This window comes from Anoplopoma fimbria, chromosome 8 (genome assembly GCF_027596085.1).
Source record: "Anoplopoma fimbria isolate UVic2021 breed Golden Eagle Sablefish chromosome 8, Afim_UVic_2022, whole genome shotgun sequence".
Lineage (NCBI taxonomy): Eukaryota > Metazoa > Chordata > Actinopteri > Perciformes > Anoplopomatidae > Anoplopoma > Anoplopoma fimbria.
The window spans coordinates 18918437-19032636 of record NC_072456.1 but is presented as its reverse complement, the minus strand read 5'-3'; the positions used below and the strand labels follow the sequence as shown (position 1 = coordinate 19032636).

The following is a 114200-nucleotide window of genomic DNA, read 5'->3' as shown; positions in this document are numbered from 1 at the left end:
CAATATTAATACACTGTGCAATACAATAGTTATAATAGTTTCTGTCTGTATATATAATATTTCAGATACTGTGGATTCTTTACTGTTTTTTACTGTTTTTTTATTGCTCATTTGCTTATTTATAATTCTAATCACTTATTTTTGTTTTTTTGTCTCTTGTTTGCACTACCCTCTTTGCTGCTGTAATCCTGTAAATTTCCCCGCTGCGGGACTAATAAAGGATTATCTTGTTTTATGAACAGAAAATCTTTTGGGGCGTTTGTTGTTTTTTTGTGTGTGCGTGTGTGTGTGTGTGTGTGTGTGTGTGTGTGTGTGTGTGTGTGTGTGTGTGTGTGTGTGTGTGTGTGTGCTAATCATTCGGTTGACATGACAACAGCTGACATACACGTTAATTAATTGGTGTCAATTAACGTCAACTTCTGACGTCACTTCATAAGTTAGTTAAGTAGCTTGGAGTATGTCAATTGGTTCTTAGGACGGATCAAATTTATTATTTATTATTTAAGTATTTTTAAACATAAACTATTTGCATTGTATCTCATACATTTGTCATTGTGGTAATTATTTAGTGTGTTCCGTGTGCGGCAGTTCTGTCAGTGTTTAATTAACGTTAATATTTCATTTCAGTTACTGTTTTTTATTGCTCATCTGCTTATTTATAATACTTATTTTGATCTTGTGTTTTTTTTATTTACTATGTCTCTTGTTTGCACTATCCTCTTTGCTGCTGTAATCCTGTAAATTTCCCCGCTGCGGGACTAATAAAGGATTATTTTATTTTATCTCTTATCTTATCTCTAACGTTATTATAAAGGAATATAATAATAATATCTACATGGTTGCTAGGTGATAGTCTTGATCTACAGCCTAGTAGTGCAGGTTGTAGTCGCCTCTGTTTACGGCCAACAGCCCGAGTCTAATTTCAGTTTCAATACTCAGGTCGGTTTCCTATCCTCTACTGCAGCAACTTTCAGTTTTGTTGACACCTTTAATGAGGGAAATATATCTATTTATACCCATTGGGGGCAAAATGCATTAGCGCAATTGGTCCAGCAGGTGCTGCTGTTGGCATAATGATGAAGTTTCACCTGCAACAGGCACTCAGCAGTTGTCCCAAACCAGATCAACTCAAAACCAGTGTAAATGTGTACTTTAAAAGCACACCGAATAGCCTATGAGACTTTATTTTAGGATGTTTGTAGTCTCTCTGTCATTTCCTTTTCATTGCCTTTGCCATATATGTAGGGAGATTTGAGTTTGGACAGCATAATGAGATCCTTTTAAATATCCCATGAGTATCCTTATGGTAGCCTATTATCCTGTTCTCTTAAAAACTCTGCTTTTCCACAGCACAGACACAATCTTCTGTAGGCCTTTTAAACTGTGCATCCAAATAGCCTATCAGTAATTCACTGTCCCATTCCATTTCACTCTGCTTAACCATAACTCGAATAGGATTGTTAATCAGAAATGCGAGCAGAAGAGAGACAAAGTAATGAGGACAGTCAATCGGGATTTTAAAAAGTAGACTTGCAATCATTATGTGATCCTGAAATGGAGTTTGCATTATTATCTGGTCGGACACAAAAGACAAAATGTCTAAGTTGCAGATAATGTACAGTACCAGTCAAAAGTTTGGACACACCTTCTCATTCAACTACTTTGAAGAATGTAAAACATATTCTGGTTTGTTGAGCATTTGTTTGTTTACCACATAATTCCATATGTGTTCCTTCATAGTTTGGATGTCTTCAATATTAATCTACAATGTAGAAAAACATAAAAATAAAGAAAAACCATTGAATGAGAAGGTGTGCCCAAACTTTTGACTGGTACTGTACTTATATCATGAAGTTTAACTCTATCCCCTCTTTCATTGCAGACACAACAATAGCAACAGCAGGATTGTCAGACGGTGTGTGATTCATATGTTTTGGAAGGCGAGGGGTTCCCTGTCCGCACTGCCAACTAGTTTCACTGGAGGTCCCAACACCGCCCGGTGCTGCTGCGCGCTCTGCTGACGCAACCACGTCGCTGTGGCTCAATGCGATGGCGGACCGCAATGTCCCCAGACCTGCCCAGGGAGGGACGGAGCAAAGTCACTGAGCCACTCTCACCGGCTTCGTTACACTGACCACCTGTTCAAAAATTAAAAAAGACAGACGCCGCATGCCATCGCCGTCCCTCCCGTAGAAATAGTATGTGGGACGGGATCTGCCTGGAGAGCACTGACCGGGACGAGACAGAAGTGGAGTGAAGAGCAGCGGAGTGCGCCGCGGCTGACGCACCGCATGTTGAGACGGCAAGTTGACTGAAATATCAAAAGTCGCGTCGACGGGAGAAGGGGACAGTCGCTCTTGGATTTAACGGAGGTTTGAGAGGACGGTGGTTCCGACAAAATGAAGTTCGCGGAGCATCTTTCGTCCCACATCACTCCGGAGTGGAGGAAACAGTATCTTCAATATGAGGTAAAGTGACATTTATCTTGTATTAGAAATAAACTCCTTGTAATTATTGGCATGGCCGAAACTCCCCCAAATATATATATATATTTTTTTTTGGGTGGAGAGTTGAAGATTATAGGCAATAGGTTTTTAAACCTATTTTAAACTTTTTATACCCTTTATTCAGTTTCGATTTAGCCTGCTCCTGAGAGCAATTAAACGACGAGAAAACCAGGGATGTCCTATTGTTTATGGTCGAGAAATTGACTGCGGTTGTTCAGCCAGAGGCAGCATTCATTGCTTATTATGGCTGTTTGCTAAGTTTTGACACTTAACAATAAACAATTTGAACAATATAATGCCTTTCATGGATCAAATAACAAACAATTATTTTATTTATTTTTTACAATACATAGATAGTATAGATATTTCACAATATTCTATACATGTTCATTTATTTAGGTTTTTGTAGGTTTATTATTCTTTGCAAAACGAAATATGATCATCACCATAGATTTCAAATAGCCTGCATATTTTTTTTGTTCCAAGCCTTCATTGCTTTTTTTTAAGTTTCTCTATCATGTAACTGGGGGCTATATTGGTATATAAAAAAGGGGAAATGGTGTTCATTGTCAATTACTCTGATAATTCTGTTCAATAAATTCATTTTTTTTTTTTTTAATTTTCGTTATATTTTTTATTATTTGCAACAATCTAACTGAACACCAGGGACATTTCCCAGGCATTAATTATGCATTGTTGTAAAATTACAAATATTCTTCTGTAATTATTCCATATTTTTGAGCAGAGTTATATATCATTTTTTGGTATATCCCGATGTAGTTGTTATCAATATATTGCACATTTAAACAGGCACGGTTGTCTTTATGAATCAACCTGCTAGACTTCATCCAACAGGATATTCTCTCTGGTTTCTGATGTCTGAGAATTTATGGAGACCTTTGTGTGCACACATGGTCTTTGTTGGTTGGTGTACAGTACTTGAGCAGTATTTCATATTCACACCCCACCTCCCGCTGGCTCAACATTAAGAGCTTTAGTGCAGACATGTAGTGACAGGGCAGGCTGCTCCATTCCATTTAGCTCTATGAATTATAGACAAAGACCCTGTTCTCTTCAACCTCAGCAGCCTACATCCCAGACTCAACAGAGGCTCACTGCGCTGGTTTTATTTTGGAAACATCCCTTGAATAGTATTATCAAGTTGGATCATTGCTATTGCTTGACATGAATGATAAGCTGTCATTATATTGTCATAAAAACATCTTCGGACAACACGATTAAAGTGGGAAAAAAAAGATTTTTCAGATATGTAGTGGACAAACTAAAGAGTGGGCAACTCTACAGTCGAATGTAATTTTAATTGATTATTAACATACATTCACGTCCTGTGTGCAGTCTTTGTGAACAGACTGACACACAGTGAGCCCAGGGACAGATGCATGGCCATACCAGCCATTTTACACCTCCAGTCTTCGGCTCGGCACTCACTGACCTGAGATGGATGATGATAGATTTTCTCTGTCAACAACGTTTTGTGTTGGTATTCAGATAAATCAGATATAATTATCTTAAATGACAATAAAGTTTTAATATTATAGTATTTCATCCATATATTTATGCCAGTATCTATTAATAGAGACTTTTTGATTCCATTTTTTTATTTTATTGCAGATGATTGCATGTTTTTAACTGGAATCATGCATGTCAAAAGATATTTCATCACTTTATTACAGGAATAACTGATTTCTATGAGCATGAAAGATTGATTGACTTCATCAGTTTATGTTTAGAACTTCTTACTTCTATGAGATTTAAATTTAAAGCAAAACAACAAATCTGACGTGAAGACAACTGTTATGGACAATTGGTATGAGACGCACATGGAGCACAGGCCTTTGTTTTTGTTTCTTTTTTTTAACCACCCAAAACCCAGTTTTTACCATCATTGTTGTCACATTTGTAGCTATTGGTGAATTATGTATAACAACAGGGCTTGTCCCCTATTCATACAATTTGTATTCTTCCTCAAATCTGAATTATACATAGGGTTTGCATGAAGGATGGGTTTGTGTGTATTTGTGTTACTGCGGCTGCCTTATGTCTTTGTCTGGCCTCTGTAAACACCACCACACCACCTGTCGGAGGGATGGGGAGAGAGCTTTCACCTACAGATGATGGACATATTTTTCAAGGTTTTTACGCCCTCTAAAACAAATGAAGAGACAAGGACAAACATAAACCTCAGTCTACTTTGGTGAAGTGGGTCACTAATAAAACAAGTCTTTAGAAGGAAATGTAATGTCGGTACTAAAAATGCAAAGCCGTGATACGCTGCTGTGGTGCAACAGAAGCAGCGTCAATCTATGGATTCGGTCAGTGAAGGGAACATTTTTAGAAAGCTGGAGAAATGAATAAAAAACATTAAGTCATTACACACAGTGGTAGCCAACCGTCCCTCGTATGTTTATTCTACATTCTGTGTTGCATTGGCCACTGCAGCCAACACATCAGTTGTTGTGTAATGCAGCTGTCTGTCTATTTAATCACTTATGGACACATTATTCCAGCAACACAGGTAAGTTCTACCCGTAGTCCATGCAGTAAAATATGACAGTTCCACACTGGCTGTATCTGTGGCGTGCCCACATCTAAATTGACTGTGGTTTGAAGTGATATTCTTGCCTTTGTGTGCTAGTTGGGTTAATTAACCTGCTGCCCACTTTTCACTCTCCTCCTTTTTTTAGAGCACACCATTGTGTGGAAAGCTGTGCGCTGTCTATCTAGATTGGTCAGCCAGTTTCTATGCAGATGAGGAGGATGCGGCAAAGTGGCTGTTTCTAGCAAATACACTCTTCAGCTAGTAAGGCACTTCATTCCAACATGGAGGCTTTGACAGGGCGATCGAGTGATGGAGCAATTAGGTGTCCGCTTTATCCTGTGGGATCTTAGTTATAAACCTATATGCTAAACAGATGTTTGGTATGGAGGTGTGCATGTCCTGCTTCTGACAAAGGGCAGGAGATGAAGTTGATAGATCGGATGAGGGTTTGCCTTTAAATGTAATAGTTATTAAATTCAAACATTTAAAAAAAAAAAAAAGCTGTTTTTATGAGTCTACTGTCTGCTTTTCAAGTCAATTTCTTTACATGCCCATGGGTTTCCACGCAAAATCAAACTCTTTGTAATCCAACATGTATGCAGATGATAATTAGGCGTGGCAACTGTTGAATTCAGATTTATGTTAAGTAACTAATGTGTATTGAACATTAGAGGCATATAGAAAGAGTGAGAATTAGAGATGCAGGTGTGTGTGCGTGTGTGTGTGGCGAGAGAACAAGGCCACTTATGCATTTACCTCTGCAGTCTAATCACTTGTGTAACCGTAGATGGGGAGGGGGAGGAGGAGAGTGCTACCCGAGACTCACATTTACAATTCAAACTAGTAGAGTGACATTATGGTGACGAAAAAGCAGGTGCTTGTGTGATTTCAGTGAGTGATTGCAATTCGTTCAAAGGTGAAGCGTCGTCTTTCCCTAATTAATCTGAGTGATGTAGTTTAGATGTCAAAACCAGCTCAACAAGCTTTGAATTGTGACAGACATAATGGAAACGGAACATAAACTATACAGCGTTCCTCTCATCATCTGCATTTTGTGTAATGAATGTGTGATTTATCAGCATGTCCCACAATATGAACATTATGTATACAACAGGCATGGCGGGGCAACTGCTGAGAACACCCCCCCCCCCCCTTTTTTTATACCTCCCTCCTTCCTCCCATCCTCACCTCATAGTTCCTCCCCCACTGGGAGGACATCTGGTCCCCGACCAGACCTGCCCTCTTCTCCCCTCCCTCCATCCACTCCTCCTATCCTCTCTGCTCCTGCTTCTCCATGCAGGGATCCACTCAGACACAGATCCAGGGATTTAATTGATCCATCATTGACTTTAGTTGAGCCAGAGAAACTAATAATGGACACTGAGATCGTCTCAAGCACAGGGATACCGATCTCAAGCATCGTAGAAAAGGACTTGATCATCTAGCACTCGTAATATTTTGCTTAGTGTCCACTCAACTTGTCAATGCTATGAAAGGATTGAACTCCATTGACAACAGCCTCGGTCCGACAAATAAGAGTGCTACTTGTGTTACACACATGTTTGGTTTAGTGAGTATGGATCATCAACACGTTAATGCATGGTCATTCCATCTGAGGCCCCATTAGGCTTGGCTTAGATATTGGCGTCTACAGGTTTCCCCACTGATTGCTGCCAAGCCCCCAGGTTTATCCCAGATCCCAAAAGAGCCCCCCCCCCTCCTTTCCCATCATTGCCATCACCATGGCAATGCCTCCCTGTCTGGATCTGAATATCTATTTCCCACCTTTTAGTCAAGGGAGGCCCTTTTTTGCTCACCAGAGATTAGCCAGGACCGTGTGTGTGTGTGTGTGTGTGTGTGTGTGTGTGTGTGTGTGTGTGTGTGTGTGTGTGTGTGTGTGTGTGTGTGTGTGTGTGTGTGTGTGTGTGTGTGTGTGTGTGTGTGTGTGTGTGTGTGCGTGTGCGCATGTGTGTACACAGTTGGTGTTCTGTGATCTTCATCAGACGACAGTATAGAGACATCATGCTGCAGACAAATGAGATGTGTACCTCTTGGATTAGACTCCAGTGTCAGTCTCGTTGTGCAGGTAATTCACAGAGGAATTTAAGTTATAACAATCCAGGTTGCTTTCTGATGCACAGCAGTCTCTGAGTGGCTCCCACCCACACACAGGATTACTCACACCGCTCTCTCATGTCATGTTACGAAAGCAGAAGGTTATATAGAAACATGGACAGAGAGAGTGAATGGATATGATCAGTGGATAAGAGAGAAAGACATACAGTTTGTCACATTTGGATGACAGAATGTTTTTCTCCTTCAACTCTAAATCATATTTGAACATTTTATTTACTGGCAGTATGCTGAACACTACTTTATTTATTAAGTTAAATGAGATTTTCTTTTCTATTTTGCTGGGGCAGTTTAGTCAGTTTCAGTTTGAGTCTTTTTTCTCTGATTACCACTGATATGTTCAGATGAGCCAGCGTGCAATTATCTGTCAGTTGCCATTATCTTCGAGATCAATCTTATTGCAGAGAAACAGCCTCACATGATGTCTCTCTCTCTCTCTCTTGTTTCTGCCAGTTGGTCTATCTGCCTGTCTCTCTCTACGTCCCAATCTGCTATTTTAATTAGAAAGTTGTACACTGGGTCAATCTCTTCATTAGTTAAATAACAATTTTATTTCATCTGTAATTTATGCTATGATTTTTAATTTTGTAACATCTTGTGTAGTCAGGCCGCCTTGCTTCCTTACTTGTTTCACTGTTTTAGATCAACTGAAACAGAACAATAACACAGCAGCACTGTCATTCTAAAATCACCACAGGATAATTAATATACATTAATGCAGGTAGATTATTCTTTCTCAGTTCTATAAATATCTGTGTAACTTGTTTAACTTGAAGTAAATTAGTTAATTTAAATTCCAGAGTTTGTGCCTTGTTCATTATGTGAACAGCTGTGTGGCAGTTGCTGTAATCTCCCCATATGGAGAACAATAGTTTAGTTAATGGCTCTTAAATGGCTTTAGATGGTTTAAATGCTACTCTAAAAGCAGATGGTGCTAATAATTGTGTAATGCATGGTCTGCTGTAATCCTTTCTCGCTTGTACTGGTGTATGTACTGTAAATACACCGACTTTATTTGATCTGATGTGGAACAGTCTAATCTTTTAAATGACCCCACAGTTACTCCATACATGTATGTATACATTAATCCTCTGTATCTATGGATTATATGGACTCTAATGACTTGGCATATAGTTAAACATCCCGGCAAAAGTACATCTGTGTACAATCTTTTGTGTCGTAATTTAGTTTTCTGCTTTTTTTCTCATCAGGCATTCAAGGACATGCTGTATGCTGCCCAGGACCAAGCCCCGTCCATAGAAGGTAAGGAGACCCCCTGTTCGTGCACGCACACACACACACACACACACACACACACACACACACACACACACACACACACACACACACACACACACACACACACACACACACACACACACACACACACACACACACACACACACACTTGTGTACAACAGTTTGCCTGGGGCCTGTTTGGGCATCCCTAGAATAACAGCCATTCATCTGCTAAAAATAGTCGGAAATCATCACTAACATGCTGCCACTCACTCCGCAAAGAATAATAGAGCAAATTACAAAATCATTACCTTCCAGCTTACTATCTTAGCTTTTGAACTTTGAAAAAAAATGCCATGAAAGAAACAAGTTGAAAGTTTTGTTAAGGGAAAACATTTTTATGTTGTACACTTGCTGATGTATCATGCTCGATAACCTGTCTTCAGTAACTCTCCGTGGTTTAAAACAACAGTGTACCGGTAGTCAACATGGCAGATAAGATGTGGAGTTCAGGGGCCGGCAGTGCTGAGTGCTACTCAACACAGCAAAGATAAGGAAGGCCATTGGCTATAATTAATCTTTGGCATTAGACTGCAAATGATGTGTTATGAGGGAAAGAATGTAAACCATTTCATTTTATTTTGGACACCAGTTTGTAAACAACTTTCTTTAGTTGCAGGCTCGAGACATGGCCTACTTTACGATGGGCTGAGCATGTCTGGAAAAAAATGGGCTTGTTCTGAAATCTGGCTACACAAAACATATCTCTACCATGCTTGCACATCTGTACTGTGATAGGAAAAGCAACTGTGCTCCAAACTTGTGCGTGTGTGTCTGTGTAGAGATAGATTATTTGGTGTGTGCAGCATGAGCTCAGTTCCAGCTCAGTTCCAGCTGAACAGTCTCGATATGGATGGGAGTATGATATGACTCTATCCATGATCAACAAGAACATAGTCATAGGGTGTGGATGACATCGCTCTGTCTCTGTATGTGAGTCAGCTTCAGGCAGAAAGACAGACAGTAGGCGTGAAAGGGAATGGAGACCCTCAGGATTTATTACGTAAAGAAATCCTATGAAATGTGCTTTAAGTGTAAAAAAAGCTCATTTGATTTATGTGTGTATGTTTGTGTTGCTATTGCTATTGTTTGTTCATAAATATCAAATAAAACACTACTGTTGAACACGTCTTGTTCAATGAAAATTATGTTCTCACATTTGAGCGCCGTCTCCAGAGGTTGTTAGCCATGTTAGACGAGATGGCGTGGATGATAAATGGTTTCCTTTCTCAGGTCTGAGCTTAACCCATGGGTCACTGCTCTGCCTCTGTCACTTTGACACAAGATAGATTTGGCCTTTTTATGAATCATAACAGGATCAATCAATCAGTAGAAAATCCTTCTGTGTCATAAACATGGTATCGTTGTGAGGTTTCAGCAGTCTCCACTAAATTATAGTGATTTGTGTTCTTTTCTATATATTTCTTTTTACATACCAAAACACTGAAGCAGGCAAGTTCAAAAAAAGGTGTGTCAGCGATGTCATTTGTTTTATAGCAGAGTAGACTTCTTTGAATGTATCAGACCATGTTTTTCATGGGAGAGCCAGAGGCTGTAATGAAAACAGAAGTAGAAGGAGACAAACGGTGTTATTGAGCCCTGTCTAGAAATCTCTCCTGAGGCTGAGATTCTGTTGACTTTTCATAAGAGAAATAAGATTAGCAGGTGTCATAAACTTCAAGCTTACTGTAGCACTTTCTCTACACACTCTACTAGACCCAATCTGTCAAATCTGATTTAATTTAAACTGTGGCAGAGCGATATTGGAAAAATAAACTGAACTTATATGGCATTTTTTTTATCAGTTAGTGGACAAAGTGCAATTTGCCTCTTATTCACCCATTCACACAAACACTATACACTGAATCCAGCTGTTCAAGACACTGGAGCATTAGGAGCAGTTTTTGGTTTATGGTTTTGCTCAAGGACATGTCACCACATATCATATAGACACAGGGAAGAGTCGGGGATCAAACCCCTAACACTGCGATTAACCCACTCATCTCCTGAGCTACATTGCCTCTGTTGTTTCACATCATTCTTATGTTTGTATTTTTTTCCTTTAGAAACATTGAGTGCTTGAATTCATATTCAACACTTGTTAGCTTATTTATTTTTTTATGTCTTTTTTGGGTTGTTTTTGTCATGCAGATTTGAGACCAGTAGAGCAACCAACAATTATTGTCATTCTTTATTTAATATGCCAAATATTTTCTAAAGTTATTTATTTGAATCACAATTTCCTCAACTCCAAGGTGATGGCTTTGTGTTGCTTGATTTGTCCAACTAACAGTCCAAAACACAGATATATTAATTTTACATTCACATAAAATGGCTAGAAAGCAGCAAATCCTTGAGCTAGGGATTGTTTTGCGGCTCAATAAACCAGAAACCCAAAAAGTCATTAAATGCACCTAAATTGGGCATTGTGCAAGTTTTATGTCACCATTGCACATGCGTCTGATATGGATTGTGAAACAATATATTTAAATCCAATTTTAAACCTTGATTATTTTATTAAATCTGCTTCCTGAGTGGAAGACTAATTATGCGATTTGATTCTCACTCCTTCTCCCTCTCCCTCTCCCTCTCCCTCCTCCCTTAGTCATTACAAAAAGGAGGATTTTTGGTATTCAGAAGATGTTTCCCTTGCCTCAGGGAGACAGTTTACTGGGTTATAACTACTTGCTCACCCACTCTGCTTTCATACTGAACACCCTGCAGTACCTGATAGGGCTGTGTAGATAGAAACAACACTGAACAGGCAGCACTTCAAAGCCTCTGTCAGGGCCTCTGTATTTGTGTCATTGTGAGACTGTCACTTCAAATGGCCAACAACATTAAAAAATATGTGCAATGTTAATGATTTGATCTTTCTATGAGGGCACATTGTCTCTCCTGCTGTGTTATGTGTTGCAGTGATAGCAGGGCTTTTGTTTAAAATACATTACACACTACAGAGAGCCTTTGTAGGAACATACCCCATAATATGCACTTCTTTTAGCACCATATTTAGTCTAATTAATCATTCAGTTTCAACAAGATGAATGTACAGTAATTAAGAGAGCTTGTTGCAAACAGACACAAAAACCCATGCACATTATGGTTTGCGCTGCCGCTGCACATGACCCTTCACCCCTCATTAAGATCCTTTGTTCTCATTCCCTCTGCCCCTCCATTGGTCCTTATGTAATTGTAATTAAAACACGCCTGTCCCTGTACCGTGGAGAGCCAGAGGAAGACAACAGAGAGAACAGCTGGCTGGGTTTCTGGTTCCCCCTGTCCCAACCATTAGAATGAGTTATGCCACAATTTAATTCAATTAGTCTGCTGATTATCAGCAATCAGAGAACAATGGCCGCAGATAATAAACACACAGCTTTAACACTAATCTCAGTGTTTTGTGTCATACTATTTCCAGCAATGTTTGCATGCGTCACATACATGCCATACATGCTTATATTTGTATTGAAGCATTTTTCTAATCCCACAGCGGGGGAGATGGTTTCACACTGCGAGTCATTCAGTTGTCGTCTCAGTCATTCCTTCATTCATTCATTGTGTCCTTCATTCTGCTACTCTGTAAATGGTCAGTCTTCTACTGTGATGGTATCTGTACTGGGTGGGAGTAATGGGAGCTGTGGGGAAGTGGCAGTGATGGCACTGGGAGAAAGGGTGGGGCTCCTTTGTAGCACCATGAACACACACACACACACACACACACACACACACACACACACACACACACACACACACACACACACACACACACACACACACACACACACACACACACACACAAACACACTGTGTCCGAGAAGGAGAATGGGGTGCTACGTTATTGTCTTACAGCACAGGGGACCAGAGAATGGATTTCTTTTTCTCTGAATCACAAGGCTTAGATGTCAGTTATGAATGAATCAGACCCCCCCCCCAAAAAAAAAAAGATATGATGAATGGATATTTCTCATGCATCTCATATTATTTACTTTTTTTAGCTTATATAGTAAAGGTACTTTTTTAGGAAATGTCCACCTTATTGTCACTACTGACTTGTGGCCTAATCCATTTAAGGCTTTTCGTGTTTCATGAAGACAAATCAATATGAGTGTAAAAGCAGCTGCCTGTAAATAGGATGCGTGCAGTGCTTCTTTGTGTGGCAATTAATTCCTGTTCCATTTCCATCATAAATAAATGTGAAAGTAGGCTGTTTACCAAAAAGTTGACGTAGCCGCCAGTATTTTTGATTAACCTTATCAGTTATTTGTTTTATAGTTTTAAAATAAGACGTCCACTTTTATTTAAGGAGTCCTAACCTATCCCCTTTAAAGAACGAGATAAGAATGTTAATGAAACTTTTAACCTTGTAAGACGTTTACACATGTTTGAGTTGATGCAGGAGGCTTGATCTCAGAATGTGTTCTGTCACTAGCCATTACCACAGCCATGTTTCATTCAGCTCAGAGAATGACAATCCCATTATTCTGCACACTGATATGAAAATACATAAATAAATTTGATGTCAGTATTTTGCTGCGCATGAAACTATTTTGCTGATAGTGAAGTTTAGGAATCTGTGCACTGTGTTTGAATGCCCATATGTTTGCATGTCTGTATGTATGTGCATGTGTGCAGGTTTGTTTCTGTGCCATGTGGCTATTGGGCATGCAGACTTCCCATTGGTACAGATAGTTAGTGTGCTTAAACACAAAGTGGTGTGTCTGGCTTGGGGTCCTAGCCAGTCCCAGGCCAGACTGTATTTGAGTTTAAGTGGTCCAGGGGTGTTGGGCTGCTATCAGAGAGAACAGAGCCCCTCATTTTTTTTCAAGAGCAATATGAAACCACCACTTACTTTACCGTTATGTGGTTGCGGCAAAAGTGGAATGAAATAAATCAGAATACAAATAATACCTCTCCATAAAGCTAGATGGATGTATACCTGAATGAAATTCATGTTTCACTCAGTTTCCCATTGAGTCATACAAGGCACCTACAAAGCCAGATGTACATTTTTCCATCCTAAACACCTGCACCATCACTGCCTTGTCTCTACTATGCGGCTTCCGAGGCCTTTGTTCCCACGCTTCCTTTTGGACAACAATGTGTCGCTCTCATTTGGCTTTGATTACTGGATAATAACGAGAACAGTAAACCTGCTCGCTGTTATATCTATTTCAGCTCTACAAGCACCCCTCTTCCAAATGAATATGTTTGTGTCTGTGTCTGAGCCAGCAGACCAAATCTGCTTAATGAAAGCAGCAACATGGATCACAGCTACCAATCACCTCAACTACACCTTTCAGCCAGCACTTATTCTGCTATTTTCTATTGTTGTCCATGCCGTTTGCTCGCCCGCTATTTCGTCTGCTGTTGTCGAACGTGATTAGAGGTTAGTTGGAGCCTGCCAGCCTGAGTGGTACAGGGCTGATTATTATTCTGCTGGTGTATATGATGGAACAGCAGCTGTTATTACTGTTGTTGATCCCCCTTGGAGTTTGTCGTGTGTGGAATAGCATTCTGATTTCTGTCTTTTGCTTGCTTTGGCACGTTGATAATTAAAGTTTTTTTTATTCAAGCAGTCTTGCAAAAATATCTATTTATTTCTCTTTTTTATTTTTTAAAACAATGCTTTTTACCTTGCCTGGGTCTAAGCCACTGGATCAGTTTGTGGCCTTTTGGGATTTCTTTGTTATTGCTCATCAAGTATACAAGTGATAAACAGTGATACATATTTTGTCCTCACTAGAATGTTGTATCAATTATGGAAAACCATGGATGCATCTATATACTAGATGGATAAATGACTACATGCGTGTATATAGATTGAGTCCCCCCAGCCACAGCGGCTCAGTGATACATGCACAACAGGCAGCCAGACTGAAAAACACATACAACTCTTTGTTTAGTGAAAAAAAAAGGAAAGGCAGATGCTGGCAGCATGGCAGGAGGTCAGGCAGGCACTCAGAAGGTGAGAGAAGCAAAGGACGGAAGTGAGACAGATTGAAAGGCAGACAGACAGGTAGACAGTCAGGAGGGTTCAGAAGGACAGTAGTGTGGCAGGCCGGGTCCCCCACCAGCCTGCATTATTGATGGGCTCCTTGACAAGCTGCTGCTCTTGCTCGCTTCCAAGCCCTAATTGTGGGTTTTTGTGGGGGTTGATTTTTTTTTTTGTCCTAAATCTTGGACCTAGAAGGTCGACATAGAAAAAAAATCAAAGCCAAGCTAAATAAAGTGAAGCAATACTGAAACACGACAACTACAAGTGAATAGGAAGGACCTAATGACCAAAACTGAGTGAGATCTTTTAGAGGACAAATTCTATTGTTGCTGCTTTTAGACAAAACCTTATTTATTGTCCCAAAAAATTAGAGGTGAGACGCCTGAGGTTCTTCATCCAGTGGAGATTATTAGTCCACAATAGACTCCCACAGCAAAATCTTTTCAAAATTATACACCTATGCCATGCCGTTAAAACAGGACATTTCTTGAGTAGTTAGGCCTACATCTGTAATCAAACATACATAATGGGGTTCTCTAAGCAGCCTCAATCCTACAGAGCAGTTAAGGAGGGGAGGTGGCAGTGGATTGTGAGATTGGTCCTTTGATGGGGCTTCTAAGGGTATTAAAGGGGGAGGGAAGCAGGGGGGGTCAGGGTCAATAGAAACCTAGGATCGCTATCCCAAGGTCAGGGATCTAATCGAACAGCAGTAATGAACGATTGAAAAGGTGATAGATAATTGGATGAAGACGGCGATGAATAAAGATGGCCAGCAATCTTTGCTTTTATGTTTGACATGATGATTATGGAGAAAAAGAAAAAGGTTGGAAAACATTGATAAATAGATATAGAAATAGAATAGGATTGCCAATGACCAGTCTGGATCAGAAATAGATAGAAACGGAGAGCTAGAGATCCTTCAGGCAGCAGACAGACAAACAGACTGAGTAGGAGGTCCCTGGGCTCATCTCCAATGCATGTTGCCCTGCATTAGCACTACAGCCATCCCACAAGAGGAAGACACGGAGAGAAAGAGAACCTTGATAGATGAAAGTCTTCTATCCATCCATCCCTTCCATCCATTATTCATCGGTGAATTAGATCTCGCCTGAATGAAGTAGAGGAAAGAGGAGAAGGAGGAGAGTGGGAGAGAGAGGGAAAGGTATGGGTTGGTTTAGAGGAAGATGGATCTGGATTGCAATGTTTGTGGTGTAAGAAAAGGGTGAGGAGTTCAGATGAGGCTGAGGCTCCAGCACGGAGGGTATTTTTAGATTTGGGGCATTTTACAGTCTGAGTGTTGGAGGATAAGATTTCAACTGGTGCAAATGTTGTGTGGGCAAAATTGGAAGAAGGGGTTTGAGTTGTAGAGGCAGAGGGCAAAGAAAGAGCAGAGGTAGAAGGGGCTGAAAATATATGAAAAAATGATGATATGTCTGTGTGTTTTTGGGAGGGGATGGATCAGGGAGGGGTAAAAGGTGCTCAGAGGAGTCGAGGTAATCATGGAGCCCCCTCAGCTCTCTAATTTAGTTAGGAAGGCCTTTAAGGGTTATGGATCCTCTAGTCAATAACTTGTCATTACTGAGCCTCAGTCTCTATGCCTGTATTTTGTGGCTATTTACATGAGGGTGCACATCTGTTCTGGTCATGGCAATGATCTCCTGATCTCCATGCCCTATTAACATACTGCCACTTGAAAGAGGATTAAAGGAACTGGCTATGATCTCTACATCTTCAAAGATGGACAGAAGCTTTACACCTATGTTTAAGATACACATTATATAGTTTGTCTCAGACATCTCATCTTTAGTTCAATGAGAATGCAATCCTGCAAAGGTTAAACAAACAGAAAGCATAACTCATATGATCTGGCTGTTTGCCAGGTGCACAAGGGGAGATCATATACATAGAGCACCAGGAGAGATTTCAAGCATGTGAGGCATGTGGATGTAATGAGATCTGACTCATGTTGATTAGAAATCAGCTGTCAAGGTCTCAAGGGTTTGGTGTATTTGTGTAGCATTAGCAGGGCTTCCAAACCCTAATCTAACCTCTGTTATGAGGCAAGTTATTGTTTTCAATCGTCAATGAGAAGCCCTTATCAACAGCTTTGGATGTTTGCCAGCAGATCAGCCAGGCTCTGCTGACTGTGGCCAGTCAGTCAAAGCTGACCGCATGGCGCTTATCTAGTAAGGATTCACACAAGGCTGCTTTGATGGCTCAATTTAAATAGTTTCTGTATTGACTGACTGCATTGATTGGCTGGAATTGAAGACAATCAGTCACTGAGTGGTGAATTGAAATGTGCAGCTCATATGGCTTCTGTCCTTTGTTCAAAGATTCAAATAACTAAACAGTCTAAATAACAGAAAGCATCAATACAAAGCAGGGAGGTGATGATGGAAGGATGGAGAGAAGTCTACAGCCATGCGACCTTGTCTCTGCCATGTGTGCTTTGATGCCTTTGTCCTCTCACATTGCCGCTCTCTGCCGCACTTGAATACAACTGACAGTAGTAGCGGAGACACCCACACATTTTACTGCATGCAGAGAGACGCTAACAAACAGGCACACTCAGGCACATAAGGAGCTGTGTGCTACAGGCGGTGTGGGTGTGATTGTGAGCTATAGGTGATGACAGCGGGGCCATATGCTGATTTTTTTCAGTATTTCTTTTTTGGCACTGCAATTAGAGTGCAACCAATGAGATCATTACACAGTGTCCGTACTGCTGCAATTCTTAATTTTTGTATAAATGTTATGGGGAAATAATTAAAACCTTCATTTCTTTAAAAAAGCTTGATTACGCAAACAGCTATTTTCATTGTGTCACTCTCTGATGGGAGATCTTTAATTCTGATGTCTAAATTATTCTCAGCACTAGGACTGGGAAGCTGTTATTGGTGTTATTTTCAATTCAATCGATATATTTGTCATGGATGTGAGTTCAGTTTTTAGAGGACATTTGCATGTTCGAGTGATGCATGATGGTTGTATGTGGGTGGGTTTGTACTGTAGGTGTTAGTGTGTAGGGCATTGCAGAAGACACAGTGTCCTTCACTGCGCCAGCTTGCTGCATCGCATCTCTGGAGAAACGGCCAGAACCTGGCTTAGATTGGCTCACGGGCACAAAAACTTGGTGGAAATGTACCAATCACATGTGAGACGACTCCTCATCTCTATATTGCCGTATTGACTTTCAGGTTCTTGTCAACACAATCACAGGCTACAGCACTACATCTGGCAGGAAAGGGATCTATTTCAGAGCTGATATTTGATGGAAAAATGTCTTGGGCAGGAAAGACTTTAAATTACTTCTTGTCCCGTGGGGGACAGCTGCAGTGTGTGTGATGTGCGTGATGTGCATGGTGTTTTTGTGTGTTACAAAATTGGCATTTATACTGTATTTGTGTTTGCTCTGGTCTCACTATATTTCATCCTCGACTGTTCGGCCCACTGGGCTGAATCAGAAAGACACACTCGGAAAAAAGACAAAGAAGTGGACAGGCAGACAGTGGGAATAGAGGGCTGAGAATGACAGATACTACGAGAGAGGAAGCATGAGAGAAAACGGAAAGGTGACATTGGTGGTAATTGGAGTAAAAAAAGCTAAATCCTCGGGGAGCCTCCTTCTCCAAACGTTACTATTACACATAAAAGACGTGTGAAAAGAAAACGAACTGGGGGCAGAAAGACATGAGCCTGGCTAAAGCTCTTTCATTTCAATAAATTTGGATTCAAAGCACATTTTGAGTGCTTTCCAAATATGGCAGTAATAACTCATCGTAATTTCAGTTTAATACATTTGAGGTCAGGGGGTTGTTCCTTAGGGGGCAGAAGAATATTGGACCAGATATAATTTCTCCTCTTATTTACACTACGTCAACTTCTTCTAATCCAGAGACAAGGAAAGAGAGAGAGATATATCAATAATTCACATCTATTGTTCTCTCCCGGACAGCCCGTCTGTCTTTATATTGAATGTTGAATTATTAACTGTGTGTGAGATTGGAAATATGGTGGATCTACCTCCTGATGCTCAAAAACTGTCCTGTCACTTAAGGGCAGCCACAAAGAGTGCCAAAAACAGGTAGTTGGTTAAGTGGAAGGTACATCAGAGGGTAACTTTGGCCTTTTTCAACCCCGGATCATATTTTAATACATTTTAGTCTAAGCGACTTATGAGGACAACAATGATTAAATTGATCCAGTACTGAGCAAGAACGCTGTAGTCAGCAGTTGCTTAACATGCAGCAATGTAATCATATCTGGCAATCATGCACAGTCAATTAACATCCACTAGAAGTGCTTGTTTTTGCCTCTGACAGGCTCAGATTATTCATTTCATATTAATTTATTTTTCTTTACCGTTCACTTCATCCGGGTTGTTTCTTATTTGCTAGTCTCGCTCTTAGAGGTGTATTTCTGAAATCTTGCGTCGCCTCCACATTGACAAAATCAGCAAAATATTCAGCCATGACATTGAAAGTCTTTTAGATAACACTAAACTACACTTTCTGTACAGAAAAACTGTACAGAAAAACAGCAACAATCCTCTCTCCAACTCTCACTCGCATATCCACCCTTCTCTTCTGGAAAAAAAGTCATATGACACAATTTCATGTGGAATAAGTGCTTTATAAGGTTTTATGATATATTAAAAAACAAGTGATCAATTTATCTCTAGTGTAGTCTAATTTAAAGTCACCATGTCTGGACCGTTAGTGTTTATCATTCTTAACAATTCTTCCTGACCATCCCTGTCACCGTATGCTGGCCTCAGGGAATATACATATTTTATGTTCTCCACAACATGTGACTAGTGTATTAATGATGTATGTTAATGATTGAAAATTGATTCAGTGCTTGCGGAGTTGGCTCACTGTTAGGGTTGAGTCTTGTGTGTACACTACATTTTTGCTGCACATTTGTACCTGATGGTATGTTCTTTGACTCCTCGTCATGACTGCCATCTAAAGTGGACTCTTGACTTCCAACCAGCTATATTATTAAAGAGAGACGCCCCTTAGTGGCTTTTCAGTAGAAACAACAGTTTGTCTCTGTTTTGCATTTTGTCCTCGGGGCAAACTGCACGGCTTCTTCTTGACAAGTGCCATCTGATAATTGGGCCTCATAATCAACCTATTAGTATGCAGCTCAATTGAGCAGAGAACATCTTATTGTTCCCCTGGCATGAGCAGCAGCCATTTGTAAGAGGATTATTGTAAATTTGTTGTTAGGATTTTTATGAGAATGAATCATATTTGTAATGAGTTAAATTGCAGTGTTGTTAATCTCGGAAGCATTCATTTTTAATTTAGCCAGGAACATGGGTTGCAATAGCAGTTGTAAAACCTCTATCAAGATGCTTTTTAATATTTCTGAAAGAAGAAAATCTGGTTGTATCACTGTGTTCCAAAGTTGGTTTCACAGTAGGATTGCAACCTTATTTTCTGTACCTTTCTGTGGACAAACAAAGCTGAGCTGAACTTTCTACAGTTACCATGGCACTGAAGAAAGAGACCAGAATCACTTGAGCCTTGTTTTGTTCCTGTGACTTTCAGGTCCCAAACACAATAACTGTTGAACATGTAGAACTAAGGGCCGGGGTGCTTGGTTGAATTTTAATACAGTCTTGTGAAAGCGCACTGCTACCTCTTGAGATCATTAGAAAAACAAATAGGGTAAAGATACTAAAAGGATTCTTGATACTCTATAATCACAATGGGAAGTGCTCCTACCTGAGGACCTGTGTGTAGTAGGACAACGGCATAGAGCAAATACAGTGCATTGTATATAGTATTTATGTGTATGATATTCATCATCATTTTCATGTGAAATTTTGTACAGATATATAAAGTAAAAAAGGTATTTATTTTACCTCTATAGTGCATATTGCTTCAACTTTCTGGTATAGTGATGTTGTGTGGTTGCTGTCCTTAATAACTTAATATTTTTACTACATTTTATCAATATACCAGCAATAATATGGGGAAATCTTTCGTTTTATTCAAAACTCTTTAATCTCAATTTTTTTAAATAATAATTCCTGCTTCACAGTGATAGTAAATAAACTGAATGGAAAAAATAAACATTTCTGTGAGTTTGACATGTTTTCAAAGCACTGCTGTCGTGGTGTAAATTATCATCAGGACAAAAACAATGTTGTTCGTTGACAATACTGAAAATGCTACAATTCATTAGTTTTAAAGGCATAAAAATGTCAGTTTGGATTTGTGTGTGTGTGTGTGTGTGTGTGTGTGTGTGTGTGTGTGTGTGTGTGTGTGTGTGTGTGTGTGTGTGTGTGTGTGTGTGTGTGTGTGTGTGTGTGTGTGTGTCTGTGTGTGTGTGTGTGTGTGTGTGCAACCCGGGTTAACAAGGAGCAGGTCAGATCTTCAAGGGTTGATTTTTGTCTGCCCTGAAAAATGACCAGGCATATACTGTTTGCTGCAGGGCTTAAGAACGCTCAGTCAGTATGGTTCATGCGCTGACACACACATGCACCCACACACACACATGTTCACCACTCTGAAACCACAGAAATCTCAGACTCTGATTTGGTGGTCTATTTGTACTGAGGCCATATGAAGGGGATGGATGGGAATTCAGAGCTCCAGTGCTGGCTGGTGGTTGACAGACATGCTGCTCTTTAAACTCAGCTGGTATCTACCCCATGTTGCTGAGTGACACACACAGCCTCTAACACGTACACACACTACACAAATGCCACTCACAACGGACGCTCTACAGTTTGTATGTCACCATACATATTCTACCCAGCATGCTTGCAAAAAAGCCACGAGCCCCATATGCTTCCCTAACACCCCCCCAAACAATCTATGTATACTTGTGAGGACTATCATTGACATAATTAATGACAAGTCATTTGAAATTACAACTGCATCAGGATTCCACTCCCTATATCTTTGCTCAAAATAACAAAACAGCTGAAAATGTATAAAGATTCAGATGAGGCTTAATAAATCTTTAGAGTGTGGCACATTTTGGCTCATGCTCTGCTATGTCGTCAGTCGTTAATCTGTCAGTTGTTAGCATCCGTGTCTGCATCTCGTCTTGTTGTGTTGCCTCTATGTTGATATGCGTATATCTGTTTGTTTTTGTGTGATAACGTGGACACAAATATCCCTCTGGGAAAATAAATGTAAATCTGGTTTGAAATCCGGCTGAAATAATAAAGTATTAAGAGTAATAATTTGGACTAAAGCCATCACAATGTGGCCACCTGCTTTTCCAAGGCTCATAATTGATGACTTAAATATACTAATTTGCTCATGAATGCTTTGTGAAAGAAAAAAAAAACCCACAACAGGCACTTCCTGCTCATGTAAATCATTTCACTAATATGATTCTCAAGCTCCAAGGTCAGTATGCTCCTAATCTCATTGAGTCAGGAAATTGCTCCTGATCTAATAATATCAAGTGTTGGATTCCTTCCTCTCCGCCTGGATGGCAAAGGTAGAATGGGCGGTATGATAGCTCATTCATAAGTTAGAGTTACACCATTACAATGAATGAATGGAAACGGAAGTACCACTGGGAAAGTTGAGCTGCAAAATAGTTTTCAACTTTAACCTGAAGTAACTTTGACTACAAAAACATCCAGTTTGGCCTCAATTTACAATTTAGCTTTATTTGTTTCCCAAAAATATTCATTCCAACTGTGAAAAATTAACCAGTGCTTTAGTTATGGTTGGGATAAATATAAGGCTTAGCATTGTGTTAAAATTGTGTTGCGTTATCCAAATACCAAGAATATATCCAAGAATACTTTAGTTACTCTGCAATCTTTCTTTTAATCCTCACTTTCTTTCTGTATAGTGTTTTTTTATTCCATGTTTTATCCTCTCTCTTTGATTCTACCTCTGATCTACTTCTTATGCTTTTTGAAACCCCAAATGCCTTTACTTCCTTCCTCTTTTATTCACTTTCTTTTTGAATCTCGTGCTAACTTCTCATCTTTTTATTCCCTCTGTGACCCAGTTTCGACCCTCTTTGCTTCTATTCCTTCTACTTCTCCTTTATTTGTCCTCTATTTTTCATCCATCTTCTACTCCCTCCTTTGCATTTGACCACATACTGTAAAATAAACATGTTATAAAAAGTTATTACACACAAAGAGCTATATTGAGTGGATCACGGATATCACTTCTGACATAATATTAATCTATACAGTTTATGAGATGCATTCAAGACGTCCATGGTTATAATTTCAGCTCTGCCTAAGTGCAATGTTTCCTGACACTGTGCAGAATTTATTCTCCCTCTCTGAGGAAAATGCCTTGTTTCATGTCTGCTTATCTGCTAGCTTCTAAATATACAGAAATATGTCTGTGCATGGTTTTGTGTATTTGTGTGTGTGTGACTGTGTCAGTGTCAGTGTGTTTTTCTGAATGTTCTTCTCCTAATATTTCAGTTCATTTTGTCCTCAAAGTGAAGCTGTTTGTGACTCTTATCGAGAGGCTGCAGCTGCTGTTGTGAGAATACCACGGCAGCCTGGAGGGACACCTTCACACAAATGCACACACACCTTGGTTTACCCAAGCTGACTAAGGCACACACCCCCAAACAAGCATGAATAACAGCATGTTGTTATATTAACCTGTAAAAGGATGTATGGGAATCTCTTGAGGATGAAAGAGCATCTCATTAATTGTACGCAAATTAGGTGGCTGGCTGCTCAAAGCATATTTTGTGAGCATGCGCTATTCATACAGTTGTTGCTATACCAATTTTATTTTTGTATCTAATGACACCCCAAACATAAAAGTAATAGTTATAGCAATGGTTGTTGAATTTTAAAAGAGGTGCTGTACTGGGCTACATATAAATGGCATGCAAAATAGCAATCTTTCACAAGTCTTTCCATGATATATGATGATGTATCTCAGGTAACATACTCAGTCTCATGGGGGATGATGTATTTCTAGTTATGGAAAACTTCATGCTGTCGAAGCGATAGTTATAATATTACCTCTCTGGCCCCCTCTGTTAATGTTGTGGCCACCCTGTAGGTTAATGGATGCTGAATATCATCCACCTCTACAGAGCAGCCTCGCTGCGTTGGCCATGGTTACAGTAGTGGAGCCTGGGCTCTTATTCTGTTTAGATTAATGGCCCCAGCTTGGACTATTGACACAACACTTATCTTGTTTTTATGAGTCCAGCGGCTTCTCTATATAAACCTTAGAGGCAGTGCACCACCACACACAGAGGAGCGCACACAGAAGACACTCGCCTAGCTGCGGCTCCTACATGTACAGTTCAGTTACAGTTCAGTTACAGTTTTAAATGCCCTTTACTCTTTGTAGCACAATGTGTGTTTGTAGCTCTGTCATAATGGCTCTAAGCTTAAAATAATATGAAGGGCTGAGTTTGCCTTTTACACAGTTCACCTGCTGCCATACTATCTGTTGGGAGGTTTACATAAAATTATCCTTTTTTTTCTTATTATTAACAGCCTAGCAATTGGGCAAATGCATTTTCCCTTTAAGTAACTACTCAACCTGAAAATGTAATTCAGTTACCCCTTTTGACCACAAGCTCTAAACTATCATCATCCACAACTATTATCTCAATGTTTTCTTTCTTCAAACCCGTGTCCAAGGGATCACTTCCATTTATATAATTATTTATTATCAATAAACCACCTTTCTTTTGAGGACAACTCAACAACTCAACTCTAGCAATACTTAAAAATACAACTATATAGGCGGAACCTTTTTTTATGTTTTTATTGGCTTTGTTTCAATTGTTGAAGTCTTAGTTGGAGGTGGACTCCTCTTCCCGCTTCTCCTTCTGCTCCTTCCTCAAGCTGAAGAAGTGGCGGGCTCTTTTCCAGAAATTTCCAGATCTGTTCTTTTTCTCTGGAGCCTTCTCATCAGAAATCTGGGCCTCTTCCAGGGGTTCAGGTACTGTATGAAGGGAGTCCTTGTCCTCATCATTGTCCTTGTCCTCCTGCACCACAGGGACCTGTTCTTTCCGCTCATCTATGAGTTGTGGCGTATCTGTGTGGAAGGCCTGACTGACCTCTTCCTCATCTTTTTTATAGGTCTCATTGTTGAGTAGGATTTCCAGGTCCCCCAACTCTCTGTAGAAGGTCCTATGCCTGGTATCCTGTTCAGTCTTTACACTCTTGATCTGCCTTTGGTACACTGACACCCTTTCAGCAAGATACTTCATTTCTGTCTCAATTTGGTGCCGAAGGGTGTCAAACTTTTGTTTGTTGGACCTGAGATAAGTTCCATACCTCTGGTGGATCTCCTTGCATGAAGCTCTCAGTGTCTCGAAGTCACTGCTAGTTTCCTTCTCCTCAATCACCAACATCTCTTCCTTGCTCTTCTGGTGATCCAACAGTTTTTTTGTTTCTTTTAGTTGTTGGTTTCCAAGTTTGATCCTCAGTGTTTGGTCCCCGAAACACTTAGTAGCTCTCTCTGTGCAGAAAAGGTTGCTCTGTCGCTGTGACCTGTGGAGCTCGTTGGTCAAAGACTTCACCTGGTTACGAAGAGTCTCATTTTCATTCACCTTTGTCTCCAGGTTGGTGGAAAGCTCTGTAACCTTTTGCTCCTGAAAGCGATTGTGTTCTTCTGCTGTTTGGAGCTGAGCCTTCAGATCTTCTACCTGTTTAAGTAGGTTATCAAATTCTGTCCCACTGAAAATGTCAAAAATCTGTTTCCTAGCCCAGTTATAGGTGCCCAGGGCTAATAGACTCAGTCTCAGAGTCATGTTGACTAGCTGCCTGAAGATGCACTTACAGCATGTCACCTGTTGAAAGGTAAAAAATTATTGAACTGGCTGTGAATTATTATTTTTTTAAATTTGTATTGCCTTGACGTTCCACAGTTCTGCAGTTCCTGTTGATTTGCATGTTTACATTCAGTTTACAAGAACCTTCACACAGGTCTTAGCACACCTCAAACCTGACAACCAGTATAAAAACAGATATTTTGAGATACTGCAATTACTGTGCCTGGTGGTGGTTGTTTAGGAAATAAACACCAAAGCCTCAAAAGTAATTTTTTTTTTACATTTCAATTGTTTCACAAATTTAATTAAACAAAATAGGAATTTACGAGTTAGAAGAAGGTTTTTGCTTTTACTTGACTAATTTGCACTAACTATTTTCCTCTGCCTAAAGTATTTGAGTTGAGCTAAACACATTGTGGATCACAATCTCTGTACTGGAAGATACAGTACACACATAGACAGCAAGGCCCATATTAGAAAATGTACTTTACCCCTGTTTATAACCAAATGCCTACAAAATAGTGACATCCCTTTCAGCCTCAGCTGTATTTGTGTTTAGTGCTAATAAGCAAATGTAAGCATGCTAACACTAAGTTGGTAAAAGGGTAGTTTGGCGAATGCCCTTTCAAACGACAGAAAGAAACTATTGCAGAGAGAGACACAAACTTGTTAAATACATTCACAGAGATGGTACGCCAAGCTCTGTGTATTAGTAGTGCTTGTATTGTTCTGCAGCTTTACAGCAGATCAGAGGGAATGAGAATGAGAATGAGCAGATGAGATGTCCCTGTAGGCTTCGCTTCCTCTGTACCTGGAGGATCAAACACAAAGACTGAACAAAACATCACAGGAGCCGTCAGCCACAGTTAGGCTAACAGATTGCCTTGCCTAAACTTATGTCTGTCAAAGTGCAGTGGGTGTGTGTGTGTGTGTGTGTGTGTGTGAAGAGGAAGAGAGAAGAAGGTTTGTGATACAAATGATTACTCCTAGACCACATGCAACTTATCTCTGGTATACTCACACACACACACACACACACACACACACACACACACACACACACACACACACACACACACACACACACACACACACACACACACACACACACACTGGCTCCAACCAGCAAATATAATTGGCAATAATATGCTCTAACAGAACTGTGTTTTCATCTGTCAGATCCAGATACGATGCTTCTGTGTCTCACCAGACCAAAGTGGAAATAGTCCAATATCTTTTTACGTTTTTAAAAATTGAATATGTTCGAAGTCATGCTCTTTCACACTTCACAGCATAGGAACCATGTTTTTTCCACAGGGAAGGTTTAGTTTAAATGATATTTTCCACAGTTTGAGGAAGAGGAGCAGGAGAAATTGAGGCAGTTAAGAAGAGCGTAAAGAGTCCTCTGTATACTGCAACACTAAGAAAATCTCTATATATAGATGATTTCATTTATTAAGAACAGTGAGTGTTTTACTGAGAAACTAATTGAGATCCAAATAAACAAAACAGAAAACAAAGTTCACTAATTTAATTTCTGTGACATGTAGTTTAGCTATTGAAATGACTGGCCCAGAGCTGGTATTAATAACGGCAGTATTCAAAAACAAGTGTTCCCATGCTCGCCGTATTCCCCCCAAACCTAAAGGTAGATATAATGTGCTGTAGGCTATTGGGTGAGTTTTAACCTCTTAGATCCACAGATGGCACCCAGACAATTGGGCACTCACTTAGCTGGTTGGCTGTGATAAAAGCTCCCTGCTGAACGGCAGCTGCTTTACATCAGTCACGATTGGCTAAGGTGGGAGTTGATGCTTGTGATTGGTTGATAGTGGTTAGATACAGGCTGCTGATGCTAGTCAAACGGTTGCCTGGATACAGCCATCCCTCACTGTGTTAGTGGCCTTGGCAAAGTGACGGACAGTATAAGTGCTCTGCAGAGGAATTTGTCAATCTGTTGATTCTGCTGCGCTCTTTATCCGTCTCTGTGATGGATCTGTATCTGTCTGACTGTAGCTCTTTTTCTCTTTTTCTCTGGTTCTCATTCTTTTTTCTCTTTATCCCTTAATGCATTTGTTATTATATTGACACATAAGTCTCAAATTTACAGTACAATATTGGCAAATACACAAGCAAGTATGGACAAAAAAGGCTACTGAAATTCTTATGATTTAATTTAAACACCAGTTTCCTATAATATCTATGGATCCGGGTAGTTTTGAAAACTAGGATAATGATGTGTGTCCGATTCTTTAATCCAGAGCAACATAACTTCAAATTGTCTTGCAATCTGGTGTGGATATTCATGGTCCTCAGAGAAAGATTCCTATTGTTTTTGACATCTCATGACCTTTAGTGTATAGTGCCACCATCAGCCTGACTCTTCAATAAATGTGCCATGGACATTCATGGTTCTCAGAGGATGAACCCACAGTTTAAATACCTTGGGGGGGCTTATTTTGCAGCGATGACCAACTTTATAACTCATGTGTAATACATTATCATTTTGTTTTGTTTGTCACTTGTATTTGTTAGGACCAAAAGCAATATGGTAGAAACCACTATATGGTTTCGTTTTCAGTACTTCATGCTCTGGCCACACTCCAGACCCTGAGCACAGCAGACCGCCTGCTAATTTGTTTTTCCTGCTGGACAGACAGTGGACTCCAGGACTGCACATTCTCCTGGACTCTTGTAGTCTCTCTGTGTGTTTGTGTGCAGTAGAAGCATAGAGAGTTAGTCGAAGGTGGCTGGTTTTCTTCCCTCTGGGAGCTTGGCCGCAGATCGCTGCCATCCCGTGAGCGACTTCTGCTGATGATTCATATTTCAGTGTTCGGTGTTTATCGTGCACACACACATATGCGCAGAAATACACACTGTATTTACTTTGAGAAATATAAGATAGCCTTCCAACCTTTGCAGCCATGTCTATCACTAGGAGAAAAGTGCATAGGCGGGAGGAGAATGTGAAAGTGAGATAAAGACATAAAAGGAGAAAATACAGAGAGGTAGACATTTGAGAATAACAGCAGTAAACAGAGAGAGAGAGATTTATGTCAGAGCTCTGCATTTATCTGTGGACACACAAAGTAGATTAACTCATTAAATTTAATGTGCTCAGTGGTCAGTTGAGTGGCCAGCAGAGCATAAACAGATGGTCCTCCTCCACAACTGGACTGTAGTTAAACTGGACCATTACGATGTCCCTTAACCTACTTTATCACCTCCTGTGATTCAGACATGTGCAGTTCACAGCAGCAGAGGAATCGAGGATCTGTGTCTAATATTTATCTGTCGGATTATGTAAACTGACCTCGCCTACCTGCACTGCAAAATACTCTTTACAAACATGACTAAATGACTTCCCGTCAACGCTCCGTGTTTACGTCACTTCAGCCACCTCAGCCCCTCCCTCCCTGATTGTCTATCAAGGCCAGTGACATGCTCCCGTTGAACCCTCGACTCAGTTGCCTTGACAACTGTTCTCACATTGGGCAGGGTACCTCTCACTTTCCCGGTGATGGTGCGATAAGTGCAACAATTATGTAAATTCTGTCCAACCAAAGTGATTTTTCCAGATTAAACATAGCTTTCTGAAAAGCTTCCAGCTCTTAAATTCTGTAGTTAACAATCCATTCTGCATTGTTGCTACACTGCACGCCTCTGAATCTATCATTTGTTCATCCGTTCTCTCTTTCACATAACATTTTTGGAGAAGGGAGATAGATGGAAGCAGGCAAAGTAGATACATGGATAAATGTACAGTATTGGATGTAGATTAGCACTTTCCTATGCTTAAGATATGGAGGGACGTAAAGGAATATTTAACCCATAAAAGTAATCTGACTTCTACTGGATGCTAAGAAATGTATACAGATTTTTTTAAAGGATATATAACATTTCGTCTGTCGATTCTCGTAAGTCACGCGAAACTTCAGGTGTACTTGCAGCGAATTGCCTATTCCGTCTTAGAGCAACAGAATTCTTGAATTTCTTGATGCATTGTCTGTTTACAACCAAACTGTTTTGTTGACATAATCCTGTTAGACACACTTTAGTTATGGCTCCCTGTTCATGTGTACATTTTGAGAGAACTCTCTCGTTCTCACTTTCAGTAACAACCCAGTCCCTAAGAGACAGACTCTCTGGGGCCTCCATAGTTATGCCAGTCCTGTTGCAGCAGAGTTTGTCTTTGAGGCGAGCTCCACTGCTGTTACGAGGCTTAAAGGCTCTCCCTGGAGAGATATGACTTGGATCCTGGCCTGCTAGTTTGTTGTCATTCTTCTCCCTGTTGTCTCTGTAGCTTCACCACTTTCTGAATCAAAACAAAGTTGAATTGTACAGTACGTAACGTACACCAACTACTACATTTTCTTGGATTAAAGCTAAATAAATGTTGTTGTTGTTGTTGAAGAGGACATAGTTGAGAGAGGAAGAGTTTCTGTCCCTGAGTGTGAGTGTGTATGTGTGTGTGTGTGTGTGTGTGTGTGTGTGTAAACTCTCAGAAGCAGATGTTGCTTATGTAGATGAAATGGAGTAGGGAATGTACATTAGAGTTGATTGTTCTCCACAGGAAGTGCTCCCGCAGCTAAGATCACAAAGCCGATGCCACCCGCTTAGCTCTGCTTCTTCAGCAGTAGTTATTTCAAAGCGAGTCTTGAGCTTTAATATTGGATTGTACAAATGTCTCTTTTTTTTGACTCAGCAGATTTCAGGCAAACTGGTCTGAAGGTCATTTTCATTCTCCAGTTTACCATGTAGGTTGTGTGTAACAACCGTATGTAATTATTGGATGACAATAATTGCTTTAAATATTGCCTTGACCCACAACTAAATTATAGAGTTGAAGAATACTTAAGTCCTCCTCTCAGACAAAGAGCTGGGAGGAATAGATAGTGACGATGTTTGCTTTTCTTTGTTTGTGTGTTGGAGCGCGAGTGTCTCTATGCATTAATGTGTGTATTATTGTGTGTGCGTGCCTCATTGAGAAAATGGCCTCTAGAGCCCTTGGATAGGAAGACCATCATTGAGCATGTGGCCATTTAGTTGGAGTGTCCCTGGATTACCCAATATAGAAGAATAATGGTAACAACTATTCATAAACAAACACAAACACATACTCAGTTAAATGTTATATGTTGAACTCCTTTTTATTGGGCAACTAAACCCACAAACAATGAGTGTAAATACAGTTCTACCGGTGGATAAAGGACGATTCAGTTGGGCCATGTTTGTTGCCGTATGCATGTGTGTTTGTATGCACATTGGTAGAAGCTGGGTTGAAAGGGCTTTTTTGAACTTTAGGGCAGCACCAACCTTTTGTTGTCTGTCTCTTAGTCGCCCACACTCTCCTCTCTACACCCCCTCTAACTCACCCAGCATCCACCCAACCACTCCAGCATCATCTCCCATCCTCCAACAACAGCTACATGCTCTTTCATCTACCCTCTGTTGGAAGAGGGGGGAGTGTGTGTGTGTGTGTGTGTGTGTGTGTGTGTGTGTGTGTGTGTGTGTGTGTGTGTGTGTGTGTGTGTGTGTGTGTGTGTTTGTGTGTGTATCTGTTTGTGTCTGTCTGAGTTGTTCTGTGTGCGTGTGTGCGTCTAGGTCCCCCGCAGTAGGTGTACAACGGCACAAATACGAACATTTCATCAGCAGCAATTTGACCTTTCACCTTGTGTTTCGTTACCATTCATTGTGTGACTGGCCCATCATGTTCACATTAGCATTCTGAACACCGGAGATGACTGCTGCCGCTGTTGCTGCTTGTAAATTGGTGATGCACATGTGCACACACACATCGAGGACAGACTCTGTAGCAAAGAGTAAGATCAATTTTGCCCCTTGTGTCTTTTTAAATGGCTTCAGAATGACATTTGAATACTAATTTAATAACCACAATATCAGCCACAGAGGTCCCAGTTGATAAAGGTCACTATAGACAGGACACTGCAGGAGCTTGCATTGTTCTGCAGCACATCCTAGGGTTTCCTGCAATTTTGTAATCGCAAAGTGAAGAAGCAGTTTTTGTGTTAAAAAATAATTTAAGTTTATTAGTTGAGCAACAGAAAAGTGATTGCCAACTCTTTCAATAATCAATTCATCGTTAAAGTAATTTAACAGGCACAAAATTCCAAGCAGTAGCTGATAAGTGAAGACTTGTTGCTTTTATCTGTTTAATGTTATTGTAAATTGAATATCTACAGTTTTTCTAAAGGTTTGTTGGACACACTGGCTTGGGCTATGGGTTTGAAGAACCAATCTCTTAATAATAATCACTAGAAATAATCGTTTGAATCATTGCTAGAAAGTAAGCTTACCAGTTAGGTCAAAGACTGAACATTCATAAATTACTAATAATGAGTGAGAGGATTGTGCTCTTGCTTTATCACCTGGGCATGTGCGTAATTAGACATGAAATCGGGCCAAGGTTTTCCTTGTTAAGGATTTTCCAGAGGGACAAATAGGACATAATAGGATTCTCTACATTGACATCCAGCTGTATCCATGGTAATACAATGAGGCGCCCATTAGCAGGCCGCTGCATTCAGTAATGTACACACACGTACGTGCCACACACACAGAGCCTCATTAGGAGTTGCAAAGGAGGGACCAAACACTCCTCCCCCATGAGCTGAACAGAGGAAAAATCAGATGAGAGATACAAGGAAGAGCATGTCACTTCAAAATCAAAAGTGCTGTGGTGCTCTGTTTGTTATTGCACATGAGAGAGATGCTTTTAGTTGTTAGCACATGTTAAAGGAGTTTGTGTAGTTGCTAAGTATCATAGCTAATACTTTATTATTTGATTGAAGAATGTCAGAGGTCATTTAACAGAGAAACGACCTTAATCTACCATTTTTAGTTGGTTGATAAATCGACTTGAATCTCCAGCTGTGTTTTTTCTTTCTCAGAGTTGTGTTGTCCTTCTCTCAGCAGATGCCTTGTTTGTCACTTGCTCTGTTTGCTGGCCTCTATTCAGCTCCTGCTGGCCCCGAGGCCAAAGTCCCCTCAGCTGTAATCACTCCTCTTTAGCCTGCCAACCCACACCAGACCTTTGCACTGTCACTACTGTTGATACCGAGGAAGGATTGCATCAGTTAGGGCTCCTTCGGACTAGACAGACAGCTGAGGGAAGTGTTGTATGTAGGAAATGTCTGGAAGGGAGACTAACATAATTCAGACTGAACTTGCCCTCAGATAAAGTTACAAGTACTCGATGTCTGAAGTCTGTGTTTGCCTGAAGCACCATAGAGGCAAAGATGTTGAATTGGATTAAAGTTTCCTGACTCTGATACATGAGCTGGGTGTGTGAACATTTGTCAATTTTAGAATAACCATGGTCTGTGTATATGTGAGGGCTCTGTGTCATTTTGATAGAACTGTTTTGCTTTAGTGTTTTCTACAAAGTACTATACATCATGTTGGGAAATACACTCAGAAGCTCAGAGCTAAAGGTACACACACACACAAGACAAAATACATTGTTCAATGAGCCAGTCCCCTCTAGAATGTATGTGTAAAAACACGAAAGCTATACAGTATAAAATCTATTTGATGATACTCATTTCACATGCAAATCCATCATCAGGCATGACAAGTAAAGGTTAAAATGACTTTGTCTACTGTCAAGATTAAAGTGGAAGGCAATACATTGCATGCCGTATTTTGTGTATTCAGTGTTTGCTTCAGTGTATTTTATTTTATTTCTTGCGTGATTTAGTAAAAAGTCACCAGTAACATAAGAATGCTATAACTACAGTATGGTGGGTAGAGCAATGGCACTAATGCTGACTAAAAGTACAGGTACACTCACAAGCCTTGGTCCAACTGTGTAATTAATTAACTAAGTGTAATTAATTGCATCCACCTGAAGGCTACATTTACAAAGGTCGGATTCTTTAACCCTGCTACACATTCAGCAGCAGGGTTACCTGAGGATCCAGCAGGGCTGCTCCTGCCTCATCCATCAAAGTAAAGGTGTTTGTGTTGAGCACAGCTCTGCTCGGTGGCATTTTAGGGTCCACAAAGGACAGTTGAGGCCTGTTGTAATGAATAAGCCATCAGCTAGGCTGGGGCTCCCAGCCGCCACAAGGGCCTTCCCTGTCACATCCATCATCTGCTGGGGGGCCGCCCGGCACATAAGGAGGGCCGCTTAGCCAAACAAGATGGGTACAGGTGTGTGTCCACGAATGGGGATGGTTTGTTTGAAGGTCTTTGGTCCAGCCATCAGGGTCAGTGGCATTATTGAGCTGCAGTGATTGAAACACGGTTTGACCCCTTTTTGCTACATCTTAAATCTAAATTTAGGATCAACAACTGAAGGAGAGAGAAGGGAGGAGAGATGAGAGAAATATGGGAATAGGAATGTCAGTAGGGGGTGGGGAGATTGAGGTGTGGGGGTGAGAGGGGGAGGTTGTCCTGGTCCAGAGGGGTTTGAGAGACACAAAGAGCTGCGATTCCCAGAGGACTCCTCCATCAGATCACCCTGTTTTTATTACTAGTCTGATTAAACTCACCCGCCAGCCAGTAATGTAACCATAATATATGATCTCTCTCTCTCCCCTTCTCTCCCCCAACCTCACACACACACTCACACACAAGCTTCTCAAAGGTATTCTTGGATCCATATGGACACACCCCTGTGGTTTGTCACATGACAAGCTCCCATGGTAACGGAGACAAAGAGTTATTAGCATACTTGATAAGTGCTGTATATTTTTCTCTTTATACATATCTACCCTGAAATAATGTGCTTTATATTGGTGAATCTTTCACCATTTAACCTTTGGCACATGGCGCATTACAATGCCCATATTCAAGGCATTTATTCATAAAAAAGTTGCATTCCTGTTGTATTGGAGGTTTCAGTCGATATTTGTGAGCAACAGCTACTCTACTTTAAAAATAGAGTCCCTTGAGTCTGATGTGTTAAGTCTTCAGAAGATATTTTATGGCATTTCCTTAAGGATAAAGTGTTTGTTCCCCCTTTTAACATCTTAATAAGGAGCATTGTATAGAAGTTCTACAAAGCTATGGAAATGTTAAATCAGCTGATGAAAACTAGTTCAATCTATTTTTTTCCACCCTTATCTGTGATATTTCCTCAAACACAGATAGAGATACAGGCCGACCGGGAAGGAGAGGAGTGTTTTTTATACACACACACTCCCAGCGGGGCCTTCAATATAAAAGGGTTTTCATGTTACTGTGCCAATGAGTGCCTGGAGTGTTGACTCCGCTATGTAAAGGGTCAGTGTCAGCCTGAAGGTTACAATGTTGCCAAAATCATTTCTGTCTGTGGAATTCTAGATGTTGGATGGGAGTCTTCATTCAGCTGTTTCTTAGTTGCTTTTGAGCAAAGCACCTCATTCCCCCCACTGTGTGATGGTTGTACTAGATAGCACAGATCTATTAATGTAAGTCCATTATAAAGACACATCATACTACCCAGTGCTGCTTATCTTGAAAATGAACAATTGTGCTGCACAAAGAGCAGCTCTGCTGACTTTTCCCCTTAGATGCTTTGAACCGGATGTAAACATAATGCCCATCTACAACTAAAACGCTTTCCTCTAAGGCCTTACATGCATTCAGCTTAATTTGTGTTCTGGGAAAATAGGCCTGCAATGTTGTTTTATTTGAACATCTATCATGGACTGGTGCTTTTTCAATCTCATTTCACAGGCAGTTTGTGTGTACTGCTCTTTCCTCTGCTCAAAGAGATATGTAGTGCTGCCTAATCAGAAATCAGAGTATTGATTTCTAGGCACACAGAAAAAGGGCTGTTGCTTTCCATGCAATACAAAGGTACTGAGTTGGCCTAATCAGCACCTATTGATTATTTTATGCTGACTGCTTCCTTCTGGTGTGCAGTTTTCTGTTCAGCATGCTTGGCATGAAATGTGTGTGAGTGTATCTCTATGTGTTCCCCCACTGTCATGGAACATTTGTCTTAGCACAGGAATAAATTGAGAATAAATGAGTAACAGTGAGGCTGCATTTTATCAAATAATCTCATATCATAGAGCCAAATCCAGACATGAGTGCATACACACACCAACGCAGAAGAACACCTGCTCATTCGCATGCATGCACACAGTCACACAGTGATGTGAAAGCAATTGGCTGCAGCAGAGGAGAGGCCAACTCCCGGAGTTGGTTGCTAATGGCTACAGGATCCAGGGGAGCGGAGAGAGATGTCGATAATGACAATGTCACTCCCAGCCAACCAGCTCTCAAAAATGGGACAGGACACACACACACTGACTTAAACACATGCAAGTTGGTGCATTTATAGCGCACAGAGGAGAACACACACACACACACACACACACACACACACACACACACACACACACACACACACACACACACACACACACACACACACTAGACGTGGAAATGGAAGAGCAATTTTCTTCCAACCAATTGGCTGTGTTATTATAGCCGTCAAAAAGCTGCTCCAGAGGGCCATTTTGACTCCAAGTCGAATGTTTGAATAAAGGATTTTCTTTTTCTATTTTACACTGCAGGCACTCTGATCAGCATATGATTTTCCAAAATATTCATTTAAATTTCAAGGTCATCCAGCAGTTACTTTTCTTTTTTTTTCTGTTTAATGACCAACTCTTTTATGTCAATCACTACTTTTGTCTTTAGCTTTTATTCCTATTGACGACATATTTTATTGGTCGTATTAGTGGGAAGAGTCTGCCCTTTTTATTAAGTGTGCCCTGGTCCTCCAGTGTATTATGGGGGCTTTAGTTGTGAGACAATTCATTTCCTTCTTCCATCCATCAGCTTTCCAAGATGCACAAGAAATCAGGTGTCAGCATCAGTCCGTTTTTCCCATATGTTTCTTTGTTCTTTCAGCAATCTAATTTTGAATGGAAGTGCGTCAATCTGTTGTAAAATTCTTAACATATTATTATCAATCTTATATTATAACTTTTTATCATCCAGATTGACCAAATAACTCCTCTGTCTTACAGCTTAGTGTGATTTTCCTATGTAACAGTAGGCCAATGGAGCAGGCAAGATTACAATGGAGCTGAAGTAGATGATGTAATATCACGCAAAACCTACAGGCTTTAATATTGAATACCACTTGTCACCAAGCCAACTGTTCATAAATAGCGAATCGAAGTGAGACAGAACATATTTATTATCAAATTATAAAAATGTTGAAATGTAAAATGACTAGCATTGCTCCATCATCTTTTTAGGTGCTGAATAGTAAAGCAGAACATATTTGTAGTGGAAAAAATATACATAACCCACAGTATCATTTTTTCCTTTTGAAATTGGGACACAGTTTTACAGCAAGTTGCTGCTTCATGAAGTGCAATGCAGCTGCAAACAGGACCCTGATGGTTTCCTCTGTGGCCTTTCCTGTACAGACGTGGCCCTGATATTTTCCGTATGAATGCAGTGAGTCTAGGATGCCGCCCTTATTCCTTCCACTTGGTTGCATATGGATCAACTGAACAAGCTCGGTGAAGAGGAAAGATGTGGAGGGAGAGAGGTGAGAGAGGAAATAAACATGCTTCTGCCTGAAAAAGAGTTGAGGAGGAAGTGATGACAATAAATGTGGCATAAAGGAAAAGAGATTACAGGGTCCAGTCCTCCCTTCCTCTCCAGCAGAGCATTAAAAAAAGACACCATCAGCACAGTAGAGCATATCTGAATGCTCTCCTTTCTCCACAGGCTACATGTAGATGGTGATTAATATCAATTTTGTTTGCATAAAGCTGAAAGCAGAACATAAACCCTTATTGTTATCTTAATAAGCCATGACCACAGACCAGCCCTGACTAATGGGGTTAAGCTGTTAGTTTACCATCTTGAGAAGAGATTGGAGACTGTACTGAATCTATCCACAGGGTTCACATTAGGGTTCACTCTCTATAGGAGAAATTGTGGAGAAAAAAAATAGATAGACAGATTTAAAGAATTCATTGCTCTGCTTATGGAGAGATTTGCTGTCAACCCGGGAAAACTATTTTCACTCCCTTTTTATGCCTAAACCTATATTTGTTACGTACCATAAACCATCTCCATCTGTATTTAATGGCCTTTCCCCCTCTCCTCCCTCAAGTTAAGTTAAACAACCATTGGAATAATGTAGTTTACTTTACAAAACCATACAATACAGAAAGACTCTCGCACCCAAACACACACAAACAGACACACAATCACAAATAGACAAATCCCCCTCAGGCACTGGGCATGTGCTGTGAATACACACTATGCTGATGAGACCTGGTGCCCTCCAGCCCTCAGCCAACCACCAGTCCTCTCCTGTCTACCTTGTTCTCCCTACTCCTCATCTCCTTCCTCTTGCACACCTCCCCTATTTCTTGATTAGGGTTTGCTTTATATAGACTCCCTTTTTTATTCTAGCTCAGTGAAAGGTTTTCCAAGAGCAGCCTCTGTTGCCTCCTTGAGGTCTGTGCTGCCATAGTGTTCAGTTACTGTCATAGTTCATACATATGCAAGCGTGTTTGCACTATGAAGTTCTCGCAGTGCCTTCCTAGTGTCTGTAGGAATAAATATAACCTCTCATATTATGCCAAGAACCAACAGGAAACTACAATGCTGGCACTTTGAGGTTGTACAGTACATATTGTTGTGGGAACTACCTTGGCTGCTGTGCCTTATGTGCGTGTGTGTATGTGTGTGTACGTTTCTCTGTCATGCTGTTCTCGCTGTCTGACATTTATACTAGAACTGTGTTTCAATGTGTTTCAGAGTGTAGATCTGAATTTGGTGTTGCAGTGAGTCAACAAAAATGAAAAAAAAAAGGCACTTTTATAAAACGATTCAGCGTCTACTTTGACTGAATGTCCTGTATAAGGTACCAATTATATGTATAAGGTACAACAAATCATTCAGTTTGCTTGTACCTTATACCTTTTATTTGGTACATGACAGTAAAGATACAAGTTTGACTTCAGAAATAATTGGCTGCTGTAGAGTTGAAAGTGGGCTTTTCATTATTAAGGCATAATAGTACACACTAAACTGCATTTTGAATTAAAGGATACACACATTAGCTTACATTTTTAGTTAAAATGTATAACTCAATGCTGGAGACTCTCAGTGGAGTCTTCTTACACTCACCTTACAGGCTCCACATTGGCTCCATGAAATCAGACCTGATCTCTTAGAATTAGATTTCCATCATCTAATGTTTAATAAGAGATCTGTGCAGTGCGTGAGTTTGCATACTGAGACATTGATACATCCTCTATTGGACTGCTGCCACAGGAATAAAGTCTTGATTTCACCAGTCATAGAGTGTCAGTAGAAATTTAATATTGGCAATGAATATCACATTAAAAAGCTATTATTAAAATGGCTTTAAATGAGATCTATAACACTTGCTAATCAAATAGTTTTTTGGTTCAGACTAGACCGCTCAGACCACATGCCTAATAAATGCTACGCTTTATTTTTTCATTTATAATATCCCCAAAGTGGACGTTACTGACAGATTCAAAATATTCTAGATCTCAAAGGGCTTCAGATATCTGACAAAGTTTGAGAGACGTGACTGAAGCTGAAAATTCAGGCGAACATTTCACCCAATGAGATGAATCCGATGGCTTTTAATTCCCGCTGTTATCAGTTTGACTTTCCGTCGGGCCCTATCTACCTATAGAGAGATTCAGGGAGTCGGCCAGACTTTCTGAGAGACTATCCCGATCTTCAAGGCTCTGTGTGGTGCTGTGAGGAGAAAGAGAGAGAGAGAGAGAGAGAGAGAGAGAGAGAGAGAGAGAGAGAGGTCTGGGCCAAACATTTCCTCACTCTGACTGTCAGAGATAACACTTCACAGTATCATCTTAGTAAAATAAGAAGAGGCCGGAAAGAAGGGAGGGAGAGAGAGAAACTGCCCTCTGAAGAATAAAGAGCGGGATTAATTAACTTTCCCAGCAGCCTCTTGGTCAACAATATTACCGCTTTATGTAGACTTCCTGTTTGTCTGATTGGAATAATCTGTGCCCTACTTCTCCTCTCTGTCCAATTCCACCTCATCTAACGTCTTTCCTCGTCTCCCTTATTCCAATTTAACCTCCTCTGTGCTTTCAACCATGCCCATTTAGCCCTCCACTGAACTGTAGATAGAGTCACCACAATGTTTTTTTGTTCCTGTGGTGTGCAGTCCCAAATCTGTGTGTGTCTCTTTTCTGCAGTCGACAGGCGTGAGTACATGTGGGTTTATAAGAGATACGGGAACTATCAGGGCTTTAATACGGACATGCTGAGAAAAGGCAAGAGTAACTGACGAGTCAGATTTCACAAATATTAAGTCCTAATACATTTACAAGGAGTTTCGCACACATGCACATATCTGCAAACACGCACTCTGTTTTACAGGAAATACAATGGATACAACAATAAGCCTGTGTAGCAACAAACATGACCCACTTCATGTGGTTTATCAGAAACTTTGCCTATTAGTGTACTTGCATCAGTGCACTGCCTCAACCTCTATGTCTGGTTTAAGGACTCACTTAAGTAATTGCTACTCTGTGAAAAGTTTTCTGTGTCTTTTATATGTCCTTAGTCATAAAGTTACTTTCATTTAGAGAAAAGTCTATCGTTTTGTTTTTTTGTCATACCAAATTTTTTGAGACATTATCATACAGACACGTGAGACATTTACATAGACACACATTCTGAGCTGAAATTTTCATGTTAACTGCCGTACTGACTCCTTATTAAATACACCAGTTTTGTTTTTTTCAAGTAGGATTGTTCTGACCTGATGACCATATGTTTTTGGAAATAACCCCTCAGCATTCAGTGACCAGACGCACCAGTACTTTACACATCTACATTTTCAAAGTAACCCTGTTTGTTTTCCCATTTACTGGGAATCATTGGATTCTTTCAATCCCCAAAAATTGCAAAACTAGTACAACATGATGTATGACAAAATAGCCCACAGCAACAATGAATTCTCTCGGTAATATGCTTGTTCCCCCTTAAACAAATTTCTAATTCTCGTACTTACTTTCAATTTACAGAGCCAGTGCTGAATAGTGTTTGCTCTCTATTTATTTTCTAATTAGTGGTGACTTAAAAGTATGCATGTCCATGCATCTGAATGTTGAATTTCTTGTTCTCTGGCCATTAATGCACATTTGTTTCCATTAATATATTGTTGTACAGTAGATTGCAGTTATCAGACATATTATAAAGCAAAAATTGCAGTAGTTCAGTGTTACAAAGTAGCATTTCAACTCTATTCTCCTCTCAGTTATATGCTTTTTATATGTTTAACTATTAAACCGACACAGCGAGACACATGTTTTCCTATTTAAAACAATGTTTTTCTTTTAGAGATCTCATGCTACAACCATTTTCCTTCCATTCCAGCGATCTGTCTCAATCTCTCCCATTTCTCCCACTTTCTGTGTCTCTTTTTCCTCTTTCTTCCTCAGCATGACTCCCCCATATCGTTCTCCAGCGCTGTGGGGTGTTGGGTGTTTTGCGTCTGTAACCCAGGATCATCTCACACCCCATCTGGCCTCTTGCTTTCACTCTCTCCCTCTTATGATGTATTGACTTGACTGCTTGTAATAAACCACCACCACACCATCACATGTGCCTAACGCGCTCTCTCTCTCTCTCTCTCTCTCTCTCTCTCTCTCCCTCTCACCACACACACACACACACACACACACACACACACACACACACACACACACACACACACACACACACACACACACACACACACGCGCAAGACAGATATATTAACACTTATCAGACTGTGTGGAATATGTGATTCTCTCCATCATATCATTTTCACTACTCTACTCCGGTGTAGTATATATTTTGGAGCTGCTTAGCTTGCAGTCTGGCAGTAGAAATAGTAAACAATGGACTGGGAGCTACAGTAGTTCCTCATCCTGCCTCCGGTTGTCCCTGGCTGGCAGTCAAACCCAGTGAGTGTGCATTCTTAATGCTCCCTTGGCCTCGATGAGAGAGATGATTGGTAGAATTAATTGTGGCTGGAGGGCCGAATGGGAATAAGTGTAAAAAAAAAAAAAAAAAAAAAAAAAAGGCGAGATGGAGGAGTGGAGGAGGGAGAGGGGGGGGGGATCTGGCTGGTTTTAGTATAGTGTTTCCTTCCTTGAAGCCTGGCACTAGAGGATGTGGAAGTTGATTTTATGCATGCAGTCACAGACTTTTGTATCTCTAGATTAATATTTGCCCAATCCTATTCTCTTTTATAGCTCAGTTTGTCTTTCTCTTCATTTGTGATTTACACCTGTGTGCTTGGAGGGAAGAGATAAGAAAGCCTAACAGAGCCACAATCATAATGTAATGGTCTCCTCAGCTCCCCCGACTGTATTCGGCTATCAGAACGTAGTTTAAATCCTGCAGTGAGGTGTCATTAAATGAGATAAATGGAGCTTGAAATAAGGGACATTTAATTTGAGTATGTCTCAGAGTGTGAGGGCTTGTTTCTATTTGTGTGTTTGTATTAGAGGACTGTGAAGAGAGCAATGCTGTATCCTATCTCCTCTCTTCAGACTCCAGAGACAGATCATATCCGGCCCCCTAACAACCTAACGGCAACATATTTTTAGAATGAAACAGGTGATAGAGCAGAAGAATAATAGAATAAAGCATTATAACAATAAACATCCCCAAAAAATGTTTCTTGAAGGACGTGATACAGAGTGACATGTATGTGTTTGTGTCGGTTGTCGCTCTTTCTCCCTGTCAGCAAATTGGAGGGTCTCCTTGAAGGATTTATGGGCTGGTTTTATGGGGTCGCGTCACAGAATGCCTTCATGGGAATATAAGAAGTTGGGGGTTGGGTGTGTGTTTGTGTATGTGAAGGGTTTCGGGGGTTAGAGTAGTAGAGTTCTGGGGAAGCTGTCTCATCATTTATTTATACAATCTACAGAAGAAGGGGTTAGCAAAGAGAGGGGGGTGGCCTTCTACAAGCCGCCCTGGGAATACTGTAGGTCAAGAGTTGTTTTTCTAGCCACCAGCACAATTCTTTGTCTGAAAAAGGGGAGCCAATGAATGAGCACACTATACTGCACTGGATATATTCTTCTCATAGCATGCTGTACTCATGTTTGGCTCATTATCTCGAGTACAAAACCCCTTGGTACCCTTGAAACACTGCTGTTGAGGAACCTGCATCTACTGCTTGTTTACAGTCCAGCAGTTAAGTTGTTGGTGTTGATGATTCTGAAACAGGAAAGAAATGCTTGGGTTTTACGGCTGAGCTTTGCAATCAACGTGTTGGTTTAATTCTGCACATTCTACATTTTTTTATTATTTTTTTAAAACTAATTGTCAATATGCAATATCAAAACATCACTTTGGGCTCTGGAAACTTGCATTGGGCACACGATTTACATTTTCTTTGAAAAAATATGTTTTAACTGTCATTGTTGGGCCATCAACAATTATAAGTTAATGTATAACTTAATCTAGGTAAAATGTCAAAATGTCAAATTTGTGTCATGATGTTTCACAAACCTGAAAAAGATACTTAATTATGATACAAAGTGTACAAAGTCTGTAAATTCTCATGTTCTTTTTTAAAGCCGTACCCAGCAAATGTTTAGCATTTCAAATAATTGATTCATCAACAAGTTTCAGTGTGAGAAAACAAAATGTAATTCTCACCACTGCTGGCTCCTACTTAGTTCACGGTGGTGATTTACAGCGTTTAAATGTCCTAAATCCAATCAAGCCACATATTGATTTTTCTGTAGCTTTAGATTTACTATATCGTCAATGTATTTTTGTAGTCTCGACCAACATACAGCCCTTTCAGCTGCTGGTATTTCTCAGCCCTGGTTGGTCCGTTATATAGCACAGGTCTATTTAGTTCTCTGAAGGCAAAGGGGAAAAGTGTTTGTTGTTGACACTTGAAGTGTCAGTGCTGAAGTACTATCCAAAACACACAGTTTAAAGACACACACACACACACACACACACACACACACACACACACACACACACACACACACACACACACACACACACACACACACACACACACACAATGCAGAAGCATCTATCACTTGAAAGCCCTTCAGGGACAAAACCATTATTCCTTTCCAAAGTGCTCCATCATCATCTCTTTGGCTTGGCCCCACACACGCACACACAGCTCTGTTTAAGGTCCAGAGTTTACTTGCTGATGAAGGGAATATTTTTGCTTACCTCATCCTGGGAACCAGGGCAGCCAGGTGTGGGCAAACATGTCTGGAGGAAAGGGTGGAAGGGCCCTCTGTGTGGTGGAGTCATGCCACTGACAAAAAAAACAAAGAAAATTAATCTTGAGTTGTGATTTTATCAGTGAAACAGTGCTGTTGCATTGTGAAATAGACACAATACAAATGTTAATGGATGGTTTATGGTATCTGTGCAGAAAGTCAACTAAATAATGTTTGTTGAATTAGATTTTGTATTCTTGAGTCTGCATGTATTTATAGATTTAGAAGAATACTAAAGCTTTTCTATTCTGGAGCTCTCATGTCCCGTGAAGTCCAAACTTTTATCCGTCTTTGAATCCCACTGGTGAGCGCTGTTGGACTCTAGAAAGCCATCTATATTATAGTCCACCCAGACCTGTGATAATGAGAACGCATACTGTGTTGCTGGAAGACAAGCTGTCAGATTTACGTGAACACTGACAACATAGATTCAATTAAAGAGACAGTAAATGCAAAAGTAGCTGCATGAATTTAGTGTGTTTTTAATCTTAGGAGGCAGGTAAAGATTTAGGACAACCTAGTTATGAGATGTTGATGATGCTCATTTGTGCTAATGCTGGTTGAATGTAAACTGACGGGAGATGGCTGACATAACAGTTGTTTCATCAGAGATGTTAGTAGGAAGAGTCTGATGATGAAGCCTCAGTAAAACACAGCTGTGAAGATGAACTGCCTCTGACTGTGGCCTTTGTTCTTACACTTCATACGCCTCACACACATAAATGCAGGAACAAAAAGAGATGTGTGCATGTACTGATACGTTGAAATACACATACACAGTGCACAAGGTCAGCAGGAAACAAAGTGACGGGGGTGCATGGCCATTTCATAACCCCTTCTCTACCTTCACATCTACACTTTCATCCACCAACACACACACTCTGTTAGTCAGCATCAAAGCGAGAAAGAAGGTAAATCCACCAAATATATTCACATACCAAAACATCTCTGTAAATATACTAAATAGTTTTAAAAATCACCTGAAAGAATATAATTTACTGTCATAAAATTACAGGTAATGTTGACATTTTTTTCTGTTCTTTCCCTGAACTCCACATGGAGGGCAATCCTTAAAACGAATGTTAAAATGTGTATCTTTCCCTGATGAAGTAAAATCAAGTGGTTCAGATAGTTTGATCAGTTGAAATGGTACATCACAGTTTTATGCTGCCCCTCTGAATCACAAAGTCCTCAGTCCAAAAAGAAGGTTTAGATCAGAGGCTTTTATGACAAGCTGTTTCTTATTTTCAATTTGTCGTAATTTTGATCGTAATTTTTTGGGATATATTAGATACATTTTAAACCTAATCTTTGATGTATAGGTAACATACCATGAATGTTAAATGATCCACAGTTCACTGCTCCTCATCTTTTCTCCTCCTGTTACTCTGCGTCTCTATCCTTTATTGCTCTTTCATACAAAGTGTTCATTAGCTGTGTAACCTTTTACTTTGAATTACAGTTCAGCTCAGTCTGCTGCTTGCCTGCAGGTCTAACTAAAGGAGTGTGTTGGCCCATTAGTCATTCTGTCATGGCACACTGACTGGCCAGGCTCTCATTCATCCTGCTAACCTGCTAGCCAGCCCATTGGTCAGCAATTCAGGCATGCATCCCCCTATCCAAACAGTCATCCATCCACTCGTCTGTAGCAGCCAGCCAGTCGGCCCGTCAGCCGGCAGCTGCTGAGGTGGCTGAGCTCTGTGTCGTTGTAGGGCTAGAGGAGTTGTGACTGCAGCTGATCTGTGCAATTGTGTAGAGGTGTGAGGCAGATTGGAGACCATCTGCTTCTTTTTTCTGTCTCTCTCTTTGCTGTCAGTCTTCATTTCTTTCACCTCCTCTCAAGGCAGCTTCATCTACGTCCTGCATTCCTATCCTCTTTCTAGCGCTCTTTATTCAGTGAGGTAGTATGTAAATCTTTTTTTTTTTTTTTCTTCCTCTCATTTACCAACTCTTGTCTCTCCTTACCACTGGATCTGTACTATTATGAGTGTACTACGAGAGCTCTGTCCCTTATTATCTCTCTATAAAAAAGTCACTGTTGATGTTAAGTGAAAGTTTGTTCTTGTTTACGAACTACTACAATAATGCGGCCCCATTTTTTCAGTTGTATCATTACTGTAATGATCTTGTTTAGGATGTTTAATGAGCACTACTTTGATAAACTCGTACTATGACTAACATAGAGTAAAGGGTATTATGCATTAGGTCTCATATATCTGCTGTAGGAACTTTTCCTTATGCTCCTTAGGATTTGTCCTTCTACTTTAGTCTGTAGAGAGTGTGTTTACCTGCAGAAAGCAGTTTAATTAACTTATAATTGATTATCTTAATGGGTGTGGAGGCGGTTTCTCATTTATTTTCCCTGTACAGCTGTTGGACTTCAAAGCTGCTGTTGAACATTTGTTCTACCTTTTCATCACAGGCTTATGCTTGTGTGTGAGTAGAGCATATTGACAGGCTGCTGCCTGGGGCGTCTCTTTCTTATTACTGTGTTGAATAGAAAGCCTTTACATCTACCAGTAGCAACCAAGCCTCACTTTATATAAAAGCAAACGTATACAATGCCGTATAACTATTGGATCAGACTATATAACTCTTTTATCAGCAAAACCCCTATCTCTCTTTATTCTGCTTTGAAATGACTGTCTTTGTTTGACATTTAGATATAAATGGCACAACAGGTCTGAGTGATGAGAAGGTCAACTGTTTATGGAAATATATTGTACACATGGTACTGATTATTTGAGACAGAGCATCAATGCTGATTGAATTGGATGGTCCTGAAAAAGACAGCAGGGTTTTGTCAGACTGAAGTGAGACGGAAGGAAGTTGTTGATCAAATTTGAACACTGTATGAATATCTCAGTTCAGACAAACCTACAGGGATACATTTTTGGCTGATTTGCTGAGTTGGACACCTAGTAGGTCACATTTATTTAAAATCTGTAATACTGTGATAAGCTACTAATTTACTCAGACATAGGATGACTTTTCCCATTCAACTACCAATATAACTACATGGAAGTTATTTCAGGCATTTAACAGTAAGACGAAGGTTTTCACTCACTATTGAACATTAGACTTAATTCTGCTACTAAACTACTGTAAATACTCAGATGCATTATTCTATTGTTCTCAGTAGATCAGACAAAGGACAATGCTCACTTATCACTGCCCGTCACTGAAGAAAAAAAAGAAAAGCCATAGCTGTTATTGTAACTAACAGTATTTCATATAGGTATTTTCTTCCCCACCTTTCCCATATTGAGATGTTGTCTCACTTCATATGATGTTTGATAATATTCAAAGTGTAAGCATGGAGAGATCTATGTGTACATTCAGGCAATTTCCTGTAGCCCCATCACTTTTGCTTTGGTCCTACAGTATGTGTTCTGCTGTATTTTGTTCCCCTCATTTGGAGAAAGTTTTGACATGGCTTCGTTTTTCACTGCTGCCCACCACGATATATGCTTTGTCATTGCTTATTAGCTGTGAGGCATGAGCGTAAATGGGAATCACAAAAAAGAGCACCGTAATCAAAAACGTGTCCGTCGGTCAAGATCATAAAGTACATATTTGTGCCCTTCAGCAAGTGTCTAATCACCAATTTTTCTTTTCTTCCTCCAGTCACAGATGAAGACACGGTGAAGAGATACTACGCAAAGTTTGAGGAGAGGTTTTTCCAGACCTGCGAGAAGGAGCTCCTGAAAATCAACACATTCTATTCAGGTATTTATGAACTTCAGTTTCATTAATGCTTTATGCTGAGTTTGTGAAATCGAGAACAAATTAGGAAGGCAGTTTAAGATCAAATAACTGAAACAGTTAAAGTCTGATTATTGGGCTGGTATTCAGAGAAATTATTTCATTGACTTTGACTCAGTGAATCCATACCAATATGAAGCAATTATCTTTTTAATTTCCTGATTGATTCTGCTCTGCAATAATGCTCCATTTGCAAATGCATTCTAGATCTCATCTTAAATTAACTTAATTTATTGTTGTTATAACAATAAAATAGCAATTATGTAGTTTAATATATTGTATAAACCCTGTTCTAAATACTGTTGTAGGTTTCAGCTGCCATGACTTATCTTTATTTTAGATATTAAAGTTTTTGCATAATGTTTATTTACATTTTGCTCTGTGCTAAGCTTCCTGTTTCTTTGCCATATGACATTGTGCCTAATCTTGGTCATTTGATTTAAGTAGCCATTGGTTTTTGCTCTCAGGCGAGCAGGCCTGCCTGTGTGTATTTCAGGGAGCAAGGGAGTATGTGTGTACCGTGTAACATGAGATGGAAGCCATGATATTATCTGGTATTCTGGTACCAGGAGGTTGCCTTCTGGTCTCAAACTAGTTCAGGGGGAAGTGGGAGGTGTCTGAAGACAGAGCGTGCTTCCTCTAGAGGCTGTTTGGTGAAACTACAGGTCAGGTGAAGGCCAAGGTTGACAGGCAAGATTGTTCAAGCTCATAATGATGGGACATAACTGGCCGATGGATGGCAAGAGGATCAAATAAATAAGATATACTGTAAATCACTGCAGACATTATTATCCTGATCCATTATCTGCTGCTCATAATGAAAACATTGTTGCTTTACTTGTGACAGAACATGTTCAATACAGCAGTAAAGTCCTCAGAGGGTTCTGGTTTCTTTATGTTAACGTCTGTCCATATAAATAAAACAGAAAAAGGAATGGTACATGTGTACGTCTGTTGACAGCAGAGTCACATCACATCTGTATTACAGTCAGTGAATCATCGTCTCTCTTCAGCAGACCTGAGCAGTGAGGTTGGTTAAATGTTGTATATGAAAACATCAGCGTCTCCTTCCTGGTCTCAGGGCTTCTTGTTTATCCTCCACACACAGCTTATCTGATGCCAGTTACTGTGTGTGTATGTGTGTGTATAGTGTGTAGTAGTTTGAAAAAGCTGGATAGGTTGTGAGAAAGAAAGCCGGCGGATGGATGGAAATAAATTGTGTGCTGACTTTACATAAGACACTTGCCTCCACATAGCCCTTTCCCTCTGAATATCCCTCTGAAAGGGGTCCTTGACCTCTCAAAACCATTCTGCTGCATTGCGCTGAAATCCATCCTGTTGGACAACACTTTCATCTTGATTGGGTTAAACACACCAAAAATACATTTTTGCAGACAGCTATTTTAATAGAATATCCTTTCAACCCTGAAAGCTAAAGGAAGAACAACAGGCTCTTTAAACTTCTCCACTAAAACCATACCAGTTGTCAACACCTGTCTGTTTAAGGTCCATTAGCCGCACACACATGAACTGTCCAGCCATGTCCTCTGTTGTGAGGTGCCACTGCAATCCTCAGATTTAATCTAAAGCTACTTGACCCAGCCAGTCAGGGTCTTGACTTTCTCACGCCTCCTGCTGTTGTCATGTGTTCATCCTAGCATCGCTGTGACAGACTGTACGAGTCGAGTAGGATTACTGTGAATTCAGACGTTGGAGAGGCATTTCTGTGAGGAAGGTAGTGTCATATCTGGAAAATGTGTGGGTGGGTGTGTAGAAGCAACAAAGCGTGAAAGTCACCATTGAGCCCTCCACACCACCACTGCTGCTTTTCCTGTTTTTTATTATTATTTTGTTTTATCTTTAATTAATCAGGTAGTCTCATTTTCCAAGAGAGACCTGGAAACATTCACAATAACACAATCAGCTGAAAGAAACGACACAACTTCCCAATTAACAAGAATTAAAAACAGTTACAAGAATCACAGAAAAAAATCAGATAATAAAGCTTTTAAATCCCCAAAGGATAACCAAGACTGTAGTTTGGGGGAAATTTGCAGTTCATTCCATTAAAAAGATGCATAGTACCTGAAACCAGTTCTACCAACATTAGTGCGTACATGAGTATTGTACTCTACTGTACTGTATTTGCTAGATTTAAATGAGAGAAGAGATGTGAGGTAGTTTGGAAACTTCAGTGCAAGAGCTTTATAACAACATGAGATTGCTATTTCTTCTTGACTATAAGGAGGTCCATCCACCCTATGATAGAGAAACAACGATCAGTCCGAAATTTGTCTTTTGTGATAAACCGTAATGCGCTGTGATACACAGGGTTTAACAGCTAAAGTGTTGATGGGGCATGACAGAATATCTCCATAGTCAAGGACAGACATGAAGGTTGACTGCACAATAGTTTTAACGGTTGGAAGAAGATAGACATCCTATAATTCTAGGGTCACTTGTGGATTTGGAAAACACAATGTACTTGGTCATTTCTGCATTTAAAACTTGTCTTTTTTTAACGAGTGTAATTGGAAAGCATCAACGGCAAGAAAGCATCAACGTGACAGGGCTGGAGTGAAGCCTCGGGCATATACAAGTGTGTCATCAGCAAAAAAGTTGATTTTGGAGTATTAGGAAGAATTTATTGAGTACAAACCATAACAACAGTCTGAGTTCTCTCTATCAGGTAAAAGTGGAACCAATTAAGTGTGGCCTCAGCCAGACCTATGGACTTTGTCCTTTAGAGTTTGTGGAGTAGGATTTTATGATCAACATTATCAAATGCTTCTTGAGAGGTAAATGAGGAGGAGAGCCTAAAATTATTTAAGACGTTGTGATTAATGACTGAAACTGAAGATGTTATTGTACCGTGATTTACCCGGATGAAATCCAGCCTGCTGGGGCTGTAGTATGTTTAGTGAGTCAATAAAGGTGTTTACTTACTAAATTGGCAAATTTTTTCTACAATCATTCTTGGAATCCTTGTCATGCTCCTCATGCTTGTTAAAAAGGTTTGGTTAAAAATGTGAGCTAAACCAAGTCAGATTAAGTGGGCAAGAAGTTTTGGGTGAAGATTATCTGCACCAGTGTTTTTGCATTCATCTAAACTGAACTATGTAAACTTCTGCGCTGTTTACCAAACAAAACAAAAATTTGCAATCAGAAGAAACTGAGGCATTGGAGACTCTTTTTGCTGGACAGATATGGTAGTTGTCTACGGGTGAATCTGCATATGAAATAAGAGACCAGAGGAGAATTTTTTTTTAACTCAAAACCGTGACGAATTCCTAAAGAGATGCTATACTTTTTTATAAATTATGAAGAACTTGCAGGCAGAGAGCGGTAAATTATACTAATTTGATTTAGCCTTCCTAATCCTACTGGTGCAGATGTTTCTTTGTTGCCTAAAGGTTAACCAGTCCTCAAGAGTTCCACTGGATTTAGCCGTGGACCAGGCTTTGTCTCGGTTGTAAATGACTTTGGAGAGTTGTGTGGAGAACCAATGACTGTATGTGTTCTTAATGCAATGTTTTTTATAATGGGCATCTATGTCTGTCATTAAAATATGTGAGATGTTTTCCAGTGCTACTGCAAGATCAGTAATAGGGAACATTTGAAGAATTCCTGAGATTGGCAAGTCATTTAAAAATCCTGAAGGTTGAAATTAATATAATTTCTTGTGGTGAAAATGAGATATTTGGATAAAGGAATTTAAGTGTCTCTGACACAGGCAATGGGACAGTTATCACTATCGTCTAGGGAAAAAACTACAGATGCAGGCTCCAGAGTTTCGGACGGAGGAGCAGCTATTGGAGCCTCAGCACCACAAACAGGCTGGCAGTGTGCTGCCAAACAAATCAGATTTGGTCACAAACAGCACTGCAAGGAGATATCAGTGTTCTTATTGCAACTCCAGGTCTGTTAATTTAATGGATTCACACCAGCTGGAAGAACTTGCAGAAGTCACAGCAGGAGTAGACATGACTTGCAAGTTTCTCAAAACAAGATGTAAACATACTAGCTTTATACTTAAACTAGTTAACTAATACAAACCTACAACTATATCAAGGAGTAAGTGAATAAAATTGGCTGGCCAGCCTGCCCACCAGTTAAAACACTCTGCTGACTCTTCTTTGTCACAAACTGGCCGTTTTGCCTGCATGAAAATGACAACTTTTATTTCTTTAGAAAGACACTCCTTGTCTTAGTCTCTGTGACTTTATTTTTTTTGAGTTCATAAACTGAGGAATTAGCAACTCAATGGATCAGTAGTAAATACAAGTCTTTATTTCTGGTTTTAGCCGATTTTTTTGTAAGAATAGGAGGAGCAGAATGGTCAAAGGGGCAAGAAAATATATGGGCTTCATTGTTCAGTAGCCGAAACTGTATGTCTTTTGATTGGTTAAAAAAAACAAAACAGTGTAGAATGAGGATTAATCTTTATTGGAAAAGAAGGTAGACTTGCAAGAGAAGTTAAAACAAATGCAGGTTATTGCCCCACCCCTCTCTCTCTTCCTGGGTATATTAACCTATGTCTAACCCAGATAATGGTTCCTCCCTCTGCAGCATTAACATTTCAGCTCAGCCTAACAGTCTCCATGCTTCTGCTTCCTGGAACCGACAGGAGATAATAAGAGGAGACAGGCTTTATATCAATTTTTTTTTTCTTTGAATTTTCACCTTCTCTGTCTTTCTTATTGCTCGTTACTGGGATTTTTGTTATACCCTTTGTACTTAAAAATTCCCTCCCTATGAAATATTATTGAATCAAATTAACTTTAATTCACAAAACCAACAATAAATAGTAAAACAGGACTCAACATAAAGTTATTGAGTTGGACTACATAGACTTTCAAGAGTGGATATCTGCATTTTAACATTATTGTGTTATTTGTATTGCACCACTTTCATGCAATAATAAGCCATAAGAAAACCATGAACCTCTTTTTAATTATTTTCTTGTCTTCCAACCTACAGAAAAGCTTGCTGAAGCACAGAGACGCTCCGCCACGCTGCAGAATGAGCTGCAGTCTTCACTGGACGCTCAGCGTGAGAGCAACGCTCCACCCGGCCTGCGGAGACGCAAGACGATGTTCCACCTGTCGCAGGAGGAACGCTGCAAACACCACAACATCAAGGACCTGAAGCTAGCCTTCAGCGAGTTCTACCTCAGCCTCATCCTGCTCCAGAACTACCAGGTATCATTATAAACTCTCAAACACACCTGCATTCAAGGTTGAGTCAATGCTGAAAAGTTCTATAAATAAGGAAGTAATGTAATCTTTAGAGTTACAAGCACTAACACTTTCATATAAATAAATGTGTTATTTGGCAATTCCTGCTGCATCTCATTTTAAATTAATCTGTTTGTCTGGTATTTAACAGTTCTTTCCTCCTATCTGTCCACAGAACCTGAACTTTACTGGTTTCCGTAAAATCCTGAAGAAACATGACAAGATCCTGGACACTCCTCGCGGGGCCGACTGGCGTGTGGCTCACGTGGAGGTGGCACCTTTCTACACCTGCAAGAAGATCACACAGCTCATCTCCGAGACAGAGGTGCCTGCTCGCATTTAGACTAACTTACACATACACGCTATAATACAAAAATAAAACAATTGTTTGTTGTTTGTTGTTTGTGTTTGTGTTTGTGTTTGGTGTTTGGTGTTTGTGTGTGTGTAGACCATCGTCACCACAGAGCTGGAGGGAGGAGATCGTCAGAAGGCCATGAAGAGGTTGAGAGTTCCTCCACTGGGGGCAGCTCAGGTAAGGACAGCTGGTAATACTGGAATGAAATATGATATGAGCTTCATTTGTGCCTCACAAACTTTTTGATTTATAACTTTTCAAGAAAAACAACTTTCTCTTAAAAAGTTCAATAATATCCACCATTTTTCTCTTCTACTTACGAGAACATAAGTGTGGGTCATATTTTCAGTCTCGTATGTCATCCCCCCGAGAAATAAGCCCAGTATTAAATTACCTGAATACAAATGTGGTGTCCGTGCCTGAGAAAATTTCAGCGGGAATAATCTTTGCATTCATCTTACTGTAATGTTCCAAGATGTTTGGCTGGTGGTGACTAAAGGTTAAAAACAAAGGTGAGAGGTTTGGTATGAAAGAAATTGAGAGGAAGGAAGATGGGAAGAGACAAAGAGAAAGAAACCATGAGAGCCTTTAGTATTGATTTTATAAGTGCCTTTCCATTGTTGAACAGGATATCTTTCAGAAATAATCGAGGCTAGTGGCACTTTACCCCCGTATGTTATATCAACTGTTATTAATGCATTAATTACTGTCATGTCTAACTTGAATTGTGCTATGTGACTATTGATCACTCCATTTCCCCTGCATGCATGTGTATAATGAATATATTTAAGCACATAAAAGTAGTCAGAGCTTTTTATGGAGACATATTCGATTCAAAAGTTGTAGTTACATACACAATTATTGGAATCTCTATCCATATTTAGTATCTGTGAGATGTTAATATTTATAATATGATAGTTAGGTGTCTCATAAATTTGTATTATTAATTTTTATTATTTCTTTCTGTATTCCTGCCGGCCTGGTTCAGCCTGCTTTGGCTTGGACAACCTTTCGTGTGGGACTCTACTGCGGCTTCTTTATCATTCTGGCTATCGCCTTTGTTCTCACTGGTAAGTCACATTAACATCCAGATTCATACATTCTTCATTTCCTGCACAATTTGTTATGTGTCACTGCAAGATAAGTGGCAGTTTTGGCAGATGGTTGGAGATAAATAGGGAGCATGATTGGCAAGGTTTTTATTGTTGTTTTCCCTCAGATGTGTTATCAAATAGAGAGTAAAGTTTTTTTATTTCATCTTTTAAAAAGCAGAAAATCCACTGTGGTTTTATCAGGTGCTGTGTTTATCCGCTTGGAGAACGTGTGGCCACTGGTGCGGATCTATCGGGGCGGTTTCCTGTTGATCCAGTTCCTTTTCCTGTTGGGCATCAACACCTATGGGTGGAGGCAGGCCGGAGTCAACCATGTCCTTATATTCGAGATCAACCCCCGAAACAACCTCTCACACCAACACCTGTTTGAGGTCAGAATGGGAAAATAAATGTGAACAATTATTTTTGTTACAGAATGAGAGAAAAATAACGTTTTTCTCTGTAATGAATATAAAAGGTTGTTTTCAGATTGAATGAGTGATCATGCATTTTTTAAATATGCAATAGGAATGAATGGGGTTGTTTAGTCATCAGGGTAATCCAAATTCAAGGAATACATTACTATTTATTTCATTTAGCAGAAATAGTACATATCTAATTCCCACAGGGTTTTATTTATACAATGGTGTAACAAAACACAACATAATTTGCACAGAATTATTCAAATTGCCTTGTTAACTGAGATTATGTGTCAAAAGTGCTTTCTTTTAACGCCAGTCTTTTCTGTTTCTCCCCTGTGTGCTGCAGATTGCTGGTTTCCTGGGTGTGTTGTGGTGCCTCAGCATCCTCTCCTGTCTCTACTCAGAGTACACCTACATCCCCATGCAGATCAATCCGCTAATCCTTTATGGCTTCATGGTGCTCTTCCTACTCAACCCCTTCAAGACCTGCTACTACAAATCGCGATTCTGGCTCCTCAAGCTGCTGGTCAGTCTATTCATTTATTTATTGGAGCTTCTTTTTTACTCCTCTGCTATTTTTGTTTGAAAGAATTACAATGATGACGTCGAACTTCGGTGCCACCAATCATACTCATTCGGGGCGGCTGAAAATTTGAGCTGCATGAAAGAGCCAAACGGTGCAGGTTGATGAATACACAAAGATAAATGTTTGCAATTCTGAACCCACAGCAAGTAACGCTGTAGAGGACCGCCATAACAAAATTCACCAAATGCGAACAAGATGGGACAATGTGAGACACCGGCTCATGTGGGCTGAGGATTGATTTCGCTATTGACACAGAATCAACTGGAATTGCAGCACAGAGTGCAGGAGCCAGGTTTAATGGGGAGTTTATAGTTATTTGTATTAAAGAGAATGGTTGTTATTTTTATGCATGTACACAAAAATATTAAACGTATACTTTAAGACAAACCATCAAAAGAAAAAGTTAACCCTGACTTTAAACACATATTTTTCTCTAACCTTAACCAAAATCGTATTTTCAAACTTTAAAGCCCCAAAATATTGACTGAAAACCTCCCAAAATGTTATTTTAAAAAACTCTATAATTACACTAATTCATACATTGTTCCACAAAATATCGCTGTGAATTTTTGCATCATATAATAAAAAATTGTATTTGTGAATTTTGCAGAATCTCCTACATACTGTCTGTTTTACAAGTAAAGATTCATAAGAAAATCATAGCTAACTTAGGTTAAATGGACTGGAGGTTTTCTTTGGCTGCGTTATCGTTGATATGTTGGATGAATGCTCACCAAAATTAAAAACGAGTTTCTGGGAGTTATTTGTCTCATATTGCTATTTAGGAGCTGTCCTGCTACTCTAGTGTGCTACTGATACAATTTGAATATCCCCGTGTGTGTGTTTGTGTGTGCATATGTCAATTCCACACAATGAATGCATGTAGATATTTATCTTAAGCCTCATGTTTACAAAACCCTCCTATGTGACACTGTTCTTTGTCTAAGCCAAGCTACAGGAGTGAGGATGGGGTCTGCATGTGTGTGTGTTTCTAGAGGGGGGTGCAGCGAGACAGAGGGCAGAGGGTTTGAGGGATAATAGAATGCAGCCTCGTCCCAGGGGAGGTGGAGGGTTGTGACTGTGCAATCATTACAGGCATGGATCTATCAGTATGCTGATGCCCTGAGCTCCTCCGTCCCTCCTCCTCTTCCAGCTCTCCCCAGCAGCAGCAGCAGCAGCAGCAGACCCCCTCCTCATGTTCGTGTCCTTTCTTTCACAGCTCCCCACAGTCCTCAGCAGCACTCCCTCAGCCCTCCTCCACCAATGCGGCTCCATAATCAGCCTCGGTCTTGATTGGTCCTTATTAATCACAACAACCAACGCAGTATTAGAGCTGATATTAGTCGTTTTTCATGGTTGCCTCCTAGAATACACAATAAGTGATTAAGGATGTTTCAGGAGAAATTGTAGGTTTTTTTTGGAACAAACAATCTGTTGTTGTTTTTTCTGGCACAGCTATTAAATGTTTCAATGCCAGATGTGCTTATTTCCTCTGACAATAAACACCAATCAGAGGACAAAGATTTCATTAAAGGACAAGCTGCAGATCTAGCGCCTGGATCACTAGTGTTTGCTCAAGAAATGAAAACCTAACCACATCCCTGCAGAGGGCTCAGCCTTGAGACATCCACACAGGTAGAGTGGATATGGGTGCGATGGCCACTCAATCAATACAGACTTTGATTGACAGGTTAAGAAAAATACGTAATGAGCTGATATGTGTAAAAGAAAAAGATCAATATTCTTTGACATTTTCAGTGGAGGCAGATTGTGTGTGGGGGGGTTTGGGCTGAAAGTGTACATGGTGAGAGGCATACAATCGCTCCTGAATGTCAGAAGTGGCCTGGGGGGTAAATGGAAAGAGTTGAGCAGCATTGGATCATTTTACAAAGCGCGGTCAATAACTAAGCTCCTGCCAAAGGAACATATCCCAAATAACATGCCCATAGAAGCCATAGCATGCCACAAATCACTGCCGGCCACATCATGTGTTTGTGTTGTGCACTAGTGAGTTGTGACACACAAACACTTGGACACAGACACAAAGCGTGACTCATTCCGTTGGCCTGTGGTGTGCTGATAAGGTATGATCCCTTCATGTGTTGCAGATCATTAATAGAGTTTTTTCCCTGCTTTGCACTTCTCTAATGATGTACTGCGATAATTTCACACTAACTAATTGTTGACTGATTAAGTCCCAGTGTTGAAGCACATACACACAATCAGAACTCAGTGTAGCAGTGAGGTCAGCCAACGTGTTTTCTGAAATGTACCAAATTTTCTTCCATAAATGAGGAATGCATGTTTTTCTGAAATTATTTTCTACACCCTTCCCTTTTTACACAAATTAATGTTTTAGTGCACTTTGAGTTAATTGAGACTACAATGAATGTCATTATAAAATAGCAGCTTAGCTTTATCACCTGCGATCTTTTCTCTGTTGTCTGTTTCCAGTTTCGGGTGTGCACAGCACCGTTTCACCGGGTGGAGTTTGCAGACTTCTGGCTGGCTGATCAGCTGAACTCTCTTGTGTTTGTTCTGATGGACCTGGAGTATCTCATCTGCTACTACATCTTTGAGCTGCAGTGGAACAACAGCAAGGGCCTGCTGCCCAAGTTTAAAGGTGAGACAAGAATCTGTACTCAGAATGGATACATTTTAAACTTCATCTTTCACTGTGAACAGATGAAACAAAGCAGGAGCCAGGAAGGGAAGGTTTACACCAAGCTCCCGAAGAAAAACACCCAAAAATGCAACATTGTTGTTAAAGAGCTGTTAAAGAGTTTCTATGAATTTTTCTCATTTCTATATAGATATAGGTAGCCATACATGGATAATATCATGTAACCACAATAATACTTGCATTTCATGAAACATTAAAGAGAAGGTTTCGGTATTAGTCCTTAATCATCAAAGAGAAAGTTCCTCTTTCTAAACTCAACGTTTTCCCAACCTGGCAGAAATACTTCGACAGCAGCCTCAGTCAATAGTAATGCAGTTCAATCACGCAATATGTATAGTTCTGAGTAAATGTTGTGAATTGTTTCTCATTTACTGATATAGTCGTTCCTGTTCTCAGTGGGTTGTTGCTCTCTGGGAAAAAAATATTCTAACTGAAGCAGATATAAATAGATAATAGATAATTGGAACACCTAAATACAGTAAACTGCATAACTTAAACACAAAGAAAACCCTTAAATGCACTTAACAATAGATTGATGCTATATATATTTGAAGCTTTTATGCTTCACCTACTATATTGCATCATTTTAAAGATCCAAACCATTTGGTTCTAAATGTTTTGGACTAAGTTGACAGTGTGCCAGACAGTTGAGCTGGCCTTTCAGGAAATTCGATGTGAATAAGGTTTTAATTGCTGTCCGTCCACTCCACCAACAGTGACACTTCGGCTTCCACGCAACCAATTAACACGGAGCTAATGGATCGGAAATGTTTGGCCACGCAGAGGTCGCCATGTGACTCTCATAATAATGAGAGGAGATTATGTTAGAGAAAAGGCAGAAACATAAGAGGTTTTTAACATAATCATGCCCTGTTTTATTCTATTCCAGAGCCTGATGACCACATATGCCACAGCTACTCGTACGGTCTGCGTGCCATCATCCAGTGTCTGCCCGCCTGGTTCCGCTTCATTCAATGCCTGAGGCGTTACCGTGACACCAAGAGGGCCTTCCCTCACCTGGTGAATGCTGGGAAATATTCTACCACCTTCTTTGTCGTCACCTTTGCTGCGCTGTATGCCACACACAGAGGTAGGACACAGGACTCAAATATCTGTTTTATGTGTCATGTACCCCGGGTAAGAGGTTTGATCTGAGTTGATTAAACATGTAGATGTAAAAATGCATCTTCAGTCCATTACAGTGCAAGAAATTTCAGCTCAGAAGAGCAACATAATTTGTGCATTACTCATACAGAAGCTTGTCAACAACACACAGGCTTTTTGAGCCTTTTAATATAGTTGTGTGTTCTGAGAAAGCAGAGGTGACCTTGAGTGCAAATGCTAGAAGTTGGCCTTGGTTCCTTGTCAGTGCCTAGAGCTTTATAATGGAAATTGAAAAAGGTTTGTCCAACACACAGCCACGGATAAACAAGGTTCTGCTCTCATAATATGGCATTCAATATGTGGGCATGATGCCAGAGAAGAGAAGGCCAGACAGACCAGAGAAAAGGAGAAATAGTTCAACAAAGAAATAGAGAAAAAGAAAGAAAAATACTCCTCATTTACCATCTACCAGAAACAAGATTGAAAGGCAAAAAGAGAAAGTGGTTGACATTAAAAGTCAAATCACTTTCTCCCTCCGACAGCTTCACAATTAGCCTGCAATTATTCAGATTCAGAAGCCAGATCTCAAAGTAATTCATGTTCAAAGACACAGCACCCAGGCGATTAAAGCGTCCCTTCAGTATGCATTCTTTGTATTTCAGTTTTCCATCACAGATATTTGTCCACGCAGCTCGTTTGAAAGCAATTTTTTCTGGCCCTCGTTTATTTGAACTTGTCTCAGATGCCAGTTTATATATTTATTTGCCAGCAAAATGCCAGCTATGAGACTTCATCTTCAACCTTTCAAACCGCTAAATGTTATTTCCCAGCTTGACTTTATTCTTTTACGATATGAATTCAAATCAATACGCCGGCTTCCTAAGCTGACCGCCAGTGATCTGATATTGAATGAACCAGGAAGAGACACAGACAGACTGACAGACAGACAGACGGACAGACCTTTTTTTTCTCTCAGTAGGAGAGGCGTCCATTAAACCATATCCTCCTTCCTCCTCTGGTCTGAAGCCTGTAGACTAATGGCCTCTCTTCATGTGTTATTCTCTATGAAGCTGTCTTTCATCCAGCACGATAATGGGGGCTGAGACCAATCGCTGGTTAAGCGAAGGAGCAGGATGGGAACACATACACTCATAGATAGTGAATGGATGGTTTAGGAAATGGCTGGTTGTGGAGTTAATTGATGTATCCGCTACAGAAATTATTGTTCTGGTAAATTTTAAAGCCCTTGATGAACAAATATGGGCATCAATGTCAGAATATCCTGCATCCAAATATAGAAATTATGAGCGAACAGCCTCTGAAGCAATAAAAGCGCAAAGTACAGGTATAAAAAAATCCTCCTCGGTAGCCTGAGTGTAGGCAGGACAGATGATGCCCAGTCTTCCTTCTTTACCCGGCATCTGTCAGAACAGACAGAAGGGGGTGGCGTGTTCACACCGCTGGGTCGGGCTGTAAAAGGTGGCTGGAGTGTCAGTCACTACCTGGCAGAGCTCCCACTGTCTGTCTGTGGATGTGTCACCTTCATTGCAAATCTGATCACAGCTCGGATGGTTTCTGTGTGACCTCACCACCTCACTCTTTACTGGAACTGCACACATTTAGCTCCGGGAAGGAAAAAATACTTGAACCTTAAATGCAACAAATAAATCATGGGCTTCTCTGTAGATGGAGGATTGGATGGAGGATTTCCACGTTAAGTCAGAATTCCCAAACTCTGTAAGATACTGTGTGAGGCCTGATTAAAGCAGATACTTTACTCAGGATCAATACAGGCTTGGCATTATGTACAGTGGCTTGAGACTTATTGCTGTTTTAGATGCAGGGGAGTTAAAGGCTCTAATGCTAATTTAAACCCGTGGGATTTATCTCATGGACAAGCAAAAGGAGGAGAACAGGATGTTGCATGGTGGGCAAAAATAGCCAACAGTCTCTGATAGACAAATAAGAAAAAAAATACACAAGGTATGCACAGATCATGAAAGAGAAGGAATGCAAAGGTGTTTCTCCTGTCAATGTACACAAGTTTTAAACATCAAAAACTCCCCAAACCAGGTAAAATAACCAGGACCAAAGAGGAAAATTAGTCCTGCTAGTCTCTGTGAGAGGCTGACCTCGGGGTGAGGGGAAAATAAATTGAGTCAAGCTGCAGTCAAGGATCAGAAAATTTAGAGATGATAGAGCGTAGAGGGGGAGGTAAAATTGAAAGATAAGATGGAGAGAGGAAGTAACAGAGAAAACAAGAGAATACCAGAGGTAGGTGCTAAAGATCGACAAGAATACCGATAATGATTCCAGACAGATGGATGATAGATTTATCAAAACATGAATAATGATAGGAGAGGAGAGAAGAGAAGAGAAGAGAGGAGAGGAGAGAGAGGAGAGGAGAGGAGAGGAGAGGAGAGGAGAGGGAGAGGAGAGGAGAGGAGAGGAGAGGAGAGGAGAGAGGAGTATTACCGGCCCAGTGGCTGAACACATGTCTGCTGGACTCTGCTGGAATAGAGATGAGCCCAGAGCTGACAGCTTTTATAACTTCATTTCATGTTCTGACCCCTCGTTCATTAACTGGAGAGAAATTGCAACACACACACACACACACACACACACACACACACACACACACACACACACACACACACACACACACCCTAGGAAAAACACACACGTTAACCAATGGAGATAAAAGACCCGGCTTTGAGTCAAATTTCTCTCCCTGCCTGCTTGAACTCTAATTCACCTCTGCTAAAGCCAAACAGCATTATGCAAGCACATTGTATTCTTATCCAACGCCACCTGTTCATGAGGAGGTGCACCTTTATGAGATTTCACCATTAGCATAATCTACACCCCTTTACTTAAAATATAAGTCTACCTGTTCCGCTCATTCTCTGGGTAATTTTTATTCACAAAATGTCAGCAAAAGACTACTTCCTTGGTCAGTTACAGCCTGACAAATCTAATCTAGTTTGATCTAGTTTTGTCTTAGTTAGATATTTTATTTTACTTTCTGTACAGTATTTAAACTCCAAATTCATTCAGAATAAGGCGTTATGGTTCTTAAGACAAGTGTGTTTTGCCCTGTGGAGAGAATCAGACGATCTTGCATGACTGGTACAATTTTGTTTGTATCCAAGAAAAAATTAGCAAAAGCCAAAAATTATCTTAAATCACTCGTATGTTCTACATGAGAACAAATGTGTTTGTACGATAACGTCTTTTATGATTCCAATATCTCTAGACATTTTAAAATGAAGTTCTCTGATTGAAGATTTCTGAAATTAAGTAATTTGGTTGGATGAAGTCTGTTGTTAAGTGGTCTCCAGTTGCAGGATTCTTAATTACCTTGTTGATGGATCCGGTGGCCATGGCAACGGATGAGAAATGACTCTTAATAGCAGGGGCTGATTGTTCCTGGTGTGAACTTCTTTCCATCGGTGGGAACTGAGCCTGTTGTATAAAACATGCCTGCCGAGGTGCTCAGTGCCTTTAACAGTGTTTAACCTCATGAGGGCCAGTGGACAACAATATCAAGTGTGTGTGTGTTTGTGTGTGTGTGTGTGTGTGTGTGTGTGTGTGTGTGTGTGTGTGTGTGTGTGTGTGTGTGTGTGTGTGTGTGTGTGTGTGTGTGTGTGTGTGTGTGTTTGTGTGTGTGTGCGGAGTGAGTGACAGAGTGCTTGCAATTGAGTGTGTGGGACAGGAGCTAGTGACCACAGTTAGCCCGTACTGAGCATCCAATCAATGTCCATCTCACACTGCTTGACCTTTTAATGGTCCAGTGGCTCACCAGCCTGTTTGGAAAACACACATCAGCCTTAACAGACACTGAAGGGTTAAATACTTTCACACTTTACAGGCTGAGAAACTCACATCAGTGGATATTCTCCAGTGAAAAGAGTCTATTGTCCTGGACTAAGTATAATCTACGGCTGGGAAATCTCAGCGTGGCCGTAGGGACTACTTCCATCCCATCGCTCAGCTGAAGAAGCGAGCAGCACAATGGGAGCGGCAGTTAACAGAGCAGCACAGCAGTAACTCTCCGTTAGAAATGTCCCCGCTCTCTGCTCCCCGGCGTCTCTTTGGCTGATAGCAGGAAGAAGCATTGACTATGACAAATGGGAACGAGCCCGGTCTCTGGCTGGTGGCTGCTGTCTCTGTCTGTGTGAGTCACTGTGTTAGGCCACTGGGTGCTGATTTATGAATCGATGCCCACTGAGGAACAAGAAAATCACATCCTGCAGACACACACAGAGACTGCTAAGCGCGGCTAATCACACTCTGACATTATACGATACATCAAACAACTGTAAACTAGCTTAGAGCTTGTTAAATACTGATCAGCTGTGGGCAGGTCAACATATAATGATTAGAACTGTTATTACAGCAAACATGTACAAGCTCCCACTGTAGTATTTTGTCAACAAATGATTAAACCTGTTTATGATGAAGCGCAGAAAACGTGATGCTAGATTGAAGAGTCTAATGAAATAACTGTATCTTGGAACCAGCAGACATTTAATTAATCATATAGTTATTAATCAATAGCTTAACAGTTGCAGCTGCGGTGAAAAAAGTAATTACATTTAGGTTCTTGCCATTTTGAGAAGTATAAACATTTTCTCAGCCAATGAAGTGCTGAGTCTCGGTTTGGATATAGGAGTAGGACACGCTGTGTGAGACAGAAAGGTGTAACTGACATTTATTCTTCTCTACATGCTTTCACAGCACTGGGACACTAAGAGCAAAAAAAAAAACCTCTAGTGCACTATACTGTACATTTAACACAGATTAAATGACTTCAATAGGTATTTAATTAATCCGCATTGATGTAAGAATCTCTGCATATAGAAGTTAGAAAACACAAACTGAATTGAGATAAGCACACACACTTACACAACACACACACACACACACACACACACACACACACACACACACACACACACACACACACACACACACACACATATGTGCACATGCTGTACAATAGATGCATATTTTAATACAAAATGGCCATACCTTAGAATAATGCTGTACATCTTTTAAAGAATTTATGAGGTTGAATCATCATGATTTTATGTAACTGTCCTCTCCTCCAGGGGTTAGTCGTGGTGCAGCAAGCAAGTTGTCCACAGGCTATTAATCATTTGCTAGTGTATTCATGACAGGAGGGCTCCCTCTAGTGGTCAAAGTTTTGTTGCAAAATCAACTTGGTTCAGTGAGCTGGTTGATTCTATAAACCTTCATTTAAAAAAAATAAATACAGTTCCTTTTGTACCAGATCTTTAAATCGTGTTATATGCAATCGTTTGTGTTTGTGTGTTTATTCCAGAGCAAGGACACACGGACGCCGACATGTTCTTCTACCTGCTGATCGTGTTCTCAACAATCAGCTCCCTGTACACACTGATCTGGGATCTGCGCATGGACTGGGGTCTCTTTGACCGTGGAGCCGGAGAAAACACCTTCCTCAGAGAAGAAATTGTTTACCCACACAAGGTAGAGTCTTATAGTGTAAATAAACACACACACACACACACACACACACACACACACACACACACACACACACACACACACACACACAGGCACACACGGTTACCATAATCCTGTCTCACCCTCTTCCAGGCCTACTACTACTGTGCCATCATAGAAGATGTGATCCTGCGTTTTGCCTGGACGATCCAGATCTCTCTGACCACAACGACCAAGATCCACTCTGTGGGCGACATCGTTGCCACGGTGCTGGCTCCACTCGAGGTCTTCAGGTGGGTCAAAATTACACGACAACTTTTTTTCATACACACACCTTGAGGTCACACGTGGTGCCATTCCAAACCTCTCATCCCCATCAGAGTTTCTACCTTAGCGTTCATGTTTGTCTTACTCACCCTCTCACTCACCTTCTCTCTCTGCAGGCGTTTTGTGTGGAACTTCTTCCGTCTGGAGAACGAGCACCTGAATAACTGTGGTGAGTTCCGTGCCGTGAGGGATATCTCCGTGGCGCCACTCAACGCTGATGACCAGACGCTGCTCGAGCAGATGATGGACCAGGACGAAGGCGTCCGGAACCGTTCAGGCAAGAAGACCTGGAAGAGGTCCTACAGCCTGTCTCTCCGACGCCCCCTGCTGTCCTCCTCACAGTAAGAAACGACATGGAATACTTGATATCAGGCTCATACATATTTATTTTAAGTTTGATTTATAAACACAGAGGATGAGAAAATGTACAAATGACTGATATTAAACAAAAGGCTTTAAGAAACTTTACATTTGTAATCTTTGTTGTTTGTTTATTTTATAAAATACAAAACATCAGGGATTGGATGATGAAGATGCCATTGTTGTCCCAGTTGTGTAAAACATAAAACAACATTAACATATCTGTTGAAATGATAATGTGAAATTGAAATTATAAAAATAATAAATTCATGATTTTAATCCTTCTCTAGATCTAAAAAGGACACCAAGGTGCTAATTGAAGACACGGATGATGAGGCCTTCAGCTGAGTTCACAACATCTCACACACAAACACATACATACTATACTTACAATGACCTCATTCACTAACACCCAACCCTCAACCCTTCTCCCTTTGTAGTGATTAGAGCAGTGACCCTCAGTATAAACCTTTAAAGCACTGAGGACCTCACATGGTCCTCGCTTTGGACAATTTACCTCATCTTTAAATCCCTGTGAGTATATTTGGTCTTTATAAGTATAGACAAACACACTCAATACACACTATAATGCTGTAACACACATAAACATAAACCTGCTGATGAAGCACAAACATAGTTTATTAGCTACAGTTGAGGAGAGAGCTTACGACAGACAGACAGACAGACAGACAGATGGACAGACAGACAGACAGACAGATGGACAGACATCAAGGGAAATCTTCTGCACATATGTGGAAACGCCACACTGCCCTGGGATTATCCTCCTCTTCTTTAGAAAGACTTTTACTTTGAGATATTTGTGTTTCTTTAGATTTTTTTTCTTTACTTTTTCTGGATTTATTTCAGAGAAGCTGCATCGACTGTTTACAATCCTTTTTAACTACTCTAGGATCAACAGGGAGAAGACAAGCCAATCAAAAGACTGAATATAAATCAATAGAAACCTGAGGAAGGACTCAACACAAATCACAGCATATCAAAACAAATCAACTGGTTTCAACTTGTTGATTCTTTTTATACTCCGCCTGTTTTTTTTTTGGTTGAGTTGTAATAACTTCAGTGTGTAATCCCAACTTTGAGGCATTTGCAGGAAAAGTGCATTTAATACACAAAACAATGAAGAAAAAACCTACTTGTACACCAAAAGGGAAGTTTTGATTCAAACATTTCTAGTTTGTGAAGTTACTTTGTAATATTTAATATATTTGGATGTGCATTATTACTCTGTTGTAGTTGTTAAGTACTTCTACATGTGTTGTTTATACTAGTGAGACTAGTTGAGCATCCACACGATGATTGTTTATGTATTTTATAAGGTTTGGAATGTTTTTCTTGGTTACACTTGTGCCATGTTTTTAATAAGCTCATATTTAGACCTCAATTTTTCCCCAACCTAAAATTAAGGTACACCGACTTGTAAATCATTGTGTCATGTCATCTCAAAGTGCCCTATTAGATACAATATATGTGTGTGCATTGCCATTCTTTGCATTAACTACCAAAGCTTTATTTTTATGAATGTGTCCATTCAAACCTGCACAAAGCTTGTTTAAAGATTAGAGTGTTTTTAAGTACACCTTTTGTTTTAGCAAGTAGTTTCTGTGTTGTTCTAAGTCCAAGTGATATGAGTAGTGTGTCAAATGTTCAGTTAGTGATTCAAGGTGTATATGCCAGTGGCTCTCAAACTGGGAGGGGGACCAGAGGGGGAAATGATGAGCTCTGATGCTAACAAGTCAAGAAAATCAAGACTCATTAATCAAAAAATAATAATATGAAAGGCTTATCTTGCTTCCATGTTTACTGTCAATAAAGCGGGAGAGCCTTTATGTCTGTCATGTTCAATATGCAATGAAATTCAAATTGGCTTTTTTTGTGGTGTACGACAGCAATAGTTTGAGAAGCACTGGTTTATTAGACTTAAACTTTCACCCAATTATACTCATAAATCAGAATGCACATGGACGATTAAACCTCTTCCAACATCTGAAACAAAAAAGTGGAAGTCTTTGAGGCTGTCATTGAGTTACTTTGTGGCAGTCAAATCTGGCTCCACTGCAAAAGCTCTTTCAGTGCTCTTAAATAGTAAATATCTATAAGCTGTGACACGTTTCGCAGCTCCCGTCCAGCTCTGAATCAGTCAGGTTTCACCACATTCACCGTTGAAGTTGTGAAGTTGTTTGTTTGTTTGTTTGTTTGTCTCTAATGTTCAGTGTTGCCTCGTTATTTTAGCACTTTTACAAAGTAATTTCAAGTGTTGTGATTTGTTAGATCAAATGTAATCTACTGATCTTAGGTAAGGACATTTTTTTATAACCAGTAAAAATGTGCTGTAAGTCTGACATCTTCTATTTACTCCCTCAGCTTATTTTCAAACCAGCAGCTAACACTTAAAGAACAGTTGGTTATAATTTTAAAGTGCTAAAAAGGTGCTGCTGCTGGTAAAGCCCCACTGGTTTTCAGAGGAAGGATGCTTACTTTAATGGTGGTTTGTGTGTTTCACTTTCTCTTCCTGTTTGACCCTCTCACTCTGCTCTCTGGTCTACTGTTCCTCCCTGCGTCACCATCAGTCATGTGACGGAGTCCAGAGAGCCACAAGACAAATGTTATACAGAAAGTCCTGTTTCTTCCTTGTTTGTTTTTCCTGTAGCGACTAAAGGAGCGAAAATCTTTTATGTGCAATGAGCTTAATGTGAACTAGAAAGCTAGAAAGTTTTTTAAAAAATGTAGAAGATGGGTAGCTTCCCAGTCCATTTAAATACACTGAGCACATACCATAACTGTCTACAGGCATTAAACACGACACACACACAAACACACACACACACACACACACACACACACACACACACACATATACATAACATTACAACCCTCTCTCTCGTGTCGGAGAGCACAACTCTACAGCAGAAAGTTTTGTAAAAAAAAAAAAAAAAAAAAAGGCTCTGCTGTCTTGCCTGCATGCTGCTTTAGTTTTACATTGTACATAGGTCTTAATTTATTTGACATGATATGTATATTTGCAATCATTGTTGCTGCTGCTACAATGATTGATTTCATACGTTGCCATTATTGCTCCAAGACAAGCAGTATTTTTTAGGTGATAAGGAGCATTTGTTTTTGATTGATCACGATCCTGCACTCCTTTTCATGTGTAAATCTGTTGACAATGTGTTTGTATAAAAAAAAAAAAAAAAAAAAAAAACTAATCCATAGAACTGGAGAATGTGATTGGTTGTATCTTGTAGGTGATTCCTTCTTATTTCAATGCTTATGGAGGAGGCGTGAGAGGCAGATTACTGTGTCCTGAAGCTGTAATACCGTTTGTACATTTGTGAATGTGCATGAAGATATTGTGGACGTTACATCTGTTGTCATAAACTGCCCTGCTGACATAAGCACTTTGGCATACTGTAGGGCGCAGGAACAGAGAGGACCCACACCATGACAAGATACTGTTAAACTGATCCCAGATCTGCCTGAGTTTCTTTTGAATTATCTCATAAACAGATCCTGGATCTTTATTCGAAGCATTTTTTTAAGATGCTTATCTGTGAGAAAAACAAATGTTTTAGTGGCCGCGGGCCGTTCAGGATGTTCAGTATGTGTAACCATGTGACAAAAACAAAAACAGGGTTATTTTGTACAGTTTGTGTTTGATGAGATGATCCGCAGCCCTTACATCCAACTCTTCTCATGGGTGATTTAGTTTCCACTGCTTGCTGAAACCCCCATGATGTTAAAGTGCTTGATATGTGTTGACCCCACCCTCTCCGTCTCTCGATGTTGTTCGTACCCTTTCTCTAATCTAGCTGAACGTGATAGTACCTGTAGTTTGGTAGATGGTTGTTCTACTTTGATTAGATACAAAAAAAATATATAATAGAATAAATACATTGTGGCTAAATGTGATTTTAAGAGACATGAAGAAAGGAAAATGTCTGACCCATCCTCCCCTTAATCCCTTTTACAGAGTAGTTTGTACATGTCGAGTGTAAAACTCCGTTCTATGATGGTTTTCCTGATGGTATTTGTATTTCTGTATACACTTTGGTGATCCTGTCATATCTGGGTTTTATAAACCACGATTATTTTTAAAACTCGATCTGCCTCTCGACTCTTTTTTTTCTCTTTTACTATTATACTAAGTTTCTGCTGCTCCCGTCTCTTCTAACGTTGAGTGTCTCACAGATTCTAGTTTTGGGTCGCTCCATTGATGTCTCTGGCCTTCTTGGTGGACAAGAAGCTTTGCTGAGTGAGTTTTTCCGCCTTTAGTCGCCCTTTAGTCTTTGATGCAGTTTTGTAAATATAAAAAAAAAAAAAAAAAAAAAAAATGATAAAAAAGCCATAGTATAGTGTGTTTAAAAAAAGTCAGTCAAGACTTTTTCTCTCATACTATACTACGCCTTTTTTTACACATACTATACTAGGACTTTTTAATTACTTTTTTGGACACACTATATTATTACTTTTTATAATTTTTTTTGACTTTTTGGGAAATTATATACTATGGCTTTTTTATCACTTTTTCAGAACAATATACTATGAATTTTCATGACTTTTTTATCACTTTTTTTTAAATGATATACCGTGATAAAAAAGTCATAGTATAGAATGTTTAAAAAAGTCAGGAAAAAGTCGTAGTATATGTGTCAAAACAAATGACGAAAAGTCACAGTATATCATTTCAAAAAAAGTGATAAAAAAGTGATAGTATAGTATGTTTAAAAAAGTCATAATAAAGTCGTAGTATAGTATGTGAAAAAAAAGTCATAGTCTAGTATGTTGAAAAAATTCATAAAAAGCAATAATATGATGTGTCCAAAAAAGAAATTAAAAAGTCGTAGTATAGTATGTGTAAAAAAAATCGTAGTATAGTATGAGAAAAAGTCATAGTATAATATGTGGAAAAAGTCAGTTAATAGTATGTCGAAAAAAATAATAAAAATTCATAGTATTGTGTTCTGAAAAAAAGTGATTAAAAAGCCATAGTATAGTGTTTTTTTAAAAAGTCATGAAAATGCCATAGTATAGTGTGTTTAAAAAAGGCATAGTATAGTATGTCAAAAAAATGACGAAAAGTCACAGTATATCATTTAAAAAAAAAGATTAAAAAAGTGATAGTATAGTATGTTTAAAAAAGTCATAATAAAGTCATAGTATAGTATGTGAAAAAAAAGTAATTGTCTAGTATGTTGAAGAAATTCATAAAAAGTGATAATATAGTGTCCAAAAAAGTAATAGTATAGTATGTGAAAAGAAAGTCGTGAAAAAGTATAGTATGTCGAAAAAATTACGAAGTCACAGTATATAATTTCAAAAAAGTCATAGTATGTTTAAGAAAAGTCATAAAAAAGTCATAGAATAGTATGTGAAAAAAAAGTCATAGTATAGTATGTCGAAAAAATTCAGAAAAAGTAATATATTGTGTCCAAAAAAGTAATTAAAAAGTCGTAGTATAGTATGTGTAAAAGAAAGTCGTAGTACAGTATGAGAAAAAGTCATAGTATAGTATGTCGAAAAAATTATAAAAAGTAATAATATAGTGTCCAAAAAAGTAATTAAAAAGTCATAGTATAGTATGTGTAAAAAAAGTCGTAGTATAGTATGAGAAAAAAAGTCAGTTAATAGTATGTCGAAAAAAATAATAAAAATTCATAGTATAGTGTTCTGAAAAAAAGTGATTAAAAAGCCATAGTATAGTATGTTTAAAAAAGGTCATAGTATAGTATGTTTAAAAAAGTCATAGTATAGTATGTGAAAAAAAGTAATAGTATAGTATGTCGAAAAAAGTCATAAAAAGTAATAATATATTGTGTCCAAAAAAGTAATTAAAAAGTCTTAGTATAGTATGTGTAAAAGAAAGTCGTAGTACAGTATGAGAAAAAGTCATAGTATAGTATGTCGAAAAAATTATAAAAAGTAATAATATAGTGTCCAAAAAAGTAATTAAAAAGTCATAGTATAGTATGTGTAAAAAAAGTCGTAGTATAGTATGAGAAAAAAAGTCAGTTAATAGTATGTCGAAAAAAATAATAAAAATTCATAGTATAGTGTTCTGAAAAAAAGTGATTAAAAAGCCATAGTATAGTATGTTTAAAAAAGGTCATAGTATAGTATGTTTAAAAAAGTCATAGTATAGTATGTTTAAAAAAGTAATAGTATAGTATGTCGAAAAAAGTCATAAAAAGTAATAATATATTGTGTCCAAAAAAGAAATAGTATAGTATGTGAAAAGAAAGTCATGAAAAAGTATAGTATGTCGAAAAAATTACGAAAAGTCACAGTATATAATTTCAAAAAAGTCATAAAGAAGTCATAGAATAGTATGTGAAAAAAGTCATAGTATAATATGTCGAAAAAATTCATAAAAAGTAATAATATATTGTGTCCAAAAAAGTAATTAAAAAGTCGTAGTATAGTATGTGTAAAGAAAAGTCTGAATTTTGGGTTGTTCATGTCCAATGATCTTGCTGGCTGACGACCTGACGACCATAGTATAGTACGTCATGAAAATGTCAAAAAGTCATCGGAGAGTATGTCGTAAAAATGTACGTTATAGTATGTCATTTAAAAAGCCATAGTATAGTATGTCATTCATGAAAGTCATAAAAAATCATGGTATAGTATGTCAGAAAAAGTTGGGAAAAAAAGCCATAGTATATATATGATACACACAAATATTATTAAACATGTCATACCAAAGTCATGGTATAGTATATCATGAAAATGGTAAAAGAAAGACATAGTTGGTCACAAAACGTCACCAAAAAGGTAAAAGTATAGCATGTCATAAGAAAGTCACAGTGTTATATGTCATAGAAAATCATAAAAAATGTCAGACTATAGTTTGTCATAAAAAGTCATAATATAGTATGTCATTAAATAGTCATGGAATAGTTTATCATAAAAAGTGATAAAAAGTCAGAGTAAAGTTTGTAATAAAAATGCAATACATAAGTCATAACATCATAGTATAGCTTGTCATAAAATAAGTCTGAGTTTAAAGGCCATAGTATAATTAATATATTTTTTAAAAAGTCATATTATTGTATGTCATAAAATTCAGGAAAACGTCATAAAAGTCATAGGATAATATTTCATAAAAAAAGTCAGTGTTGTCTGTTACAAAACAATTGTAAGAAAGTAAGTAATTATGTAGTTTGTCATAAACAATTCGTAAAAAGGTCCCTGTTTATTATGTCATAAAAAGTAGGAAAAACATAACAGTTTAGAATGTCACAAACCAAGCTGTACAACATTCATAGTATAGTAAATCATATTAAAGTATGTAATAAATGTAAATCAAAGACAGTATAGTTTAGCATAAAAAAAAAGTCATAAATAAGTCATCACAAAGTCATGGTATAGCATGTCATAAAAAAGTCAGTGTAGTCTGTCACACCAAAGTTGTGAAAAATGCACCGTAAACTTTGTCATAAAAAAATGTCATAGTTTAGTTTGTCATAAAAAAAAAGTCTTTAAAAAGTAAAGCCATAAAGGGTAATAAAAAAACATAGTATGTCTTAAAAAAGGCATAAGAAATATATAGTATAACATATCACAAACAATTTGTCATTTAATAAAAAGTGATAACATTTTTCACAAAAAGTCATACTATAGTAGGTCGGGTTTAGTATGTCATAAGCCATAAAAAAAAAAAATTATAAAATGACAATAGTACGTCATTAAAAGGAATAAAAATGTCATTGTAAAGTATGTCTGTATAAAGTCATCGTATTGTTTCCATTCTATAGTAGGTCATGAAAATCAGTATATGTAAAATAAAATAAAAAACATGATCCAAAATGTAATTTTATGACATACTATATTATTTTTATGATTAAAAACATACTATGCCTTTTTATTTCTATGACATACAATACTATGTTTTTTTTTTTTTTTTTTTTTACTTGTTTTATTAATAGGGGTTAGATGCTTAGATTTCCTTCTGCTCCCAGTGACCCAGTCTGATGCCGTTATGTTCAGTGTGCCAGTAGTTCTTGGCGGAGTGGAGGCACCTACTAAATTAAAGGGGAACACAGTTAAACTTTGCAACAAATAATCAAACAAACCTGCTTAAGAGAAAAAGAAGTGTGTCAGATTGATTGAAGGACCATTCATCACCTCGGAAACAGCAGTTAAAACAATCTCACCAAAAGGTCGATTAGGGGCTGTTCTGGATCACATGATCTCCCTCAGAAGATTAAGTTTGACTCAATAAATCTAAATATAATCTAAATCTCAATTTGTAAACCAGAGAAGACCTTAAAGTGTTCAGAAATAATATTGTGAAAATGTACAACTCCATGACAACAGGGCAACTCCACTTAAATTTACACTAAATACAAGAAAAACAGCTATTTGTTCAATTAAATGCATTCCAGCACAACAGCCCTGCAATAAATCCTGATTTAACAGAGCTCAATTTACTGCCTAAAATAAAGATAGATTTCCTGATTAAGCACATTCAATTTGTTTATAAAATATTTGATAATTGTGAAAAATATCTCCATTTTCCAGAGCTCCAGGCGACTTTTTTTGTTTAATTTTATTAATAGTCCAAAACCCAAAAGATATTCAATATATAATGATTAATAGAGAAAAACAACAATTCCTAACATTTAATTAGTTGGAAAAAGCAAATTCCACCAATTTCTGGAAATTATTATACGATTATAAAAATAGTTGCCTGTTGATTCGTTTTCTGTAGAACAGTATTCTATTAATCATGTCAGCTCTGATTTTGTTTTTATTGATACAGTGTCAGAGATGTGTTGTTTATGCTCTTTTGTAAGGCTCTAGTTTCTATGTTTTGTTATAACCGTATTGCAATTGTACGTTAAACTTCTCTCAAGCCAACAAACAACCTGCCAGTCAACATCTAAGAAGGTCACAACTAGGTTGTTTATTTTATGATAACTGATACAGGATAAATGTTATACATTCTATTTTAACACTGATATTTTGCTTTTATTTTCAATGTCAGTATGCAAAAAAAGACAATACAAAGTAAACATTTAGTATCATGAATATGATACATAATTTGACTGCTTCCTCCATATTAAACCAATTAATTTTAAGGTCTACTTGTTGCCTTGGTGATAACTTGTTTAGCTACAACACAAAAAAGGGAGAAAACAAAACAAAATGCAAAACATCAAGAGTTGGCTGACAGCAAACACTGTAAAGAACAACATGATCTTAAGATGTATCAATCAACTCGTGTAGATGCATATATAAAAATACAGGATCCCTGTTATGTAAATATATATATGCACATACAGTAATAATGCATTACTAGAGTTGTAGAGCCTGTACTGGGCATAGAAACAGACAAAATGAAGAGAGCAGGATACACATACATACACACGTTTACCATTATCTCTCCATATAAACACGCATAAACCAACCAACCAACAAACAGAAGGCTCTCTGGCTTTAGAAGCTAAAAACTACACTTGACTTTTAAAAAAAAAAAGAAAAAAAAAAAAAAAAGAAGAAAAAGAAACAGACATTCACATTTCTGAAACAAATTTCATGATCTCATAACTTCTCGCCCGATCAACCGCCTCCGTGTCCATCGACTTTTAGTGCCACCAGAGAAGCTAGAATGATGATGATGATGATGATGATGATGCTGAGGATGAAAAGCTCCGTTTGTGCCATCGTGTCCGACTCGTCCCATCAATCAGGGCCGAGTTCACTCTCATTGATTACTTTACTGTCTGTGTTGGTCCTTTTTCCCCCTCCACGTCATCGCTCCTCTCACTGTGCACTCATTCACTGACTCACTGTCCACCGGTATAAACAGTCCAGAGTCTGCACTGTGTTTCTTCATCCCTCAGTGAAAGTGAATGAGTGGACACCTTGTGGAGGAAGGCGGAGAAGCAGGACTGCAGCTTGTTTACGTCTGTGTTTAGTGTATGAATGTCTTGTACGTCCATGCATTTACCTGTTTTTGTGTACTGCCTGTCCACCTGTATGCAGGCCCTCTACGGGGAGGCTGGGGCTTTGCTACCGCTGTAATGAACTTGGTATCTGTTCACCGCTTGCCCTTTCAACTCGGTCGACAGGCAGGTAGTTTTGCAGGGGATCATGTCCTCCTCCTCCTCGCCCAGTAGCCAGTTCTGCACTGAGCGTTCAGCAACGGCCGTAACGTGATTGGCCTGCCAGCCCTGGTGCCACTTGTCAAAGCGTTCATGTTGGTTCGCCGCCACTCTGTGTTGCGACTGTGGAGGAAGAGGAAAGACGGTCAGACAACAAGCAGAAAATATACAAGCGAGGTTTGATTTTCCCAACGCACATTGTCACAAAGATTCCCCACATCACGTCTCAAACTCATACATCTTACAACAACAGGAAACTAGAGACTAAAGACTAAATTCAGACTCTAGCCTACCTTCCTGGCCTTGACCAGCGCTCCTCTGCGGTACATGTAATCCTCAGAGTTCATGACAAACACCATCTTGTGAGTATTGAGTTTAAATCGACAGTCCAGACTCCCGGCGTTCTCCACGCCCAGCTGTCGGTGCCACTCTCTCCGGCAGCGCATCGCCTCCACCTGCCGCACCTGCCAGCGACGGAAACGACGCAGGTTCCTACGAGAAGAGCGCATTTATCAGACCTTAACATACTGATCAGATTACAATATATATGACATATTTACAGTGGAATGACATATCAATTAGACCATGTTCATTTTTACAAATGTTATCTGCGATGACTACTATATCTCTCTGAAGTTAGACTTCATGTTTGAGTAAAACGTAACTTTTCCAGAAATGACAACTTTTTTTCCCGGCTTGAAATGAGGCAATGACGCGCAACTGAACCGTGAAAAAAATGTGTTGATTTGACTCTATGGTCTGTGTTAAATCATTTTGGTCATACTTGGTTCTGACAGCGTGTGGAAATGTAAACTTTCTTTTAGTGTTGACATAGTGGATGCTCTGTACCAAGCACATTTTGTCTACTTTTGGACAATATATTAGAAAAACAAGTGGGGAAGCAGTAAGTGGCCAACAAAGATCTGTTGGAGGTGCATGGACTGAGTGATCATAAGCTGGTCTGGCTGTATTATTTATACAAGACGAGGGGCTATTAGATTAGTACATGCACAGCTTAAAATGAGAAGCAGTATGGTGAAGTCTTAACCTCCAAATATGTTAAACTGTTATACCTGGGCAGAAATACAGGTTTGAAAAAGTAGCCCTCTTGAGAACACAGACTGGACTCTGTTCCTACAAACTGCTCCATGTAGCTCGACAGGCACTGAGGGGAAAAAAACACCAATTAATAACTGTTCAGCAAAATGTGTATCATTCATTATTATTTATACAATTTTATTTAGGTATCTAAATAGTCTCTTTGTAAATGTGTGTTTACCTGTACATCTAACGGGTCATCAGCCTGGGCCTCCTCAGTGTCCAGCAGCTCAACAGTCATCGTCACATGACCTTTGTTTTGGAGAAACATCACCTGATGACACAAAGAAACATCTGTAAAACACCTCAAATCGATTTACAACACCCGAATAAAACCAAGAGATTAATGCTGGTAAAATCTCTAAAGAAGGCTTTGGTGCTCCAATATATGTAAGTGAATCTAAAGAGGCCATGTTCATGTTGCTGTAGTTCAACTGGCTGTAAATAAATAGCATCACTTACATGTCCAAGTTTAAAGGTTGAGTCTGCAGTTTTTATCAAATATATTTTTTGTAAAATTTAGCAAATATCTTCTCACAGTCCACTGTCTGTTCTGTGTGTGCAGTTAAAAAAAAAAAAAAAAAAAAAACAGGTGTTCATACACAGCCCTTGCTCTGTAAATGGGAAACAAACACTAAACCAGCCAGGACGGGGGAAAGGCCATGTATGTACAAGTGTGAGTGAGAGGGACGCCAATCTGGTTCATGCCAACATCCCGTAGGATCTCTGTACGGAGGGGTGTCTTTGTTCAAATATCAATACTCTTTTCTCCAGAATTGCAGAATTCACCTTTAAAGCAGATTAGTCATAACACAGAAGGTAAATATGTAACTAGGTTTGCCCTTGCATTACACATCAGATCAATTAGGAAAATTATTAACTTTTAGTAAAACAGGAAACGGCTCTCTCTGAACAAAACACTCCATGATAAAAAAATAACTATTAGTGATGTGCTTTGCTTTTCTGGATACATTAGTGATCTGAGAATTTTTAACCATCCTCTAAAATAACTGCATATTACCACTGCAGCAGAGTTGGTGTTTGATCATAGAAAATAGTTTCCTTGCCTCAAATAAAAAGCAAAATGTCAGGGCCGAATATGTAATTCAGTACTGCATTCACCAGGACTCTGTGCTTACCTTGAAGCAGTTCTCCTCGGCCATGACTCTCTCAGCTTTCCACTGGAAACTGGTCTCCCAGGCTGATCTGACACACTGCGAGGACAGGTTTCCCCCAGCTGCCCCCCTCTTCCTCTCAGCCAGGTAAAGATCCACCACCTGCAGACACACCTCGTCGCTCACTAGGTGCTGTAGCTGAAGTCAAAGAAAGTGGGGGAAAGAATACGTTAAAAGTTGTAAATAAAGTTAAACTATTGTCATCATTGTCGGCGTGACCGTGAGCTCTGCTTACCTGCCGGATGATATTGTGGATGACCTTGTCGATGGTGAAGCCGATGTAGGCGTGGATAGTGAACATCTCCCTCAGAGTGTCTTCATACTGTGTGGAGTCCAGGTTGCCATCCAGCAGGCTGCGCACCATATCAAGGAAGGCTGGGTAGTACTCCTCTAACTCCACCTCACCTGTGGGAGAAAGGGATGCCACATTTGTTACAACCAGCAGGTAATAACAATGCAATTAATTCATCCGTGTGGAGGTAGACTGTGGATCTGTTGTGACAGAAAGGCGTGGGCAGGATCTTTGCCTCTAACATGAATAAATTAAGTTTACTACCACAAGAACAACTTAAAAATGAAGTCCTTGTTGAGATCATTAATTCAAACTGTTGCCTGAAATTGCCACTTCAAATGTAAGCAGGGCAAAGAAAAGAATATCACCCGTCTTTCTACACATCTGGAATCATTTTCAAACAAGCCTTTCTCTTCAACGTGCAGTGTTACTATGACTCAACACCGAATGAATTGACATCAGACACGGATTTAAATGCACGTTCTTATTCAGTGCCCATTAATTAAAGATAATTAACTCATTACATATATCACAGCTCTTGCTCATAGTTCCAGGATCTAAAACACAACACAAGCCACAAAACAATCTTATTTGTCCAGGTTGCGTCAGATGTGGCAGCTGGTTGAACCAGCTCATGTTAATAACTTAAACGTAACCATTCTAGGATTTGCATAGCCAACTAGTAGATGAACTTACTGGGCTGTTTGAGGCGGAGCTCCATGGCGAGGTCACATGCTTTTTCTCTTCTTCCTTCTGCCATGAGCAGCCTCTCCCTGCTCTGCTCAGCTCGGTGCTCCAGCAGCTGCCGCTCTGCCTGCCGGTAAACCCGCAGCAGCCGCGAACACAGGGTCTGGTGCAGCCGCAAGAAGAAGTACCAGTTGTTGTTGACGAAGAAAAGGTTGTAGACACCGTCCATCTCTTTCTGGTGCTCTGCTTCGGGGTCGCGCAGGTCCACCTTCTCCCCGGGTACACCTGAACCCGTCTCCATTGCCGTAGATCCAGGGGTGGATGAGGCCGTCCCAGCAGGCTGGCTCGTGCTACTGGAGGTGGTGGAGGCTTCCGTGTCTGCAGGTTGAGATGGGCTGAAGCGTCTCCGCCTGGACTCGCCATTGAGCTGCTGCTGGGGTTGGGACTGGGTCTGGAGCTGTGATTGGGCAGGTTGGGGTTGAGGCTGACCACCTGTGGCTGCTGCTGCTGCTGCTCCTGATGCATTATTAGAATTACCATTTCCTCCTCCTCCTGCTCCTCCCCCTGCTGTTGTTGATGCTGCTGCTGCTGCTGCTCCACCTCCCATTCCTCTCTCCACCCCCTCCTCAGGCTCAACCTCCTCGTCTGTCCAGTCTTCAGTATCACTGAGCTCGCCGCGGCGGGAGAAGAACAGGTCGGGAACAAAGTGCTGGATGATGCGCTTGATGTGGTCTTTGTCATCTTTGTGGATGGTTGGCTGACGTTTGACATGGTAGATGATGAGCGAGGCAGCGTCCTCCAGGATCTGTTTGTCCTCATAAGTAAACACCATGTGAGGCTCGCTGGCTGTGGCTGCACCAGAGCCGTTACGTCCCTGCTGCCCAACGCCGCCCTCTTCCGTGCTCTGCTCCTGACGCTGAGACGCAGAAAAACGCAGAGATGAATGAAGATGAATGCAGGCAACTTCAAAGACACACACACACAAAATGATTTTAATGGTGAGTTGCATTGATCCAGAGAAATTAATCTCTGAGAGCAGAGATCTTTCCTCTATAAAATTTAAGGTAAAAACATGATCAATTCATTCCCAGCTACGAAGTTTTAAAAGAAAACAACATTAAAGGAAATGACAAAAACAATATAAACACAAGGACCATTACTTGCTTGCATTCAGTCGTATCACACGATCCACATCAGCAGACAGAGTATAACCATCAACTTCTGATTGATTCTTTTGATTCTCTCGAGTTGAAATTATGTCAACTGCTGTTTTGAGTTTTACAAGGAAACCAGAACATCATTGACAAGACTAGCTTATATTCATGCTTGGTATCAACTCACCCAAACATCACAAATAAATAAACACCAGAATGAGGTGATTTATTTTGTTTGGTGGGCTCTGAGTTTGAATGCATTTTTTTATTTATGTGAAAGGTTTGTATTTTATAAAAAAAAAAAAAGAGTTCTGTTTAAATGCTAAACTACAGTTTAAAATATAATAAACAATTATATTGTGTCCACCCTCAAGAATGGTGCTACAACATAGCACATACAGCTTAGTTAAGTGTAATTGTACACATTTGCAACTGATTATCTTTTCATATTATGACAGCTCTAGTGTTTGGATGGCAGACAGGAGGAAAGTGTTTACCTCATCGTAGACACTCTCTATCTCATTGAGAAGACTCTTCGACCGCAGGGCCTTCATGTCATTCTGTTTGAAGTTGACTCCTTGGTGATCGAGGGACTTCAGGTAAGCCTTCTCGTATTGCTCCCTCCAAATCTTATTGAAACCTTGTTGGGCCTCTCTCCACTCCTCTTCCTTGGCTTTCAACCTGCAGAATAAGAAACATCTTTAATGAAGAGACTTCACAAAACATAACCATGTATATGAATATGTTGTCACTGAACTTGCATGTGCACATAAACGTTTGATTGTAAAGGTTAAAGCATCTGTGTGAGGGAACATGTCAGTTTTTCAGGCATGCATTCTTTATGTTAAAGCCTGCCATGGGTAAAACACATTTCAATGTGCCTAGATACAGAACACTGAATACACAAACACATATTTAAAACAGCTGACATAGTTCACCTTTGTTGGCAGGAAGTACAAAAGTCACTTCCTGTTGATATGGGGATCTTACTCATACTGTCAGCAAATAAACATTTCTATCAAACTGTCACTTAAATCTTAAAGTAACACCCAAATTGTCTAATCGACCGTAATAGTATTGCATACTCATCAAAATCATAAACTGAATTTCTTCAATTTAACATTTTACCGGTGAAGAAATTTGGGGAAAAAAGAAATTGACCTCTTGAGCACCACAGGCACAGCAGTAGCAGGACTCCTCTTCAGTCCCTCAATGATCTCAGGGGCTTTGTCACCATAGATACGATACACAGCCCGACGCTGGATGACCTCAGAAGTGCCGCCCAGACAGTCGTCTAATCTGAACCGGTCCTGGTCCTCTGGGGAAAGACGGGAGAGCTTCTTCTGTACGCTCTCTAGCACCCTGATGGTGGCCAGGTTTGTCTCCAGAACCACATCCAACTGTGAGTGGAGAGTTAAAGACAGAGAGTTTAGAAGGCAGTCATCAACTAAACTTTAGTGCTCAGAACTCTGTGTTAAAGCTTATTATCTCCTCTTATACAAGAGCAGGGAAACAAAAAAATAAATAAAAGGCCATTGTGTAAGTTGTGATGTTTACACAAACCTCCCCTGCTCTACAAGAAGTGCATATAGAATTGTTTTTAGGATGTACGTACCTCAAATCTTTCATCCTCGCAGCGATGCAGCTGCTCCTCATAAGGAGTTTTCTTCGAGCTGACGAAGGTGGAGTCCTCTGACCAAGAGGGAAATGACACCCAGGTGTCGTTCAACACCTACACACATACAAGAATATCAGCAATGGGAAACCTCTTTCCATAGAAGAACATTTCACAATGACATTCTATTCAAGCACTTTTATAAATGTTTCCATTTATGCTAGAAAACACAGAAATATTCCAGCAAAAGTCTGGGGAAAAGACTGCTAGCATGTAGGCAACGCATGTTTCAGACTTTGAAGTAAAATCTGCTTTTGCGAATGTGATTTGCGTAAGGAAATCCATTCAACTGACCTCAAGGATACACATAATGTGTCTTGGTGAGTAACATTGAATGTAAACAAAAACTTTACATATTACCTTTAAGCAATGCACTGATGTAGTGACATCTCTTTAGGATAATTAAAGTGGGTGTACCTCCTTGCATAGGGCAGTGCGCCCACTGCATTTAGGCTGCTGGTAGGTCTTGGGCAGTGCTCTGTAGCTGGACCCCAGGCGCTTGCAGGAGGCATAATCCACCTCCCTGCCCCCTCCCCCCTCCATGTAGCGATCCGACAGCCCTGACACAGCATGAGAGAGCTCTTTGTCCCCCAGAAATGACTTGAACTGGGTGTACAGTTCAGGAAACTTCCTGGAAGGAGATGGATGAAAAATAATAAATCAGAGATACATCAGGAGAGAAACCACACAATAATCACAATAATCACAATAATAATAATAATAAAAAATAATAATAATAATAATAAAACTGTATTATGTCATGTTGGCTTCATTTCTTCTGGCATAGTTGTGTTCATAAGTGATGAGATAATATAAGTTCTATATGTACTGATCATAGAAGTTCCATTTGCGTATACATTTAAAATTGTATAATGGTTATCAAGCATACGTTATTTTTTACAGTGGTTGCCCCCCTACAGTTTTAAAAGTAAAGACCAATCATTAACTTCTACACTTTTTGTCAACTCCCTGCAGCTACTTTGTCCATTAGTCTGATTGCATCCAAACAACTATTCAGCATCTTTTCATCCACTCACCCCAGGAAAGGAGTGACTAGCTGTAGCAGCTCGGCTCCCGACACTACTTCCTGGTTGAACAAGGCAATGCAGCGCAGGAAGTTCTCATACACCTCCTGGCTTTTAAACAGGCGACGAACCTGAATGATGAGTGAGTTGGGAGGGAAGTCAGACCAATTAATCAAAAAGACATTATCACTACAGTATGAACGAAGAGGAAAGAAATTGCCATGCCATGATTCACTGCCATGGAAACTGGTGTCTCACCTTATCAAAGAAAGAGAATTCTCTTAAGACTCCATGTTTGCCAACTGAAGCAAAGGACTGATCTTTGGTACAGGAATACTTCATTTTCTTCTAAATAAAAAACAAAGAAATGAATGATCTTTATATATGTATTTATTAAATAAATGTGTTGTAGTTAAAGTTTTTGAATCGTTGCTTTTGGAATGATAGAAAAAGTTGAATCCTTTTCAAGGTCATGTGTACATTTATTGGTGCATTTCCTTTAGGAGGATATTCTAAATTAAGAGTTTACCTTGAGCAGTGGGGACATGTGCTGCAGTAGGATGGGCCGGGGCCTCTTTTTGTTTTGTTTGGATAGTGAGTCCTCTTCCTCCAGCCTTTTCAGCTGATCTTTGCCTCCTGTCAGTGAGCTCCCTGTGAACTACAGAAGATGAAGCACACAGGAAAAGATAGTGTTAAATGCCCATCAAAAATTCCCAGAGCCCAAGTTGACAGCTTGTTTTGTGAAACTTACAGTCCTTTGAATGTACTTTCATGTAAAACTTTAAAAAACACAGAAAAATATTCACATTGAGAGGCAAAAGAGTTTGGGCATTTTTGCTTGAAAGATTTGTTTAGCTTGATAAATCAAAATAGTTGCTAATGAATGTTCTGTTTATCAACTAATCTACTGAATCATTTCATCTTTATCTTGGACCTGCCCTAAGAGTTACTGAATTCAAAAACTGTTGAGTAAAAAGTAATTATTTCGCAATACATGGACTACTAAGAATATGCTAAAAATGAAATTTCTGAGCTGTGGCAAGGAATAAAAAAATGTTAGCAATTCTGTTGAGAGGTGCATTTAAACACTGAAAGTAGAAGTAAAAAAAAAAAAAAAAAAAAAAAAAAAAAAAAGATATAGTTTTTTGTGACAAGACAGGCCAAAGATTATGAAGCAACCTTTGAGATTTATCTCTGTCTGCTGCTTCTACTGACCAATGATCTCTTGGCATCCGGTAGGAACTGCCCGAACTCAGCGAGCAAGTCTTCTTGCCCTTTGAAAAGACTGGCCACTTTAGAAAACACCTCATCTTCTGTCATCCCACTGCTGCCACGGTTGCCTCTACTCTCCTTCACCTCCAGCTGCTCCTTCTGAGGGAAGGTATAGGAAAAATTGTTTTCAGAGGTGAGAAATGTAAATCATTTTTCAAAGTCACAAGATCAAAGTTGAGAATCTTTGGCTTGGATATGTATAGTAGTCATATTCCTCCAAAGAACAAGCTGCTGTTTGATACTGGACACAAACACTTCACCCACAACCTTTATTTACTTGTTCAATTATTATTTAAAATAGCACAAAGCTGTTTAGAACAGGACTGAAACTACCACTAAAATAACAGTGCTGTGAGACATTTGCATAACCAAAATCCTACAAGAACAGTTGAAAATATTTGAGGTGGAATAGGATGAATGTCAGAAAAACTAAAACTTGGTAACTGAAAAAAGAACCCTACATTGCCTAATATATAAGTATAAGCAACTTAAATCTCCACGCTTCCTCTCCACAGTACCTGATAAGTGTGAAGAATCTCTAGGAAAGCTCTGTAAATCTCTGGGTGATCCAGGAATCGGTTCTTAATCTTGTTCACATAGCTGATGGCACTGTCAAACTCTACGGGGCTCGTCTCTGAGGCAGGTGGGGATACTGACGAAGTGGTTGCCTGGTTCTGGCTCTCTCTGCTAGTCAGGGGAAGAGAAAGCCTACTGGGAGGCTCTGGAGGTCCTGCTGGGGTTGAGGAGGATAGGGACTCTGATGGGGCTGCCTTGACTTCACTGGTCTGGGCAGGTCCAGCTTCAATGTTGGCGGCAGCGGCACTACCTGAGGTTGCCATCACTGCAAGGGCGTTAACACTCTTCCCCTGCTGGCCTGGGGATACCTGGACAGATGAAGAATGATGAAGTTGAGCTGCACGGTTAGAAGTGCATTCATTTAGGTAACTGAATTTGTTGACTTCAAATCAGATTTGGGGAATAATATCCGCCAGTAAATCAATGTTAATGCTAACTAAATGTACACTACACTTCAGTGGCTGTGTCCAAAATCCCTCCCTTGTTCACTCATTTACTACTCCCTATATAATAGACTCTATAGTGAGCAGTAAATTGCACTGACTCAAATAATTTGAGGTGGCTAAGGAAAGAAATTGTGAAAAACTAGAGCCCTGAGAATGAAAGCATTTTTTTGAATGGTATCTGTTTGCATCTATAAAATGTGGCGCTTTGCATTGTTGGATTGTTAGCAGAAAGTAGTTTACACTACGTGTCCCATTGAATTATTCTGGGCCCTAGATAGTGCATAAATTTGACACCCGGAATTTGAACAAAAGAGAATGGCCGACAGTAAATATAGTGCACAATATAGTAGAGGGATTTCAGACACATGAACCATTTCCCTTAGTAAGTAAAATTGTTCACACTATTTGACAACTTTATGCATTTCTTTTGTCTACTGTTTACTTAAGTAGTATCAAACTCATTTTGAGTGAAATATTTACAAATTACATTTTTGGAAAATCAATATAGGCAATACGGCTTGTTAAATACCAAAACATTCAACCAAACCATATTCAGTGAACATTTATAAACCTACACCGCCGCCAATAACGGGTTTGATGCAAATCTCAGTTAACACTCTGCACGTGTGTGTATAACACATACATCTGCTGGTCCTAAGGCTGTCCTAACAAATTCTTTATGTAAGCCATCCAAAAAATAAAATCTCTCACAGAAGAAATTGATATTAATGTATATCAAAATCCAGTCTGGCATGTTGGTCTTCCTAAGAGTGAAATAAGAATGTTTCTTTCTGCAAGTAATTTTTTTATCTTCAAATGCACCTTAAAGTCCACTGGACTTACCGCCTGTGAAACTGATGCACATGAAACTGATTTCTGCAATATTTCTCATTTTCAGCTGATTCTTTTAATGTTCAATGTTTATTGAGACTTTAAATTTATGTATGTGTAGAATTCAGCATGGCATATTTTGGATCTTTCAAAACCTTGGGATCTTGACTGCAATTTAAAAAAAGTACCCAATTGAAATTCAAGGCAGAAGAAGCAAACCTGTTCCTTTTATAAATCAAAAGTTTAATCTAAAGTATATTCAGCACACCATGAGTTTGTAATGATGCAACCGCCGAAGGTTTCATAAATAATGCATTAGTTTTGAGAATTTATCAAGTTTAGTCGTAGAGTATCTTACCTGTGTGGAGAACGGAGATTGGAGGAAAGCCACCCCATTTTTGGGGACTTCTATCCGATACCCCGGTGGTAGAAAGGCATTGAAGCCCAAGACTAGGTCTGGGTGTCCATGGAAGAGCTGCGACACACGGTTGATCACACCCGGTGTGTCGATGCTATTGAAAAGAACAGGCAGACACAGACATATTAGTGGAGTGGATGACAGGGAAAAATAATAAATTAGCTTGCTCTTTCATATGCAGCATGACGACAAACACTTCCTGATCAAAAAGTGTTGCAGCTTAATTTAAAAGGAAACAAATAACAATTTCTGTCATCCCACAATTACATGTGAGAGAGAATAGAAACTGCTGGGATGGGATGCCATCTGCAATTCCTTAGTTATTGATAAGTGCCTTAAAATGTGTGGTTTATCCCTATGTACCTATATTTGCAGCCAGATCAAAATCTACACACAAGCTCCACCATTCGGTGTCTCAAGAGTGTGTTATAGGGAATATGGTCATAAAAAATGTATTATTAAAATTTACAATTTAGTAAGTAACTTCTTGCATAAATACCTCTGTGACTTGAACTCTTTCATGATGTCGAGATTATTGTAAGTATTATTAAAACTTACAATTTAGTAAGCAACTTCTTGCATAAATACCTCTGTGACTTGAACTCTTTCATGATGTCGAGATTATTGTAAGTATTATTAAAACTTACAATTTAGTAAGTAACTTCTTGCATAAATACCTCTGTGACTTGAACTCTTTCATGATGTCGAGATTATTGTAAGTATTATTAAAACTTACAATTTAGTAAGTAACTTCTTGCATAAATACCTCTGTGACTTGAACTCTTTCATGATGTCGAGATTATTGTAAGTATTATTAAAACTTACAATTTAGTAAGTAACTTCTTGCATAAATACCTCTGTGACTTGAACTCTTTCATGATGTCGAGAAACTTGTTGTATATGCCAGGATCATTTGCAAAACGAATTTTGACTTGGTCCAGATAGGACAAGGCATCTTCAACCTAAAACACAGAAAGAAAGAAAGAAAGAAAGAAAGAAAGAAAAATCATGAATGCAGCATAAATTACAAATCAGTCTCAAAAAAAAAAAAAAAAAAAAAAAAAAAAAGCTTTTTAACAAACATCCTGTTTGTGCTGCTGATGAACAAGGACCTTGCAGGGATCTGCATCCAGCTCTTGAACATGCACATTACATATAGGGGGGTAACACCAAACATAACTATTACTGTTCCTCAACACTATATGCGGAAATGTCTTCATATGAAGTTATATAAATAGGGCAATGTGAGCTTTCTAAACTGTACAAGCTGTACAAGCACCCGTCAAATAAATAAACAAATAAATAAACTGGCTTTCTCTATTCACAACATCCAAACTAGGTAAGGTTCACACAAAGCGTTGTCACCACCAGCCCTCATCTGAAGAGCCTTGTTGGGAGCTAACGTTAGCCAACACACCATAATAACTTACAACACACACACACACACACACACATCTACACAAACAGCGTCGAAGGCTGCTGCGATGACAAAGAGACGTGTAGTGAAGCTGCTAATCAACAGGGATAGCCGCTGTGGGCTAGCCTGGCTGGCTGACGTCCTCCACTTTGTTCAGGGTGGCTGAGAGAGAGAAGAGAGAGAAAAAACGAACAAGGAGGAACTTCCCACAACCGAGGTTTGAGTTAACAGTGTCTGCTATTGACACCGTGGATAAGAAACTACCACAAACTGTGTGTCACTCAGACGGCCAGTAATTAAACAATTAAACCTCCTGTTTAGCGGTGAATTAAGGAGACTTTTTAATAGGCCACCGAGCTAACCCGGGTTAGCCAGAGCCGCCGGAGAGAGAGAAAAAAAAAAAAAAAAAAAAAAAAAAAAACACCCTCCAATGCAATGATCCGACTGAACAAAATGGTTGTGACTCTGAGGGACTTTTCTTACCTTCAGCTTCTGGAAGTGCTGCTGCTGCACTTGCTTTTGTGTGATCACGTAAGGCTTGTCCTGGATTTGGTTGATTTGCTTCGCGGTGCTGTGCGTCTGAATCTTCGCCATGATTCCCGGGCGACGACGGGGGAGGCTGTGGAGAGAGCCGCCGCCACCACCACCACCACCGACACCACCACTTCGCTGTGTTACCTCCAGTTGTTGGCTAGCCGACAAACCTTCCTCTCGGTCGGGAAGCCAGCCTGCCAGCAAACAAGCCAGCCAGCCAGCAAAGCAAAGCAAAGCAAAGCCAAGCAAGCAGCCCTACTTTGCCTCGCTGGACGGTCTCGACTCAAGCGATTCGGAGCGGAGTAGCGCGTGATGACAGAGAAGCCTTCTGCTCGCGACGACTTTGATTAAAACATCACCATCGAGCTGCACGAGCCCGACGCGAGGAGAAGAAGCGTCGGGAGATAAGCTAAAAGAGAGAGAGAGAGGGGGGGGGACAATGGTTGCCGTTTATCGTATTTAAAATAACTATCGCCTGTCTCTTTAAATTCGGCGGCAGCGGTCTGTCTTGGCGTCCGGAAGCCAGAGTAGGAGTGAGAAATTGAGAAAAAAAAAAAGAGTGAAATGTTGAACTGCGCAGCCGCAGCGGTGGGAGGAGCTGAGCTCTCAAGAATCAGATTGCTCCACTCCCCCCTTTTCACTGCTACAAAGGAACAATGTTGCACCGTGCATATAGCTACAAACTATAATGGGTTTTTTTTTTTTATCTTCAAGACATGAGCAAATACTTGGATTCAAAATTATTTATTGGTGGCTCACTTTCACATAAAACATCAAGTAATGAGCACGAAAAAACAGACAGAAAAGAAGTGTGCATTTTTTCTAACTACTGTAGCATCGTCAAAAGGTGAAGGATCTCCTTTATGATTTTTAAGGATGAGCCGTCGTCGTCGTCCCCTAAGAGGCTTTGGCAGCAAGTTTCCACCTTTGTAGCCACTGTTGAAAAGTCAGTCCTCCTTTGCTGACATTAGGTAGGACGTGCTGGGCTGGTCGATCCCACCTGAATGTATGAAAACAGAAAAAGTTAACCAGCAAGCCACACCCTTGATCCAAAATAACAAATTACTTATTTATCACGAAGTTAAAGACAATTATCTACAACACTCTTTCTGGTAAACAGAATAAGTTCTTTGAAAACTAATGGATGTAATTTAAAAAGGCAGTATGAGTGATAACTTTTCACTTTCATTTTCTCTTGCAGGTGCATTCCACATTAGACCTGTGAAAAGGGGCTCACCCTCAGACCTCAGCATTTAAGCTGGTTGGTAAAAAGTTATCTGATAATAATATATAATAATACAATAAAACTACTAAAACAGACCCGAGAATTGAAAAATAATTCTCCTTTACAGACATATTGAAAGGGATCTGCACAAAAAAAATGCTTAACGTGTTGAATCCATTGTTATACAATAGGTTATCTACTTGTGTGTCTCACCAGTAAGAGATGGCAGTTTTGACTTGGACCCCGTAGGAAAGGCCTTGGGCACAACGTTGGGTGAGGCATCTGACTCTCTGTACCAGAGCCTCCAGAAGCTTCTGATCCTCTTCCAGGACTCTGGACAGCAGAACTAAGAGCCACAGAGTAGACAAACAGTAGTTTTGTTGTTACTAAAATGTATCATAGTTCTGCAAACTTTTTTGCTCATCCTACAATAGGTGTATAAACAGCCAAATATAGCACTTCTACTTCTGTGTAATTTAAGCATGATTCACTCTTGATGAGTTACCCTGATTACCTTTTTGATCAGATGCATGCAGCAACTCTGTTTCCTTCTGTATTTTCTGCAGAGTAGCAGAGTGAAGTTGCTGTAGCTGACGGAGAAAACGTAACTCAAGCTGCTGGGAGCGCGCCTGGGAACACAACTCCTCTGGAGCCTGTGTGAGAAGAAGAAAACTTAGTTTGTGTCGAAGATAGAGGGTCAAAGGAGAAGAAATTCCATGAAATTAAAATCATCTACATAAAAGCAAAAAAATATTTTCACACTGAGCATTTGTAAGACCGGCAGATATCCTTAAAAAAATATTTCACAACAGCCTATAGAGTACAAGGCGGTTGTTGTTGTTGTTGTTGTGCCTCTGTGCAGTAAAACAGATTTTCATGCATAATATTTTTATCAACTACACTCAAGAGAGAACTGGGGTCAAGCTATGGCGCAGACAGTCAGCTCGCTATTCAAAACCACTCTGGTCATGTGACGTTTAAGGAGCAGTGTGAACTTTAGGAGCTGCAAGTACAACTTTTATGGGAATGCAACGAGTGTCTGCAGGCATTTTTTGCATCTGATAAAATTGCTAAAGTTATACCTATTTAACACTGCTATTATCGGCATTATCGTTTACTTAAGTAAATCTGCAGAGTACCTATTTTAAACTAAAAAGTATCAGCTAAATAAATGTCTACAGGTTATACAAAAACTAAAGTTTGTATTAAAAAAAAAAAAATAAATTGTGCTCTTAACAACAGCATTTTCCTGCAGACAGCAACCTATCCGTGTTTCTGGGAGAGAATTGATGTTATAGCCCACTGTTGCATTATTTCCCAGACTCACCTTGTAGAGTGGGAATGCCAGGTTCTGACACAAGCTGCTAAAGGTCGGAGACTGCAAGCGATGGATGGACAGCCACGATGCAGGTATCCTTTGCATTCTGAAACAACAGAAAACATGTGTAATGACTGTTGTTTACCCCTTCAGGTATCAGGAAAAACTTGTTCTTACCCATCAACAGTCCTACGGTCCAAAGCGAGAAGCGAAATCGTTCCCAACTGTCTGGCCTCCTTGGAAATGGAGTTCCTTTGACTGCTGGCTGCAGTGGTGACCACTTCAAACTGTGGCACCAGTTTGCCCCGGACAAATTCCTGTAACTGCAACAAGACAGAAGGATAGATGAGAGGATTAGGGATTTTTTTTTTGGTTTAAAGAAGTCTAAACATTTCTTTCACCACAGAATTAAGAAAGTCTTATGATAATCTTTCTACTGCAGTGTCATAGATGGAGCACATTCACACCTCTGTGTGCAGACGAATCAGCTCTGTCTTGGCCATGGAGTTCCCCTTAATCAGACCTCTGATATGCTCCTGTCTAAGAACCTAGAGAGACGGGACAACGAGAGAACACGTTTAATGATATATGTTGAAGAAACACCGACGCCTCTGAACATTAAATTCATTAAAGGTTTGGCTAATCAAGATGTTTATCTAAAGTTAACTTTACACATAACCAAATCCTCTAGACAACATTGTCTTAAATACTAATACTTTTTGACGTTTTGAAACAGGTTCATGTGCTTGCTTCAGGAGTAACATTGGCAATCAAGGTTATGAGAAGTCTTATATTGTCAATTCACTCTCACCACTTGTTGTCTGAAGTCAAGGATGCTCTGCCACTGGCTGTGGAGGTTCCTAAGCGCCTCCTGTCGGCTTCTGGCATGCTGGTTAAGTTGGATGCACCGGTCTCTGATGTGATCCCTGGCTGCTGCCTGCATCACGCACTGAAGTTCCACCTCTAGAGCTGACCTGACAGCAACAAGGAAAAAACAAAATAAATGCTTAAAAAAATCTACATTTGCCCAGATCTCACCAGTCTATATTTCACTTTTGGCTCCTATGTAGCAACAAAATGATTGCAAATGCAAATACAAAAGTAAGCAATGAACAGGCCCTTGCACAATCTCATGTGTTGGGGTACTGACGGGACACTGGTCGATAAGGCCAGGCACAATGAAACAGGAACTTTCTCCTGAGTGCCATGATGTGTCCCAAAAGATTTGGGGCAACAACTTAAAAAAGTTACACCAACATCCAGTTTTATGGCGAAAGGTGGGTTTTCACCGCCACACAATGGCAACAATGTTGTTTGTTTAAGTCGATCTGATTAATTCTCTATGAAGAGTCTGTTAAAGTACACTGGCTGTAAAAGTCAAAAAATTGCCTAAAATGACACATTTAATGCAAAATGGCTGAGTTCCTGTTGTTTTTTGTGCATCTCCACTTATTACACCTGTCTAAAATTGTCATACATGTAGGTGAAACCCCAATGAGGGGCTCAATTTGTCCAACCTTGTCAGGGAACATACACTCTTTTCACTACGAGTGGGCACCTTATCATCAAACTCTACAGTGAGTCTGCTTACAGTGCCAGGGTGTCGTTGTGGAGCTCATCTGCAATGCCAGACACCTCCTGCTCAGCCTTCTTCTTGTGGGCCTGCAGCTGGTTTTGGAGCTGCTGGACTCTGGAGCGAGTCTGGGCCAGTTCCACCAAACTTTGCTCCACCTCTTCCCAAGCATCCTGGAAATAAAAACAAATGTGAAATCCACAAATTAAAACGTTGTAATCACAAATGCCAGCAAACACTAGAACATTGTTTTCTCTGCTACTGTGAACTTCCTTAATATCACATTACAGAGTCTATGTGTGTTTGTGTTTAGCACCTCTAAAAGCATCTTAACCGATGGCAACTCATTATCCTCTTCTGCTGACATGTCCAGTAGGTGATTGCTTTCATAGCGGAACCTGCAATTGCAATGCTTCATAAATACTCTTAACACGGAAAATATGGGGGTTTGTAGTCATAAAGGAAAAGAGTGTTATAACAACGTAGAAGTTTACCGTAGAGCTGTCACATCCTGTGTCACATCCAGAGAGGCTAGTTTCTCCTCTAGTTCCTTCTGCTCTCTTGAAGCTAAATACTCCAGCGCAGAGAGGACATGGTTTGGAGGATAACCACCCAACATGCTCTGATGACACAACAAGCAACAAGTTGTTAATTAAAAAAGGTGAAAAATTACAGAATACAGGTACCAAAATATTTTGTGAAATTTAATAAAAATAAAGAAACCTCCACAGCACTCAGCCAGTACTGAAACACAGCAGTCCTTTGTTCACGAGTCATACTGAGAGAAAACAAAGAGATAAGGGATTAATTCAAGAAGGAAAAAGTTGAAAATATTCTGAAAGACAGTTTTTAATACTGGATTTCTCAAATACTGTATCCACTGTTGTTCTTACTGTTTGGCTGCAGAGTGCGCCGTTTTCAGTTCACTCTCTTGTAAAGACTGATAGAAGTGGACCCTGTCGTCACACAGCTCTCTCACTTCACGCTAACGGGAAAAATAAAAGAAATGGGATGATTTCCTTCAGTCTGCAGCTGATAATTAACAGGCAACTTGGTCTACATCAGTCATTTTTGTGTAAATAATCGCTATTATCTTGCATATGCAGATGTACACCAACACCTGCATATGCAAGATAAAGCGCAACCAACTTATCACTACTCAGTAAAATACAGTATAGAATTAGGCAGCTCTTACCAGGACCTGTGCCTCTGCTGCGACTTGAGAGTCGAAGTTGTCACCATCACTGCTGCTGGGGGGCTTACTATCGAACAGCACTTCAATCTCTGCTTTCCTGCAAAACACAATACAGTTCTCAGTTAGTACGGGTGTGAATGATCACATTTGATTTGATTTGATTTCAGATTTCAATGTTCTGCTTTACCTGGCTATTTGCTCCAGTGTATGGCAGTGCCCATTGATCTTTTGCGTGTCTCCAGAGAGCACCTTGCGGCCTAAGATGCAGCGCTGCCTGAAGGCCTGCAAGAGCAGCTCTCTGCGCCGACTGTCCTCCACCTGGGCCCAGGTACGGCTGATGGACTGCTCTGTTAGATAACACTGGCGTATGAGATCACTTTGAATATTGTTAAACTATGCAAGCTAAGCAAACAGCAGCAATGAATAGGCTTTTTGCAAAGTAGTGATGTGGTTTGATCAGATACCCAGCCCTTACTCCATGTGACGAACTAACCTTGTGTAGCCATCTGTTCCTCTGCTCCACCGATCTGAGAGTCCAAGTGGCTGATCTCTTCTCTCAGCTGCTCTATCTTTCTCTGAAGCTCTCGACGCTTAGCAGCATCACTCTGGCCCTCAGCCTGCTTTAACTGCAAAAACACCAGCAGATAAGAAAAGCCTTACACATTTAAGATTACTGTTGGCTGTCGTACTGAAATTACAATTCCACATGGTGTATCATCACTGTGATCACCTAAGAGTAATCAAGTACTACATCAAGCAGGTATATAAATAAATAGAAGTGAACCACAAGGAGGGAAAATAAGTCTTAGCCTACCTCTTTGTCTTGAAGAACTGTGTACCTTTAAGATCATAATGTTAAGGAAATTGCTGGATAAAAGCTAAACACAGTGTACATGGTGGGTGAGGGAATTCAGTGCACACTGTACATTACATCATTTAGCAGACGCTTTTATCCAAAGCGACTTACAATAAGTGTATTCAACATAGGTATTCAAGAGTGCATCTCCTTTCTTAAACAAGCATCTAAGAGCATAAACCAGAGCAAAAGTACAGTGCAGAAACAAACTAATACGAATACAATAAGTGCTAAGTGGAAGGCTCAGGGTAGTACTTCTTGAAGAGGTGAGTATACACATACAGTACCAGTCAAAAGTTTGGACACACCTTCTCATTCAACTACTTTGAAGAATCTAAAATATAAAACATATTCTGGTTTGTTGAGCATGTGTTTGTTTACCACATAATTCTATATGTGTTCCTTCATAGTTTGGATGTCTTCAATATTAATCTACAATGTAGAAACAAATAAAAATAAAGAAAGACCATTGAATGAGAAGGTGTGTCCAAACTTTTGACTGGTACTGTACAAACAGCAAGACACAGTCTATCTTCTGGCAATAGGGACCTCTCACTGACATTTACAAGAGCAACTATAAGACCAATAATATACACATGGAGTGGCCATGGCTACTGTAAATACACTGTTGGTTTTAAAATCCCCTATCAGGGCGATTAAGGATACCACTGGAGATTTCCACGCATGATCCGCACGTTCCTGGAAAAACAGAGAACATGTCAGGCAGCTGTCATCCATTATTTGTCATAACGTGTTCAGAGGGTCACTGTTACAGAACAGGAAGGCAGTGGACAAGCTTACCTCTGCTGATACACGTGTTGGATGACATACTTCCATATGGACTTTCCTGTCCCGATACAGAGCCTATGAAACAAATGATCATCAATACGTTTGAAGCATCAACATTGAGATCATTGAGATCAAAGACCAGCTGATACCCACGTTTTAAAGTAGCTGTCATTCGGCAGGCTGTCCGGGGGCAGATTGAACTCCTCTGTCGCCCAACGTTTCAATTCCCTCACTAGGTTTTTGTCCGCCATCCTGACAGGCGACAGAAGGTAAACAACCCGCAGCTAGCCCAGTTATGCTAGCTAACTAGCCTAGCCTAGCTACCACCAACAGGCTAGTATTCGTGTCAGCTAGTTAGCGTAGTTAGCTTCAGCTTCAACATTTAGCTCATTTGAGTTCTTGAAAAGATACGACTTTTCTTTAATAATGGTACGCGGAAGTTACTTGGTAATGCCAATATTTTTTTGTTTATCAAACATACACAAACTTTCAACTTCCCGCCCGTTCTCAGTACTTCCGGTCAGCGGTTCAGTCGAGACAGCGCCCTCTGCTGGTTGTTATTATTACACAGTGTTGTGGATGCGGGTTTATTTAAAAGAAGTAAACTAAAAATGTAAAGAAAAACAATGTACAGTACCAGTCAAAAGTTTGGACACACCTTCTCATTCAATGGTTTTTCTTTATTTTTATTTGTTTCTACATTGTAGATTAATATTGAAGACATCCAAACTATGAAGGAACACATATGGAATTATGTGGTAAACACACAAATGCTCAACAAACCAGAATATGTTTTATATTTTACATTCTTCAAAGTAGTTGAATGAGAAGGTGTGTCCAAACTTTTGACTGGTACTGTATGTGTATATTTATATAAGTTTCCAGTTTATTTGGTAACACTAATAAGGTCTACAATCCTTTGTGTTGATTAAACTTTTTACAAACATTTTGGAGTTGCAGTTTGTGAGGCTGTGGATCTGTATTGATTTTTAAAAAAGGTGTTTCCACACTAATTGTAACAGCGAGAAGTTGAATAAATGAATCATGCGGCCAGAATGACCGTAACATGTATCGACTACTCTCAAAAAACAACTGAACATATAACCTTTTTCTTTTTTTCTTAAAGGTAGGATTTATTGCTGTTCATTTGTATTATACTGCATTAGTTTTGGCTAAGTGTCCCAACTAACTATATACAGTACCAGTCAAAAGTTTCATTCAATGGTTTTTCTTTATTTTTATTTTTATTTTTTTTTCTACATTGTAGATTAATATTGAAGACATCCAAACTATGAAGGAACACATATGGAATTATGTGGTAAACAAACAAATGCTCAACAAACCAGAATGTTTTATATTTTAGATTCTTTAAAGTAGTTGAATGAGAAGGTGTGTCCAAACATTTGACTGGTACTGCAAGTTCAAATCATAATGCAAATACATAATTATTTGTTGTTTCAAATTTCTTTATTATTTTTTACATCCTTTCTGGTTATATCACTGGTATGATCACTTTTGTTGTCCCCTTGATATAGTTAAATACCGGTACATACAAAATGGAAAGTTGACTACATAATCAGGAAATTAATCTGCATGACATAAGATTAAATTGTGCAATAATAATGCCAGCATGTTAAATGTTGCAAAAAAAAAAAGAAAATCTTGCAAATCAAAGCAAGCAAAATGTATTTTATATACACTGTATATATACACTTTATATACATATTTAAGATGTGTTTTATTTGTTTATATGTATGAGCTACATAAACGTGATACAATCATACTTGCAGCATTACAAATCTAATCTAAAAACACAAATACAACTTAACCAAATAAAGGCCAGTCAAACAATAGTATTTGTATTTGGTATATTTGTAAAGGCAAAAAAGAAATATACACCAGTTCTTCAGATCCATCATCTTTTATTTCTTCCTGTACTAAAAAAAGAATTAACAATGTAGTACATGTCTAGATGCGCAGCATTAGACTTTCTGTCCACAGGAGCAGAACTGCATTATATCATCCAACCACTCTCAACCTTAGCACACAAAGGATCACAGTAAACATGGTGCACATATTGTAAAGGCCATAGTAGGTGATTATGTTAAGGATTTTATGTTGTATGTATGTCATAATATGTAATGTCGTTTTTTTTCCCCCCCATTGTAACTCACTGCGATGGCTTTCACTGCAGTGTTAAATAAATAAGACCTGAGTTTAACAAAAACTAAAAAGGCTCTCTGCACATTTCAGATTCCACAACACATTTTTTTAAGTAATGCCAATCTTTTCTTGTTCTAAATAAAAAATGGAAATCCGATACATTTTTTTTTATAAAAATGACTACATTCATAAGAGCACAAAAGTCAAAAAGAATTGACCAAACAATTGTTGGCATGGAAAAAAAAGTGCTCAGTTGCTCTCGCTGACATTTCCTCTGTGAAAAAATGTCACAAGGTGCTTGTTTTAGAGTTTTAATTTTTCTTTAAGTTACCGTATCCTGGTGAAGAGATTTAAAACTGATACAGATTCCTGAAACAAAAGATAAAGAAACTTGGTTAATGATTTTGCAGATATGGGGGTGGGGGGGGGGGGTCTGTGATTACAGAATGCTGTTCCCAAAAAGTGCTTTCTTACCTTAGTTGACCTTGTTTTACTGAATACGTTCCAGAAGCGTAGAGTCTCATCTCCAGCTCCCGTCACAATGGCCTCACCATCCGGGGACATTGCCTAATATACATAAATAATAATTATAACTCACCAGATGTTCCGGCCAGCATTTTCATTAACATGACCAACAGCAAGATCACGTTATCATCAGAAAGAGAACACCTACTGACCAGGTAGAGCACTCTATACGAATGTCCTGTGAGTTTGGCAACCTGAGTGAGAGCTGGATATTTCCACACCAGGATCTGGTTCTGAGAGTAGCCATGGGTGCTCACCTGGAAAAAAAACAGAGGTAATGTTATAACTTGAAGTAGACCTGGCTCCAGTGTGGCATCCCAGATCAAGCTGCACTTGGTGGCTGGACTGCAGGACAGAGCACAAGACTCCGGTTGGATGAGAGGAGGCGGGCTCACATCCCTTACATTACTGATCTTGGTGCTCAAACATAGACAAAGTTGATGGACAATGTTTCCCTGATGTTGCATTTTTTTTAATGTTTAGATGTCAGCAATGTTGTCTGCCCAGATAATTGTCTTGTTGCTATTTTTACATTCGTCCTGATGCACATCCAAACAATGCACTACAAGAATGCACCACTGTTTTTGTATTGTCATATTTTTATGTGGAATAAATGGGCTCCAACTGCATTTTCTTTTGCAACCCTGTGTTGCATAATGACAATAAATCATCCTTGAATCCTTAAAATCAGCCGATTCTGATTTCAAATCTCTGCAAACTTATATAAATTAATTACAAATAATAATAATTAAAATAGGCCATGTATCACCTTATTGTCAATGCAAGTGGGACCCTTGTGACAATTGTATGGCAAAAACTTTGCACAGTGTGTATCTGGAGTCACTTACTAGCTCATTAGCATGTTTGGACCAGGCCAGGTTGCAGACTTGAGAGCCGGTGTCCATACACTGCAGCGGCTGTGAGGTCAGGGTGTTCCAAAATCGGATGCAGCGATCAGCGGTGCCGCCCCCAGAGGCCAGCAGGCCGTGCTGGTGGGGAGACCAGGCGATGGCTTTCACTGCAGCCAGGTGATCCGTGTATGTTTGCACTGGGCTCAGCGAGGAGTGGTTCCAAACCAGCAGCTGAGATGACAAAAAACAACCACATCAATAAACACAATGAGTAAATCTACAAAGATGGAGACATTTTTCATAAGAATAACAACTGTACCTTGTTGTCATTGCCTCCAGAAGCGAGCAGCTGATGGTCAGTGCTCCACTTTAGGCCACACACTTCCTGTCTGTGACCCTGCAGCCGTCTCTCTGACTGGAGCGGAGGGGTTCGCATATCCCTTTGAAGAATCATACGATCACGGCTTCCCGAAGACAACTGGTCTGCATTCCATGCTAACGCCCCTGCAGACAGATTAAAGTTTAATTTAGCTTTGTCACACTCTCAATATTTGTCTAAAATGTCAAAGGACACAATTATCGAGAATGTCAAGCATTAATTCAATTTTCTAGTTTTATTTCAGTTCATTTGATTATATTGTGACTTGAGCATTCCTGTTTAGGCACTTTATAAGCCATGTTCAGAGTTTAAACACAGCAAACATGTTCTTACCAACTCTAGCTGTGTGTCCTTCCAGGGCAAAGAGCTTCTTCCCAGCACCAGCGTCCCAGATCTGAACATAGCCTTTGTGAGTCCCCACTGCCACCAGGTTACCCTAAAAACATGAAGAATCCTTTCATATAAAGAAAAACTAACTGTCCCATAAGATAAGAAGAAGATCAGTGAGCTGTGTGTTCTTACCCTTTCGGACCACCCAACTGACGTGACTGAGTCTCCCTCCACTGATAAATCACACAACCTTGTTACCTGAGAAAAAGACAATTCAACAAGCGATTCACTGTGGTGTAACATATAATGAATGCTGCCAAGGGACAAAAACGTTTCCACAAATATATATACACAGTTAAGGAAACAATCAAAATTCATGCTCTAAAATCAGTTGTTTAAACACTCTACAGTACCTGGCTGGTGCATGCACTCCACAGGTAAACACATGTACCCAGCCCGACACTGAGCACGTTGAGAGACGACCAGTCCACCAAGTTGAGGTAAAAGTCATCCTGCAGCTCTGGAGCATCCAGGACTTTAAAGGGGATCTTTGAGATCTTACGAGTTGGCTTTCTTGGCGAACGTAGCAATTTCTGACTGCAACAGGAAAAGATGGATTGTTTTTGTGAAACCCTCAAGTCAAACTGCACCATGTCTTTGTTTGCTGTAACAACATACAACAAACATTTTGAAAGTATTTTTACCTTTTGTTGCTGACAGGTGATAGAGAGTAGGGGGAGATGTTGGTGCCATCGTCTGGTGACGACCTCTTGGTATTGAGTGAATACTGCAAAGAACAAAAGCAGAAACCACCAATAGTCTATAATAGTTTCATAAAATTAACATAAAACACAGAAAAAATCTGTACACTGATTTAATAGTGGTATACTACTCCTAAATATCGTATTTAAACCCACACTCAAGTCTCCGAGAGCATATATAATGTGTGTCTGTTCTGCTGATTGTATGATGGCCTATATCCTGTAACTCAGTACATAACAAGTATGAGATGAAATGTTCATACATTGAAGAGACTTCTCTTTTCTGGCGTTGATGGCTGTAGACGCCTGTCCTCTGTCTGAGGGTCCTGGATCTTTTCTATTCCTGCTCCCAGCAGCTCATTCTTCAGCAGAGCAGAGTAGGCCTGCCCGTCTGCTGCATGAATACAAATGTATTTTAAAACAAAAGCACAAAACTACAATCCCAGGTGCACATGAGCAAGTAACAGACGTAACAAAACAAGCTTTACAACATGTATTTACCTTTCAGGTTATCAGAGGAGGCATCCTTGGTTTTTCTGTTCTGACTTGGTGACTTCTCATTTTCCTAAAATCACAAAGATACTGACATTAATTTGACATACAAACAATAGTTGTACATTCATACAGAAAACAACTTTACCTTAACACAGAGTAACCTCTAGACTTTTGTCATGTATGAATATAACTATTATCCTGCAAAAGCATAGACACTTGTCCCCAAAAAAATTCCAACAAACTGATCATACATTGATCCTGTGGAAGTTGATACTCCAGTTCGCCCCAGCTCTGGTTGGAATGAATCTGTCTCCAAGCTTACTGGGAGAAGATAACGGCGAGCCGGTGGGTGTCCGACTGTGCAGACTCGGTGTCTGTTTCTGCAAAACAAACACATATGATCAGTTCAATTATAATATCACTTGATAATATCACAATTTCAGTATTGATATCAAACATTTACATTATTAAAGAACACAGAAAAGGAGAACGACTCACAACAGGGCTCAAGTTGTCATTTTGAATGTTGATTTGTCGGAGGAGGCGATGTTCATATTCTGGATCCATCTTAACCCGAAGTCCTGATCCCACAGCCACAGGCTGGGAGGTTGGAGACCTGTCCAACAAGAACAAAGATTTAAACAAATTAAAATGTTTTGTTTATTGCTTGTTTTCTGGAGGGTACAAATAATGCAAGGTAGGAATGAAAGCCAAAATGTTATTTAAATTAGTTAAGTTACTAGGATCCTGAAACAGCTGATTTAAACCCATAAAACCAGATAATTAGCTAGGTTTTGATTTATAATTCTGTCTTGCATGTAACACCTTTTCACATAGGTTAGATCACAGCCTTTTTGAAAGATATCCTGATAATGTTAACTAAGTAAATCACCCCAGCATCATATGTCATCTATTCAGTGTAATCTTATAACTCAGAGTTGATGCCAGATTTGATGGAAGGACAGATTGACTTCCTCTGTCTCGGCACGATTGACTCTCAGCCAGTTCATAGCAAAGGATAATATTTTTGCAGCTCAATTGGGCTTCTTATTATAATCATGTTTGTACATAAAATGGATATAAACTAGGTAGTGATAACTAGCTTTAGCTATTTTAGCTAGTGGCTAATCATATCATATTTGCAATAGACATCATACATACAAAAGATCGCCAGTCCCTGAGTATCACCACACGGACGCCGAATAGGACCAACAGATCACGGAAATATCAGATGAACAATAAAAAAAGTTGTATTTCAAGCTATTCTCTCTCAGATCTGCAGCGAATGTGGTCCAGTTTATCTCAGGTGAAAATCGCAATGCATTGTGGGAGTTTTGTCAACCCCGTGACGTAAGACATTCGAATCAAAACACGGAAATGCTACCTTTGTAGTCAGAGGGAGTTTTTAAGAGCTCTGTACTATGAAGTATTTCAAGTATTTCACAACTAATATTTTACCAAAGATCCTCAAATGTACATTCCCTCTTACAATATAAACTTTTATCTAACATTGATAGTCTTCAGATACATATGTAACTTTTAGCAGATGGGTGCATTAGCCTTAGTCTAGACTAGATCTGTAAAATATAGGAAATTATGTGGATCAAACTAGAACACTGCATACGATAAATACAAGTGAATATAATGCATGTTTTGGTTTTTTTTGGTGTATGAATTGGTTATTGAGTGGGTGAGTTTCTTGTCATGTCCAAGTACCAACCATAGAGGGCGTGCTTGTTCTATTTCCAAACTCTCCAGACCCAGCTAAAGTTAGGAGAGCACTGCTGCAGTCTTTGCTGTAGCCCACCTGTGCTTGCCTGGGTCCAGACCTCTAAAACCTGAAAAAATGAAATAAAAAAAAATGAAAGAGATAATTACAACAAAGATAGTATCCATAATATGACTTACTTTCTAACTTGAGTAACGGATATGCAGGGGTGGGAAATATCTCACCTACATTTGCTCAAGTAGCCTCCTGTAATTAGGGACAATTTTGACATACTTGTCCTTGATTACATTTTTTGCTTTTTACTTCTACTTCCACTACATTTCAGATGGAGATAATTAACCTTTTTACACCATTATATTTACTTGACCCTTATAGTTATAGTTACTCTTTACATTAATAGCGCACGATATGCCTATGATATGATACTTTACTATAGTGCTAGAATACCTACGTCCTCAATTACAAACTACTAAATTTAAAATATTAAAGAGCTCTTACATGTATGTGTAAGTAATGAAAAGCGAATAAAATAATATAACACTGTAAATGAGGCCATCCTGCATGACTACATTTACTTTTGATACTTTAAGTATATTTTGCTGATAATAAATTTGTACTTTCACTAAGTAACATCTTGACTTGAGGACTTTTATTTCTAATGGAGTATTTTTAGATCACAGTATTTCTACTTTTACCTACTGTAAGTAAAGGATCTGAGTACTTCTTCCACCACAGCTAATATGATACAATGTCCAAAGGAGAGATTCTCCTTCCACTTTGTCAGACCATATTGTCAAGTACTGAACATGTTTCATGTAGCTTGCAGTGTAATGCCTTGCTCAAGGACACTTCAGTAAAGTGGATGCCTGCTGTCTGTGGGATTAAGGATTCACTCCATTGAACAGTTTGGGCTCATTATTTGTCCATAATCCCTATCAAACAAAGAACAGTGAAATCACAACCGTTCTGAGAAAAAAAACTGCAGATGCAAACTTGTGATGAAATATTTGTTAATCTAATCAGGCGTGAAGCCTGGTTTTGGTTCACTACAGGTCAGATGTATTTTTAGATCTGATGGTTCGTGTGCCCTTCCTCCTATTTCAGGATTATAAATTCATAATATGTGTGTTTATGGCTGTGAATTTGTTGACATGTTTAGATCCCATCCAAAAACACAGCTGAATGTCCTCTTCCTCTTCCTTCTTCTATTCAATAACATTGTCTCAGCAGTGCACTGCTAATGAGCATTTAGCTTTAACAAAAGACGGAGCACTGTGTCTTTAATGCTGACAAGTGTAGTGATAATAATCACACACAGAGGCCCCCTGTGAACTTCACTGTGTGTTTTCTGGTGAGTGAGCCTATAGAAATTTACCACATCAGACACACAACATAGTTCTACAAGTGTGAAGGAAGCACCCCTCCCTCTCTCCCTCTGTCTGTCTATCCGTCTCTCTCTCACAGACACACCCACACAACACTGGCGCCAACAGGCAAATCCCCCCCCAACTGACCTCTAATTATGTCATGCGAAAAAGCTGTGTCCCATTGAAAAGCTCTCTTAATCAAACCCAATTAATTCCGCTATTTTCCCTTATTGTCCCTTGCGAGGAACGCGTCTCTCCAATGAGACTGTTAACTCCAGCCGGGGCCCTTTCAGATCTACTGGGATGCGGGAGCGAAATAATAGACTGTGCAATTAATCAATTAGTCATTAGGGACTCAGCTGTTGTTAATGAACACAGTAACTGTGAGGTGAGTTAAGGCTTCCTAAAATGACCAGTCTTCCTATTTGTAATTAAGTCATCAACCTTACATTTTGAAGACTGAAATCTTAATATATGTGACCCTTGCAGTAAGACCACAAAGGAAAACGTGTGGAAATGCTAGAATTGATCACCTTTATGCTGTCATATTGTTACTGAGAATTCTGAAAAACATATGTTTTAAATACCATTGCCCTGCTCACCCAGCAACCTGTATTTTCTTCACTTATTTTCTCAGTTGTTTTTAGGCTTTTGGTGCTACTGTAGTCCAAGTCAATTCGCGAGTCTTTATAAGCAAACTGTAGGACAATTTAAATGTTTTTCAAATAAAAATAAATAAATAGAATAGCTAAAATCTTATTTAGCTCACATTTGATTTAGTTTGATATTTTGCATTTTCCATGTTGACCTTCTGCTTCTCAAGTCACTGAATGTTGACCATTAAAACTACACAACATTTGAATAAAGCTGTGTTAGTAGGGTATTTCTTTTTTATTATAGCTGATTGTTTCGATGCATAGCCCTTATAATTAAATATTCAAGTTGAGTCAAATGAGTCTGCTTCAATGTTTTCCTTTGCTTCTACTTGCAGGTGATTACCGCATAAGGCTTTTATTGGTTATGTTTCATCGTTGTGTGATGATGTCCTATTTATTGTCTAGTACGGTCAGGAGGATTAAAGGCTGTGTCCCTGTGTCTTACCACCACAAGACTTGAGATTTTTTGCCATCTTGTGATTTATTTATTGCTTGACATCAAGCAGCATGTGGACTGATTGATTTTCAATACAATCCAAATCAGATTAGGTCATGTTTTGGATGTAATGCTGTTACACAATTGATGCATCAGCAAGAACCAATGAGCAGAGACAATGTTAACATTATATGGTAGTCTTTCTCAGATGTTCCCACCTATTTTTCCTCATGTTCTTTTGGGACTTCCAAATTCTCGATAATTTCAGTAAATGTGTATAATTTTTGAAACGTTCAGTGCTTAGTAAGAGATGAGATTGAGAGTCATTTACAAAAGCAGCAGCTAAAATCTTATTTGGCTCACATTTGAATACATTTGCAATTTTGCAGTTTTGAGAATAGATCTCCCCCAGAACTTTTTTTCTCCATGTTGATCTGCCGCTGCTCTTTTTCCCATGCTTTTCTTTGAGCCACTCACTCCGACTAAACGCATGCCTACCCCGAGCCCCTGACTGTGGCTACAGCCCCGACCCGGCCCCAGCTGAGCAGTGCCAAGCTGTCCGGCAGTAAGTTGGTGTCTGTTCAGGCCCGGCCCAGCCCGGCCCGGCCCGGGTGCTAATCCTCGGCCTGTCAGAGGACCCCGCTCTGAACTCATCCTGCAACACAGGAAAACGCTCTAATTGGGGGATTTTCTACATCATTAACTCTGATGAGCAGCCATCCCTCCCTCCTTCTCCTCTTCTTCTCCACTCATACTCCTTCTGTATCCCTCTTTCTCTCTCTCTCTCTCCCACACTTTTCTCCTGCTTAATCTCTTTCTTAATGTTTCTATTTTTCCTCTCTCTCACTCTGACTTCTTCACATTCTGAGTCTCTCCTTTTATCCTTTCAGGCATTTTTTTTATTGCTTTTTCATCAATTCAGCGTTATTATCGTTCATCTCTTTTGGAACACCATGAGATGTGATCTAATGAACAATAATACTATGTAAAAGTAGTGAAAGTGCTTTGAATCTTTTTAGTCTTTCCTGTGAAATTTGAGCTCAAACATGAGTTTTTGTTAGTTTTTCTTTACAGATCAAGTTCAGTCACATGATTTATAGCTGCCCTTGTTTCCTTAGAAAGAAGTTCATTCAAAAAGCTTGCTGCTGTTCAGGATGTATTTCAAGAATCCTTAAATACTCCTCAAAACATCTTGATGAAAAAATATACTGTCTGCTACACAAGAAATGAACTTTGAACCTGATTCCCAAATACATTTTTCCCAATCCAGATAGCTTGAAATTAGATCTGACCTTACCACATAGAAAATATGAACACATTCTTTATTAGGAAAATATAAAATACTAGAAAAACAAAAATAAATCGTTTTTGTTGCGCATCCAGGTGGTTAGGAAGTCTTTGAAGTAATGCCTTCAGAAGCGCTGTAAGTGTTGTTGAATGGCATTTGGATGCTCAGCTCCGTGTTTTGAATGTAGCCTAATAGTAATTGATGAGCCGCACAAACCACTGTCTGTTATTCAGTATCTAATCAGTTCAGGACATGTTAAAAAAAAAAACATTTCTCTGTTGCATCCACTGGCCTATCCATATGGCCCTGGTGGTGAGGTTCATCGAGGCCTCCATCTGTCCAAGAAAGTGATTCACACGCTGAGGAGGCCAGCTAGCATGGCGGCACCGGTCCCTCTGTGAACATGTGTTGCAGCGGCTGAGCCTGCCGGTCTGCCTGGGGGCAATTAGGGAGTCGGGCCCTGCGGTCAGAGGCCCCCCTGGGAAGCGCTGATTGATTGGAGTCTCATCTTCCTAACAGGCTGGCACCCTGCCACCACACCACGGACCAGCAGAGAGGACTGGGAGGGGTACAAAAGAGAGAAAGAGCTCTTGTATGACAGAGAGAGACGGGGCACAAGTATTAGAGGAAAAGAAAGAAAAATGCCTCTGCCCATGTATGTCAGATGATAACGATTATACTGTAGTAATCTTGGACTGCTCTTTAGACTTACTGGGGTAAAAAAAAAATACAGTGACTGTGTGGGAATGAGTGCACAGGTCAATGTGAGAGCATCGCATTGAGAAAGTGGAGAAACGTTTTCTATCAAACTAGATTTATTTTCAGTAGATCTTCATTCTTTCCAGAATATGGACATCAACGATTCCCAGACAAATCAAAAAGAAAGAAAAAAATGAGATCACTAGGACAGATATAACTAGGACATGTAAGAAACAAAACAGCCATTCAAAAAAAATATCCCGAACATTTCCACATAAAAAAGAAAAACTAAAACTGTCAAACTTCTAGTGCATATTTGTCCATTATCTAACCTTTGGCTTATTCTTGGTCCACATTTACTGTCCTAAAGATGATCTTAATGTGCAAGGTAATCCTCATTCCCTCTCTGGTGTGAGGTCCTGGCATTGTCCAATAGGGAGTCTAAACATCACTAACCAACAGCTTAAAAAAATCAATAACTGTGTTTTTCAACAATGGGTTTTAAAATGAAAACAAAAAAATCACTAAATTGTGTTGTGCTGCTGTAGTCATGATTGATGTATGAGTTGCTGTGAGCACAACTTTTATACATTTAAATTATGTTAAAATGAAATATCACAACCATATAATAGGTAGTAAGGGGGAAAAGAATAGAAATACATCTGAAATTGCACTTTAAAATGAGGGATTTATTTCTCCCTCTTGCTATAACAAAGTCCCAAAAAAGAAAATGTAACTTGTCTTCCTGTACATTTTTAGTTATTTGAGATGCTACCTGCAGATGCAAAAATGTCTCATTATAAATCTATTAAGCTCTACTGCTCATGTGAAACACACATCAAGACAATTAGAGCTTGACTCTGTAACAGATGGGAAAAGACCAATATTGTGTCACTAATGACCATAGCAGCTACAATCCATGTTTCTCCTCCTTTGAATGAGAAAGAAAAAAAACTTCCATGACAAAATGGTTACAAGGGCCTATTTAGTGCAGCCTGAGACTGTCCCCCCCCTCCGCCTCTTTCAGACAAAGAGGATACACTTGGATCAATTGTGACGAACAAAGACTAAACTATGTGGGGTGACGCATCACATAGGGCTCTTTCTGCTGCCCTGCACGTACACGCAGCCACCCAACACTGAGCTGCCAACAGGTCTTCTTCTCCAACAGCCACTCAAGCAAAAAGAGAGTTACTCTGCTCCCTAGTCTTTCTTTCTTTTATGCTTACTTCCTTCTTTAAAGCATCTTAGCACAAATCAGAAACTGTGCATAATTATTTTTGGTATATTTTCAGCCGTGGTCCACTTCAAAGGTGCCATCACATCTATGACTCTAATACATTTTTCCCCCCAAACAATTATCTATTTTACAGCATAATCGAGAGATTCTCCTCTTACTGTATATTGAAAATCAGAGCAGTACACACTGGTACTTGGGTATCATCTTCTTCCAGGAATACCAGGTTATCTAAGCTATAGGCTCTATTATTTAAACTGGGTAGCCAGTATGTAACAATATAAACCAACTATAATTGGCAGTTAAGCTGAAGCACATCTTTTTATAAACCAATAGTTTAGTGAGACATGCATTTAACAGTCAGAGATGCTGCCTTGACTTTCAAAAGCTGCTCTCAAATCAAACTGAGAGTTGACTTTCAACCAAAAAGGACTCTGAGACTCTGATTAGCTGACCCATGAAAATGCGACAATTGGATTAATTAGTATAAACACAAACTTGGTGAAAAAATGGGTAAGAACAAAGGAAAGAACGAACAGCTTAATGTGATAGTTGACAGGAATAACAGCAAAGTGATGAGAACAATAATAATACCAATATTTGAGTCATTTTCATTATAGCATAATTTTCTGTTCATGGGACAGCTGTTTTCTTAACATTTCTTGGCATAAAAAAAAAATGTTGACCTCTGAAAACCTGACGCCTGCTATTACTAGACAAGCTGTGCATGGATATGGATGGAAGTACGCATTTATCCAAAGGGAATTGTGGCTTTAAAGATACGATGGTTTGTTATAAAAACAAAATGTTTGATCGTGAAAGAGATTCTCTTGCTTTCCAGGGTGCAAGACATTTCCTTCTAAAGCACCCAAGGCGACGCTAAACACTTTTAGATCAGATGGAGAACAGATATGTGGTAATTTGTAGTTTGAAATGAGCAATTTGACAAGACTGTAGAGTTCACTTGTCTTCTTCATGTCTTTGAGATGAGAAAAAGAAAAAGAAAAAAGAAAGTAATAAAATCCTCGGTTTTCACAGTTCAGAATCCATTTCCTATGCTTTATGGGTATCAGACAAGTCCCTGCCATATTTTTCAACATTTTACTCACTGACTGTTCCTAAACCCCAAGACACAACTTCATCATCTCCCTCTCCCAATGTCATTCACATGGACTACCAGGCTTTTTTTAAGTCACATGGGATGCCAGGTCTTGTCCATAGATTGGAGATGTTCCTTGGCTTTCATTCTCAGAGCAGCGATACTGGAGCAGCGCTGGTCCACGTCCTCCAGAGGATATTTATCAGGGTACGGTGCTGTGCACTGGTAGGGAGGAGGAGCCATACTCTGCATCCCCTGGCCCATGGACGGATGAGGATGAGAGTGAGGATGAGGAGGATGAGGATGAGGAGTGGAGTTGAGGAAGCTGTGGCTTGGGTAGCTGGGCTGGAGGCCCTGAGCTGGACCCATGAAGCCTGGGATGCTGTGAACCGGTGTGGCGCTAGACAGGGGAGAGGAGAGCCAGGGGTCCAAGGGGAGGGAGTTGGTCATCGGACCCATGCTGGGATGAACCGGTGGCGGGCGGTTGAAGGAAAGCATCGGCGAGTCGTGGAGCTTCATGGTGCTGGCATCCATTTTTTCTTGCCGTCGCCATTTAGCTCTGCGGTTCTGGAACCAGACCTGGAGGAACAAAAACAAGTTCTCATGAAGTGTATCTGAATATGAGGGACATTAAACCACATTTTCCACAAAGATTCAAATGGGATCAAAATGTACATTTAACAAAATGACATGTGATATGCCATCAATTTGGATGTGCGTTTAACGACAATCCTTCAAGATTGTGGTGTCCCAATCATTAATTGTAAATGCAATTGAAAATATTTGAAAAATAATAAAGTATTTTAAGCTCCACACTCAGAAATAACATTCAAACTAGTTATTTAAATCTAGCCGCAAAAACACAAAGTGTAATTAAATACCCACAAGGGTATCTCTGGGATGTTGACTGTAACAACTAAAGACTCAGGTTGTGATGTTTTGGTTCCTCCTACCTGAACTCGGACTTCCGGGAGGTTCACCTTCATGGCGAGCTCCTCGCGGCTGTACACGTCTGGGTAGTGGGACTTCTCAAAGGCACGCTCCAGCTCGTGCAGCTGGTAGGTGGTGAAGGTGGTGCGGTTGCGCCTATGCTTCTTCTTGGGCTGGTCCTCCTTGCATGGCTCTGGAGACTTGTCTTCATCACTCTCTACACTCTTCCTCAGTTCACTCAGCTCCTCATCGCACTTGTTTGTGAAGAAGCCGGCATCTGTTCAGCACACAAGAAAAAATGAAACCAGGAGTTTTGAAAATTGCTATTATCAAGGCAATATGTTAGGAATATGAACTCAAATTTAGAGCAAAAAACAAAAGCAGAGTGGTGAGTGGAAATAAAGAATGTAGTGCCCACTTTCCAGTAGAGCAGACATTAGTTTGACACTTGCAACAATAGGCTACTGTAGGTCAGTGAAGCAAGCAATCCCTTGAACTTCAATGAAGCTCAAAAACATTCCTAATCGGATTTAGGAAAGTTGTTTCCAGTGTTGATCTTCTCCAAAGGTAAACCATCTTCAAAACAACGTTTGTGGTCACAAAAAAACCCACTGAAAAGCTGATGTTTACTGACAAAACGGGGGTTTAAGTGCAACTGTCTCTCCTCATAATCCTTCAAGGCAAACAATTTCCCTTAGTCTTCCTCCCAATTGTTCTTCCATTATATTTTTGAATATCACTTTCAGCCCCTGGGAAATACAGAAAAAGTGACAGAGAAGAATTAATTCTTTAACCAGATTAGTCAAGTAATTGAATTAAACAACGTACAATGATGATGATCCGGCAATCAGATCAGTCTCTTGTGAAGCTATACTCTCGTCCTAAATCAGGTACCACACATCATTCAGATTGTGTACAGAACAGTAGGTTAACTGGACTTAAAAACATTTTTTTTTAAATCACATGGGGGCAGAAGTAACAAGTACAATTACATTCAAACACCTTTTAAGTTGACACGATGAACTTGTCAGCAAACTGTTGCATATTCACACAACCAGCAGATAACGGGGCAACATAATCATTAATTTGAATTCATATTTCATGAGTCCACCGGGCACATGTAAGTCCAAAATTCATTCTCTTTTTGCTCCGTTTTTGGTCTCTACCAACTTCTGAGGGAAGTGTTTGGCTCTTTAGCTGCTATAATCACATTGTTTGATTATAGCTGCTTTGATTTCAAACATTTTTTATGATAAAATAAGTATTTCTAAAGTCAAGAATGAAACTTATCGATTTGAATGTCAATTATAATGATTATAATAGTTTGCTGTTGCTGTTTTTTCAGTATCTTTGTTCAATACATGTATACAAGTTTTCTAAACTTCACTGTCCTCCTGTCATTGTTTTAGTTAAACAACCGACAGTATCCAAATGTAAATGTGAGCATGTTCCTGTGACTGAGATGTGTATGGAGATAAGGGGGGGCTGGGGGGGGTTATTGTGGTCTTTCAACTGGCAAACGGGAGCTGAGGCGAAGGCAAAGCAGGATCTTTAGGGGTTCATTTATCCACCTCTCATTAAGCAGCTATGACAAAGGCCAGGCTCTGACAAAGGCAGAGGTCAGGTCTGGTTCAGTGACCAGCTCTTGGCCTGTCAGCCCATCACAGCCACTGGTCTGAAGGCTGCCCACTGTTTATCAGCCAGCAGAACATCTCAGAGAGGAGAGGAGGGGGCTGACGGACACCAAACACAAAAAAACTTGCTCATTCTGGGGGAACTGGGGCTGACTTCACAGGATAGCTACATACAAAAGAGTGATGTCATTGATGTGGCTGTATGTTAATCAGGAAAAACAAACACATGGATTCGCTTCGTCTTTCTGGACAAGATATATCCACCTCCAATAGAAATTAAGTTTTTAGGGGAGGGTTGCTGACACAAAATCACCAACCACCTGCCAGATACTGCATGTAAAAAACAGCTTCAGATTAAACGTGATGAATTTGATTCTGAGACAAAACGATAACGACAACACCCGAATGAACTACTGTACAATCTAATCTGCACAGAAGATTAGGGGAATTCCACAAGGGGATGGGATTGGGTTTGGGGACATAAACCCCCTACACCATCTTGTCCTGCGATTTAGCTCCCAATCTCAGCCCTCACAGTTCATGCAACAGGCTCCACATGGCAACAGTGTGTAACACAGCGATTCTGAATCTGCATATGACTGGTTTTAAATCGATGCAACCCTTATTTAAATAGGTCAGATTTCTAATCATCAGTTGTCTGTCGGTCAAACATAGGATATTATCCCAAAATGATGTTCCATTGTTTGGTTAATTTTTTTTTTCATTGTTATTGCAGTTATTAAACTTAAAGGCCTACAGTGCAAATTTGTCCACATGCAAACATTACAGCATATATTCAATAATAACTGTTTTGTGGATGTTTTTGTTTTAGTGATACCTCATTTTAAGTGGCTATATTGTGTCAGAAACAGTTTGTTAAGCTAAAAGTTTTAGTATTATGTCTTTTTAGTGCATGCTCTCCGTGTAATATATGCTGTTTGATACGCTTCCTTATATCTTATTGAACACTTCAATGTTAACGGTATAAACTCTAATCTAGGCTTTGAAGTTTTTCATGAGATCTCAAGTTGATCCTGGCTCTTGAATGAGTTTGAACCATGAAAGACTGAATCTGAGTTGGTGGCCAGAAAACTTTATAGTCAGTGGTCAAGTTAGATTTATTATGTTTGCCCACAGGCATCAATATCCTAACTTCAGTGCAGCCAAATCAATTCTATCAAATCCAATTAAAATCTCTGAAACACTGAACCCAGAGCTCATACTTATCCAGCCTTCCAAGACCAGAGGTCCTGCTGTTCAATCAATATCCTTGACCATCTCATACGTTTTGAGACAAAAGATCAGATAACTAATAAACTTATGTTCAAAAACGAACTCTGAAGAAGAACATCTGCACTGAACCGACCTAAAGGTGATGTGAAACTAAATGCTCTTAAAGGTGATATTACTGGAGAAATGACAGGATGTAGACCTTCAGCAGCAGCTTGACTCACCGTGGTACTGCTGCTGCTCTGTGCTGCCGTTTCTCAGAGAGGACAGGTGCCCGCTGTAGGTCGGGTGTGATGAGGGTTCCTGCTGCCTCCCCGGCTCTGCCAGACCTTCTACGTCCACTTTGTGGGGTCGAGGGGCCCCAGCAGGGCTGAGCAGGGGGTCCTGGTCTTTGCTGAAACCCAGAATGACATCGATGCTGTGGACGCGGCCCCCCACAGCGACGCCCCCACCTTTCCCCATCTCGTGGAAGTTGCTGGGCGAGAGGCAGCTGTCGTCCACCATGCTCATGGTGTCCAGTGATAAATGCATTCGTGCTTCTTTGCACTAAAAGAAGTGGAAAGGGGTTTAAGTGAAGGACGAAAGGTACAGAAACGGGTCAGAGATCACCTGGTGACATCAGATGACTCTTTGTCTTTCCATCTAAACCCTCTTATCCTCTGAGGACACCGGGGCTCAAGTGTCTATCCTTTAGAGCTACAGTACTGACGAGAACGATGATGGACACTAATGACACAAGTTACTTCTTAATCCTTACTGTTCCCTTTTTAATGAATGAACAGCACTGATGGCCATGCAGTGTCGATTATAAATATGAGTTGCAAAGTTTTAAATGAAATAAGTCTTAATTGTGTCAATATAATGTTTGGTAAGTATAGATTGTAACCAAATCTTTAAAGAGCAAGAAACCATTATCAGAAGTGTGATAATGTCTGTGTTATGGACTTTTCTGATATAGCAATTAATTCAAAGCAAGTAAAATAATGCATGTTGCTAAAAAAAACAAAAAAACGAAGGAAGATGAAAAAGAGCCTTTTGGCAAAATCTGGAACATCCAGAACAGAGAATTGATGTCAATTTTTGTACAGTAAGTTAAGTAAAATGTATTGACTGAAATGGTATTGGGAGTATTGTGTGCAATATTGATTATGCATCTGTCTATTTATTATTTGAGTTTTGCTTTGCAATAGACAAAAATGTATACATCCTCAGACATGTGAAAAGAGCAGATTATAGGTGCTCACTCATAGAGGATGTGGAGTTTTCATATAAAGACCTCAGTTTCAGCAGCACCAGCCTGTGTTTGTTCAGTGCATCCTGACATTCACCTACTGAGCAAGACCACTATATAACTCAGACAATTCCAGTTGCATGACGAGTAACACAGTTAAGTTCAGTATGACAGCCATAAAACGAGATAGTAATGTAGAGCTTACCTTTAGGAAGTAATCACGCTGAACTGTTAAAGTTGCTGATGCCAGTGCTCCACCTGTTTCCTCTCGGCAGCTCCCCCTCCAACTTCACTAGTCCCAGATCCGCAATGTGCAGCCCTCGCAATCACTCAGCCGGCTTTTCTTACCTTGCATCTCTCTGAATAATTTCACTATGAAGCAAACAGTCCTGACAGAATAACGCCAATAAAGTGCAACTGAATTAAGCGAACCAGTGCAAAAAACACATTGAACAACTGAGTTCAGACAGCATGCACCCTGGCTTGGAGAGGAGAGTGGAAGAGGAGAAAGACAGAGAGGGAGAGGAGGACAAAGCTGA

The 114200-nt window shown here is 39.6% G+C and overlaps 5 protein-coding genes across 8 annotated transcripts; 1 reads left to right on the top strand and 4 right to left on the bottom strand.

Annotated features, from left to right (window-relative positions):
• Window positions 1-2059: 2059 nt before the first annotated feature.
• Window positions 2060-68154, top strand: xpr1a (xenotropic and polytropic retrovirus receptor 1a). 2 transcript variants are annotated; one of them, XM_054603541.1, is made up of 15 exons: window positions 2060-2468; window positions 8412-8463; window positions 47146-47247; window positions 52264-52484; window positions 52696-52845; window positions 52969-53052; window positions 53864-53945; window positions 54171-54358; window positions 54735-54914; window positions 57429-57597; window positions 58547-58747; window positions 64109-64275; window positions 64405-64544; window positions 64695-64919; window positions 65229-68154. In XM_054603541.1, the coding sequence occupies exons 1-15, from the start codon at window positions 2400-2402 to the stop codon at window positions 65284-65286; spliced, it is 2088 nt and encodes a 695-aa protein (XP_054459516.1). In that variant the 5' UTR covers window positions 2060-2399; the 3' UTR covers window positions 65287-68154. The 2 variants fall into 2 exon arrangements, with proteins under 2 accessions (XP_054459516.1, XP_054459517.1); XM_054603542.1 differs by lacking the exons at window positions 64695-64919; window positions 65229-68154 and having other exon boundaries at window positions 64109-64280; window positions 64405-64512.
• Window positions 68155-73535: 5381 nt separating this feature from the next.
• Window positions 73536-88255, bottom strand: sin3b (SIN3 transcription regulator family member B). 2 transcript variants are annotated; one of them, XM_054603538.1, is made up of 19 exons: window positions 87615-88255; window positions 86570-86676; window positions 85655-85808; window positions 83962-84327; window positions 83387-83542; window positions 82701-82829; window positions 82430-82519; window positions 82184-82302; window positions 81564-81777; window positions 81087-81203; window positions 80633-80871; window positions 79969-80152; window positions 78327-79233; window positions 77574-77743; window positions 77303-77476; window positions 76345-76437; window positions 76139-76230; window positions 75359-75557; window positions 73536-75188 (listed from the first exon to the last, which is right to left on the bottom strand). In XM_054603538.1, the coding sequence occupies exons 1-19, from the start codon at window positions 87723-87725 to the stop codon at window positions 74952-74954; spliced, it is 3858 nt and encodes a 1285-aa protein (XP_054459513.1). In that variant the 5' UTR covers window positions 87726-88255; the 3' UTR covers window positions 73536-74951. The 2 variants fall into 2 exon arrangements, with proteins under 2 accessions (XP_054459513.1, XP_054459515.1); XM_054603540.1 differs by lacking the exons at window positions 86570-86676; window positions 87615-88255 and adding an exon at window positions 86214-86239.
• A 145-nt stretch (window positions 88256-88400) lies between these two features.
• On the bottom strand, window positions 88401-95113 carry haus5 (HAUS augmin-like complex, subunit 5). The gene is made up of 19 exons (XM_054603543.1): window positions 94775-95113; window positions 94634-94696; window positions 94499-94531; window positions 93791-93815; window positions 93470-93602; window positions 93164-93323; window positions 92977-93073; window positions 92675-92766; window positions 92505-92559; window positions 92276-92403; window positions 92098-92179; window positions 91800-91954; window positions 91020-91182; window positions 90676-90756; window positions 90386-90531; window positions 90218-90314; window positions 89405-89543; window positions 89104-89236; window positions 88401-88665 (listed from the first exon to the last, which is right to left on the bottom strand). Exons 1-19 carry the CDS (start codon window positions 94870-94872, stop codon window positions 88563-88565), a joined length of 1983 nt encoding a protein of 660 aa, XP_054459518.1. The 5' UTR covers window positions 94873-95113; the 3' UTR covers window positions 88401-88562.
• Window positions 95114-96579: 1466 nt separating this feature from the next.
• LOC129094403 (fizzy-related protein homolog) lies at window positions 96580-101467 on the bottom strand. Of its 2 annotated transcripts, none has more exons than XM_054602566.1 (14): window positions 101287-101467; window positions 100624-100741; window positions 100377-100505; window positions 100132-100195; window positions 99894-100024; window positions 99574-99656; window positions 99283-99466; window positions 99062-99127; window positions 98873-98975; window positions 98480-98664; window positions 98158-98391; window positions 97462-97566; window positions 97259-97351; window positions 96580-97153 (listed from the first exon to the last, which is right to left on the bottom strand). In XM_054602566.1, the coding sequence occupies exons 2-14, from the start codon at window positions 100690-100692 to the stop codon at window positions 97112-97114; spliced, it is 1488 nt and encodes a 495-aa protein (XP_054458541.1). In that variant the 5' UTR covers window positions 100693-100741; window positions 101287-101467; the 3' UTR covers window positions 96580-97111. The 2 variants fall into 2 exon arrangements, with proteins under 2 accessions (XP_054458541.1, XP_054458542.1); XM_054602567.1 differs by having other exon boundaries at window positions 99894-100021.
• A 7225-nt stretch (window positions 101468-108692) lies between these two features.
• Window positions 108693-113937, bottom strand: rx1 (retinal homeobox gene 1). The gene is made up of 4 exons (XM_054603178.1): window positions 113867-113937; window positions 112655-112976; window positions 109590-109843; window positions 108693-109215 (listed from the first exon to the last, which is right to left on the bottom strand). The coding sequence occupies exons 2-4, from the start codon at window positions 112959-112961 to the stop codon at window positions 108730-108732; spliced, it is 1047 nt and encodes a 348-aa protein (XP_054459153.1). The 5' UTR covers window positions 112962-112976; window positions 113867-113937; the 3' UTR covers window positions 108693-108729.
• Window positions 113938-114200: the final 263 nt, after the last annotated feature.

Coding starts and splice junctions, on each gene's coding strand:
- rx1 (XM_054603178.1), bottom strand. CDS start 112,961: ATGCATTTATCACTGGACACCATGAGCATGGTGGACGACAGCTGCCTC. Junction 109,844..112,654: donor AGAGCAGCAGCAGTACCACG/GTGAGTCAAGCT, acceptor TGTGCTGAACAG/ATGCCGGCTTCTTCACAAAC. Junction 109,216..109,589: donor TCCCGGAAGTCCGAGTTCAG/GTAGGAGGAACC, acceptor TTGTTCCTCCAG/GTCTGGTTCCAGAACCGCAG.
- LOC129094403 (XM_054602566.1), bottom strand. CDS start 100,692: ATGGATCCAGAATATGAACATCGCCTCCTCCGACAAATCAACATTCAA. Junction 98,665..98,872: donor AGGACACACAGCTAGAGTTG/GTAAGAACATGT, acceptor ATCTGTCTGCAG/GGGCGTTAGCATGGAATGCA. Junction 98,392..98,479: donor CTGGAGGCAATGACAACAAG/GTACAGTTGTTA, acceptor TTGTCATCTCAG/CTGCTGGTTTGGAACCACTC.
- xpr1a (XM_054603541.1), top strand. CDS start 2,400: ATGAAGTTCGCGGAGCATCTTTCGTCCCACATCACTCCGGAGTGGAGG. Junction 54,359..54,734: donor CACACCAACACCTGTTTGAG/GTCAGAATGGGA, acceptor TGTGTGCTGCAG/ATTGCTGGTTTCCTGGGTGT. Junction 64,276..64,404: donor AAATTGTTTACCCACACAAG/GTAGAGTCTTAT, acceptor ACCCTCTTCCAG/GCCTACTACTACTGTGCCAT.
- sin3b (XM_054603538.1), bottom strand. CDS start 87,725: ATGGCGAAGATTCAGACGCACAGCACCGCGAAGCAAATCAACCAAATC. Junction 80,153..80,632: donor GTGCCTGTGGTGCTCAAGAG/GTCAATTTCTTT, acceptor CTTATTCTGCAG/GTTGAAAGCCAAGGAAGAGG. Junction 77,477..77,573: donor TCCACAATATCATCCGGCAG/GTAAGCAGAGCT, acceptor CTTTGACTTCAG/CTACAGCACCTAGTGAGCGA.
- haus5 (XM_054603543.1), bottom strand. CDS start 94,872: ATGGCGGACAAAAACCTAGTGAGGGAATTGAAACGTTGGGCGACAGAG. Junction 92,560..92,674: donor GCGCACTCTGCAGCCAAACA/GTAAGAACAACA, acceptor GTTTTCTCTCAG/TATGACTCGTGAACAAAGGA. Junction 90,315..90,385: donor GACCGTAGGACTGTTGATGG/GTAAGAACAAGT, acceptor CTGTTGTTTCAG/AATGCAAAGGATACCTGCAT.